The sequence below is a fragment of the Callospermophilus lateralis genome, chromosome 14 (genome assembly GCF_048772815.1).
Source record: "Callospermophilus lateralis isolate mCalLat2 chromosome 14, mCalLat2.hap1, whole genome shotgun sequence".
Classification (NCBI taxonomy): domain Eukaryota; kingdom Metazoa; phylum Chordata; class Mammalia; order Rodentia; family Sciuridae; genus Callospermophilus; species Callospermophilus lateralis.
This window is the reverse complement of record NC_135318.1, coordinates 76,412,100-76,556,278: the sequence shown is the minus strand read 5'-3', so window position 1 is coordinate 76,556,278 and position 144,179 is coordinate 76,412,100. Positions and strand designations below refer to the sequence as shown.

The 144,179-nt window shown below is 40.8% G+C and overlaps 2 pseudogenes; one reads left to right on the top strand and one right to left on the bottom strand.

The window, feature by feature from the left end:
• The first annotated feature begins 6,004 nt into the window (after window positions 1–6,004).
• Window positions 6,005–7,005, top strand: LOC143380416 (3'(2'),5'-bisphosphate nucleotidase 1 pseudogene; annotated as a pseudogene).
• A 45,665-nt stretch (window positions 7,006–52,670) lies between these two features.
• Window positions 52,671–117,194, bottom strand: LOC143637860 (ankyrin repeat domain-containing protein 33B pseudogene; annotated as a pseudogene).
• Window positions 117,195–144,179: the final 26,985 nt, after the last annotated feature.

Genomic DNA, 144,179 nt, shown 5'->3' with positions numbered 1-144,179 from the left:
GAATCAACAATGCTATTTCCACTGTGTAACAAGGATTGATTTTTTTTCTTGATTGCCCAGTAACATGTTTTGTATTTCCATTGAGACCTCATTGCAATGTCTTTTACTGTCCATTCTTGTATTGATGTTCTATTCCTGATTATCTATGTGTTCCTTAAGAAGGTGGATGTTTTCTGACCTGTTTCCTCTTTTATTTCAGAGCTTTCATTCCAATCATCTTTCTCAGACTTTTATTGGAAACATTGGCATTTTTGGAACATATATGTAAAAATTTTGGAAGATGTCATTTTTTCCCCTCTCACAGGGGTACTAAGTTCATTATGAAATTAGAATTTTCATGATGCAGTGATTGCGGAAAGTCTCCCTCCCAAACCTTACCTCACTGGGGATTAAGATGTCAACATATACATTTGGTCAGAGAACACAGGGAGGAGTCCCACAATTCAATCCCCAGCATAAATGATAAAACTAATAAACCAAAATCTTCATCCTTCAAAAATAAATGTACAGGAAAAAGTTATATTTAATTATTTGCTTTTTCTTATTTTTAATTATAAAAATTAATTAAATGTTAGATAGCATAGAGTTTGAATCCAAATAGATTATTTTATATTAAGCATTTAAAAATTATAGCAGGTCTCTAAATAATACATTGGCATTTGCAGAAAAGTACCTCTGTCTAACTACTGCTTACTCCTTTTCAAATCCCTGACATTGACAGTCATTTGGACAGGGCACCATGTTTTCCATGTTTTAAAACCTGGAACATTCTCTGTAACAGTCACTCATTCCCCATGTTTACAAGAAGCAAGGCACCTCTGCAGGTGGTTGATGATGTAGGTGTCCTCCTTGGCCAAGCATTAATGCTCCTTGTGTTTACTATGAGCAGGTAATATGTGTGTGTGTGTGTGTGTGTGTGTGTGTGTGTGTGTGTGTGTGTGGCATACTCTTATTGAGTTTTTCTCTGTGGAGCTTCTGGTGACATCAAGAGAAAGAGGCTCACCTTTCTAGTAACACCCAAAGAGGCAACATTGTAACATATTTGTGCAATTGTAATGAGAAAATGTTGACTCATAATACTGATATTTTTAACTTGTGTTTATAATAAATTAAATATGAAAAAACAATAACATTTATAAAATAAATTATTATTTTAGTGACATTTTATCAATAGAGTATATGCTTTCTGGACTGTCTTGTTATTCTATTAAGATAGTAGTAAAACAGAAAATTGTACAGTTCTATATATCTTCAATATTTCAGAAATATTTAAATGTTTACATACTTTGTATTAGGTGTTTTTCTAGTCACCTGGGTTCAAATGGTAAGTTGATCAGTTTTGAGTGTAATATATTTACCAGGTAAGACACTGAAGAAAAGCCAGATAGGATGGCTGAAACTACTTCAGAACCCAGTGGAACCTTGGGGAACAGGGATGCTTCCTCTTACTGTGGAAAAACCTAACCTCCATATGGCTCTCCTAGAGAGATAGAAACCACTGTTCCTTCACACTCTCAGAAACACTTACAGATAAAGCATCCCTTCTTTTGGTGATTAATGAACAGAAAAGAAAAACACAACAAATAGAACCTCTCTAACACTCAAAGAAGAAAGAATAAAAAATATAATGAAAGTAAGTTGATACAAATAAAAATTGATGATAGTATAGTTTGGGTCTTAAATGTTCACCCAAGGTCATATGCTGAAGACTTGATTTGTAGCCTGTGGAAATCTTGGGAGATGGTAGAACATTGAGGAGTTGGGGCCTAATGTAATGAAGCTAGGTCATTCTACAGTAGAATGAATTAGACCTAACTTTCATATGACCAGAGTAACCCCACATCATGTTCAACCACAAGAATGTGATTCTAATTAAAATGAGTTATATTCAATGTATGTATAGTGTGTCAAAATATGCTGTACTGTCATGTATATCTAAAAAAAAAGAAATAAAAAAAGAAGCTAGGTCATTGGGCTCATGTCTTAAAGGAGATATTGAGACCCTAGCCCTAGTTTCCTATATATATATGAAATACAAGAATGGATATAAAGATATAAACAGAAGGAAGAAATAAGCAAGATTTCTTAACTCAAAGAGAAAAATTGGGATGAATGATTAAAATAAATATGAAGTTATTATATCACACATAAATCACTGATGAAAGAAATAAAACTAGGTATACAGGTCGTTATACTTTTTCAAAATAATTTGCAATAAGCTGATAAAATGTAAATATAACCAAGCAATATATTATAAAATATCTTACATCACCACTCAGGAAGCTTATTTATCCATAATTATTTGTATGGACTTAAAAAAAAAAACTATCCTTTTTAATCAGTGAAAAAATTTTTACAAAATTCTGTTTATATAAAAATAAAGCTCTTAATAAGCTAAAAAGCAATAGGAATAGGAACTTTCTCAATCTGATAAAGTGTGTCTGTGCAAGACCTACCCAACTAGCTTGAGTAATGGTGAGATTACAGGAACAATGCCAGTCAATTGAAATCAAAAGATATAAAGCATAATAACCTCCAGAGAGTTTGTAAAGGTTGTTGAATATGAGATACACACACTGAGATACACACACACACACACACACACACACACACACACACACACACCAGTTTTCTTTTGGGGGCACCAAGGATTGAACTCAGTGTCACTCAACCACTAAGCCACCTCCCCAGCCCTTTTTTTATTTTATTAGAGACAGTGTCTTACTGAATTTCTTAGTGCCTCCCTATTGCTGAGGCTGGCTTTGTACTCTCAATCTCCTGTCTCAACCTTCTGAGCCACTGGGATTTCATGCATGTGCCACCATGCCCAGCTTCTTCTCAGTTGGTGAGCACCTGGTATGATACCTTATCTCAGAAAATGTGAATACTGCAATTAACATGGCCATGGAAGTATCTCTTTGGTATGCTGATTTCATTTCCATTGTATATCTACCCATAGTTTGGATGGCTGGATTATATGCTAAATCTATTTTTAATTTTTTTGAGACACCTCTATGTTTTTCATATTGTCTGCATAAATTTACATTCCTGCCAACAATGTATAAGGACTGGGCACTATGGTATCCCTCTGTAATCCTAGCAGCTCTGGATGCTGAGGCAAGAGGATAGCAAGTTCAAAGTTAGCATCAGCAACTTAGCCAGGCTTAAGCAATTTAGCAAGATCCTGTCTCTAAATAAAAATTTTAAAAAGGGGAGGGGATATGTGTTGAGAACCAGTGGAGTCTGTATGGCCCCTGGCATTTTGCCAACAGTATTGATTGACAGGCGAGGCATTACTATCCACCTCTGCCGCTACTTTTGAGTTCTGGCACTACTTTCGAGCTCTCCTGGGGATTTCCAGGGATTCCCCGAGAGTTCCCATTGGTTGGGGAAGTGCAGGAGGAGGGTTTTCCGGAGGAGATATTTCTAGCTGTGGGGTTCCTGGAGGAGCTGCGTGGGATTCGGGAGATTTCCCCAAGAGCGTGTGTGAGGTTTTTTCTTGCAGTTCAAAAATAAAGTTTGTTCCTGCTTCAGGGGCTCGTGATTTGTGCCCAGCAAGACTGCGGCAGATATGGTTTAGTAGTCAACCACGGATGGGTTCTATTCTGCCATAAAATAAATAAATAAATAAAAATCATGACATTTTCAGGTAAATAAATGGAGTTGGGGAATATAATGTTAACTGAAATAAGCCAATCCCCAAAAAACAAAGGCCAAATATTTTCTTTGATATGAGGATACTGACTCATAATGGAGATGGGAGTGGGAGTGTGGGAGAAATGGAGGAACCTTAGATGGGGCAAAGGGAGGGAGGAAAAGGAAAAGGGGAAAGGGGTAGAAATTATGGTTGAATGAGTTAGACATCATTAACTAAGTACATGTATAAGACATGAATGGTGTGAAAATACGTTGTGAATAACCAGTGTCCTAAAAAATTATGCTCTATATGTGTAATATGAAATTAATTGCATTTTGCTATCATGTCTAACAAATTAGAATAAATAAGCAATTTAATTTTTTTAAAAAGAGAACATATAAGTTCCTATTTTTCTCATCTTCATCAGTGTCTGACATTTCATTTTTGATTGTTTTATAATAACTATTCTAACTTTGGTAATGTGATATCTCCTTCCAGTTTTTATTTGCAATTCCATGATGGCTGGTGATACTTAGCATTTTTTCATGTTTTGTTAGTCATTTGTATTTTTCTTTCGAAAAGCAAATATTCAGGTCATTTACCCATTTTGTTTAATTTTTTGTTGTTAAGATTTTTGCGTTCCTTATATAAAGATACTTTCCTTGTATTCTGAATATTAAACATGTCTCAGATGTATAATTGGCAAATATTTTTTTCCAAAACTGCAGGTTGTTTCTTCACTTATTTATCATTATTGCTTTGCTGTGCAAAAGCTTTTTAGTTTGATATAATTTATCATTTTCTACATTTTGATTCTTGTTCTTTTAGTGTCTCCACAGAAATGTCACCCCTTAAATTGGTGTCATGAAATGTTTCTCCTAGGTTTTCTTTTAATAGTTTCAGAAGTTTAAGTCTTGTATTTAGGTTCTTGGTCCATTTTCAGTTGATTATGTATGGGGTAAGAAAAAAGCTCAAATTAATTTTGTGCATGTAGATATTCACTGTTCCCAGCACCATTCATTTAAAAGGGTGTCCTTTTTTAAAGCATATTTGGTAACTTTGTTAGGAATTTTTTGGTTGTAAATGTGTGGATGTATATCTGAAATTTCTCTTCTGTTGCACTCATTTATATGTCTCTTTTTAAACCAATAACATACTGTTTTGCCTGTTTTGCTTATTATACCTCCATAGTATAATTTAAGTCCTGTTATGATATTTCCTGCTCAACTTTTCTTGCTAAGGATTGCTTTGTCTATTCTAGGCCTCTTAGTTTTCCAAATAACTTTCATGATTGATTTTTATATCTCTACGAGGAACATCAATGGGATTTTAATAAGAATTGCATTGAATTTGCATAGTGTTTTTGACAGTATGGCCCTTTTGGCAAAATTAATTTTGCCTATCCAAAAACATGGGAGATCTTTCCATCTAAAGTCTTCTTCAATTAATTTCTTTATTGTTATGTAGTTATAATTATAGAAGTATTTTACCTCTTTTGTTAGATTTGGTCTCAAGTATTTTTAGGCAATTTTGAATGGAATAGATTTCCTAATTTTTCTTTCAGATGATTCATCATTGATGTTTAGGAATACAATGGATATATGGTGTTAATCTTACATCGTGTTACATTGCTGAATTCATTTATGACTTTGAGAAGATTTCTGGTAGAGATTTTTGAGTCTTCTAAATATAGGATGATGTCATCAGGCAAATAATGATAATTAATCTCTTTAATATCCCTTTAATTTCTTTCTTTTGCCTGATTGCTCTGACCAGAGTTACAAGGACCATATTGAATAAAAGTGGTAAAAATGGACATGACTGTCACCACTAGAAGAAAATATAAGTACAATACTGCATAATGTTATCTAAGGAACTGTCTTCTTCAACAAGACTCCTAAAGCTCAAGAAGTAAAATCAAGAATCAGTAAACAGAAAAGTATCAAACCAAAAAGGAAATAATCAAGGGCATGAAGAGATACAGATGAGAAAACGTCTTTACCACCTGCACCTCAGATAGAGTATTAACCTCAAGATTATATAAAAAACTCAAAAAACTTCACACAAACACACATACACACACACACACACACACACACACACACATACACACACACAAATAATCCAAACAATACAATAAATGGGCAAAGGAACTGAACAGGTACTTCACAGAAAAACACATATAAATGTTCAACAAATATATGAAAAGTGTTCAAAATCTCTAGCAATTAGAAAAATGCAAATTAAAACTACACTGAAATTCTATCTTACTCCAGTCAGAATAGCAATTATCATGAATACAATTAATAATATATGTTGGTATTGGCTGCACAGAAACACACTACTGGACATACCGAGGGACCTGTGGTTTGGTAACCCAGTTGGGTTACCCCTAGAGCGTCTTTTGTCCGCTGTTCTTGCAAATTTGACAAAGGAGCATCATGGCTTCGAGTCACACTGTGTTGATGCGATTGGTAGCTTCAGCGTATTCTATTGCTCAGAAGGCAGGAACTATAGTTAAATGTGTTATTGCTGAAGGAGACCTGGGTATCCTGGAAAAGACCTCTGCAACAGACCTGCAGACCAAAGCTGACCGACTAGTACAGATGAGCATATGTTCTTCACTGGCACGGAAATTCCCCAAACTGACAATTATAGGGGAAGAGGATCTCCCTCCTGAAGAAGTGGATCAAGAGCTGATTGAAGATGGTCAGTGGGAGGAAATATTGAAGCAACCATGACCATCACAGTACAGTGCTATTAAAGAGGAAGACCTTGTGGTTTGGGTTGATCCTCTGGATGGTACCAAGGAATATACTGAAGGTCTTCTTGACAATGTAACGGTTCTTATTGGAATTGCCTATGAAGGAAAAGCCATAGCAGGCATTATTAACCAACCATATTACAATTACCAGGCAGGACCAGATGCTGTGTTGGGGAGGACAATCTGGGGAGTATTAGGTTTAGGTGCCTTTGGGTTTCAGCTGAAATAAGTCCCTGCCGGGAAACACATTATCACAACTACCCGATCCCATAGCAACAAGTTGGTTACAGACTGTGTTTCTGCTATGAACCCTGATGATGTGCTGTGAGTAGGAGGAGCAGGAAATAAGATCATTCAGCTGATTGAAGGCAAAGCTTCTGCTTATGTATTTGCAAGCCCTGGATGTAAGAAATGGGACACTTGTGCTCCTGAAGTTTTCTTACATGCTGTGGGAGGCAAGTTAACCGATATCCATGGAAATGCCCTTCAGTACAATAAGGAAGTGAAGCATATGAACTCCGAAGGGGTCCTGGCCACACTGAGGAATTATGTCTACTATGTGAGCCGAGTTCAAGAATCTGTTAAAAATGCACTTGTTCCTTAGAGAAAATTTTCATTTTTTTTAGTCCAAAGGACTTGTTTCTCAAAACAGTACATTTCAAAAACTGATTGAATGGAATTAGTATTCTACCTTTTTTCATCATTGATCAGTGATTTATAGTAGTTACTTAAAGATAGAGAATGGGGTTAAAAAATTTCGTTTTATTGGAGTCTAATACTACTTTGCCTTAGGCATGTAATAAATTTTGTGTGTCCTTTTGAAGCCAGATTTAAAGTTAGGTAGTCAGTGTAGTTAGATAAATTGGGTCTAATATCGAGTGAAATCTAAAATGGAGGCCATGCTCGGAATGACTCAGGGAAAACGCAGGACAACTCATGGAATGTTAATGAAGTCCTGAAAAGGCCCTAGGCCAAAGTCCACCTCAAAGAAATGTTAATGGAGCCCAGGAAACAGCCCCCAGCAAACTTGAAGGTGCTGACTCAGAAGTCCTTCCTGACCAGATTACTTCTTTGGCCCACCTGTGTCCCACCCCTCTTCCAACCTACATTCCATCACTGAAAGAACTATAAAAAGGGGAAAGAACAGCCCTTCCACGGATTCCCACCTTTTGGGTCCCCTTCTTCCTCCGGGAGAAGTCTTTTCTGCTGTCCTTTAATAAATTTCTAATTTCTACTCTGACCTTGCCTCGGCGTGTGCTTTCTGGTGTTATTCTTCAACATTGGGGAAGCAAGAACTCGTCACCGGTCAACAGCGGTTTCATATTGGAGGTCCCATACCGAGATTCTACACCGAGGTAAGTGCACGCACCCCATGTCTGTTTGAGGTGCATCTTTCTCTCTCTTTTTCTCTGGAGGGTAAGGTGGGCACCTGACAGCTACTTAAATGCAACTAGTGCAGCCGCCACTCTTCAAGACTCGGGTGAGAGGTTTCTCGGCCTAGGCAGCTCTTAATCACCTGTTCAATACAGAGCAGGCATGTTGGGTTCTGCCAAAGTCGCTTCCAACTTTTCTGTCTGGGCCCGGAGAGCAATTGGCGTGAGTACACGGTGTCCTGAATCCCGATCTGCCTCGGATGCATGGAGGTGGGGGGAAAAGTTTGGAACAACTGCGGAATTCTGGTCTGGGCTACTCTCAGACGATTCTTAAGGTTCCTTTCTCTTGAGCCTCCTCCCGACAGCCCCCAGGGGTATCTAGGGTGATCGGTAGATGAATGGCACTGAGGGAAAGCCCCAATCACATTTGCCTCCATATGGGTTACGCAACACTCCAAACCCCGCATCCAATCCCTCCTGGATGCGCCCCTTCCTTCACAGGTCAGAAATGTTAGCAATTCGGGTTGAGACTGAGAAAGGCATGAGATAATTAGTAAAATCTGACCAGGTTTCCTAAGGTGCATAGGTAACTTTCAATAGTCTGTTTTACCACCCAATGTTTAAAATGAGCTGTGCTCTCTTTAAGCTGCTAGAGAGGCATTTTTAGAATCAACTCCTCAGGTAATCTGCTAGTCTACAGAGCAAAGGCAACAAAAGAGAACATGTTTCTCTTTTACAATGGGTTTTTAGTGGCCAGGAGGATGCAGTAATGCCCTTAAGTCTGAATCCTCCCAGGGTCCCTGGCACAGGGCAAACTGAGACCCTAGCACTTTGCTAAAGGGGACCAGAAACCCCTTGGCAAAGCAAGGTGAGAGACGGGTTTTCTGGACCGTTTAGGAAGCTCAAACCTAGGGAGACGTCCCTAATGAGAACAGTTTTCTCTGGCGCAGCGTGGGCGCCTGAGTCCTGTTTTCTTCTCACTCAGATGGGAGCTTCTCTCTCTCCAATACGCCAGGTGCACCACTAGCCTGCATATTGAAAAATTGGGATAGTTTTGAACCTCAGACGCTCAAGACAAAGCGCCTCATTTTCTTGGCCTGGCCTCAATACAAACTCTGATGGAGAAACCTGGCCACCTGAGGGAAATATCAATTTTAATACAATTTTACAGTTTGATAAAATTTACAAAAAGGAAATGGTGTGAGGTGCTGTATGTTCAGATTTTCGTTGCTCTAAGAGAAAATCCTAAATTATGCCAACAGTGTAAAGTAGACTTAGCTATGATATCTGCTATGAAGAGAAAAAATCTTGGACTCACTGAGAAAAAAAATCAAGAGAAAAATTTGAGCTGATCAAAGTACATACCCTCTTCCCCCTTCAAGACCTAAGGCAGATAAAAACTGACCCTACTGGAAAAGTTAGGAGATATGCCAGATTGCCTGGGATTGGGTCTATCCAAAGGTGCTAATCCTGTAAGTAAAGGGGAGACTGAGAAACTCCCAGCAGCTGCCAGAGCCACCTTCGCTCTGGGGAATTTCCTCATTCTTTCCCTGCACTATAAGGATTACTCCACCTGAAGCAGAAAAGTCAGTCAAACTGAGGCCATTAATTTTATACCTATAGTTGCCCCTATGTGAAAACATCTGGTCCACTCATGGGGAAATCTATGGTGCCACTGATAGGAGTCATAATTAAATGGAAGTTCAAAACCTGGAGAGATATTTTCTTATCTAGTTGTCTGATTGTTTCTTGGGGATAATCTAGGCTAAATGTGTGTCTAAAAGATGATGTTTCATTGTAACATCTGGTATCTAAATGAGTTTGAAGCATTGCACAATCTTGCAGTTGAAAGTTAGGGTTAGGTAATTGTTTAGTTTGATTTCAGATAATTCATGCCAGAGAACTTAGATACTTAGGATAGAAAATTAAAAGAACTCTACTTCCAAGTTGGCAAGTAACTCCCAATCATTCAGTCTTATTTTTTCATCAATTTTTAACTGGGTAGCCTGAAAAGATTTCACTAGGTGTACCAGTGCATTAATTTGGGCAAGGATAGTAAATTATGATTTGGTATCTGTTCCCCTTAGTGTGTAAGATTCAGGAAAAGAAAATGTTGGATTGGGACGTTGGTCTGGCTTATTAAAATAACATTGAGTAGCAACAGTCTTGGAAATTTTTAAAGCTTAATTTTGGATATACATGGTAGTGTGTAGTTCTCTTTTAAAATTTTTTCAGGTGATTTAATGTAACTTAGTACTACTTTAGAGACTTCAGAACAAAGAAAGTGGCTTAATGATCCTGAAGGGATCTCTTCTGATGGTAGCTTTATATTATTAAGTAAGATCCTATTTTCAGTTTTGTGTGAGCAAGTTTTTCTAGTGTAGGAAAATGTAAAAGGAATGAAATTTTATGAATTGTATCTTAAACTTGTATCATAATTTTCAACATCCAAACCTGGAAATTATGACTTATGGCTAAAATGCCTTAGGCATGAGGTTTGTGCTCAGAATTCCAGTTTTCCCAGACCTCAGCCAGGACTTAAGCTGATATGCAAATAGAAGAAACCTGGAGCACTCAGTAGGACACAGATCTGAGGCCCCCCCAAAAAAGGGTAAAAGTGTCTTTTTTATGGGAACTCAAACTAGATTAAACCAAAGAGTAATTACAGGCCAGTCAATTTTTTCTAGGACTTTTGCTTTTTTCTTAGATTCTGTATTTTTTTGAGCTCATGATTTTGATCCTACAGACAAGTTAATGTTTTTCTGATAAGTTCTATTTTTGATCAACTATGGAGTTTTTAAACATTGCAATGAGATATCACCTGAGAAAGCAACAAGGCCTTTACTATTGTGTTGTGTTACACTCGTGTTACGTGTTGTATGTCAGTATGTCTGTGTGTATGTTCATATATCATGCAGTGATATAACAATTGACAGATGAGGAGCGCTCATGAAAAATTTTAAAAATGGATCCAAATATCTTTGACTCACGTGATTCAAATGGTTCAATTTAAATTAGGTAAACATATGAAAGTAAAGATGTCTTTAAAATTAAGCTTATAAGTTTTTCTAGGTGTTCAAAAATAAAACCTAAAAATGTTGATGTCGATAAAATAATCTGATTAAATTCAAAATTTACAAGTATTGTTTCAAAATGTGAACAGAAGGAGGTTAACAGATAAAAAAGAAACTAGAAGGTTCTAGGTATGGATTTAATAGAGGAAAAATGTGTTTCTGGATAAGAGTCTATATGATTAAGTAATTAAAAGAGTTTAAGTAAATGATATAAAGAAGGTCTGTGTAAGTTGCTTATAAGTGTAAGTTTTTGAGCAAGTAATCTTAAAGAAATTAAACAGCTGGTTAAACAAGTGTTATTGTTTTAGAGAATTGTGCTATGTTATCTCTTTAAAAGCTAAACTTGGTTAATATAAACATCAATGTAATTGGTGCTATTAATGTGTTCACATCTTCCAGGTATACAAGTCTGTTAGGTAGAAGCTTTAGAAAGAGCATTATATCAAGCTGGTGTTCTAAAGTTGTATGGTAATTTTAGGCTTAAAAGAAAGACATGTTGGAGATATAATTAAATCATTTGTGTTCTATAACTGGGCTTCTTATCAATAAGATATGTACAGTTCTATGTTACCTTTTTACACTGAGATACAACAAGTGTATTTTTAAGTTAATGAGGGCTTGATCTGTGTAAAGGTTTTATTGTAAAACACAAAAGTACTTTGCTACTTTTCTACAAAAGGTTAGAAGCTTTCAGCCTTTCTTTAATTCATGTTTTAGATGTGATATTATGTTGTGTTTGCTCAAGTTCACAACAATTTATGTAGGCTTTGTAAAATAATGTTTAAAAAACAAAGATCAGTTTCAGAACTATAGTATTTTAAGATCTATGAAGAGCCCCACCTTACTTGAGATAAGGCTCTATGTCTCATCTCACTGCATGTGAAAGTGAGTATGGAAGAAGTAGGCCAGATTTCAGTACATTTAAAGTTGTGCCCAAAAGTTGTTTTTTGTCAAGATTACTAGGATCTCAAACAGGGGATATAATGTATAACTCCACCAAAATTCAAGGTAGCTATTACATGAACTAAATATGTTTTTACTCTTGATAATTTTATCTTGTGGTTTTCAAAATGGCTTAAAGATTGCCTGTTAATGTTTTGCAGAGGTACTGATTTAAGAACTCACAACCTGGGTTAATGTAAGATAAGGAGTTATCACCTACAGGATAGAGAAATAGACATTAAAGCCCAGTACTTTTAATATAAGGCTGTTAAAACTTATTTGCTGGATGTTTAAGATTAAGTTTTAAAATTAAAAATTTGGCTCTTGCACTCTGAGTCAGTCTGAGTCAGGGGATAGGGGACTTTTCCAAAGAGCTTTGCAACTCTAGGCCACATAACCTCCCGATCAGGGAGATTAATGAGACCAGTGGAGGACAGAAAGCCAATCAGTGCATTTGCTGTGAAGAGGAGGGTCATCAGAAAAGGGAGACATGCCTGATGCTTCTGAGGGAAGCCACATGGTCAAGTAAGGCCTGGACCCATCCTAGCGCAAATGGCACTAGCAGATCTGAGAAGCTGCTGTAAAGTTCCCGAGGACTCCCAAGGAAACTCAGCTGACTGTTAACAATAGATAGAAACAAAAGTCAGTTTGACTTGCTTCATCTTAAACACTTAGCAAAGACAGTCAAAGCCAAAACACAGCTATTCCTGGGCATTTTAAATAAAATAATAGTTAAATGTAACTTCCATAAATAAGTAAACTGGAGGCTTCAAAAGAGATTCTCAGACAGGAATGCCTGATAACTATCAAAAGGAACTGCCAGAGTAGTTTTTAGTTTAAGGCTTTTATTTCTAACCTACCCAGGTAGGCATGGTGTTTGCTAGTATGGTTATCCAGCCCTAAGTAACAGAATTAAAGATTTCTCTATTAGACACAGAGGTCATACTAGTAAAAGGTTTTTGCAAGTCAGATGACATTAAGTTATTAAACTGTATCTTAAGGAAAAGGACATCTGTAACCCTAAAAGTTAAATGTTGTGTTTACATCCCTGACAATTCTGGCAATGTGACAAATATCCTTAGGATTTACATGCTCAGATAGAAGCCATGTCCTCAGCAACTTTGTCATGGAAACAATATCTTGGCCCCTGGTTCTTGGTACTTCCTGGTGGAAAACATTATTAGTCTTTGTCTTTGCCATCATACTCATTGGCATATTCCTGTGCTATGGGAATTCTTGTTTCTCTTATAGACCACCCATCACTCAAATGGCCCTCCAGTCTATTACTTCTCAATCAGACTTCTATCATCTATCACTTGATAGACCCGATTTTTAAAGGGGGACTCCAAACTGCTTGCCCCACACCGTCCCTTTTCAGCCTGAAGAAGCCAGAGAGATTTTCTTCGCCCCCCTTCCTTACAGCAGTAAGGAGTTCCCAAATTAGAGGGGGGAATGAAGCCAGATTTAAAGTTAGGTAGTCAGTGTAGTTAGATAAATTGGGTCTAATATCAAGTGAAATCTAAAATGGAGGCCATGCTCGGAATGACTCAGGGAAAACGCAGGACAACTCATGGAATGTTAATGAAGACCTGAAAAGGCCCTAGGCCAAAGTCCACCTCAAAGAAATCTTAATGGAGCTCAGGAAACAGTCCCCAGCAAACTTGAAGGTGCTGACTCAGAAGTCCTTCTGACCAGATTACTTCTTTGGCCCACCTGTGTCCCACCCCTCTTCCAACCTACATTCCATCACTGAAAGAACTATAAAAAGGGGAAAGAACAGCCCTTCCACGGATTCCCACCTTTTGGGTCCCCTTCTTCCTCCGGGAGAAGTCTTTTCTGCTGTCCTTTAATAAATTTCTAATTTCTACTCTGACCTTGCCTCGGCGTGTGCTTTCTGGTGTTATTCTTCAACATTGGGGAAGCAAGAACTCGTCACCGGTCAACAGCGGTTTCACTTTTTCCTGTTTAACAAAATCAGGGAGTCAGGCACAGTGATGCATAACCTGTAATCCCAACTACTTAGGGAATCTGAGGCCAGAGGATCAAATTGCATGAATGAAGGAATTTGAGGACAGCCTGGGCTACAAAGCATAATCCTGTCTCCAAAATATAAAAATGAAAAAGAAGAAAGGAATTTAGCTTGATTAGTCAACTGGACCAATTTTGACATCAGGAGAATGTATAAACTCCATATATTTCTTTTTATGTGGAGATATGAAAAAAAAAAAAAAGAAAAAAAAAAAAAGGTTTAGTCCTGACTGACTAAGCCATTTGTGTAATCAACATTCCTATCTTGTAAACCAGATTTCTTTAGGGCACAAAACCTTAATTGTTCAAAGATTTCTCTTATTTTTCATGGTAGTTTTGAAGGTGTTCCTACTTCAATTGTGAATACATATAATGTTATTATGCACATTGATGAAACATTTATGGGAAAAGTTTCTTAAAATAAATTATTTAATCCTAAAAAAATAATAATATATGTTGGTGAGGATTTAGGGGAAAAGGTATACTCATACATTGTTTGTGGGATTGCAAATTGGGGTAACCACTCTGGATATCACTATGGAGATTCCTCAAAAACTTGGAATGGAACCACCATTTCACCCAGTTAAGCCACTCCTCAATCTATACTCAAAGGACTTAAAATCAGCCACATCTATATTCATAGTGGCTCAATTCACTGTAGCTAAGCTATAGAATAACGTAGGTGCTCTTCAACAGATGAATGGATAAAGAAAATGTAGTTATATATACACAATGAAATATTACTCAGTCATAAATAAGAATAAAATTATGGTATTTGCCTATAAATGCATGAATCTGTAGGCTACTATACTACATAAAATAATCCAAACCCCCAAAAAACAAAGGTCAAATATTCTCTCTGATATGTGGATGCTAGTACATAACAAGGAGTGGGGTGAGAAAAAAAAGTTCATTGGATTAGACAAAGGGGAATAAAAGTAAAGGGAAAAGATAGGATTAAAAAAGACAGGAGAATGAATTCAACATAACTTTCCTATGTTCATATATGAATACAGCACAAATGAATCTTCATATCATGTACAACCACAAGAATAGTATCTTTTTTTTTTTAGAGAGAGAGAGAGAGAGAGAGAGAGAGAGAGAGAGAGAGAGAGAATTTTTTAATATTTATTTTTTGGTGGACACAACATTTTTTTTTTTTTATTTTATTGTGGTGCTGAGGATCAAACCCAGTGCCTTGCACATGCCAGGTGAGCACCCTACCACTTGAAACACATCCCCAGCAAGAATAGGCTCTTAATTAGAATAATTTATACTCCATGTATATATGACAGAATACACTCATGTTTAAAAAATAAATAAATAAAAAGAAAGAATATTCATATCTACACAACCACTTGCAAATCAACACTAAAGCAGACCTTATTCATTATCACCAAAGGAAATTGGAAATAAGATAGACAACTATTGGTAGATGGCTAAGCAAAGCATTAATACACTTATAGTGTATAATACTATTCAATAATATAAAAGAAGAGATTATTAAAATATTTGCTAATATGACAAATGACTCATGGTAGATTAAAGCAGTTAAATTAAAATCATTCCTGTTATATCAATCTATTAATATAACATTTGTAAAAGGCAAATTTATAAAAAATATCTGTGGCCCTTAGGGCCTCAATGTGGGGGAGGAGATTGACTCCAAAGGATCTTCAAGAAACTCCTTGGGGGTGATGCGCATGTTCTGTATCTTAATTATGGTTGAGGTTACATGACTGTGACTTAATTTCAGAAGGTATACACCTTGTGATGGTCAATTTTATGTGTCAACCCTATTGGCTAAGGGACACACAAACTGCAGGTAAAACATGAATTCTTATTTTGTCTATTAAAGACTTTCTGGAAGAGATTTCCATTTGAATTGATAGTTGGAACACAGAGGATGGCCCTCATATAAAGATGCCTTATTGTGGGCATCATATAATCTGTTGAGGGCCTCAAAAAAACCAAAAAGGAGGTTCTCAAGCCTTTGATTTTGAAATGGAACTGCACCACTGGCTTTCTTGAAGTCTCCAGCTTGCAGAAAGCAGATCATGAAACTTCTCAGTCTCCATACTAAGGTGAAGCAATCTCTCATACACACACACACACACACACACACACACACACACACACTCCATTATCTTTCTCTGGAAAACCCTAATATATTCATAAACAACAACAAAAGAATAACTTTACTGGATGTAATTTGTATCTCACTATACTTGATATTTTTAAAATGATGTGCAAGGGGTTTTTTTTTGGCAAGAATATCAAAACATCACCAATTATATAATATCTAAATAAATAGTTATTTATACCCCAAAAGCATATTTTTATACCATATGGCAACTTATGGTAACTAACAAAAGTCTAAAACAATTTCACATAAATCCAATTAATTTTTAGCGATTTAATAAATTAGTATGGGTTAAGTAAAGGTAATAAAAAGAAAACATAACCACATTCAAAGAACAAACTGGGGAGAGGACAGAGTGAAGACTATAACTAAATAAAATAATGTGTAGTTGATAATTGAATTACAGAATTATAACAGAAACTAAATGTCATAAACAGATTAATATACATATAAAAACCTGGAATGCAGGTGGCATTCAAAAAACTGAGTAAAAAGTAAAATTTGAAAAAAAAATTCTGAGATATGTGTTGTTTTTCCAAAATTAAAGTTAGATGCTTTGGGTACATTCTATCCAAAGCTTAATACCTAGTTTATATAAACTCATAGTATATTATATGTAAGCTATCAAAACTGTATAATAAGATATTTTCAGGAGATTTTGAAAATCAGGGTAGGATATTACCTCTTAAGAAATAAATAATCAGAAAAATCTGATCAATGTAAGAAGAATTAAAAATGATACAATTTAATTTTATCTCTCATTTGTTGAACCATATTTAATTTATGTGGTTCAACAAATGAGAGATGGAATTAAATTGTATTAATTAATTAATTAATTAATTAAAATTAATATTATTCAGCTATTTTGCAAATAAAGTTTGAATAGAAAAACCTTTATAAAAGATTAGGTCTTGTTTGGTTAAATATGTTTTTTCATATCATAAAAACAAATTGTAAATAATAATGAATATATGGAACAAATAGAATAAAATTTTTATTGAGTAGTGAATGAATTTTCTTGGGGCCAGGGATGCTAAAAGCATCTATTTGTACATATGAAATATATTCAGCAAATGACACAATTGAAAACGAACCTATCATAGTTTTGTAGAAAGCAAGAGTGACATGGGGAAATTTTTTTTTCATTACTTATTGTATTATATTAAATCTTCACCTTATTCAGTATTTTAGGTATTAATGGGAGATATTTTGCTTTGGAAAAATGTTCCATGTTGACATTTTAAATAAAGAAATAAACAAAATGTGTATAACCAAAATATATCAGATCCCCTGTTCCATTCATTGGAGAAGACATGAATTATGTCTTGTATTCTTATTCACCTTTTCTAGCATGGTATGGAAAAAATGTAATTTCCTCCTTAATGCCTTTCGTCTCACCTCATTGTTCAATTATTTGAAATACAACATCTTATATATATTGAAGAAAGGGTGGATTTTGCTTGTTACACCCTAACATGAAAATGGGTGTGCTCATTTGATGTAGTTTTCATCATCTCTGTGGAATTGATTTAATGATTTCTATAGTCTTATAATCCCCAAGGCAAAAGGTAAACATGTTTTATAAGAAATAGTTGAAATTTTTAACCTTTCATAATAGAAAACTATATAAGATTATCTGTTTAATATAAAATCATTACCAAATCAAATATCCTTTATTTTATTCTACTAATGTCATCTTTTCATCTGAGACTTGCCCTTTAGGAAGGTTGTGTCTATGATGTACAAAAATTGTAGTTAATATCTAATATAAACAAAAACTATTGACAGCCATAACAATGATAAACATAAGTGCTATAAAAGATTGTGTTTGGGAACAATAGAGACACGCATATGTCTTTGAAATCTTAAAGAATATACATATAAAATTGTAGATTTTTTTCAGCAGTACAGAAAATAGCTCAATATTTAGAGAAAACCCTTTTCCAGATTTGTCAAGACATCCAAAATTTCATATTTTTTAATAGCTCTTGGCACTTTTTTTTTTCTTTTTAGCAGTACTAGGTATTGAACCTATGTCTGGCATGGCCTAGGCTAGCAGTTTGATGCTGAGCTACACCCGCAGCCCTAGCTTACATTACTTAGCAGCCTATGTTAATAATTTTTTTAAAGAAGTAAAAGTCTGGAGTTGCTCAGTTGATAGTCACATTTACAGGCGGGATATAGCTATATATGTATGGGAGACTTCAGCTGTGAGGGAAAACTAGATTATTACAGTTTCTCCTTCAAATGCGATTACAGCTTTCACATTCCTTCATCTTTTTCTAGTGTTCTTAGAGTTTTGTATACTTAGGAAGTCTATATATTTGGAGTTTCTTTTGTCTTTCTGTCTTTCTTACATAATTTGAATATGTAAGTAGAAAGTAAATTTTGGATTAGATAGAGATGTAGGTGATAGATAAAATTGCCTGCATGATGATTAATTTTAGCTGACAACTTGACTACATTGAGATACCTGGGAAATTGTTAAAACACACTTCTGGATGTGTTTGTGATGGTGTTTCCAGAGATGATTGGCATGTGGTTCAGCAAACTGTGGGGCAGTAGACCTGCATTGAATGTGAACAGCGCAATTCAATAGATTGGGGATCCCGATGAAGCAAAAAGTGAAAAGAAAGTTTGCCTGTGCATGCAAGATTGATTTTTTAGTGGATATGGTTTTGGCTGCTGCCATCACCCACAGACATCAAACTCCAGTTTCTTCAGTCTTTGAATATAGAATCACACCAGTGACTCTAGAGGGAGGTTCCAGGCCTTCTGCCTTGGAGTGGGATGCTTCACTGCTCCATCTTATTCTGAGTCTTCCATCTTTTTGGACTAAGTCTTCCATATTTTTGGACTAAGTTGCTGCTGGTGAAGCCAGATTTAAAGTTAGGTAGTCAGTGTAGTTAGGTAAATCGGGTCTAATATCAGTGAAATCTTAAATAGAGGCCAAGCTGACAATGATTCAGGAAATGCAGGACAACTCATGGAATGTTAATGAAGTCCTGGAAAGGCCCTAGGCCAAAGTCCACTCCAAAGAAATGTTAATGGAACCCAGGAAACAGCCTGCAACAGATTTGGAGATAGCCCATCCCAAAGAAGTGATAATGAAGTCCTTCCTGCCCAGATTACTTGTTGGGCCACCTGTGTCCCACCTCTTCCCACCTGCATTCCATCACCAAATCTATAAAAAGGGGAGACAACCGCACTTCCATGGATTCCACCTCTTGGGTCCCCTTCTTTCTCTGGGAGAAGTCTTTTCTGCTGTCCTTTAATAAACTTGTAATTTCTACTCTGACTTTGCCTCGTGTGCTTCTTTGGTGTTATTCTTCAACATTGGGGAAGCTAGGACTCCTCACCGGTCAACAGCGATATCACTGGTTTCCTCAGTTCTCTAGTGGGCAGATGGCTATTGTGGGAAAATCCAGCCTCTGGTCAGGGAATATAATCTAATAAATCACCCCTTATAATTATGTATACATGCTTTTGGTTTTGTTCCTGTAGAAAACCCTGACTACTATAGATAATTTGAGATTATTTTACTCTCATTTACTTTAGTAAATTAGCCATATGAAAATAAAAGGTAGACTCATCAGATTATGAGAAATAAGAGCAATTCAAACTAAGATACTTATTTTCTCTAATGAAGAAGATGCCCCAAATGCATGTGCTCATTTGTGACTTTCGTGAATGGTCTTTTTCTTGGATATTTTTAATAAATGATTAAATTATCTTCTGTCAGTTCTATGGTAGACAAAGTTCTTGCCTCGATGAAAACTTGGGCCAAATATTCCCTAAATCCAACCCCTATAAAAAAGTTTAGGATTATAATTTGTACTCAAATTATAGTTCTTTCAAAATCTGTCAGCATTCCAAAGGCTCAGAGAGGCAGCTGGCAGGTGAAGGGATAAGGTATACATAGGGCAAATTTTATGCTAGGACAACAAAAAATAAGTCAACAAAACATTTCTTTTGTTTTAAATGTGAAATCAGTTAGTATCTCAGTTTCTGGAATGCAGAACAAGCTTGTGTATCTAGAGTCCTTTGTGATAGTTAAATATTAGGCACTCTAAAGTACCCTTCCTTTATAGCCTCCAGCTTTACTTACTTTTGGTAGGGCTGACAAAAGTGTACATCTTAAGTTATGTTAAACTAGAAACATGGTTTTTATCTTTTAAATGTCTATGTAGAACTATGTTCAGGCTAAAATCTCCTGCCAGGTGTTTTGACCAAGTTTTTCAAAACTGACCTTGTTACTAACTATTCTTAAGAGTCAGCTGATATTCCTCAGAGATCACACCCCCACACACAAACACACACAACTTTACCCTCTCACAGCATGGAAGAGCTTGGGGATGTCAGTGTCTACTTTTCCATGGAAATGGAAGGTAGAAATTGACCATTAGGAAATGCTACAGTGGTCCCTTCACCTTCAGGCTTATTTTTTTTAAATATTATTTTTCTTCTCCCCTCTCCCCCTCCCTAACAAGATTAGAGAGACAATGTTATCTTTTTTCCCCTAGTTAATTGCCCTTAAACACACCCACTACAGGAAGGAGATACCTACTAAGGATCTGGAAAGTGAATATCTTCTAAATTAACAAGTGAATCTTAACAGTCATCAGGGCATCCTGGGACCTCCTACCAGAGCACACCTGGAATGTCATCCTTAAAGAGTTTCTTTATACACACACCCCCACCCTTACCCACTAGTGATCTGAAGAGTCACAGCCTTTGGTACAGGAGTCCTCTACATTTCTCCTTTGCTAGCAAAGCAATAAAACTTTTTTTTCCTTTTTTCTAAAATATAAATGCCAAATCCTGTGGGCCAAAATTCTATGTGTAATCTATGCATCATGTGGTATTAAACAGAGAAATGATGTGATCTTAAACCAGAGATATAGACATAGATCCTACCCTTGGATCCTTCATTTCCTCTCCACCAATAATTCTATGAATTTAGACAAGTTTTTTTTTTTTTTTTTTTTAGTATTGGGAAGTATATTTTCACACACAGACACACGCACACACAAAAATAAACACACACACACCTACACAAAATATGTGTTTATATGTACATATAAATTCTAGGTTAACCTATGTAAATTCAAGATTTTATTGTTTGGAAAGTAGACAAGAAGACTTCAGATTGAGACAATAGGGATGAATCAACTATCCAGAATAAAAGGCTGGAGTGATAAAAGATTTTTAAAAGTAAGAAATTTGCATCCAGTTATTTAATAGATTCAGGGCCCACACCAGGAGAAAGTAACTTATAAGGAGCAGCATTTTAGCTCAGTTTGGATTCCTCATTGTACCTAGCTAGTATTATAATTGTTCTCAGAACGTGATGGTTGAACCCAATTGTCAGGTAAAGTCAAGGAAGATTAGTGAAGAATTCTCTTGTATGTTAACTACTGTTAACTGCTGTTGGCCAAGTAACAGCAGCACTTTAAATTTTATAGGTACATTTTGCTTTAATTAACTATATTTCAAAAAGTTCAATAACCTTCTCTCTAAAACCCAAGATTTGAACAGAGATTTTGGTGTAATCTTTGACTTGAGTGATCAATAACTACAAAGGAGAGTATGAAAATAGATGGATAACTTGCAAATAAACTTCAAATTAAATTATTTTTCACATGAGATATCACACATATTTGTTTAGAAACAGATATATGTTATAATAAGTACCAGTTATCAAATATCATGAGAGTTTGAAGGAAACAAGATTTGAGGATGCTATGATTAGAATATGGTTTATCTACCTAGACCAAATATAAGAGTTTAGTTCCCATGGTAAAATATTAATATTTATCTGAGCAATTTTTAAAAGTGAGGTCATTGAGAGATGTTTAGGGCTAGATAAACTTCTCAGAATAGAGCCACCATGATTGAATACCAGTGGCTTCATAGGAAGAGACCAGAATAGACACCACACATATGCACTCTACCACCTACCATTTGTTACCTGCACCTCCTCAGAACTCTGCCAACAAGAAATTCATCACAAAATGCAAGATGGGTAATATTTTCATTTTACAAATGAAGTAATTAGGCCTTAAGAAGGAAATCAGAAAGGCTATAAATGGTAAAGACTGATTCTAGAGGATGTATGTGTAATATCAGTTTCATGCTTATAATGATCTTATGATTAATAGGCTCAGATTATATTTAATAAAATCATTAAAAAATAACAAAATGTTAAAACTTCAAAGTATTGCATGAAGCAATAAGATAATCATATTTTAATCACTGAACATATGAATGATATCATAAAATGTTTGAGAAATAATACAAAATAATTTAACATAACATTTTTTTAAAGAGAGAGAGAGAGAGAGAGAGAGAGAGAGAGAGAGAGAGAGAGAATTTTTTAATATTTATTTTTCAGTTTTCAGTGGTCACAACATCTTTATTTATATTTATGTGGTGCTGAGGATTGAACCCAGCACCTCACTCATGTCAGGTGAGTGTGTTACCAGCTTGAGCCACATCCCCAGCCCAAAGATAACATTTATTTTACCTTACTGATAAAACTGATGATATCGGTATCATCAATGCTATTGATTTCTACTGTAGTTCATAGTCCTTTAAATAAAACCACTGTTAATACATTATTGAACTCTTATGATTGATTGTTCACAATTCCTTTATTAAAAAAAATAAAAGTGGACTCCAGCACATAAGATGACTATGCTGAGAGTTCTTAGGGCAACAATAAAGCTATATTTGTTGTCTTTCCAAGGACGGTTAATCAAATTAATCAGTGATACATTTCCTGATACGAAAAATTTTCCTACTGTTGTATAAAATTTTCAAACCTATGATACATTTGATAGAATAGTGTAATAACTCTCTCTTTTCTCAGTCTTTGTACACACATGGACACACAGAACACACACATATATAAGCATCATATGCATGGATGTACCTTTTTTTGATTCAATTTAATTAAGTCATAAAAACCATGGTATTCCATCTCTTGATGCCTCAACATATGTTTCCTAAGAACATGAAGATGACTCTAATTGGTAATAATACATAATATATATTTTACCTAATCAAATCATAAAGAAAATATTTAACATTAATATAGCTTTACCTAATAGGAAATGTATGTCAAAATTCTTTATTTCTTTACATCTTCTTTTTGCCTTTTTGTATCTAATTAGTATTGTTCATGACATTTGGTTTTCATGTTTCATTTTTAAATTTTGATTTATAGGGTTTCCACCAATATTTTTCATGACCTATGGTACAATAATGACATTGACATGTCTAAAGAATCTAGTACAGTTGCTTTTCACTGAGTTGATCAAGTTCTAATCTGATTCAGGTTAATTTATTATTATTATTATTATTTGTAAAAATGTCACATGGATGATATCTTATGATGTGTACTTCACATTACATTCTACCCAGAAATACTCAATGTCAGTTTAGGTAGCAGGCACCAAAATGTAAGACACATTTTTTTTGTTGTTGTTGTTTTATCACTAATGAGTAACCAATGAATTATATTTGACACTATATCAATGTAACTGTATTCAAAAGTACTTTATCTAATAATTTAAAAATCAATTGATTATTATTACCAATATACATTATTACATTGGTTCGATAGATTTTCTGTTGGTTACTTTTTTAATTAATTTGTTTCTTCTTTTCTATACTTTCATTGCTGGTATTCTTCTTACCTTGAGTAGTTCTATGGACTCATGAATTATTTCCTTGAGCTAAGAGTTAATTTTCATTACTTATTCCTTTTGAGGCTATCATTGTACAAATTTAGCAGGTCAAAGCCCTTTATGGTAGTTGCTTTGGACATGCGCATGCCAGGTTTTGAGCATGATCTTGGTTTTCCTCTCATGATATTGAGACATTCTTTCCCTGTCTCTGTTCTGGAATTAGCCGTGTCTCCAAGAATCCCTGGTTCTTTTCAGTGAAGGATTATGTTTAGAATGATATTTAGGAAGAAGACCAAGTCTGTTATGACTGTTACTATATTAAAGCATTTTTACTTTTAGAATTTGAGGTTTCTTCAGTAAAACAAGCTAAAGTATGTATTTTTCTCAAATTGATTATAAAATAAACAATAAAATTAATATATTTCTTATTGGTCATTCAGAACAACTTTTCTTATGTATCTGTTGAACACAGAATGAAATTGGTCTTTTTTGGCACTCTATGAATCTCTTTCATATGTGAGTAAACATTTAGATTAATAGAGAGGGCTGAATGTTTGCTGGAAAGTATATTATCTTATTTAATATTTACTCTTATTATTTTTCTGTGTGATTCACTTTTAAATTGTTTTGCAAGGGTTCCTAGTTGTTTTACTAGTTGTTAACCTTTATACTTATGCCTTAATAATGTACCCAGTTCCCCTTTTCCTTACTTTGCCTGCTAAAATTTGGCTGCCCATACTTAAATAACTTTTTTGGCTCCCATTTATTACTGAATTGCATTATTTTAATTTTTTAAGGATATACAGCACTTGTATATATTTTCCACCATGACCTCATTGTGTTAGACTTGTATCTCTAATTGAATATATTTAATTCTTAGTAGCAGTATTTTTCTTGAAGTTTCTCCTGGTATATCTTGGTTGTGTGAAATTTTTGGTCTTATAAAATAATCTTCAGGAATAGCTGAAGAGTACAGTATTCTCTGATTCCTTATATTAAATATAACTTACTTACTTTAATCTTGCATAGAGTCCCATCTTCACATAAATTAACACACTTTTTATTTTAGTCTCATGTAAAATAAATAATTTCTTTGAAGCTCAACTCATTTTGCACTAAGAATTTGGTTCCCAAATCCAGACCATGCACATATTTTTCTTTTCTCCCTGAGACTTTCCCCAATGCTTCAATCAACATTAAAATACAGATCAGAGGGCAGAAGAATAACACCTCCTCCAGGCAAAACTCAACCAAAAGGCAATGGGAGCAGTGGATAAATGTTTCAGCTCTCTCCCTGTAGGAAGATATTTCTGGGAGACATTCTTAACACCTCTCAGAGATGTGGTGAATTAGGACCCCATTGCTCCTGGCAGTACCTCTATAATACACTTTAGACTTCAACTTCAATTTTTTTTCCTTCTCTGTCCTTCCAATTTTCTGGAGTAACCCCCCAAATACTTTAAACTTTATATACAATTTTATCCAGTTTTCACTTTCAGAAAGAAATCACAATAAGTGAGGAGTATAAAGAGTTGTTTTAAAAAACAGATACCAGTGGAGTTATAGAAATGTATCACTCATGAGCTGGGGATGCATGGTACACAGCTACCACCTTGTGTATGGCAGTTTTAATTCTTAATTTATTATAAAGGGATCAATAATCTAAGTGTTATATGAATGTTAAAATTTCTATTGGTGTTGTTATTACTGTTGTCTTTTATTTGAAATGAAAGGATCTACCAGGTAACTGTATTCAGCAGGTGTTCTTGAAGTATTCTAGCTTTATAAAATCAACAAGAAATAAACTAAAGTGGCAGTATATTTGAGTTCTGTGGTGAGTGGCCCCTATTATCCAGGGCTGATAGAATAAAATGTAACCTTGGAACTGATCTCACTAGCTCAATGTGAGTTACAGAATTTTGTATTAGAAAAATGAAGGCACTTATATTATTCACATGTCAGAGATATAATTATATTGCAAGGGGCATATAATTACTATTGTAAAGTAGAGAGGTTGAAATGGTAAGTAGAATCTATTAATGAACATGATACAAAGTAGTAGGATAGCCAATAATGAATAGATAGATTTATAAAAACAGGAAAAAACAAGAACTAGTGAATGACAGTTTCATCTAGACTTCAAATCTGGGCCACTTCTGAGCAGTGGTTATAAACTGAAATGGAGATTGATTCTCTTAATAAGGCTCTCTGTAATACCACCACAAATAAATATTCTCGCAACCCATCTTCAAATGTACCCAACTGCATTTATTAAAATTACTATATACACTGGGGTAAAAGTACTCAGATCTTTTGAAGATGAAATTGACGTTACCCCAGATTAGAAAGGCAACCCATGAAGCACAGTTGATAAATGTTCTGTTGTCACATGGGAAGTCCCTTGAATCTGAAGCTCCAACCTGTGGTTGTGTACCTATATTTTGAATATATAATTGATATGAATCCACTTTGAAGTTAATAGAACTTTTATTTTGGTTCCTTGACTGGTAGAAAAAGAAGCATCAGGAAACTGCTCTTTCTTCACAGGTAATAGAAGTTATACCACAGATAGTGTGGCATTGCAATGATTACAGTCACATTTAAAACCTTGAATTTTAAATAGTCCTTCCCAGCATATTACTTTTGCCTTCATGATTTCTGCAAAAAAGATAGGATGATTATGATAGATTAAAATTAACTTGTATAATTTTAATTAAATGGTGGCTCCAATAGTAGATGTTATGCTAGTTGTGTTTCTTTACTGAAACAGATAACCACAACTTCTTGCTCTTTTTTTGTGACTATAATTGAAGAAATCCCCTCCACCCTCAATCCATGTGAATAAATAATCCATTCAGTAGCCATGGGAATATGAGGATTGGAATGCCATCTCTTATGATATTAGTGATGACAGAAAAGAAAGTATCTATATTTGACATATTTTGGCTAGACAAAGCCAACTTCATACATACAACAAAAATGAAAGAATAATGGAACACTAATGTACTTATGGAATCTAATTTACTTCTAAGATTTAAAAGAACAGTTTAATCTTAGGTGAGTAAATGAAAAAACTTTATAACACTTCAAAACACATTGAATTTATAAAAAGAAATGTAGCATCATAACTACTTAAATAGAAACAAAATTAATCAAATAATATCTTTGGGTAAAAATCAACCCACTTTTCAACAGCTACTATAATCTTATGCAAAATGAAAGCAACCAAAACACAAAGGAAGGCAAAACATACAGTGTAGATTAAGAAACTTGTAACCTGGCATGGTGACCCCTGACTGTAAATCTAGTGACTTGAGTCAGGAGAATCACAAGTTGAAAGCCAGCCCCAGCAATTCATAAAGGCCCTGAACCACATAGTGAGACCATGCCTTAAAACAACAACAAAAAAGAGACTAAGAATGTGGTTCAATGGTTAAGCTCCACTGAGTTCAAATCTCAGTACCCAAGGAAAAAAAAAAGGAAGAAAGAAAGAAAGCAGAAAGAAAGAAAGAAAGAAAGAAAGAAAGAAAGAAAGAAAGAAAGAAAGAAAGAAAAATTGTTTCTAGGTCAAATGTGGAAACTTCTGTTCAACAAACAGCTGTTATTCATTAAACAGTGACGAACATCATCCTGCATGGAGAAGGCAGGATTATTCATGAAGGATTCCCAAACCAGGTGAACTGTCATCTTACACATAACCTTGTAAGTAAAGAAGTTCATTTACATCATCTGCTTCTCTAAATTAGGCCAGACACTTGGAGGGTTAGTTTGGGATATATCCAGATTCATACAATAATCTTCTGAGCTCCCAACAAAAAATAAAAACTGTCTGCCAAAGTGTAAAATCTGGGGTGTCTCATAGCATAACCCCACGACAGTGAAAATGGGCACAACATCCAATTTTCATCTGTTACATGTGCTAATTCTACAAATACATGTGATCTCATTTCTTATTTCAAATAGAAGTACCAGAGCATCTGTTCAGGTAAATTCCACTTCTAGCAAAGTTAAATGTGCTCGTTGGAGCCAGATTTTACATTATTGAAAGAAATATGATTTCTGAATTTTCTTAAATCAACAGGATTTGAATATTTAGGCAAAAAAAAATTTCATAAGAATTTTACTGAAATAATTATTTAATACTGACAATGGAAGTCCTATTCAAAGTAATTAATTATCTATAAACAATTATACTTCTACATTATTGATAATATAATATTGTTTTCTATGTGAACAAAGACAATTTGGGTAAATTCAGCTCTCTCTTCTACATTTCCAAACTCCTTGTTCTTTAGCAGGCTTTATTTACTCTCATGTTTCTTTTTCAGTGTAACCCTATTTGAAATACTCTATTTTCCCTGAGCTTAATGACATATATTGAAAAATGGTTTATATTTGTGGTGTACAAATTTGATCATTTGGTATATGTATCCATTGTGAAATAATCACCACAATCAAGCTAATAAACATGTCCATCACTTTATATATTTGCCTCTTTCCTTCCTTCCTTCTTTTCTTATTTCATTCTTCTGAGGTAATAACATCTAGGATCTTCCATCTTGGCAAGCTGCAAGTGTATAATATAGTACTGTTAACTGTAGTCACTATGTTGTGTATTAGACTTTCAGAACTTATTCTTTCATAACTAAAATTTTACACTCTTAATTGGTATTTTCCAATTTCCACTTCCCTATTCTTGTATATAGCAACTGCTATATACTTTCACTTTTGTAAAGTTAACCATATTCAATTCCATATATAAATAAGATTGTACAATATTTGATTTTCTGTGTCTGGCTTGTTAAACTTAGCAAAATGTCCTCCAGGCAATGAATGGATTAAAATAAATGTGGCATATATGGACAATGGAATATTACTCAGCAATAAAAGAGAATAAAATCATGGCATTTTCTGGTAAATGAATGGAGTTAGAGAAGATAATACGAAGTGAAGTTAGCCAATACCACCCCCCCCAAAAAAAAAAAAAAACCAAAACTAATGCTGAATGTTTTCTTTGATATAAGGAGACTGATTTATAGTGGAATAGGGAGGGGAAGTATGGGAGGAATAAATGAACTCTAGATAGGGCAGAGGCATGGAAGGAACTATAACAGTTTCATGCTAGAGTTGAGAAATGCCTCTAATTTAATCCAAGAAGAAACTGTGATTAATACATATTTTAGACAGCTAAAGACCTCATAAGAAGACAGGCACAGTGGTGCACACCTGTAATCCAAGTGGATCCGGAGCCTGTGGCAGTATGATTGTGAGTTCAAAGCCAGCCTCTGCCACTTAGTGAGGCCCTAAACAACTTAGTAAGATTCTGTCTCAAAAGGAAAAGATTAAAAGGGCTGGAGATGTGGCTTTGTGGTTGAGCATTAGCACCCATGTTCATTCCCTTGTAACAAAACAAACAAACAAACCTACCTGCCAAGAGCAACATAGAAGAAGGAAAGTTTATGGGGCCCCCAGTTTCAGAGGTCTCAGCCCATAGATGGCCAACTCCATTGCTCTGTGCCAGAAATGATGCAGAATGTCAGAGTGGAGCAACTCAGAACATGGCCACCACGAAGTGGAGAGAACTCAACACACCAGACACAAAATTTAAACCATAAGTCATGCACCCCAGTGACTCACCTCCTCCAGTCACACCCTACTCACTTACAGTTACCACTCAGTTAATCCCTATCAGTGAATTAATGCACTGATTAGGTTAAGGCTCTCATAACCCAATCATTTCAGCTCTAAACTTTCTGTCACTATCTTACACCTGATTTTTTGGAGAACATTTCATATTTAGCATTAGTAGAGATTTTGATTATTGAACACAGTATGTTTTCTGATTTGAAATTTAAGTGCAACTTTTTTTAATTACTAAACAAGTGATGATTAAATCATGGATTTGGGGAAGGAAAAAAAACTTATTTATCCAAAATAAATTTAAAAGAAAAGGTATGTCCAAAATAAATTTACTTTCAGAATTTTTTCTATCAGTTTATTTTAAATACATCATTATAACTTCATTACTAATATAGAAGAGAAATTAAGCACTTTAAGTATTGGAAAGTAGAAAAAATAAATTACATCATATCACATGAATATAATACCAAGTTCATCATCTAGAGAATATTTGAAATTATTATTATTTCTTGATTTTTAAAAACACATTTTAATATAATACTATTATTTTAAACCAGTAAGTAGAAGGACAAACAATGGTAGAGATGGAGATGAAGCAGTTCTTTTTTTATTTCAGTATTCTTAATTGATACTCAAAATAATAAAAAACAATAAGTGGTAGTGCATTGTTAAACATGAATTCAACATGTTTGTATACTCGTGACTTGAAAGAAGGAGTAAGAAAAGTAAACTATAGGAAGATAATGCAGAAAATAAGAAGAGCTTGATGACAGCATCATACCATAGAAAATTATCTTTTATAAAATTTAGAATTAGCCATTTACCATGGAATATTTAATAAGAAAAACATCACTTTCTGTGGGAATAAATGTGCTCACTGAACATAAATAATTATCCAAATACCTTCACAGTGTCAAACAAATTGAAGATTTGATGAGAACTGATGAGGTGAGAACTGATGGTGACTAAAAATACAGACAAACTCTCTGGGACCCTTCACCTCTTAAAAATGAGAATAGGAGAGCAAAATTTAAAAAGTGATATGTTAGTTATAAACTTAATTAGCATGAAGTGAATTTAAATGATATGATGTGTTAATATTTTAATTGATGGAAAGTTATCATGTGTCAAGAATAAACACTGAAGATTTAAGTGAATTTTTAAGTACTCTAAAATGTCAGTAGTTTAATAGCCATAGTACTTATTGTCTGATAGTTAATTGAGCTGAAATGTGTATCTCCCTGTTGCAGTCACAGTGTCACATGGGTGGCCTTAGAAGTTATATTCACAGGACAGAAATCTATCAACATCAAAATTGAGATCAACATTTCTAGCTTGATACCAAAGAGCCAAATGCAGACATATAACTAAGCAACATAAATTTTAATGTAGAGAATGCTTTGGACTTATCCAATTTGTGGCATTTTACAGTCTCAGGAATATATGTTAATGTACATCATAAAACAAATGCCTCCAAAAGTGAGTCAAATAGAGGTAGGGGGCAGGCTGCTTTTGCTGAACAGTCTAGGAGAGAAAACTTAGAAGATAGAATTCTTACAATCTGTTCACTATTGCTTAGTATGGTTTATTACTTCTGATTTGGCTCTTTCATTACTTATTATGAAAAAGTGGAATAACATAATTATTTACAAGTACAGGTGATAGAACACTCTTTGTGTGCACATTCTATTTGTTAAAGAGACAACCTTCAGAGACATCTCTTTTAAGGATGGCAAAGTGAACAGAATCAAATTTTTAAACTTAATGACAATGTCAGTGTAGCTTATAAAACCATAACAATGTGAAAAGGGCCCTCTGGTGAGTGCAGCATGCATGTAATGTATCGTTAGCTTCAGTGATTCTTCCGAGTTCTCCTCATACTGTAATATGTGTGTGGCAGAGTGCCACTCAAACTAAGTAGAATCATTCAACTGCCTTGGATATAAAGTAAAGAATAGAGTGCTTGAATAGGAAGGCTAGTTGCACATGAATTTTGATGTGGATGCCCAGTAAAACCGTTTCTGATAATTTGCAGTAGAAAACTACCTAAAGAATCAATAAAGAAAGGTTCATTTCTATAGAATATACAACTGTGTTTATAGAGAAATAATTTCTAACACAAGCACAGTTTTTCATTACTTCCATCACTTCACTGGAGTTGATGGCTGCAAGAGACTTGTTAACCATCACAACCAAAATATGATGTGGAACACATATATATGATCATAAATATAAATTATGTCTAGGTATACATATACCTGTGTACATGCTTTGAAATAAAAACACCTTCTGAATATAATTTCTGAGAAGGAAATAGGAACATGCCAGGAGTTGAGTAAAATCCTATGGATTTTAAAATATTTTTTGATCATACAAATGGTTTTTGTTATCTTTTGTTTTTCTAATTAATGAGTGGAATAATGGGTGAGAATTTTTGAAACAATAGGGAATTTGAATCTTCTCTCTCGTCACCCTCCCTTGTCTGTATTCTTTCCAGAGCCAAGAAACTACTGAACCTTATCACTACTGATTGTTAGGAAAGCCTGTGGCACTGTGGGAATCCCAGTGGAAAAGCTGAGATAGCACTTTCTTCCTTCTTGTCCATCACATAATTTTCTAGAGTTTATTTTGTTAGTAATAAAATCTGATGTAAAGGTCAGAATTCTGGTGGCTTTAGAAGAATTTTGACCTCTGTAACCATCAAGTAAAGATGTAAAGTGAAGTTAAAGTAAAGTTGGCACTGTCCAATGTGAACCAGGTCTGGTCTCAGAAACTAGCAAGAATGAAAGCAAGACTCAGCTGGGAAACTCCTCCAAGACTGATGGGCAGTACAATTTTCTCCTGCTGCCTTCATGGAAGAATGACAGGCTGCTCATGGATGCCCTTCATCTGGAGTCATCAACCTGACTTGAATCCCAGTAAGACAACAGAGAAAAATAACAACAGAGTTTGAGAAGTCAAATCATCAAGAAGAGAGGAAAAAAAAAACTAATAAAGTAGAGAAGGCAGAGTAGCAAACATCATCTCTAATGAAAAAATAATGATTCATAAAAATACAAACAAATAACAAAATGCATAATACTTAAAAGGTAAATTGTTCCAATGAATTTATTGTCACTGTTGATATTTAAGACGAGGGAAATCATTTAAGATGACCTGGTGAACATGCTCTGATTGATTACTCCCATGTTTAGAGTTGCCAGATAAAATATTGGACATCTAATTATATATGACATGGAATACCCTTGTATTGAAAAGCTATTAATTGTTTGCATGAATTTCAAGTTTAATGTGATGATTGTATATTTATTTTCTTTTTCAGGTAATTATACATGAAGTAGAATTCTAATTTAGTATACCTTTCTAAATTCAATATACCTAGTAAAGGGCCAAGGGATTAGAAGTCAAAAAGCCCAATTTTGAATGTTGGCAGTGTTTACATTCATCTGTGTGTTCTTGGATATGTTGCTTAATTTCACTGAACTTCCCTTAACTCTTATAAAAATGGTGACAGTAATACTTGCCCTATATTTCTAGGCTGTTATGCTGATCAGTGAGATTAAATGCAAGAATACCCTAGAAAACAATTTCTTGCAAATGAGGTTATTAGTAAGAAGAATCATGCTCTTTGAGTGTTTGTAGTTTGGGGGTAAAAGCCAGTAACAATTCCACAAGGAATCTGGAAGAACCCAATAAAGGCAGAAATCAAGTGGTCCTCTAATTATGGTGATTCAGCTTACAATTTTTTGACTTTACCATTTTACAAAAAAATACACATTCAATAGAAACTGTACTTTAAATTTTCATTTTTAATTGATGTATTTTTGTACCTATTTTTGAGGTATGTATGTATACCTATTGATGTTTTTATTCATGTATACATTGGGTAGTGATCAATTTAGATAATTAGCATATCATATACCTAATTTTTTCATTATTTTTATTTATGGTGAGTATATTCAAAGTTCTGTCTTCTAACTGGTTTGAGATATATAATTCATCATTTTAGTTATATTAAATGTTCAATATCAGTAATCATCAGTAAAATGCAAATAAGTAAAGCAATGAGAAACTACATCACCCCTGTGAAAATGGTTATTTTAACAAACAAACAAACAAAACTAACAAATGCTAGCAAGGATGTGGTGAAAGGGAAACTCTGATATATTACTGATGGGAATGTAAACTGGTACAACCATAATGAAAAACAGGATGGAGTTTACTCAGAACACTAAAAATAGAACTGCTATACAATTCAGCAATCTCATACAGGGTATATAATCTAAGGAAGGAAAATCAGCCTGTCAAAGAAATAACTCTACTTTTGCATTTGTTGAAGTATTCTTCACAGTACCCAGAATTTGGAACTCACCTAAATGTCCATTAGCAGATGAAAAAAAAAAAGAAAAAGAAAATGTGGTGTATATACACAATGGGATGCTGTTCAGTCATAAGAAAACATGAATTTTAATCTTCTCCCAGGCTAGGGATAGGTTGTAAGATACTGTGCTATAAGGGTGGTTGGCATCAACTCCCTAGTCATCCAGGTGATCATGACAGTAAGTAACTGATACTATACAGTGTTCTGGGTTGTTTAGACACAGGTATTCAATACATTACATGAAGTATTCAACAGGTTTTTTTTTTTTTTTTTTATAAAAAGATGCTTCGTGTTAGATTATTTTGCCTGACTAGACTAATGTAAGTGTTGTGAGCACATTTAAGGTAGGGTGAGCTAAGCTGTGATGTTTGGTATGTTAAGTCTGTTAAAAGCATTTTTTACTAACGTGGTATTTTCAATTTGTGATGGCTTTCTAAGAAGTCCAGGAGCACTTGTACTATGAAAAATTGCTATACTGACCTAGAATGCAGAATTAGCATGAAAATAATGAAAGTAAATTGCTCTATGTTCTCTAGTAGCTCACTGCCTTGCCTCTATTTTTGCACCAGACTCTTGTGTTTTATTCCTTACACAGCAAGTGAACTATGCAACCCCTCACAACTGTTTTTGCTGAGGAGAGTAAAAACTGAGGTAGCTTCCCAAGAAGACAGAAATAGTGAAATACCACATCATGTCAGCATTGCAGAAAAAATACTACAAGGCTATTTTGATTAAAGACCTAAGTAATCAGAGGTCACTTGGTCCATTTAGAAGCTAAAACAATATATGACTTTTGTGAAGGGAAATATAATTACTCTCAATTTATATAGAAAGAATATGAGGGATGGGGTTGTGGCTCAGTGATAGCATGCTTACCTAGCATGTGAGATGCACTGGGTTTGATTCTCAGCACCACATACAAATAAATAAAATAAAGGTCTATCATCAACTAAAAAATATTCAAAGATAGAAACAAAAAGAGTATGAGGTAGAATTTTGTATTCTGAATGATACTCAGTTCAGTTGCATTGAGACAATGGAAATGTTAAGTATAGCTCCGACTTGGTTGTTCCATGATGAAATTTCCCTTTTTTTCTTGCCTAGTTTTTCTTTTTTTCTAATTAATTATTTTTATTTATATATGACATAAGAATGCATTGCAATTCTTATTATACATATAGAGCATGATTTTTCATATCTCTGGTTGTATACAAAGTATATTCACACCAATTCATGTCTTCATACATGTACTTTGGATTATAATGTCCATTACATTTCACCATAATTTCTATCCCCATGCCCCCTCTCTTTTCCTCCCACCCCTCTTCCCTATCTAGAGTTCATGTATTCCTCCCATGCTCCCCTTCCCTACCCCACTATGAATCAGTCTCCTTGTATCAGAAAAAAGATTTAGCATTTGGTTTGGGAGATTGACTAACTTCACTTAGCATTATATTCTCTAACTCCATCCATTTACCTGCAAATGCCATGATTTTTTTTGTTTGTTTTTTATTGCTGAGTAATATTCCATTGTGTATATATGGCACATTTTTTAATCCATTAATCTACTGAAGGGCATGTAGGTTGATTTCACAGTTAAGCTATTGAAAATTGTGCTGCTATAAACATTGATGTAGCTGTGTCCCTATCATGTGTTGTTCTTAAGTCCTTTGGGTATAGACCAAGGAGAGGGATAGCTGGGTCAATTGGTAGTTTCATTCCTAATTTTCCAAGGTATCTCCATACTGCTTTTCATATTGGCTGCACCAATTTGCAGTCCCACCAGCAGTGTATGAGTGTACCCTTTCCCTATATTCTCACCAACACTTATTGTTATTTGTCTTCACAAGAGCTGCCATTCTGACTGGCATGAGATAAAATCTTAGAGTGGTTTTGATTTTCATTTCTTTAATTGCTAGTGATAATGGGTATTTTTTCATATATTTGTTGATTGTGTATCATTTTATGAGAAGTGTCTATTGAGGTCCTTGGCCCATTTATTGATTAAATTATTATTATTTTGTTTTTTGTGCTTAGTTTTTTGAGTTCTTTATGTACCCTAGAGATTAGTGCTCTATCTAATATGTGAGGTGTAAAGATTTGCTTCCAAGATGTAGGCTCTTATTCACCTTCCATATTGCTTCTTTTGCTAAGAACAGACTTTTTATTTGGGTCCATCTCATTTATTGATTCTTGATTATAATTCTTGCACCAAAGAAGTCATATTAAGAAAGTTGGTGCCTAATTCCACATTATGGAGATTAGGGCCTACTTTTTCTTCTATTAGACCCAGGGTCACTGGTTTTAATCATTAATCCATTTAGAGTTGAGTTTTGTGTGTGGTGAGAGATAGAGGTTTAATTTTATTTTGTTGCATGTGAATTTCCAGTTTTCCCAGCACCATTTGTTGAAGAGGCTCTATGCTTCAATGCATGTTTCTGGCACATGTGTCTAATATGAAATAACTGTAGTCATGTTGGTTTGTATCTGTGTGCTCTATTCTGTACCATTGGTCTACCAGTCTGTTTTGGTGCCAATACCATGCTGTTTTTTTTACTATTGCTTTTTAGTATAGTTTATGGTATGGTATAGTGATGTCACCTACTTCACTCTTCCTACTAAGGATTGCTTTAGGTATTCTGGGTCTCTTATTTTTCCAGATGAATTTCATGACAGCTTATACTATTTCTATGAGGAATGCAATTGGTATGTTGATTGGAATTGCATTAAATCTCTATAGTGCTTTTGGTAGTAAGGTTATGTTGATAATATTAATTCTGCCTATCCAAGAGCAAGGTAGATCTTTACATCTTCTAAGTTCTTCTTTGACTTCTTTCTTTGGGGTTCTGTAATTTTAATTATACAGCTCTTTCACCTCTTTTGTTAAGTTCATTCATAAGTCTTTTTTGAGGCTATTGTAAATGGGATAGTTTTCCTCTTTTAATTTTCCGAGGATTTGTCACTGATATACAATCACAGATTCTTTATTGCATTTGCCATGTCTCTAATTTTCTACAATCTAGAAATATTTTAGCCTTTTTTAAGGGCAGGAAGCATTTGTGTCTTTTATGATATTGACAATTATGGAGAATAAAAGTGGTTGTTTTTACAGAATTTGTCACAAACTGGATTGATCTGACTCTTCATGATTAGATTTCCTTTTGTCTTGAACCCACTCAGCCACTATGTCAAGTTCACCAGTGATCTCTGTGTTCCCCAGTGATAGTCAATTCACTTTTCAGTTAACCTCTCAGAAACCCTAAACAGTAGATCACATCATACTTGAACTTCTCTTCACTCAGCTTCTGGGGTAGCAGTTTTTCCTGCTTTTCCTCCTTTCTGCATGTTCTTTCTCAGTGTCCTTTGCTGCTTCCCCCTCATCTCATTGACTTTGTATATAATCCTCTAAGCACTGCTTTCATTACCACCTAAAAATTTGATTTTAATGTTTTAATTTTCATTCAACTTGGTGTTTTTTTTAATACACTCTGATAGAAAATTTTGTAGTGATGGAGGCTCTAGTATACAAAGAATGTAAAAGGTTTGCTATACATGTTTTAAGGAGTATTTGCCAAGTAGCACTATGAACTTTTAAGTTTAATAGAATCTTAATCAGATCCACATTAGAACTTTTTGAGTTTTTTTTAGGAGAAGAGGCATTAGGATTGTGAATTTTGAAGGAAACCTTCCAAAATATTCTGACTGCTACCCTATACCTTGAGAATCTCTTTTATACACACCTAAGCCTACATCTTGTTTTCTTATCTAGAGTGAGAGTCTTAGGATTTGATTTTTGGATCTTCTTGACCTAGGAATCTCCCTTTGCCTCAGTTTCCTATAGAGTTGTTTTGTTTCTTAGGTAAATATGTATTAGGCTTCTGGGATGTGCCAAGTTCTGCAATGATGTAAAGCAACACTGAGATAGTAATGCAAGCAAATAAGTATAAAATGCCACAAATAGATGAGACTGAGGGAAATAATGCTTTAGAAAGATCTTGGGCTCTCTTTCCCTATTATTGCCTAGCTATTGGCTTTTCTATTCAAGAAGTTTGATTGTGTATCAAACTCAGGGCACATGATTAGGAATGGGTTCTTTCTTTGCCATATGTAGAGCCAAAGCCTTTTGTAGTTGGAGACCACATGATTGAGGCTAGTGGAATATTTCACCTGCTGGATAAGCTGCTGGCATTTCTGCATTCCAGGTAGGTAATTGATGCACATGTAGTGCTCTGAGCTAGTAACTGTTTAAAACCTGAATAATGAAGAACTCACTAATTTCTAGAGACTGATTGAAGTTTACCTTTTACAAGACATTAATTCAGAGTCTATTTTCTCTGCAACTCTATACTCCACCCCATTCCATCTCATCCCACCCCACTCCTCTACCATTATCCTTTATTTCCTTAATTCGTATAGCATTTAGGATCTTACTCCAGGAATTGGTAAGCCTCCCTTATTCTGGTTGATTAGTGTGCATTTACCTCAGCAGTCCAGCTATATTTTTTGGATCCACAGGATGAGTCAACATTGAGCATTTCTTTTATAAGTGTCTGCTGGTACCTTGTGTTGAATTGACACATAGTAAAGACTCAGCAAACATTGGTTCTTGTTAATGTGTTGGATTTGATTTAAACTCAAAGGAAACTTGCAATACTCTTTCAAAGAAATATGAGTTGGGTATCAGAAAACCAGGTTCAGTTAGTGTTCAGCAGCCTGGTATCCAACATGTACATGTTTATCAACACAGGAAAGAGGGGGTCTAGGAAAATACCATATTCTCAAGAATTTTAATATTTTCCCTTTAGGATGACCTAAAAGAGTGTGATGAAATAACCTAGTCTTATTATATTTATTGCCTTTTAGAGATGGAAAGAACTCTTAAATATCTTCCATAAAGGTTTTATGTCACAGACCCAGAAAGGTTTTGTTCAATGTCATATTAGATAGCAAATGGCAGAGATAAGAATTAGAGTACTCACCTTCACACTCAATGCTTTTTCCAACAATTTAGGGCTATAGTCTGGCTGGAGTTCTCCTTAACTCTTGATCTTATTTTTGGCAAGGTTAAATTAAGTTTGTTTTCTTACACAGAATATTGTTTTGTCAACACTGTACTTATTTGTTTAGGAAAATTTAAAACAATTATAACAAGGTCTCTCAGCTTGACTTTGCTCTTACTGCATTATTTTGAATTCTCTTTTCCTCTATTCACTGTCTATATGTAAGTTTCCTCATGTATCATAATGTATTGCTTCTCTAAATTGATGTCTCTTGGATGATAATGGCTTATACCACCAAGTAGAGCATAGCAGTATATAGCTGACCACCACTGTTAAAACACAGATCCTGGGACATCCAGTAAATGCCATCTATCATATGAACTAAGAAAGTTCCATTAAGATAAGCTTTAATCCTTCATTTGATGAAGCATCTGATTCAAACTAAGAGTGTAAATCCACTAAGGGCTTATGGATTTGCTGGCACCATTTCTGGGAGTATGGTATAATGTACTTGGTTTCCATTAAGTGTAGCCATAGTTGTATGTTCTAAACCAGCTTCCAGAACTTCAAACTGGTGTTTAGATTCCTTGATTAAGGCAGAGAGATTGCAGACCCAGCCAATGCAGTTCTATTCAGACTGCCTCGGTCATCTTTCAATAAGGCCTGTGCCATGACATGTGTCACCTGGACTCCCAGGAAATTCTTAGGCTTGCGATTCTTCTAACCAAGTGGGTCACAAGAGACACTCCCTTGGGAAGCCTTTGTGCTTTGCAGTCTTATGGAAAGCTGTGTCACAGTGAGGGAATTGAGTGTGCGGCACAGGCATTCAATGTCCCTTGAAAATCAAGTCAAATCAGAGCAGGTAGTGGTTTTGGTCTTTTTTCCTTTTCCTATTTCTTTAAATTAAAAGAAAATGCAGAGGCTTTTTTAAGCCATTTATTTAAAATCTTAATGAATACAAGTGAACTCAAGGGCACAAAAATAACTAGCTGACTCAAAAGTTATTATACAGATGCATAAAACAAGTTCTAAATGCATGCAAAACTGTCAACTTGGGCAATTCTCATTGTAGAAATAACTGCATTTTTGTAAGTTCTTTGTGGCTAATGACATCCCACTGCAAAGGGTGCTGGTGTCTCAATGACCATGACTTAGTTGTATTATAAGGATTTATCATGATTGGTGCTTTTTGTTTTATAAGAATATTGCATGACCAATGTTTCACCCTTTCCTTAGAAAACTGAGACCCTCCATGGCATTACCTGGCTCAAAGCAGGGCTCATGTGTACGTAGTGGGCGGGAAACCAGGAAATGGGCATCAGGGTTCAGAATCCAAACAACTACCCTCTATGGAGGACTAGGATCCTAAGCAAACCAGTGCCGGATATGTAAGACTGTCTTCAATAAGGTAAAGAAATAGCACTTCATCACATAATGACTAACTGGACTGGGATTTTTCAGCAGTGCCCAATCACTCTGAACAACGTGGGAAATAATTGTAGTGTTAACAGAGGACCCAGTATGACCCTGCGTGTGCACTTGGGGAAAGGGCCCAGGAGACTTGCATCAGAGACTTGCATCAAGCAAACTTAGATTAAGGCAAATTATACAAAAAGGGTCATTCACCTATAAGGGGGAGCATGCAGGGGCCACTTTCTCCTTGCTTTGGACTCATTACCCAGCCTCTATGAGACATATCTTTATGGAACTGGGAAGTCCTGATACTTCCCAACTGTCTGAAACAGCAGGTTTTGCATCATTTCAGGCCTGAGTTCTGGCCCACTCCTGGGCCTCTGTCTCACCCACAGCAGCCTCTACTCCAGAGACCTGGTTTCTGCTGACTGGGAAGAATTTGGCAGAGCCACACATATCTTATTTTGTCACAAACTATCCTAAGTTATGAAATGAGCCTGTTGTCTCAGGAGTTCCCAAATTGGAGGTGGTAATGGCATTGCAATTCTTCACATTTTGAGTTCTCTATGCTGCCAGGAGTATGCTTAAGTATCCTGAGGAACTATACCATGTTGTCCATGATGTCAGTGATATTTCATGTGCATTTCACTATAGGAAGAAGAGGCAGGAGCAGCTCCCATGCTCTCGCTCCTCCTTCTTGTTTGTTGGTGCTGGGCTGACTGTGGGACACTTTAAGCACATCCATGTAGAAAAACTACATCAGTGTCACTGTGTATCTTCCAGTACTAGACCCGGAGTAACCATCTATAGAGGTAAAAATGAAGAAGGATGCATCTGTGTTGTCAAATGGCCACCTCTGCTCACACAGAAACAACTTCACATCCACCCCACAGCCATTTCCACTGCTGGAGTCTCTCCAAATTCCAATAACCAAGGAAATCTCTGCTGAAGGGTGAGATTTGGGAATCTTGCTTTTAAATCAGCAGCATTAACCCTGTATTAGAATTATATATTCTGTCCAGTTTGCTCATAATTTACTCATGCTCTAAAAAATATTAAACCATACTTCAACTTTTCTCTAATTATGTTTATATATAAATGCCTGAGAAGATACCTGTCAACTTGAAATTTGCTTTTATAGTTAGTAAACATCCTGCATGCAAGCAGAGACCCTAAGCCTGCGCCCTCTGTGCTGTCACATGTTAGGAGAGTAGTAGACCAGGCCACCTTTTCTAAAAGCAGGGTAGGGTGGGGTGCTGAGATGCAGAACCCTAGCACAGGAGCAGGTGGTGCCTGATGTTCACTCATACTTGGGGACTCTGAGATCCTCACCTATACTGTATCAGGGCCATGGTAATGCTTCTTAGGAACCCCATTTTTCCTTCTTTTTTTAGACTTCAGGAGGGCTGGAGCCAAAGATGAGCAAGGAGTTTAACCAAATTGGGAGAAGAAAACAGTCCAAGAAAGAAAAAGAACAGAGGAAGAAAAGAGAAAGTGAAGAGGATTTCAGGGAAGGAATGTAGAAGCTGGAGGAAACACTGTGGTAGGTCACCACTCATCAGCACATGTCCTCTGGAATGATAATAAATGGAGGAAAGACCATCTGGAACTAGATGCAGATGTTCAAAGCAATAAAAACACATGCAAATGATGTCAGCTATACTGTCAGGGAGATAAGGGGCTATTTTTTTCTATCTCAGGAACCAGACCATCACATCTCTGTGTATTCCATACCCAGAAAGAGATCAACCTAACAATGTTGCCTAAGAACTTACTGGAACACCTGAGCCCCCCCCCCAACCTCCTCAGGGTGAATTATGGGCTGATCCCAAGTCCAGATGACCTCCCACTTGCCTCCCTCACATTGCTCATAGGAACACTACCAATCTGAGGAGCATGGGCAGTAGGATTAGACTTGAGGATATCTGTTCTTGTGCTCCCACAGATTCCTAACTTGAGAGAGAAATGAGTCCAAAGACCAATTGCTGAAAAACAAACAGGCTTTGTTTCCTGACCTCTTGCACTGCCTCCCGAAGCCTGGGCAGAGTGTTCACCTGCTGTCCTGCAGTCCACTCCAAAGAGACTAAAAACAAGGGGAATTACCTCCTCCTTAGTGAGAGGGAGAGGGAAGAGACATTTTCCTTGAAGTATAACAACTTTGCTACCAAATATGCTTCCATACAGCCAGATTGAGAAGTGCTGGGCACCTGGTACAGAAGCCACTTGGACCCCATCTGAAGACATCAAAGAGAAGGACTTCCCAGGCAGCCTGGAAGTGATTTGATTCTGGAGAGAGGGACTGATTGCACCAGGCTCTTCAACATCTCATTCTGCACTTGGCTCCTTTGGGTTTCACAGTCATGTTCTTCTGTTCCTAACCTATACCACAGCTAAGAACTGTCAGAGCTCTCATGAGTATGTATCATTCTCCTCACTTCACAATGCCCACCAGATAATTACTACTTCCATTTAACAGGGAAAGTGGTAGGCTCAATTTCAAATCTGCCAAAGAAACTGTTGGGCTGGGGTTTGCTGGCTTAGTGGATTTTCTAAATGCATCTATCTTAAGAGCTATTCTCTGGACACCAGCAGTATTGTTGGCCATGCCCCATGCTGGTCAGGCATATCTTGTGCATCTGGATAAGGCTAGAATAAACAGATGAAGAAGCCTCAGGTCACACACCTCACAATAACCCAGGAAATAAACCGGTCACACCATTGATAGTCCTTCCATCACTGGAGACTCTGACAATAGGTTGTGGTGAGGTAGAGGGCTGGGCAGGACCAGGAATGTGCATTTCTGGTCAGGTAGCAGAACAGAGCCACAGCTTATCAGAGTGGGTCTCCATTCCATTCCCAGTGCCCATGTCCCATGTTGCTTGAAAGGCAGGATTATTGGACAATCTGCTGGCAACTGGATGCCAAATCAGCCTGAGAAGAAGCTGCCTAACATTGGCTGTTCCAAAGACAATTAGACATTCTTAAAAAGTTGGAGCCTTTTTTGGGGAACTCAGGATGGGTGTTCAGGAAGAGCAACCTCTAAGTCAGTGAGAGGAGAAGCTGCAGTTCTCAACAAAGGCTGAACTGTAATCTCCTGGGAATTCAAACACTAATGTTCAGCTCCCCCAGACCAACACAGCAACAGTCTCTGCATTAGGGGTAAGGGTGAGAAATGTTGACAAGCTGCCAGGTGGTCCTCAGGACATCCAGTATTGAGAACTATAAATTAGAGGCCATTTGGCACTGCCTGGCTGGGCCCTCAGCTAATGAGGAAGGGGCTTGTGGGAAGATAGGTGAAGCTATGGATTCCATAGACATGGTATAAATTTGCCACAATGCCAGGGACACTGTACATCTCCAAAGATAAAAAAGGTCATTTGCAGTCCTGTTCTCTAAGGAGATGTGTCCTACCTCAACTTCTAAGCCATAGGGGTGTTCCACAACCAACAAACATCAGTAGTTCTAAAAGCTGTTCCAGGATTCTGTAGCATTCATCCTGGTGCCTTTCTAGGATTTAGGAGAAATGTGCTAAAATCTGACTTTTGCAACATGGTATTTTTATCTCACCAGTTTCTCCATCAGCCTGGGTACAGCCTTATGATCTGTTAAATAGCAAAGGGATAGTGTGAAATCTTTGATAAGTTCGACATCCAGAAGTGCCAATAGGAAGCAGGAAGGAGAACCAAATGCCAGCCCCTGCCTGCATCATGAGACAGACAGGTACATGTCAGCATGAATCCAGAGTTATTGTAAAGAGCTTCCAAACAGTGTACACTAGTTTAAGTCCATGGTCAGCAGTATTTAAATTAACATTTACATAAAATGCATATATGACAGATATCTTAAAATGCACTAAGAATTCTCAGTGCTTTGGAGATAAACACATTAACAGAAAACTCCACTGAGAGCTCAGGGCCCAGGCAAATCACATCTGTGTCCTACCAAAGACCTCACACCCTGGAAATTTTATAAAGCTGGCAGGAGGATGAACTGAACATCAGAGACAATCATCAAAGGAAAAATAAAAGTAAACTCCACTTAAGCCTGGAAGAGAGGGCTGACCTGAAAGTGCTGAATACTCCTAGAAATTTGCCTTAAACAGCTTACTTATTACTCAACACTAATAACCTGTTTCTAAAAATCACCATCCTGCCCATTACAGCAACTTCATCACTCTGGTTTTCTCATCCTTTTTGCATCATTTTTACATTTTTTATATACAGATTTGACTTTTCTAAGGGCATATGACTTAATTTTGTATTTCTACTAATCACTTTTTAAACTTACCCCTCTTAGTAAAACACAATTTATTTCTTATAACTAGTTAAGATTTCATAAGTGGTGTATCCAAACTCTCTGTTCAAAATGAATATAGCAAGAGTGCTTGTTTATTTATGCATTATTTCTTAATAATTTGACAATGATTTTTTTTATTACTGTATGGCCAAGAGAGATTTAAAATAAGATACACCGAAATCTGAACTGTTTCACTTGATCATTTTGTTGTAAAAGTCAAAGCTTCCATCAAATAAAAACAAATATGCCACATCAATTAATCAAATTAATAGGTCTCCCCTTCTTTTTAATTAAACAACAAGCAATGTGGCTTAGGGACCATGCCTGTTAGGCTGTACAATACTACATATGATCCTTACTTGTCTTCAGATGAGCTGACCTCAAGGTGTCAGCCTCCTGTCTTAGGTTGGTACCACTACAATTGGATCTTACCCATCACTGACTACCAGTCCAGCATACAGCCATACTTGTGAATAGGCCTTTGCACCAGTGTGTGTGGGGGGGTGAGGTTCTTTGCCTCACCTCTCTTAGCCCCCAAATTTGGCCTTGGTGCCAGTGGGGGGGTGAGGTTCTTTAACTCACCTCTGTTGGCCCCAAAATTTTAGACCATCACTAGCAGAAGGGAGGAGGATACAAAATGCCATGACACCAAGTCAAATGAAGGCTCTTTTTGGAAAAATTGTACCACCCATGACACCATCTGCAAAGATATGCCAGCACTACCACAATTCGCTGCACCAACAGATAGTTCACAATTCATACAAGTGATACATAGTTCAGGCAAGTTATGCAAGAATTTCAAAGCAGAGGAATCCATCAATATGTCCATTTCCTCCCAAAGTAAATTGACTCCTTGATTGAGCATTACTTGTTGAGTTATTATTCATTGATGCATCAGTTTATACAGTTTGTTGTAATAGGTATAGTAGAAGCTGTCATTTGGTTTTATCTTTGTCTTCACCAGCACTGGGATGAAGATAGGAATTCTGGCAATGATGTCTAAAAAAAATTATGTAACATTCCAGCAGGCACTAAAAGAAAGCAATTTTTAAACAATTTAGTATCCTGAATAGAATTAGATATAATGAAAGGGAAAGGTGAAAGTAAACAAACAAATCTGTTAACCTCCTATTTGTTCACATATTAAAACAATCCTCAACAGCTGTTTACCCAATTTAAAAAAAAAAACATTTAAATCAAGTGAGCAAAAAAATATTTGGATCCATTTTTTCATTTGCGCTCCTCATATATGATATATAGACATACATACAGACATACAACACAAAACACAAGTGTGAACACATAACATACAACACATAAGACAACACAAAACACAAGTGTGCACACATAACATACAACACATAAAACAATAGTAAAGGCCTTGTAGCTTTACACAGGTGAAATCTCCATTGCAATGTTTAAAAACTCCATAGTCAAAAAATAAAACTGATCAGAAAAACATTAGCCTAGGTCTGTATGAACTCAAAAAATTAAATAGAACTTTATGATGTGGGAAAAGGCAATAATAAAATAGATATTGAAAAAAGCATCCTGGTTACCACCTGGGTTTGACTCTTATTTGGATATTCTATCCTTTTTTCTGTAACTTGCATATGGATCTGAAGGAATTCCCACAAGCAAGCCTCAAGGTTTTTTACATTTGAAATAGGCCTTAATGGTGTTCATTATTCACTAGCCTCCAGGTGTGGGACAACCACTGTTGCAGATGTAAGAATAGCCAAGCTGGAGCTCTGGATATCAGCTATTATGGATTTGAGTCAAATTATCTTCTTTTTGGTCTGTAGAAATCGATTTGGTTATTCTCTCTGGAATCCAAATCAGCTGCTGTTCTCCCTGTGGAAACACAAAAACAGAACCCCCGACTCCAGACAATCACTGGGTCAGGACCTTTCCATTGTCTTGTTAGAATATCCTTCCAAAGTACCTTATGCTTATGTACATTTTTTGGACACATATGCCTTTCTGCAGCACTAAGCCCTGATGAATCCAAATTTAAAAAGTTTAGAGTAAAAAGGGTTATTTTAAGTTTATCTTTGGGGGATATATATACCCCTTTCCAATTCCCTCTTTTTGCTTTAATAAGTACATTTTAATAGTTTGATGAGCTCTTTCAACTATGCCTTGTCCCTGTGAATTGTATGGGATTCCTGTTATATGAGTAATGCCAAATGATTAGCAAAATTATTTAAAAGAGGTAGAAGTATAACCAGGGCCATTATCTGTTTTTAACTGTTTTTGAATGCCCACAGTGGCAAAATTTTGTAAGCAATGACTATAATATCTTTAGATTTTCTCTGGCATGAGGGAGCCCATCAAAAATCCAGAAGAACTATCAACTGTAACATGCAAATATTTTAATTTTCCAAATTCTTGCAAGTATGTGACCTCCATCTGCCAAATATGGTTAGGTATCAGTCTTCTAGGATTGACTCCAAGATTAACTTGTGGTAAAAAGGTCACACAATTTTGACATTGTTTTATTATTTGTCTAGCTTGTTCCTTAGTTATTTCAAAACACTTTTGTAAAGTATTATCATTGACATGGAACCTTTGATGAAAATTTATAGCTTCTTTTATTGTAGAGAAAATATGTATGTCATGTGTAGTTTTATCTGCTAAATCATTGCCCAAGGGCTCCAGGCAATCCTGATGTGTTCTGATATGTCCTATAAAGAATGGATTTTTCTGTCCCAGATTAGACTTTGTATAGTGGAAAACAAAGAGAAAACAGTAGAGGAAGGGGAAATCCTACCAGCATCTTCAAGGGATACTATAGCATTAACTATAGACTGACTATCAGAAAATAAATTAAATACAGAATCTTTAAACATCACAAAAGCTTGTAATTCTGCATTAAGCTCTAATTTTTGAGCTGATTGTTTGGGTACTAAAAATGAAAAATTTTTATAACGTGTAACTACTGCTGATGTACCATTATTTGACCCATAAGTGAATATATTTGGAGCATTCATGATAGGTGTTTTTCTTGTCATTTTGGGAAAAACTACAGGATGCGAACACCAAAGAGACAACAAAGGATTAGATGGTAAGTGATTATCAAATGAAATATTAGATTTACTCATGATTATTGCTCAAGTATTTAACTCATTTGCTAAGTCATCAATTTGATCCATAGTATGTGGAGTAATAATTTTATTGGGAGAAATTCCAAACACTCCCTTTGCTGCTTTTATTCCTTTGAGTATTAATTGTCCTACAGCCTCAGGATACCTAATAAGAATAATGTTAGGAGAATAAGATAAATGTATCCACAATAATGGAGCTTCTTGACAAAATACTCCTGTAGAAATAGTTTTTTTCTTGGTAGTACAATAAATAATAAAGGCAAACTTATATCAATTCTATCCAAATGCATATTTGCCATATATGTTTCAATAATTTTTAATGCCTTTCTTGCTTCAGGGATTAACATTCAGGGTGAATTTGGATCTCATGGACCTTTTAGAATATCAAATAAAGGTCCCAACTCTCCTGTTGGTATGCCTAGATAAGGCCTTATCCAATTTATGTCTCCTAAAAATTTTTGAAAGTCTTTAAGTGATTTGAGTTGATTTACTCATATTTGAATTTTTGTTGGACGGACCATGGTTGAGGATAATACAACTCCTAAATAATTAATTGGAAAATTTAATTGTACTTTATCTATTGCTATCTCTAGATAATTTTTTAGTAAATTTGTAAGTGTGGCATAACATTCAAGCAATGTGTTTTTAACTTTTTGTGCTAATAATACATCATCTATATAGTGAAATATTTGTAGATCAGGATTTTGATTTCTAAGTGGCTGGATTGCTTTGTTAACATAAATTTGACACATAGTTTGGCTGTTAGCCATCCCATGAGTGAGTACTTTCAATTCATATCTCTCATCAGGACCTTCATGATTTAGTGCAGGCATAGTAAATGCAAAATGTGGACTATCCTCAGGATGAATTGGAATTTAAAAAAATCTTTAATATCTATAGCTAAAACATACCAGGTTTTTCTAATCATACAATTGAGTAATCCCTGATTGAGCAGGTCCCATAATAACCATCTCATTATTAATGGCTCTTAAATCTTGCAATAATCTCCATTTAGCAGATTTCTTTTTAATGACAAAAATGGCAATATTATGGGAAGATATAAAAGGTTGTATATGTCCCTCCGCTAATTTTTGTTTGATCAGGTCATGGGCTTCTTGTATCTTTTCTTTAGTCAGGGGCCACTGAAGAACCCATATTGGTCTTTCTGATTTCCAAGTAATTTTTATTGTCTCAGTGACCCCTTCTGAAAACCCAATCCATGTCTATCTATTCCTTGATCTATTTGAATTCATGCTGCTATACCTTGTTCTTGTTCTCTTAATCTTTTTTCTTTCCTAAAACCTTGTTGAGCCCTAATAGTGGGCGCATTAGGATTGATGTTATTTGTTAATGTCAAACCTAAATGATCTAAGACATCTCGTCCCCATAAATTGATAGGAAGAAGATCCAATACATATGGCTGTATAGTTTCTTCACATCCTTCAGGATCCTCCCAATCTAATACCATTGCACTTCTATGGGGATTAGTCGCCACTCCTAGGCCTCGAAGTATTTGAGTGGCTTGTTGTAATGGTTAATGTTACAGCCATTCCTGATGAGATATGATGCTAAGGTCTGCACCTGTATTCAGTAGCCCATTAAATTTATATCCTTGAATATTTAGTTTTAGCATTGGGTGAGAATATAAATTTAAAGACAGCATAGCCCAATCTACACCTGTGGAGCCTAATCCCCTTAAACCTCTTTCTATAGTATGGCTGGAAATTTTATCATCCAGGCTGGTTATTAGTAATAACTGTGCTATTTTATCTCCTGGAGAAATTACTGATATACCTCTCGGAGAACTAGCTATAATTTTTATTTCACCTTCATAATCAGGATCAATTACCCCAGGACTTATCATAAGTCCTTTTAGAGTAGAAGAACTGCATCCTAACAATAAGCCTACTCTTCCTTGGGGAAGAGGTCCTTTTACTCCTTTGGGAATTATTTGAACTCCCATATCTGGAGTTAGTACTGCTCTGGTGGAGGCGCAGATGTCCAATCCTGCACTTCCTCTGGTTTGTCTGATGAGAGATCTAATGGACAATGTATCCTGGGCACTAACCTGATGGTGTTGCTGTGTTCCTCCAGTGCCCCGTATATTTGTGGTCATTGGCCCTGGAACATTGGGCCCCCCTGTCCGTTTTTTGGCAATGGAGCCCGATGCCTTTCTCCACGATATCATGGGTAAACACCTGGACCTTCTCTATTTTTTGATAACAGAGTACCTCTATGGTGGTTTGAGAATGGCATTCATTAGCCCAATGTCTTGCTCAATGGCATCATGGGTAAATACCCAGTATTCTACTTCTTTAATACCTAGCTTTATTAAACCCTTATCCTGTGGGGCAACTCCTTTTAAAATGTCCTGTTTGTTCACAATTGTAGCATGTTTTCAGCCTGGCATCTAAAGCCTGTTGTACTGCAGCTGCCAAGACTTGCCCTTGTTCATTAATGTCTCTACATAATTTAATATATGTGTTTAAATCTTCGTGTTTCCATGGTCTAATGACCTCCATGCATCCTTTGTTTGCTTGGTCATAGGTTAGCTGTTTAATTAATGGTATTGCTTGCTCTGTATCCCCCAAAACTCTGGTAGCTTTTTGAATAAGCCTATCAACAAATTCAGCATAAATTTCATTAGCTCCTTGTATTACCTTAGATAATTGACCTTGTAAATCTCCATGTTCTTGTAAAGTCTTCTGTGCCCTAACTGCATCTGCAGCAATTTGTGAATATATGGCTGGATCATATGTAATTTGTTGCAGCTGACCTCATAAGGTTCTTTTCCTAACAACATATCTAGATTTCTCTGAGGATAACCAGCTGATGCATTTCTCCTAGCCATATCTGGGCAAAATTCCTCATTGGCAACCTTCCATAACAAATATTGCCCTCCATTTAGCGCAGCTTTGCACATACTAGCCCAGTCTGCTAGCGTCATGTCCAAGTTGGTAATGGATTCGACCATGCTTACAGTGAAGGGTGCTTGGGGACCATAGGTTGTTACAGCCTCCTTTAACTGCTTCACTGTTTTGAAATATAAAGCATGGTAAATTTGCTGCCCTCCTGCCTGCCCAAGTACAGGGCATGCTAATCTTTGAGGTCCTGTCTCAGGATCCCATCTATCAACTGGGGGTTGGGGGCCCCATAGGATATATTGTCTCTCTAGATGGAGCTGTTGGTTGGACACTTACACCCTCTGGTGATAGAAAGGTGTTAGTAGCAGCCTCCTGTTGTAACTGTTTACCTGATAGTTCTTCCTCCTTTAAATTTTCTTTCTCTGTCTGACTAGCTCTTTTACTTGATCTAAAATGTCTTTCTCCATGGTCTGAAACTCTAGCAATTTTGTTAACATTCCTTTGGTTTGTTTTTTACTAATTTCTAATCTACTATAAAGATAATACAACCCAACAAGATAACACTAACAAAACCAAGACAAAATGAAACAAAAACAGAACAAAAAATCATTGCATCAAATTTTCTATTTTCTTTTTTTTTCCTTTTTTAAAATTTTTAAAATTAATTTGTATTGTTGGTTGTTCAAAACATTACATAGTTTTTGATATATCATATTTCACACTTTGATTCAAGTGGGATATGAACTCCCATTTTTACCCCGTATACAGATTGCATATCTCTTCCTCAGGGGTGAACAACTTCAAACTTTTAGCCAACCATTTTTTCTAGTTTGTCTGAGAAAGTTCTAGGGATAGGCAGCTTGAAACAAAAACAAAAAAATCAAAACAAGAAGACATTGTTTGTTGAAATGGTCACCCATTTTCTTGCCTTGCTCAGGGGTGAGCAATTTCACTTACCCCCGAGTTTCAGGCATTCCCCGTACAGGCCACCAATTGCCACAGTCTGGCTGGGCACAAAATAACCGAACTGCCACCCACCCTTGTAGGTTCAAAACAGGAACTCCTTTATTTTCTGCACTCCAGCGAACGCCATGCATTCAGCCTTCTCCCGAGACACACCACACACCAACCGGAACTCCCACCCCCAGACCTTTTCCAACCAATGCGAACTCTTCAGGAATCCCCATGAGAGCTCAACCAGAACTCAAAGGGAACTCCGTGAGAACTCAAAAGTCATCATCTTAATGGCTCGCTGGTGTCACCTCTCAACCACTACTTCTGGCAAAAATGCCATGCATCATCCGAACTTGGATGTGGCCCTCAACAAATAGGAAAATATAGTACAAATGTGCACCAACAATTAGGTGGAAAAGGTAAAAGCCAAAACCAATGGCAAAGAGACAGAGAATTCAATGAGTTTTGTGTGTATTCATACAACCACTACATATAGTTTTATCCAAGGGTCTTGGAGCATATGTGTTTAAATTTCTTTAAATACAAAGAGCCACATCACCTGTAAAATGCTGCAGATTGGTGAATAATGATTAAAAATACAAAATAATGCAAAAAACTGTCCTTTGACATATATTTTTTAATTTCTTAATTTAGTTCTCTAAAGTGACATTTAGGTAAATTGTTCTCTTGGTGTATTGATTACTAGGAGAATGGGTGTTAGACAAATCAATTTGTGTCATTCCCAGTTAGGAACAGCTTTATCACCTCCTAGGTTCTGGGAGGAAGTCTTAGGAGAGGCTGTGCAGCACTGGCTGAGCGCACTGGAGGAGCCCTGTGCTTCCTTCTGTGCAGCCATCCTGAGGCCCCCTTCCTCGTGTATCTCCCCTCCCCTACATATCTCAACTTCTCGCTTGACCCCACCCACCTCCTAGCTAGAGCTCTGCACCAAGTCCACAGCTGCTAGCCTGACACAGGCCCTCTGTTCAAAAGACCCCCCTCATGTTCTTTTCCTCCAGCGTGGTCCCCACCTTTCCTTCGGTGCTTCCTCTCTGCCTCTTCTGCCTTCTTCTTTTCTTCCTTGGCCTATTTCTACTGCCACTTGGGGATCTGCAGGTGGATGCCACCTTGGTTCTGCCCTTGAGGGATATCCAGTCCCCCTGAAGGTGGGTGCCTGCACCTTGATGATGTGGATACTGAGGACTACCAAACTTGGCTACTCACTTCTCTGAAGCAAGAGCTTCAGGGGCAGGAGGCTGGCATTCTACTGGGCAGAGGCTGTCCCTTGGGCCCCTGGCAGTTAGGGAGTAAGGGTGCTGACTTTTGGAACCTCTTCTATGGGGGCCCTTAGGGTCTCAGAAGTCTACTATTGTTGTTCAGTGCCTTCCTCCTTATCCCTCTCTTGGGCAAGGGTGTCCTGGTTCCCCCCTAGCTGCTAGGATTTCCTTACTGCCTGCTGCCTTTTTCCCAACAGGAAAGGTCCTTGGGGCACACAGTTTGGAAGGTGGTGGCCACAATTGGACTGTAAAAGCTTATGGTAATCCTGACCATATGGTAAATGATGCTCCCATCTTCCAGGCTCCAGCTCGAGTGAAAGGTGAGCATGCACCACACAAACTCAGTGAGCCTCTGCAAGCATTTTTGGAGGTTGCAGGCTTCAGAAGTGCCTCAGAGGCCAGCAGCAGCTCTAGTCTGTACTTTTCCACAAACTGTTCAGGGGATGGTTGTGCGCAGCCTCCACTCAGCCTATGTAAGTTGCACACTTCTGGGGGGACATCCCATGACAGGTGTCCCTTCTATATACATCTGCCCCTGCATTAGGACTCGGGCACACTCTGTTTAGTCCTGCATATTGACTTTCATCATGGCAGTGAAGCAGAACACATTCGTTCTTTCAAGATCAAAACCAGAGAAATAGTTCAACAGTTGGTTGGTGATGGTGGGTGTCTTGCAGGCACAGCTGTGATTAGATCCATGTTCTCCTTGTTGTCTTGCCAGTTGAGGTCATATGGGGGAACTCTGCTAAGACCACCACAGTATCCACAAAGCAGGCAACAAAAAGGCCCATCAAAAACTGCAGTTTGTTTCCTGCACTTCCTCATCCTGTGGACCCCACTGCACCAGCGCCTGCATGACCCCGACATTCTTGGCACAGCCAGTGCACAGGAAGGTGGCCTCTTCCAGGGTGCTGTCCATGCTCACCATACTGCATTTCTCCTTGCCTACAAGAAGACAGAAGGAATCATCAGAAGTGATTCTGCAGGTGTCTGCCACAGTATTCATTTCTTCACAATTTAGCTTGTCTGAAATTGGGATGTATCTCATTTCTACCAACCAGTTGATAGTCACAGAATTATTCCAGCTTGTGCGCATGTGAATTATAACTTATAGTGGTATCCTCTTAACTGACCTGCATATTATTAATATAAAAAATGCCAGGTTTGATTGGCATTGTAAAAATGGCTTCAAAAATATTTCTCTATGTCTTGAGTTTATCATATATGCAAAAGGCATGGAAACAGAGCCTCAGGGTAGAAATTTGATATTAGTGAAACACATACTCATTGTTAGGAGAACTGATCACCATTTTATATTTTCTTGAGTAGCACTCACAAAATATTTTAAGACCTAACATAGGAAGATATGCACAAATAGAGGAAGTTGAACTACATTTTGTCAGTGAGGCATTCCAAAAGATTGCCTATCACATGCCAACCAATGAAGTTGAATGCAAAGAAAATTACTCTCTCATGTATGAGACAGTGCAAGAAGGTTCAGAGGAGAAATGACAGAATGATTGTCTTGATCTAATCAGTGAATTACTTGAGTGGTAACTAGAGGCAGGTGGGGTAGGGCTGGAGGGAGTTGTTCATTGGAGGCATGGCTATTGGGTATATATTTTGTATCTGGTGAACAGAGTTTCTCTTTTTCTCTGTTTTCTGATCATCATGTAAGCTACGTCCCTATGCCACATTCTTTATCCTTTGATAATTAAATTGATGTCTAATTACACATGAATATTTATATTATTACATATGCTTTATATTAATGTAACTTTATGTATAGAACTAAATTTAGAAATAGTTTAGGGTTAGACATAGGGTTAGGGAATAAATATATATTAAAAACATGAATATTCAAAAAATGTACATGTGAAAATGTATATGAAAATATATATGTTTTAAAATAGGCAAGGGTTTAATTTGAATCATAAATAAACATTTTTTTAATTTTATTTTTTAGGGTTTTTTTTCAAGATGGACACATTATCTTTATTTTATATTTATGTGGTGCTGAGGATCAAACACAGTACTTAGTGCATGCCAGGTGAGCACTCTACCACAGAGCCACAACCCCAGCTCTAAATACACATTTTTAGTTTGCAAAGGCAGATATAAACTACATATAAACATATTGATATGTATGCAAATATGCCATTGAAAATTGAATATATAAGTCAAAATACACATAAACATATTACTATATACTCATTTATGTAAAATTAACTGTAGAGATATTTTGAGAGTTAGTATTAAATTATGGCTTGGGTTAGAGAATGAATATGTAAATCAAAAACAAAAATATAATTTTACATGAAAATATATGTAAGTGTATATTTTTGAAATGGGGAAGGGTTTAATGGAAGACATAAATACACATTTTTTTAAATTGTAAGCACAGATAAATATATATTAATATGTAATAATACTTATGAAATGAACAGGGAAAATTAAAATGAATATTCATATTATCATACATGATGTTATATTAATATGTTTAGGTATATTGATAAATTTAGGGTTACTATTGTTTTTAGGGTTAGGGTTAGGAATTAATATGCATATTGAAAAACATGAGTTTTCATAAGAATGTACATGAGTATATATGTATGGCAATATATATCAGTATATATGGGTTTGGTTTTTTTAGGAGGAGTTTCCAGGGATTGAACTCAGGGGCACCCCTGACCACCAAGCCACTTCCCTTGGCCTGTCATATTTTATTTAGAGAGTCTTGATGAGTTGCTTATTGTCTTGCTTTGCTGAGGCTTTTTTTGAATTCCAGATCATCCTGAGACTCCAGAGCGACTGGGATTACAGGTGTGTGCCACTATGCCCCTGGTATATGTTTAGAAATAGGAAAGTGAGCCTTGTAAATACACATTTCAAAATTGCAATTTTTACAGATAAATTTCATGTATGCATATACAATAATATATATGTAAATATACCATTGATAATCGAATATCTAAGTTGAAATACACATACACATTAATATTACTGCACATATATTTATGTAAAATTAGGTTTAGGTACAAGGGTGTTGTGAGAGTTATATTAAATTATGGCTTGGGTTAGTGTTAATACTTTGGAATGAAAAAGTTTATCAGAAAACATGAATATTCATGAGCATATACTTGTGAAAATATCTATGAAAATACATATAAACACATGCTTTGAAATAGTGAAGGTTTAAAGTGATTAGTATGAATACTTATTTTATTTTGCAAATGCAGAGAGAAAATATACATTAATACATATATATGCAAATATGCCATTGATAATTGAATATGTATGTCAAAATGCACACAAACATTCATGTAAATACATAAGCTTTTATGTAAAATTAGGTTTACTTATAAGAGATATGCATAGGATTAGTATTAAATTATGGCAAGGGATAGCATTATGGCTAGGGAATGAATATGTATATCAAAAACCATTAATATTTCTAGGAATTTACATGTGAAAATATATATGAAAATATAATTTTCAAATAGAAAAAAATTTTAATGTGAGACATATACATACATACTTTTAAATTTGTGAATGAACAAATCAATATGCATATATAATATATATGCAAATATATTTTTGATAATTAAATACATATGTCTCATTACACATGTATATTCATAATTTTGGTATGTTCTATATTAATGTAAATTCAGGTAAAAGGTTATATTTAGGCTTAGTGTTAAATTCTGTGTAGGGTTAGAAATAAATATGTTTTGAAATAGGGTTAGTGAAAGAAAATGCATATGGAAAACCAAGAATACTCATTAGAATAACTCATCAATACATGTATGAAAATATAAATAAATACATATGTTTTGAACTAGGGAAGGTTTTATTTTTTGTTTATGATTTAAAGAATTTTTTTTAGTTGTTGATAGACTTTTATTTTATTTATTTATATGCAGTGCTGAGAATTGAACCCAGTGCCTGACACGTACCAGTAAAGTGCACTACCACTGAGCCAAAGCCCCATCCTAAGATTTTAATATGACACATATGAATACAGATTTTCAAAAATAGAACTGCACAGATTAATTATATATATGAATATATACTTATACATATTTAAATATACCATTGATAATTGTATACATAACTTTATAAAAATGAATATTAAATTTATATATATATATATATATATATATATATATATGTATTTATTTTAAGGTAGATTTAGATATACAAGTAAATATAGGGTTATTATCAATTTCAAATTTTTGTGAACATTTAGGTTTATCTTTAGGGAATAAATATATTTGTTGAAAACAAAAAAACCTAAGAATGTACATGGAATCATTTGCATAAAAATTAAGATAATTTTTTTTTAAATAGGGAAGGGTTAATACAGAAATAAATACAAATTTTTAATATGCGAAGGCAAAGATAAATTTTATATATAAATATGTAATAACACTTCTGCAAATATAACATTGATAAATATATATGTAAGTATAAATACATATGAGTATTCATATAAGTATATATGCTTTTATCTGAATGTAGGGTAGTTATAGGGGTAAAACTATGATTAAAAATATAAATTTTGTATATAATTAGGGTTAGACAATGAATATGTATATTGAAAAATATGAATAATTTAAGAATGTACATGTGAAATTTTGACATTTTGAAATTGGGAAGAGATTAATGTGAGATGTAGGAAGACACATTTTTAATTTGTGAAAGCAGATATGTGTGTGTGTTTGTGTCTGTGTGTGTGTGTGTGTGTGTGTGTGTGTGTGTGTGTGTATATATATATATATATATATATATATATATGCAAATATATCATTGATAATTGAGTGCAAGTAAAAATACACATAAACATTAGGAAATGAATAGGTACATTGAAAAACATGAATAAACATAAGAATATACATATAAAAATGTGCATTAAAATACACAGAAATATATGTGTTTTGAAATAGTAAAAGGTGTGAGATATATAAATACACATTTATTAATTTCCAAACGCACAGATAAATTACATGTGAACATATATAAATACTTAAGAATACAATTATCAATTGGATATTTGAATATAAGTATGCAAGAATATTCATATTACTATATATTCTTTAGTATTAATATAGGTTTAGAAACGGGTAAATTTAGGGTTGATATTAAATATTTTGTAGGGTAAAGCTTAGAATTAGGGTATGAATATATATATCAAAACATGAATATTCAAAGAAAATGCATGCAAAAATATGTATAAAACATATAAAAAATGAACAGGGACCTAGTAAAAAACATTATATGGAGAAAAGTTGACAATAACTAAAGGAAATCAATTGCCATATATACAGTTGGAAACACTGTCTATACTTAATAGAAAAAGTAGAGGAAAAAAAGTTTATCTCAGATATTTTGGAACAGTAAAGGCAAGATAACAAACGCAATCATAAAGCAAGACTCAAAATTTTCTCAAGGATGGGGCTGGGGATGTGGCTCAAGCGGTAGCGCGCTCGCCTGGCATGTGTGTGGCCCTGGTTTGATCATCAGCACCACATAAAAACAAAGATGTTGTGTCCACCGAAAACTAAAAAATAAATATTAAAAAATTCTCTCTCTCTCTCTCTCTCTCTCTCTCTTAAAAAAAAAGTTTTTCTCAAGCATTTATTGAGAATAGATGATTTGAACATAGAGTTAAATTGTGAGTCAACAATAAAAAAGTCAAAGATCATCAGAAGTTTCAAATAAAGCAAAGACATTTATAAAAAATATATATGGGGTAGAAGAAAACATTACAAGGAAAATTGGAAATACTTTTTAGATGACAGATAATAAAGATTCAACAAATCAAAAGCAATAGGAGGCTGATGAAGCAGTTCATAAAGAAGTGCTTCTAATTTGACCTACTTACATTAGAAAAAGACACAGGGATAAAATCAGTGTTGACGTTGACTCTCATCATGCAACTTGAGAAGCACTAATAATAATTTATTTCTAATAATAATTAAGAATTTGGTTAGAGTAGATATATACATGGAGTCCAGGGCCAGTGGATGTAGCATATACCAACGTGGGAATCATAAAGAGTACAGCACCGTAGCAGGCAAATGTGCAAGTGGCCAGAAGATGAATGGTGTCTTGAAGATGTGCACAGGTCAGCTGAAGATCTTGATTATGTTGTCACTGAGAGGCAGAATGGGGTGGGAAGAGAAAGGACTATTTCTTAGTTATTCATGCTGCTGGATCCTGGGCATATTTACCACAACCATAGAACTTCTTTTCCTCTCTGATGTGTGGTTTGGTCTTTGGAGAATTTTTCTTGTAGGCCTACTATCTGTGACACAGGCCACATTACATAAGGTGCTCCTGGAATCTCTGGTACAATGCAGATTTTTCTTCAGTGAATTATCAGGCAAGATCATGGAGGAAAGCAATTACTTAGGCATAGACCTTAAATGAATCCTTTGTACTTGGAAGCACCATCTTCTCTCTTTTGCATATATAGTAGTTTTTAATTTTAGGCAGATTACTAGAAGTATATTAATATAGTCTTGTGTAATTAAACTCCTGTTAGGAGACTCTTTTCAAAGGCCCTCTTTTGATTTAAATGGGGACTCCACAGTTCAGTTCTCCTTGAATTCTAGAAGTGTAGGAGAGGTGGAGGTGGGACAGAGTCCTTGCCTGGTGCCAGCTCCTGTTAAGAGCATCTGGGGAGCCACGTTGGAGCCTGACATGAACTAAAGCCATTTTAAGGAGCCATTCCAGATGGAGCAATGGCTTTGGAGGGAGAAGGATATACTTCTTTGGGAAGGACTGGAGGAGCAGGGAAGGAAAATGTTACTCCATTTTCAATGTTGTAGAACAGAGTTGTCATTGAGTGCCAGATTAGAGGTCCTTGCAAACTGTCTAGAAAGGAGGGCATTTTTAAAGCCCTTGGAGAGTCTATGTGGAAACAAACATCTTTGTTCACACATGAATGACTTCAAGCCTCAATGTCACCATCAGGTCAGAATGCTCTTTCTCACCCAGCATAACAGACAGGCCCAGGTTCACTACATATTCTCCCATGAATGGTCAACCTGTGTTGGCATGATTCATCCTGTCTGCCTGTCTCAAATCTGCACATTTGGGTGAGGCTTACTGTTTTCAGAAAAGCCAGAGGTACCCTTGCATGGGTGCACTGCTTTTCTGGGAGCTGCATGGCTGAACAGTGGGTTCAAAGAAAAGCATAAAGGGGCTGGGGTTTCTGGGCAGTGGACCCATGTACAGACAGCACTCTTGGACATTCCCAATTTTTAATCTTAAATGAATCTTTCCTTCTTTTCAATTGTTTATCTCAGGCATTTTGTCACTGTGTTGGCAAGTGATCTAATATAAGAAAAAGGGAGTCTCAAAATTTTCTTAAGAATGTTGTTCAGAGTAGATGATTTGACAATAGAACTAAATGATTAGTCAACAAAATGAACCATGTGAAAAATCACCAAAATTTTTGAAACAAAGCAAAACATTTTAGTAAAGTATACATATGAGGTAAAGATAAAAATTACAATTGTTATCATTGGAAATAATTTTGAGCAGACAGATAACTGACAGTTAATCAATCAACAGCAACAGGATGCATCTTATGAAGTTCTTAAAGCTCCACTTTGCTTACATTAGCAAAAGACAAATGGATGAATAAAATCAATGTTGGTTCTGACCACCTTGAGTAACTGCAAAAACAAAACAAACAAAGAAACAAGAAAAAAAAAATAGAAGGAAGGAATTAAGACAAGGTGGATGGAAAGAGATAATAAATTAGGAGGTAAAATAAAGACAGAAGAAAATGATGACACCATAAAGAAAAAAACAATGAATACAGAAAAGGATTTTTCAAGAAGTTTGCTAAACTTTATGTGGACAAGTCCAAGTGAGAGAGAAAAGCACAATGAGCAATACCAAATATAAAAGTTATGTGAATCGATCCTACGATGTTACAGTAACTTAGCACTGGGTATTACTCTTGTAATGCTGTATCATATTAAAACCAATTATCTCAGTGACTACATAGATGACAAGCATCTTGCAAATCCAATTATCAAACTTCTTTCAAGAAAAAGTGGACGAAGTGCTGCGCGGAGCTCTGGCAGTGCTGGGGACAGAGCAGCAATGATCAGGCTGTAGCCCAAGGTGCAAGAGCAGCAAAACACGTATGAGGCAACAACAGAGGGGAACCAGTGCTACTCTGCCTTAAACACACACACTTCTTCTGCCACTCTTTTGTCAGTGCAGGCGCACAAGGCACCTGAGGCTGCTAGGGCTGCTATGTAACCTGAACGCTGCAGGAGGAAGGGGACCCAATAGGGGTCTGGCCGTCCAAGCCTCTGGGGAGCAAGTTGGTAGTCACTACTGAAGGCTCCCATTCTTAGCACTTGTTTGCCCATTCCTGTTGCCTGGCTGGCCTGAGTGACTATCTATTGCCCCAGTTCCTACACTCCATGGTGACGATTGATTAACTGGGAGAGATGGACTTCAGTGTGCTCAAAAGGCTGATGAAGCTGAGCGAGAACCACCAAGGCAGAGGCTGTAGCTTCAGCGGCAACCATGAGGAGGTTGGGAGGTGATGGTTGCCCTGGGTTGTGGGGCGGGGTGGAGGGTGAAGTGCGTGGCAGCAGCAGGGCTGACAGCAGCTGCAGTCTCTGAACCCTGGGGCTAGGGAGCGTTATCAAGCTCTTGCTTTTCAACTTTTTGCACATTTTTCCTATCGGAGGTTCGGTCCACCTTCTTTGATACAACCCACAGGACAATAGGCGGGCCAAGGGCTCCATGAGCCTGGAGTCCATCCTGCATACCCAGTAGGAAGTGCGCTCTCTTGTGCTCTAGCCTCTACTTGGCTATCATCCTATATTTTGAGTGGAGCCCACTCCAAGGGCTCAGGGAGGACCACACCTTGACCCTAGTAGTGCAGCGACTCCACCCTAAGCCCCAGTGAATAAACATCTGCTTGCTCAAATCTGGCTGTGAGACGTTTTCCTCTGCTTACCCAGAATTCTCTTCTAATTCTGCCCTGGCAAACATTCCCCCCCCCCCAGTGCCACAGAGTCCCTTCACCTGGGGTGCAGCTCCAGTGGAACCGCTCTGTGTATCAAGGTGGCAGGGTCCCTTGGAGATTCTTGGTTTCTCCACTTCCACGATGCCTACCATGCTATCTGGAGAGACATGCTGCACGCCCTAGGAATCACAGCCATGTTGAATGTCTTCTTCCAATGCCCAAACCACATGAAAGGACGCTACCAGTACAAACACATCTGCTGGAAGAAAACAACAAGTCAGTCATGGATTCCTGGTTCATGGAAGCCATGGTTGTAGGACTGTGCAGTGAAGGACTGCTGCAGGCCAGGATTGGTGCACTGCTAGGAGGGCATCCTGTTCTCTGCTACCATCTTCTTGGCTTAGCAGATGATGAAGGAACAGCTGAGGCTTGAGAAGGCCTTGAGCTGCATGGAGCAGCTGTCCAAGGTGCTGGCCACATCCTACCTCTCCAGGCCTGCCGACCCTTCAGGCCCCTTAAGGGAGCTGCAAACCCTTTTCTACCCTTACCTCACAGTTTTTCTTCAGCTTCCCTATCTCTTTGGGTGTGTACTTGGCCTCCAGCAGATTGCAGGACCTGCACAACCCGAGCAATATCTCCCCCAGAACTCAGAGCCACTCACCTAACTCCTGAAACCAAGGTTGCCTGCCAGCAATGGATGCAAGATCCTCATGTGGGATCTAACAATATATAAATTTGTATCAAGAGTATATAATGACTCTAATATCTACTATGGCAGATGTCTTTTTCTCAATTCATCATGCCTTCTACTACTGCATATACTGAAAATATATAAGTGCAGTTTCCCAGTCTCATCTGGATTAAGGGTTCCAATTCTTCAATGAGATGAATTAATGTAAGGCAAACCTACATGTGCATAAGGACAATTTGGGGCAGGAGTGTAATGTAGGGAATTTGTCTTCTTGTGAAGAAAGTGAGTGTCCTGATCAAGCTCTGGAGTTGGGTTCCTGACAACAAGATGTTAAGTGGCAAAAGTTGGGGGGGGGGAGCAGTGTCCTCTTGAATACTTTTGTGCTGTGTTTGGACTTTTCTCCTGGCTCCATTATTTTTATATTTGTGAAGCATACAAACAGAGTCTCTGTCCTTCCTGGAAATTTTATAGATATCTTGAATATATTAAATATCTTGAATATATTCATTAAAGTAATATAATTACATTATATTATATAATTAATTACATATAATTATTTGTAATTATATATAATTATATAATTATTAGAGTGAATTCTACTCTCTGAATATAAGACCTGACTGATGTCTTATTTGTGAAGATTAAGTTGATTGACCTAAAACATAACATTGCTATGTTAATGAGCTTTGATGAAAAATAACCGACAAGAACAACTTTTAGAGGAGAGATTTATTTTGGGTCACAATTTCAGAGTGTTCAGACCATCATTGTCTGGCTCCAAGGCAGAAATATTATAGTGGAAGGATGTGATGGAGGAAATCTGCTCAGCACATGGGAGCTGGGAAGCAGAGAGAGAGGAAGAGACCAGGACATATATAGTCTAAGGTCATGCTCCCATTGACTTTCTTTTTCCCATCATGACTCACCTACTTACAGTTACCAACCAGTAGTTCATTAAAATTTTTAATTCATCAAGTGGATCAATTAGCTCTCTTAATCCAACTGTTTCTCCTATGAACATGGTTGTCTTATCTAACACTTGAGTTCTTTAGAGGATATTTCTAGATTTATACCATAATAATTGCCTTGCACACAGTCAATACTCAGTACCTATTTTCTATTATTATCACTACTGCTACACATACAAGAACTACCACAAGATGTGTAGGAAGAAAAAACTCATTATAAATAATAACAACAACAAACTAAATATTTATGGGAAAAAATATAAGAAAGCTGTGCAAGCTCTATTGGAAGGATAATTTAAAATGCTAATTTATGTACAAAAAGAGACATGAATATATTTTTCTTCGAAAGACTTAATATCATTAAATTTTTGCTTCTGCCTAAAAGATTCAAAAAAGACTATAATTTCAAAAGAAATATCAACATGATTTCTTCAGTTTTAGAACAAGGCAAGCTGATTTTTAAAATTTCTTTTTAGAATGTATTTTTTAGTTATAGTTGGACACAATACCTTTATATTTATTTATTTATTTATGTATATGTGGTGCTGAGGATCAAACCCAGATGCTAGGCAAGTCTCTGCTGCTGAACCACAACCCCAGCTTCAAGAAGTGCTGATTTAAAAAAATCAGATTGGCAAACATTCTAAGGAAATGCATATTAACTTACAAATAAAAATGTAAGAGATAATTATATTTTAAAAAATTGATACAAAAAAGTGATACACACAATCAAAACCTTTGGTGGACTACCAATTTGTAGGAGTACTCCTAAAATAAGGTTTTTTGAAGGACTATTGTATTTCTTCTCATTTTTAACAGATTTTTAGTTGTAGATGGACACAACAGATTTATTTTATTTATCTCTTTTTATGTGGTTGTGAGGATCAAACCAGGACCTCACACATGTCAGGCAAGCTCTCCACCACAGAGTTACAACCCCAGCCCCAAAGGACAATTGCTTTTAGTAGAGTCAGTATAGAGAGTATAGAGTGATACTCTTGATACTGACTTTCACAATTGGTTTATTTAGAATATTATTTCATATTTTTTATATTTATATATAATTATATGGAATTATATATAAATATATTATATAATATAATTAATAGAGTGAATTCTACTCTCTGCATATAAAACCTGACTGATGCCTTATTTGTGAATATTGAGTTGATTAACCTAAAACATAACATTGCTATGTTAATGAGCTTTGATGGAAAATACCTGACAAGAACAACTTTTAGAGAAAATTTAGAGTATATATATATATTTTCTAAGTAAATTACACTATTTCTTGCCTAAATAAGTAGGAATCACTGATGTTTTCAAGAGATTGAGAAGAGCAAAGGGAATTATCCTAAAGACACACTGTTTAGAAAAGAACCTGTTGTTAGAGAAAACATAGGTGTAGTTTTTAATTTTTACATCTCTGTGATTTGGTTTTAATTTCACCTTGGATGTCTCTTACTTTCAGCATGCTTTTTTTGTTGTTGTTGTTGTTTTCTTATCTTTACATATTGAAGATATTTTCCTATCCTTATCCTGAAAAACACAAGGATTGCAGACAACAGCAATAGAAAGAAACCAATAAAAGAGTGAAGGGCACATGCTCTTTCTTGGACAGATCCTGTCATATCTCCTGCAGACCCACTGTGGATATTTCCTAAAAATGCCTGCTCCCCACAAAAAGGAGGACCCAGTCAATAGAACAGTGGCAGTTTTTTTCTTATTGCAAATGCCTTGGCAGTTTCCCTTCTCTGCTCACTGTTAATTTTGAGCTCTGACTTCAACTCATACAAAACATATGAAATCTACTACAAGAAGCATCACTCCCCACATGCCCAAATCTGGAAATCCATCGGCTGTCAAAGACCCATGATACTCAGCCCCAGCACAGAACAGTTTTCTTCTTTCCAGTAATATGACAAGGCATGTCAGAATTGACCTAGACATTGACACACTACATACTCCCATCTAAAGTATTTTCAGTTTTACTCATAGGAATGCAATTGGCATGATTTGAATTAACTTTCTGGTAGCAGAACATGGGGAGGTTCCTGGAGAGTGGCATTCCTGGAGATTGGCATTCCTGGAGAGGTCACGGAAGCTCTGCACCTCTTCTCCCTTACCTGTACTCTCTTTTATCTGGCTTCGTGTCAATCTACTCTGTAATATCTTTTGTTGATAGACCAATACATTTGCAAACACAATTGTTTCTCTGAGTCCTGTGAGCTCCTCTAGCAAATTAACCAAATGTAAGGAGGGGATTACGAAACCCAATTTATAGCCTATTTTCAATTTAAATAACATATTTATTGTCATTGTGGTAAATTTTTAAATTTTACCATGAAATTGATCATTGTAGTCAAGGTCCCCACCAGCTGGGAATAGGACCCCAGTTTCCTGGGGAAAGTCACTGGGCACCATTTCTCTACTCACACACATGCCTTTCCTGGGGGGCTGCTTAGGCTTAAAAAAAGACAGGTCTCCTTGCATAAATGTCTCTTCCAGTCCTTAGCCCATGGTTTCATTTGATTATTAACTTTTTTTTTGCTATTAAACTCTAGGACATCCTTATATATATATTATAAATTAACAGTTTGCAAGTATTTCCTCCCATCTGCAAGTTGTTTTCCACCATGACTTTGTTCGACCACTTCTGCAGTATTGGATAATCATGTACACTATCTATTTTTGCTTTTGTTGTCTGTGCTATTGATGTTATGTCAAAAAAAGAAAGAAAGAAAGAAAGAAAGAAAGAAAGAGAGAGAAACAAAGAAAGAAAGAAAGAAAAACAGAGAGGTAGAAAGAAAGAGAGAAAGAAAGAAAGAAAAAAGGAAGGATACAAAAGAAATAATTGCCAAGACTAATATGAATGAGTGGACAATGAAGGTTTTTTCCTCCTGTTTTTTTTTTCTAGGAAGTTTATAGCCATAGGTATCACAGTTAAGTCTTCCACCCACTTTGAAGTGATTTGCATGTGGCATAAGATAAGCATCTTGTTTTATTCTTTGGCATTTGGGTGTCCAGTTTCTTAGTACCTTGTGTATTTTTAGCCCCATTTTTGAACATCAGCTGACCATAGATGCATGGATTTACTCCTGGGCTCTCTGTGCTCTTCCATGTATCTCTAGGTCTGTTTTATACCAGTACTATGGCATTTCATTTACCATAGCTTTGTGATCAGAAAACGTGATCCCTCTACTTCTGTCACTTTCAAAAGGTTTTTGTTTGTTTGTTTTAGCTGTTTGAATTTTTTTAGGTTTTTTATGAATTTTAGAAACATTCATTTCTCTTTCTGTAAAATATAGTGCCATTGGGACTTTGATAAGAATTGCATCAAATCCATAGATGGCTATGTTAGTGGTAGTATTTCAACAGCATTAAATCTCCTAATATATGAACATGAAGTGCTTTTGCATGTGTTTCTTTTTAAAATCATCTACTCAATATTATGTAGTTTTCAATGTGCAGAACTTTTATTTGCTTAGTTAAGTTTATGCCTGATTATTTTGTTATTTCTGATGCTATTGACAATAGATGTTTTTCTAATTTCCTTTTCAGACAGTTCATTATTAATGTATAGAAATGCAAGTAAGTTTTTTAAATTGGTTTATGAATTCTGCAACTTTACTGAGTTCAGTTATTATTTCTTGCTGATTTTTTATAGAGTTGTTATGGTTTTGTGTCTATAAGATAGTTATATGCAAATGGAGACATTTTTTACAGCTTCTTTTCTGATTGGGGTGTATTTTCTTTTCTTTTTTCTTTTTTTTTCTTTCCTAGCTGCTCTAGCTTGGGCCTCTTTCTCTTATTCCTGATCATACAAGAACAGCTCCCCCCATCACTGCTGAGTATGATGTTAGCTATGAGGTTTTCATATATAGCTTTTATGGTGCTGAGTTAATTTGGTGTGTGACAGATGACTGTTATAAGGTGCTCAGGGAAATGAAAATCAGAACCTCAATGAGAAATCACAGCATATGCTATAGTTCCATGTGTTCTTATCAAAAACCATCAAAAGACATCAAGTGCTAGTGGGGACTAGGGGGACCAGAACCCCTCTGTTGGTGGGAATGCAAAATGGTGTGGCTGCTATGGAAACTGTTTGGAAGTTCCTCAGAAAAATTAAAACTAAAGCTCTCAGTAACTGGCCACAACACTTCTGTGTATTTGCTCAATTGAACTGAAATTAAGATTTGAAAAATGTATCAGCACTCCCATTTTTATTGTAGTGTTAGCCACAGGAGTTGGGACGTGGAAACAATCTCAATGTCCATCAAAAGATGAATAGGTTTACAGATTTTGGTTGATCACCCAATGGAGCCTTAAAGAAAGAAAGAAGGCCTGCAGTCCACAACAACACAAGGGAGTCCCAGATGGCCAAGAGAAGTGGGCCAGTTTCACAACCAACACTGCGGGACTCCATACACAGGAGGTCCCTAAGATGGTCCAACTCATAGACACAGAGAGTAAAAGGGGGATTGCCAGGGGTGGGGGATGGGGACCTGACAATCACCATGTCTAAAATTTCAGGGATGCAGATGAAGCAGTTCTAGAGGGCTATGCAGGTATCCAGGCTGCACTGCATGGACCTGGAACTCAGAGAAGGGGGCCGCTCCCCTCTTCAATATGTTTTTACAAACTCTAAGAAGAAATAATATATTGAAATGTAATAAATTCCACAGAGGCCTTGGAACATTTTATAAAAAAAAAACCTACTGTCTACATCAGAAATTAAGTTCCTACATATATCCATAGTTGTTACATATTTTACCCAAATTAACAATGATGTTTGGTTATAAAACATTGTTTTTACAAAAGTCATACTGTGCATGATTTTAGCTGGGACTTGCATAAGGCTGGCAAAGCTTTCAACAAGGAGAGGACATCCATGCCTGAGCATTCCAAGTGTAGGAGCTTCAGGGAGGGCAACAATTTGCTTTGACCTTCTGGTCAGACACAATCAAGGCCATTAGATTCCAAGCCAGGGGAGCCTAGGCGTGGGAACATGGGAATCTGATTTGGCCTGATTGGCTCAAGTGTCCATAAGCAGAGGTTTCTAGAATTTTCTGAATTTTCAGTGTACACTCACATAAACCTTTGATTGGTTATGCACAGATCCACCCCATTCAGCAGCATAAGATGTGCCATCATTTTTGGTCACCCAGAATCCACCAGATCCTCAAGTGTGAAGTCTCCCATGTGGATCCACCACGAACAACAGCAGATGTTGTGCACAGCCTCACCATTTTGCATGTTTTTTTTTTCTCTATGTTTGCAGTTTTTGTAAAATCACGAATTTAGTTCAATTCACCTCAAAATCTAAGAGCCTTGAAAATGACCAGCCTGTAAGTGTGGCTCAATAGCATTTTTGTTGATTTCTTCCCGAGCAAAACTCCATCAGAGCTCATTTTGGGCAGAAGATACTGTAATATTAGGATGTGCTTAGCCCCAGTTATAGAACATCCATCAAATGTTTTTAAGATTTATAAGATATCTTCTTGTCCCATTTGAACAAGACTCCTGGAGATCTGAGGTCCTAGGACTGGGGTAGCATCAGTGTGAAATCACTGTGGATGCAGGGTCTTCTAGCATTCTGCACTTTCTCAGCACATCAGGACTTCATCTCTTGCCTGCATCCTCACAGTCACAACATGAATGCCAAGCTCCTAATTTTCAGTTCCTAGAAGGGAGAGTGAGCGTTTCTGAACTCAGCTCAACATGCAGGCTTGTCTCAATGACTTCACCAATGGAGACCAATCACCTTCCCAATCTGAAACACCCCTCAGTCACTTGCCACCATGTTACCATCTACCACAACTCCTGATTATATCTTTCACCACATAAATGTATCACAATGTGAAGTTACTCTTTTCCAAGTGAAAGAGGTTACTAACCAAAAGGGATGCTCTGGGAAGGTGAGTCTTCAGCCTATGATCTTTTCATGGAGAGATGGAGGATCAGAGAGGCCCTTGTGCTGCACCCTCACAGGCAGAAAAGGAAGGCTGGTGGAAACCAGGCCAAATTCTGTCCACAAAGTGAAACTGTCCACATGAACAAATTTAAATACATATCTATGTTCTAGTTTTAGAAAGTCTGGAGTTTGACCATGTTCAATCTATGTACCTGTGCATAGTGGTAATTAACTAGAGCAGAGTGGCAGGGGCAGGTCCATGCCACCTGGGCTCTTCAGTTTGCCACAGTCCCCACCCTGCATGCTGCCTTTGTTTGCCAGCTCATTTCTCTGTTCTTCATGTTACTGGCCTGGACCTGGAGGTGGCTGGGATTATGTTCCTGCTTTGATGTATGAAGAATGTTTTTACAATTAATTTCCCTTCACTCTTGTGGTCTGGGAATAGTGAGTTATTATGGTTTTCTGATGGGAGCCATGAGGTTAGAGAAGTAGATCCATGTCCAAGGTCAAGCAGATCACTCCCCATCTGCAGGGCTCCTAAGCATGTACTTAAGTTTCCTGCAATTGCAGGCTCCTCCCACCATGTGCAGAGAGACAGGAGTCAGAGCCCATGTGGGAGACAATCTGGCTGTGCAAAAGGGGTCCAGTGAAAAGGAGCAAGGGGCTCACAGTGTAAGGACCGGGTCAAAGCCAGCCATGAGCAACCAAGGTCAAAGCCAACTTTGTACAACTTCAATAGTTCCCAGCATCTTCTGCTCTAGCTCCCAGTTTCTGGTGTTATGTGGGGCCCAGAAAGGGACAGAAACAAGATACATAAAAAGAGAGAGACAGAGACAGAGAGCAGTGCACAAAAGAATACTGACTGAAAGGGACAGAAAAAGAGCCTGAGGGTGGGAGGAAAGAGAACTTCAGAGAGCAGGGGGAAGAGACGGAGAGGCTGGGGGGAGGGCAGAGTCCAAGAGCTTCAGAGAGTTGGGTGGCATTAGGCTCCAGAGACCAGGACTCCAAGACAAGAAGCTGCTTCCATCTCCCAGGAATTGATGCACCTAATTCCTGGGTTCCCGACCCCTGATTCATAGGACTTTGAGTTCTGTGCACATTGGACACCACATGCCTATGTCTTCCTAGGGTCCTTTCTGCCCAGCCCATCTTTGGCCTGATCGCCCAGGCTGTCAGAGGTCCCCCTCCTAGAGAGAACAGATTTCCCTTCCTTACCTCTCTCCCATGGGTACAGGGAATCCCCTGGAGTTGTGGTGGGAGGTGGTCCCCCTGACCCTTGCACAGTCTCTGGGTCCTGCATTGTGAATTCAGAGCAGATGCCCTGCCCAGGAAGTGCAAGGGAACATATATGCATCTGTGGTCTCCATGGAGACCTGCGAGCAGGTTAACCTCCCTGAGCAGCTGGGTGGTAAAGCTTTTTTTTTTTTGATAGTGAGGATTGAACTCAGGGCCCCTCAACCACTGAACCACATCCCAAGCCTTATTTTGTATTCTATTTAGAGACAGGGTCTCACTGAGTTGCTCATCTCCTTGCCTTTGCTGAGGTTGGCTTTGCACTTGCAACCCTCCTGCCTCAGCCTCCTGAGCCACAGTAATTACAGGTGTGTGCATTGACAACTAGCTAAGATTTTGTCTTTGCTGAGTCACTTGTTAAATGAAAATTCTATAAGTAAATCTGCAAGTGTCCTGAGGGACAGAAACTGCCCTCCTAGCCCCATGTAGCCTGGTGGACCAAAACACCCATTTGGGGCCCCTGATGAACTCTTTGGGGACTTACGTACAGGATCTGCTCAATGAGGCTCAGCTCCACCTGCTGTTTATAAAATAGCTGATGCCAGCTAAGGTTCTAATATGGAAAACCCCATATGTGCCCTGAAGAAAGGAAACTACCCTGGGTGGCTTGGACAAGAAACATAGAAACATGTTTCTGTTCCTTTCTGGGCCCACATACCACCACAAACTGGGAGCTACAGAAGAAGATGCTTGGAACTCTTGAAGTTGTGCAAGGTTGGCTTTGACCTTGGTTGCTCCTGGCTGGCTTTGACCTGGGTCTTGCCCTGTGAGTCCCTTGCTCCTTTCCACTGGACCCCTTTTGCACAGCCATATTGTCTCCCACCTAGTCTCTGACTCCTGTCTTTCTGCACATGGGGGGAGGAGTTTGCGATTGCAGGAACCTCAGTCTCATGTTTGGGAGGAAGAGGCAGGAAACTAGGCTGTGGGGGGCTGTTGATTTATTCAGAAAAACCCAGAACTTTGCTATGAATCAGCAGTGAACTTCCCACAATGCCTCTCCTCTCACAGCATTCACTGGGCCCTCAGCATTTTGCCAAGTAAACAGGATGCTTCCAGCCAGGGAGACAAGCCTGTACCATGATTTCAAGATTGGTAAGGGCATGTGCCAAGTGGGGCAGGCAGAGAGAATTGACACATGCGTAGGGAGACGAAGACAAGAGTGACCAAATTAGAGCACAGGGAAGCGTGGATCAGGAGGGAACAGTCATGGCAAAAGCTCGAAGTCCACCTTATGCAGAGTCTAAGGCCTTCAGGATAGTTACCAACCTCTCAGGATGCTTCTTGGCTTCCAGAGGGTGGAGGACAGCATGAGGTGAACATATAAGATCCGCTTCCTCTTCCAAAAGAAGTGTGGGTGAGAGGTGCAGAGATCTCCACAAGGCCCCTCTCGAGATAACTTGTGCACAGCCTCATGACCAGAAATTTTGTGCCTTAAAGCCACAGAGCAGAAGGCTCCATCAAGGTCACCTAGGCCAGTATTTCCCACATATGGCACCCACCTCTCTCCACAGCTTGTGGTTCTGCTTCCCCCCAGGGCACATCACCTACATTCTCAGTCTTAGGCCTCCTCTCTAGTTAACCTGATCATGACCTTATTACTAACTCTTTTTGTTCTGATAGTTAATAAAATAAATGCTGTTGGGCCAACCCCTAAACATGCCTGTTTTAGTCAGTTCTTCATTGCTCTGACCAAAAGATAGAGCAAGAACAACTTAAAGGAGGAAACGTTTATTTTGTCTCATGGTTTCAGAGGTCTAGCCCATGGTTGGCCAAATCCATTGCTCTGGGTCTGAGGAGAGGCAGGATATCATGGTGGAAAGATGTGGTGGAGGAAAACAGCTCTGGACATGGCAACAAGGAAGCAGGGAGAGAGCTACATGCACCAGGGACAAAATATGGATGTCAAAGGCACACTCCCGTGACCTACTTCCTCCACTCACACCCTAGCTGTGCAGAGATAAGGCCCAGTTAATCCATATCAGAGGATTAATCCACTGGTTAATAGACAACTCATAATCTAGTCATTTTACTTCTGATAATTCTTGAATTGCTTCACACATGACCATAACACTGTCCAGGAAGGACCCTTTGGGAAACACTTCCCTGGTCCAGTCTCTGAGTTTGTGCACAACTGAGGCCCAGAGACAGGAAAGGATTTACACCCAACCACATGATTAGTGAGCCTCACACTGCCCCAACTTCTCTCTGTCCTTTGGGCTGCATCATTCCTAGGTGGCACTTTTGCTCAGTGTTCATATGTACTTGAACCTGAGGGTGTCCAATCTCTGTTCTTCAATTCCTCTCTATTCCATCCCCTTCATCTCCCCCCTCTGTCAATCTCTGCCTCTCCTCCTCTTCTTCACCCCCCCCTCTGTCTTGTTCACAGCTTTGTAGTCACCAACAGGTTTTTGAAGCTTGGTTCTGTCTAACTCTTTTTCTAAACCACTTCCCATTTGAAAGAACAGTAATCTCACTTTCTTCCTATGAAGGGGCAGAAGACCCTAACTGCTCATGAATGGTTTGAAGCAGTTCATCATGTCAGATGCCACGCATGTTGCATTCCCTGAGAGACTGGGACAGGATGCATAGGCACTTAAGGAATCTGTAATTACTCACTAAGGGAGCAGGTATATGTCAAACCATATTCAAGTTGCTGGAGAAGAAGCTCTTAAGATAACAAACTTCTGCATTGAGTGAGCTGGCATTCTTCTGGAGCAAAAGGATAATTCACAAACAAGCAAATGAAGGCATCACTTACAGCAAAATGAATGAAAAAATAGTCTTCACAGCTGTTTTTAAATGGATTTCTTGTCATCCTTCAGGTCTGTTTTCCCTCTGTTTTCTCCCCACAGCCCTTCCCAGCTCCTGAACGTGTGGTGCTGAATCCTCTGTCATTCAGTGAATCTGACAGCTACCCTGCATCAAGTCACCAGCAGCTCAGATTCTCCATACATGAAAACAGATGAGTTGAGCATGTGTTTATGTTCAGAAAGGAACACAGGGTGTGTGTGTGTTTCCTGTGTTGCTGAAAAGCGGATGTGTCCTGTGTGTGTTCCTGATGGGCTATGTGTGTAGCCTGTGTGTGTGTGCAGGGCATTCATTTGGGGGTTGGAATGATGCTGTCTTCTGTCAGGGGAAGATAGTGGCACCTGTGTGTGCCTATGCTTCTCATGAATGTTAGGCATGCATGCAGATGAATATATGTATGTGTGGAAAGGTGTTTGTGTGTGTGTGTGTGTGTGTGTGTGTGTGTGTGTGTGTGTATGTGTGTGTGTGTGTGTGTGTGTATTTGAGAATTTCTTTTTTGGGGGGATGCATGGGCATAAGTTTGTGTGTATAAGAGAGAGTGGTTTTGTTGATGTGTTGGCAGGTACAGAAGCTACTGGGCGGAGTTAGTGAGGGATGGAGCCTGACTTCTGGAGGGCATCTGACAGTGGGTGGAGTCATTCCTGGGCTGAGTCTGAGCTCCATCAGGGGTCAGCCCTAGACAGGATGGTCTTGTGATAACCCTCTGCCAGAGCTGCCTCCACATGTTGTTGTGGGAGATCTGGGACAATCCTGAGCTTGCAAGGATATTTGCTCTTGAGTGGAGGCAGTCATTGGCCAAGCCTAAGGATCTGTGGGGCATCAGTCAGTTGTCGGGAGAACATGGGACTTATCTAGGGCCCACTCCTAGGCAGAGCTTAAGCTTCTCTGGAGGTCTGCAAGTAGCAGGATGGCCCTGGGCCTATCCTAGGCTTTGGCTCTCGCATAGGCCATTGAGGCGGACAAGAGCTGTGTATGAGCTCTGGATGGTGTCTACCTGTGTGCAGAGATGATCATGGGCAGATGGTGGTGGGATGAACTCGGGCGTAACCTGTTCCATGAATTACCTGCAAATCTACATGGTGGATCTGGGTGGAACCTGAGTTCCTGCTGGGGGTCTGTGGGTTGCGGGAAAGATCAGGGCTTACCCTGTGCTCCCGCTACTGCTCAGATCATTGAAGCTGATCTGAGCTAGTAGGGAGCCCTGGTAAGTGTCTGTCTATGGCCAGAGGAGATCATGGACCATGCCTGAGTTCTTGCAAGAGTTCCAGTGGGCAGAAGCAGTCCTGCGCTCTAGTCGGGTTGGCGAGTGTGCACAGGTTTTCCATGCTGAAACTGAGCTCTGGTGGGGGTCTCACAGAGTCTTTATGGACCCTGGGATACCCTGTCTCCTGTCTCCTTTGCATGTTGACAATGTAGATCTAGGAGGAACCTGAGATCTGGCTGGGGTCAGCTGGTAGACAGATGGACCCTGTGTCACCCTGGGCACCATCTCCTGTGCAGGTCAGTAAGGCGGACCTACATGAGACCTATCACCTACAAACTTCCTAAAAAAAAAGGAGGGAAAAAACCTTCATTGTCTAGTCATTATCATTAGTCTTGGCAACGATTTCTTTCTTCCTTCCTTCCTTTCTTTCTATCTTTCTTTCTTTCTTTCTTTCTTTCTTTCTTTCTTTCTTTCTTCCTTCCTTGATGCAACATCAATAGCTCAGACAACAAAAGCAAGAATAGATAATGGATAATATCTGCCCATACTGCAGAAGGGGACAAATGTCAGGCAGTTGAAACTGTTAATAGTTGCAACTGTTAAACAGTTGAAACTATGGACTAAGAGCTGGGAGAGAAATCTCTGGTAGGAAGCCTATCTTTGTATGAGTGGAATCAACCCCCAGGAAAGGCATGGGTGTGAGCAGAGAAATGGTGCCCAGTGACTTTCCCCAGGGACCTGGGGTCTGATCACCAGCCAGCGGAACCTTGATTACAATGATCGATTTCATGGTAAAATTTAAAAATTTGCCACAAAAACTATACATAAGTTATTGGAGTTAGAATTCTTGGGTTAAAAGAAAGTGTGCACTTCAAATTTTGTTGTATATTCTAAAAATTCTCTGCCGCAGTGTTATGACAATTTTTCATTGCAATTATCAGATCATGACAATTCCATTTTCCAACACTGACAACATTAGGTTTTCTCATTCTCTTTATTCTTTTTATGTGATATGCACACACACAAATGTACTTTATGTATTCTTTGGATTACTATATTGACATAAAATGCCATCTCAAGTGTATGGTGTGTCATATTTTATAAACAGCCTACATTTGTCTTTTCCCATTTTTATTAGGCTGTTTGTTTCTTTTTCTTGAATTTTCGGAGCTCCTATATGATTAACTTCTGGTGAGCTCTTCACAAACCCAAAGGAACATCACCAAAATACAGTTTTTTACAAACTGGCAACAGTTTTGCCTCATTTAGAGAGCCCTTTGCCAGTTTGGGAATTTTGGTTCTATTTCCAAATTTCAGATGTGAAATCACATTTTTCAGATATGCTATTCTGGTGAATATGATTGATATTGGTGAAAGTCTGGGAAAAGAATTTCAATATTTTACAATCATGTTTTGTTTTTACATGGATAACATTTGGGCCACCCAAATCAGGCTTAAGTAATATAAGTAAGTTCCTTGCATTGAAGAATAGAGTCAATCCATGAAGTCCTACTGAAAGTAAATGCGAATAAAATCAAGAATATGAATAAATTATTTGTTTTTCTTTCTTCCTTCCTTCCTACTTCACTTCCTTCCTTCCTTTTTCCTTTCCTTCCTTTCTTCCTTCCTCCCTTCCTTCCTTTATTGTTTTTGCTGTTTATTTATTCATAAACTTCTGGGGGGTTGCCCCTGGTGGGATGGACCCATACCTAATTAGGGTCCCAGCAGCCATGTAGCAGATCCATGAGGAGGATCTGGTCAGACCTGAGCTCGATTGAGAGTCTGCTGATGGTTGCATACAGTCCTGGGCCCTGCCTGAACTCCAAAAGTGTCTGCCAGTGGACTGAGGCAGTCCTGGGTTGAGCATAAAATATGGTGAAGGTCTGCTGGTTGCTTGATGGACTGAGGCCTACCTTAGGTAAGGACTCCCATGCAGTTGGAATAGGTTGATTTGGGGAGAGCCAGAGCTCCAGAAGAGGTCATCCAGTGGTGGGATGGTCCTGGGCTTAGCCTGAGCATTGGCTCAGGAGAGTTTGGCCAGAGGATAGGATCTGGGCATAATTTCCCACAGTAGTTGGCTGTTGGCAGAATGGACCTATGGCTATCCTGTGCCCAGGGTTCCACTGCAAGTTTCCCTGGCAGATCTGGGGAGATCCTGAGCTCTCAATGATGTCTGTCGATGAGCAGAAGCAGTCCTAGGCTGTGCCTAAGAACCAGAGACATCAGGTGGTGGCAGGTAGAGCCAGAACTTTCCCTGGGGCCTGGCTCCTGGGCAGAGCTTGAGCTCCAGTGAAGGTGTGCAGGTGGTGTAATGGAACCAGTCCTACCTTTTCCAGGGTTCCCGTCTAGGTCGGCGAGGCAATCCTGAGCCAATCCTAAGCTCCACCTGCAACCTAGCAGTGGCAGGATGAACTCAGGCCTACTACCCTGGAACTGGACTTCCAAAGTTGTACTAGGATAATCTGCTCCAGCAGGTGTCAGTAAAGGAGCAGAGACAGTCCTGGCCTGGGCCTGAGCTCTGGTAGGAATCTGACCATAGAGAGAGGTGGTATTGGGCCAAGTCTAAGCTCCAGTGGGGGTAGGACACTGGTGGGATGGAACTGTGCCTGCATATGCCAGGGCTCCCACCCAGATGAACTACACTGAACTGAGAAGAGCCTGAGCTCTAGAAGGTGGGCTGGGGCTGAACTTCAGTGACTGTCAGTCATCGGCGGAGCCTAAGTCCTGGTGCCAGTCTCATGGTGACTGGATGCACTTGGGCTACCCTGGGCTCGGGCTTCATATTCTGTCAGGTCATGGAGATGGATCTGGGCAGAGCTGGAGCTCTGGTGGGGTTTTGTAGGTGGGATGAAACAGGGTTACCACGCAGGTCAGGGAGGCCAATCTTGGCCATGTTTGAGCTCTGCCTGTGGGAGAGGAGGTCCTTTGGCCTGAGCGCTGCTTGGGGCCTGCTTATGGCAGTTGGTCACAGGCCTACCTTGGGCTTGGCTCCCAAATCTCTCAGCAAGACTAATCCGGACTGGGGCGGAACTTTGGTGGCTGTCTGAGAGGGTAGAGTCATTCCTGGAGGAACCTGAGCTCAGGTGCCAGTCTAAAGTTGACTGGATGGATATGGGCTACCCTGGGCTCAGGTTTCTTCCTTCCAGGTGGTTGAGTTGGATCTGGACAGAGCTGGAGCTCTGGTGGGGTTCTGCAGGTGGCGGGAGGAAACCGGGTTGGGCCTCCCCTTGCCCAGGCTCCCATGCAGGTCAGCAAACCAATCTTGGACATATTTGAGCTCCGCCTGTGGGCAGAGGCGGTCCTGTGTCTAGCCTGAGCTCTGCTTGGGCTTGCTTGTGGCAGTTGGCCCCAGGCCTACCTTGGGCTAGGCTCCGGCAACTCTCATGGAGGCTAATCTGCACTGGGGCTGAACCTTGGTGGCTGTCTGACGGTGGGCAGAGTCATTTCTTGGCAGAACCTGAGCTCAGGTGCCAGTCTGAAGATGACTGGATGGACTTGGGCTACCCTGGTCTTGGGGTCCATTTCCCGCCAGGTCATTGAGTTGGATCTGGGCAGAGCCTTAGCTCTGGTGGGGTTCTGCCAGTGGGGGATGGAACAGGGCCTCCCATTGCCTGGGCTCCTGCAGAGGTCAGTGAGGCAGATCTTGGCCATGGATGAGCTCCAGCAGTGGTCTTCTTGTGGGTAGAGGTGGTCCTGTGTCTGGCCTGAATTCTGCTCGGGGCCTTCTTGTTGCAGGTGGTCCCAGGCCTACCTTGGACCAGGCTCCCGTGCCTGTCAGCTAGGTTGATCTGCACTAAGGCTGAATTTAGGTGACTGTCTGACAGTGGACAGAGTCATTCGTGGGAGAAACCTGAGCTCGGGTGCCAGTCAGAAGGTGACTGCATGGACTTGGGGTACCCTGGGCTTGGGGTCCTTCTCCTGCCAAGTAGTCAAGTTGGATCTGGGCAGAGCTGGAGCTCTGGTGGGGTTCTGCATGTGGCGGGATGGACCCGTGCTTCCCCTTGCCTGGGCTCCTGCACAGGGTAGTGAGGCCGATCTGGGCCTTGTATGAGCTTTGGCAGGGTTTTGCCTGTGGGCAGAGTTGGTCCTGGGCTCATCCTGAGCCCAGGTGGTGGTCTGGTGTTGGCCATATGTTCCCAGGGCTACCCTCTTCCTGGGCTCCTGCGTACATCTGCAAGGTTTACCTGATTGGATCCTGAGATCCAGAGGGAGGTTAGCTGTTGGCAGGAGGGAACAGGATCTACCCCTGTCAGGACTCCTGAGCGGATCGGAGAGGAGGATCGGGCCACAGATGAGCTCAGGCAGGAGTCAACCTTTGGGCGGAAACTGTCCTGTATCTGGCCTGAGCCTGTCCTGTATTTGGCCTGAGCTCTGCTCAGGGCCTGCTTGTGGCAGTTGGTCCCAGGCCTACATTGGGCCAGGCTCCTGCAGCTGTCAGCAGTGCTGATCTGGCCTGGGGCTGAACTTCAGTGACTGTCTGTCAGTGAGCAGAGTCAGTCATGGGCGGAGCCTGAGCTCCGGTGCCAGTCTCACAGTGACTGATGCACTTGGTGACTGATGCACTTCGTCTCTTGCCAGGTCATGGAGTTGGATCTGGGCAGAGCCAGAACTCTAGTGGGATTCTGCATGTGGCAGGATGACATCAAGCCTCCCAGTGTCTGGGCTCCCAAGCAGGTCAGCGAGGACAATCTTGGCTGAGTTTGAGTTCAACCTATTGATCAGAGGCAGTCCTGTGTCTGGTCCTGAGCTATGCTTGGGGTCTGCTTGTGGCAGTTGGTATTGGGCCTGCTTATGGAAATTGTTATCAGGCCTACTTGGGCCAGGCTCCATGCCTGTCAATGAGGTTGATCTGGGTTGGGGCTGAATTTCTGCAACTGTCTGTCAGTGGGCAGAGTCAGATCACTGAGGCTGAAATGGGCCGGGATTGGCCACCAGCGAGTGTCTGTTGGTGGGCAGTCTGCCCTGGTCCAAACCAGAGCTCTGGAGGGAGCTGCTGGAAGGTGGAGGCAGTCCTGGGAAGAGCCTGAATTCGGATGCCAGTCTCTTGATGACTGAAAGGACATGCCTACCCTGGACTCGGGTTTCATCCTGCCAGGTTGTCGAGTTGGATCAGTCCTAGGCTGAGCCTGATTTCAGGTGGTGGTCTAGTGGTGGCCATCTGTTCCCAGGGCTACCCTCTTCCCAGGCTCCTGTGCACATCTGCAAGGCTTATCTTGTGGGCGCCTGAGATACAGGGGAGGGTCTGCTGTTGGTGGAAATGACCTGGGGCCTACTCTGGGTTTCAGCTACCACTCAGGTCATTGAGGCTGAAATGGACTGGGATTGGCCACCAGCGAATGTCTGTTGGTGGGCAGTCAGTCCTGGTCCAAACCTGAGCTCTGCATGGAGCTGCTGGAGGTTGGAGGCAGTCCTGGGCAGAACCTGAGCTCTGGTACCAGTCTCTCGAGGAGTGGATGGACTCAGGCTACCCTGGGCCCCTTATCCTGCACAGGACCTCATAGTAGATCTGGACTGGATCTCAGCTTCTGCAGTGGTCTGCCGGTGGACACAGGAAGTCTTGGCCTGAGTCTCAGCTCCTGGGAGGTTAAGCCAGTGTTGGGATAGACCCTGACCTATCCTTTCCCGGGCTCCTTGCAGGTTGGTGTGGCTGATCTGTGCAGAGCCTGAGCTCCAGTTGTGGTCCTGGGCCAGACCTGAGCTTAGGGCAGGTCTCCTGGTGGAAAAATGGATGCCAGCCTACCCTGTGTCTGACCTCCTGCTCAGGTCGTTGGGGGCAGATCCGGACTGTAGATGAGCTCTTCTTGGTGTCCGCAGGTAAGAGGAAACGGTCCTAGGCTGAGTCTGAGCATCCCACTGGTGGCGGGATGAAACCAGGCTACTCTGGGCCCCAGCTCCAGTGCATCTTGGAAGGGCCTGAGCTCTGGCTGGTGTCTCTAGACCATTATTTTATTTATTTGTTAGTAGGTGGTACTGAGAATCAAAGCCATTGCCTCACACATTCGAGATAAGAGCTCTATCATTGAGTCACAACCCCATCCCTATTTGCTTCTTCTTGACCTTTAATCATACTATCTTTTGGTTCTATATTATTTGTTCATGCATGCATTTGAATTTTAACAAGTAGCTATTATGTGATATCACGAGCAATGCTTCCCAAGCTGGCCCCATATCAGACCTTGGTCCTCAGCTAGATTACATCCCACACATCCACATCATCACCTATGGCATTGGTGCAGAAGAGAGATGACTAAGACATGGTTCATCACTCTCAACTTTTGGGAAAAAATTGTTTTGAAGAGGTAAATGTTAATGGGTCACTTGACAGAGATCCTGCAGAATGCAGAGCAGGCATGTTATTGAATGAGGATTTATGTATTGATAAAGTTTGTTTATTTTCTTTTTACTGGTGTTCATTTAGCTGAAATTTGTTTTTCCTTTTTCTTTTTGGAACAGGGATTGAACTCATGGCTTTGAGAATGTGAGGCGAGCACTTTTGCAGCTTTGGTCTTTGCCATTGAGCTCCTTCACAACCCATTCATTCATTGTCAATGTGGGAATTTGGGGCTGCATTTATGAATGAATCTACTATGAATATTAGAAAGAGACTGACCAATGGCGTTTGTATGTGTCTAACCCAATTAGAATAACTTTGAGCCAATAGCATTGGTACGTCTTTCAAGTGTTAATTAGCATAAATTTGGACCAATAGCATTGGACCAAGTGCTATGTAAACCCTTTGGAGGCTATTCTGAGGAAGAGAAGCAGCCTACATCATGGGGATTGCTGAGCTAGAGTTCTTCTAGAATTCTGAAGGAGTTCCCCCTGAGTTCCACGGAAGTTCCAGCCTGCTTTGGTTCCGGGAGATGATTCTTTGACTTTGAACAGACTGCTGAAAGAAGAAGAAATGGTTGAGGATCTGCTGGGGTGTGCTGCAATGCTGTATGTAATGGCCCACCATGAAGAGCTAGGACTCCTATCTGCTTACAGAGTCCTCCCCTCCCTGCATGTGCAGACCCCTACCTGTCAGCAGAAGCCATGGAGTTTCATCTTCAAACTCCTGTTTCAAAGGTATTGTTATATGGGTATTGTTATATGCTAGATAATTAGAGCCTAAATATTGAGATTTGATAATTTTAATTTCTAGTAGTGAAAATTATGAGATTCATAAATAAAAGAAAATTATTTCCCACAGTTTTGGAGGTCATAAGCCGGAAAAAGTCTGTCCCAATAGTTGTGTCATCATTTGGTAGAAAAGTGGGAGAGACTAAACCCACTCAAAAGCCCTTTTATTTTCCATTCATTTGAAGTTGATTTCAGTGCTATAAAATGTTTAAAGGAATCTAGGAAATGTTTCATTTTATTAATTTTCATGTATTGGTTATTTTTAGTTATAAAATCCGTTTTTTAAAAAATTTTTATGTTGTTAATGGACTGTTTATTTTATTTTATTTATATGCGGTACTGAGAACTAAACCCAGTGCCTCACACATGCTAAGAAAGTGCTCTACCACAACCCTGGCCCATAAAATTCTTTTTTATATAGTCAATATTTGTATAATTATACATTAACTATTTAGAGTTGCATTCTTAGGATGTACATGGTGGTGGAATTCACTGTGTTGTTTCCATGTGTATACATGGGAAAGCTGTGTCAGAGTCTTTCCATACTCTTTCCTTTGCTTATGCCCCCTCCTTTCCCTCCATTCACCATTGTCTATTCTACTGCACTTGTTCCCATCACTTGTCCTGTTGTGAGTTAGCTTCCACATATCAGATAAAATATTTGTTCTTTTTTTTTTTTTTTTTTTTTTTAAACTGGCTTAGCTTCATTTAGCATGATTTTCTCCAGGTGGATCTACTTTTGGGCAGATATTGTAGTCATGCTTTTTTTTCTGAAAATTGTTGTGTTTTCTTTAATATACTTTTGAAACAATTTGTTATAATTCTACAGGACAATAGGATGTACTTTGACATATCATACATAAATGTAGTATGATTTCTCATGCTTCTGGTTGTGCAGGATGTAGCATAACACCAGTCATGTATTTGTATATGTACTTTGGGTGATAATGTCTGATTCATTCTACTATCCATTCTATCCACTATACCCCTTCCCCTCTCTTCACTGCTCCATGCAATCTAAAGCAACTCTATTCTTCCCTACCCCGCCCCCCTTTCTGTGATTAGCAGAAGTGTATCAGGGAAAAATTTCAACCTTAGTTTTTTTGGAATGCCTTATCATTTAGCATGATAAGATCCATCCATTTACCAGCAAATGTCATAATTTCATTCTTCTTTAAGGCAGAGTTATATTCCATCATATATATGTGTGTAAAATTGTTCTTTTGTGTGTGTGTGTATGTGTATGTATGTGTATGTATATATATATACTCATACATACTACTACATTTTCTTTATTCATTTATCTGTTGAAAGGCACCTAGGTTAGTTCCATAGTTTAGCTGTTAGGAGTTGAGCTGCTGTAAACATAATATGGCTGTGTCATTGTAATATCCTGATTTTAAGTTATTTGGGCTTTAAATGAGAAAAGGGATAGCCATTTCAGATGTTGGTTCCATTCCATGTTTTTTGAGGAATCTCCATACTGCTTTCCATATTGGTTGCACCAGTTTGCAGTCCCACAAGCAATGTGTGCATTCACCCTTTTCCCCACATCATCACCAACATTTATTGTTACTTGATCATTGTATTCTTGATAATCATGTTTGTGACTGGGGTGAGATGAAATATTGGAGTAGTTTTTATTTACTTTCTGCTAATGGCTAAATGTTGAGCCTTTTTTTCATGTATTTGTTGCTTCTTCTGTGAAATGTCTGTTCAGTTCCTTAGCCCATTTATTGATTTGGTTATTTGTTTGTTTGTTTTTTGTTTGTTTGTTTTTGATGTTGTTATTTGAGTTCTGCATATATCCTGGAGATTAATGCTCTGAGGTGCATGTGGTGAAAATTTTCTCCCATTCTGTAGGCTCTATTTTCACACTATTGATTGCTTTCTTTGCTGAGACTATGCTTTTTAGTTTTAATCTGTCCTGTTTATTGATTCTTGAACTTACTTCTTGGAATGTAGAAGTCTCTTTAAGGAAGTCAGATCTTAGGCTACTTTTGGGCCTACTTTTTTCTTCTAGTAGGAGCAGGGTCTTTGCTCTAGTTTGTATGTTTTGACCCATTTTAAATTGAATTTTGTGTACAGTGAGAGAGGACTTTACTTTCTTTCTGCTTTATGTGGCTTTACAATTTCCCCTGAACCATTTGTTGAATAGGCTTTTTTTTCTTTAATGTATGTTTCTGGCGCCTTTGTCTAGTATGAAATAACTGTGTTTTTGTGAGTTTGTCTCTGTCTTCTATTCTGTATCATTCATTGGTGTCATTTTGGTGCTGATATGATACAATGCTGTTTTTGTTACCATGACTCTGTAGTACAGTTTAAGCTCTACTACTATGATATGTCTTACTTCACTCTTCTTGCTAAGTACTGCTTTGGCTATTCTGCATCTCTTATTTTTCCACATGAATTTCATGGTTGCTTTTTCTAGTTCTGTGAAGAATTGTCTTTGGGGATTTTTATATGAATTGCATTAAAAATTTATGACCAAGCACAAATTAGTTAAAACTATGAAATATAATCCCAGCTCACCATGGACCTGATAGCTATCTGGTCACTGGTATCTGTTGACCCAGCCACTATCTCCTGCACACTGGTGGTGGATAAGCTGAGGTTACTCGTTGCATTTTGGTGTTGAGGGTGTCTTAGAGTTGAGTCTACTCTGCATGTTGGTGCTGAGGTCTGGGTTTTTTAAACTTTTAATTGTGTCTGAAAATTTCTTTGGGTCCTGTAATCACTTTGCTTGATCAACTTATGTGTGCTAGTCACTATACTAGGTGTGGAGTACAGAGTGAATAGGCCAAGGCCATGCTTCCATGGAACTTAATGAAGTTATTAGGATAATTATAGCATCTACCTCAATGTTACTGTGAAAATTAGGAGACAGTATGTCTGTTAATAACTGCAGTGTTGAGGACTGCAATATTGTTGAGGAAATTCACAGATGATGTCATCAGGCATCACCTTGCTTTTGTCTGGAAAGTCTGAGTAATGTAAAGTTGTTACTTTTTCTATAATAAAAAGAGACATTTAACACAGTTGATATCTGAAGCCTGTGAACTTCAGGGATGCCTGTGGGTTGCCTGTCTCCAGGTCAGACTTACAGTCCTGTGCTTACTCAATATAGGTTTGGAGACTCTTGAAGCCTTTTCTGTAACCATTAGAGCCAGTGCTTCATAGTCATCAGGCCAATTCCGAGTCTCTAGGTTACATAGATGACACATACCTATGGTGCTGACTTATCCCCAATCAGTTCATCTCATGTCTTCTCACACTCACTGGTCACCATTTAGCTGGATGGCTCCTGTTTCATAATGGGAATTTTATAACCTTTGCCTTAATTGTCCAGAGCTTTTGGAGAGGGACCTGGTCTTTCCTAATCCCCAGAACTATCTCTATGTCTTCTTCACATGGTCCTGTTATTACTGGCTGTGAGTGTGCTTTGTGCAGATGGTGGGGTGTTGTACTACATTCATTTTGTGTCCTCTTCTCTATAGCATTTAACAAGGTGCTGAGAATTTGTCTGAAAAAACGACCTTAAACTTCATGACAATATAAATAGTTAGGAAAACCTAGGGATTGGAGGTGATAATAGTATGAAGAGAAACCAATTCCTCCTAGGGAAACACATGCACAATCAAACTTCATTGTAGTGAAATGACATCCTGCACACCAAAATCAAGCAAATCTGGATGGATTTCAGAAAGTTAAAAAAATCATGGGAAAACAGAACTAAAAGATACAATTGAATAGTTTTTCAATTTCTGCTTGGGAGACGGTTCTCACTTTCAGATCACACTGCTCTTGCTGGGGATCATGATTATCACATGAAGTGAGAGATATACAATCACATCTCCAGTTACTTGTCTTGTTATGAGACAGCACATTTCCTTAGTCTTTTATGAGGGAAAAATTACACATTTCATTTAAATATTGCTCCTAATGAATGCTGTGTTAGGGCTGTTCTGCCTCAGCCATTAAAGACCTCCTGGGCTTTGTTCAGAGGGATCCAATTTTTTAGAAAAAGGCTAAGCAGCAGAGAGACACACATATCAAATCAGTTTCCAGAACAGGACTCCACCGTGACTATAAATGTTGAGCAATCACTTGTGGTTCTGTGTTTTTATTATCTCTGCTGCCTGTCCACATGGTGGTCTTTAACTGATAGCTGCCTTTTGACATTGGCCTGCATAAGGACACCACAGGAGAGGTCTTGGGGATGGTGGAGAGTCTGGCTGGGGTTGGGTTGGACATTTGGGTGAGATGCCATGGAAGATGCATTAGACCAATGTCCACGTGGGTAGAGTCAGGAAAAAGTGCTTTCTTCTTGACATTTTGATAGAGGGAGGAAGTGTGAATTTTTCCTAATGAAAATCCCCATGTAATTAGTTGAATATTCAAGGTAGGTTTCAAACTCTATTATTTCATGAGTTTGGAGGAGAAAACTAGTACTTACTATTCAGCTTACTGGGTGTTAACCATTGTACTGTGCACTGGTTAGTTTATAAAATATCACCACATATCTCTCATTTTCATCAGATTTTAAGTATACCCATGTGAGGTACTCAATGTCAACATTCAAACAAAAAGTAGAGAAGGAAAACCTCTTTCATTTCTCTGCCCATTAGGCATTGTGCTGAATTGAATATCTGTTAAAGAGATATGCATTTCTATGTTTTTGAAACAAAAATGTTATATATTAATGCACTTATACTTTTGGAAAGTCAAAATAAGAGAACTCTTTTCAGTTCTCTGAGGACTTTTGACTTATTTGATAAACCTCTGTACAATAAGGCTCATTTTTTTTTACAAAGAGTATTCATGGCTTTTGTAATTGCAAAGTCATGAGACCAAGTAGAGAAAGAATGGAAGTAGTCCAAATTTGTTCCTTTCAGGGGAGGATTCAGCCCATCTTCTCACTCCTTCCAGAAATGCTTTCTGCTGGGTTGTGTGTGTAGCTCTATGGTAGAGCCCTTTCCCGGTGTGAAAGGCCCTGGGGTGGAGTCCCTGGTTCTGCAGAAATGAGCAAAGCAGCACAACAGCAAACAGGGCTGGAGTTACAGCTCAGTGGTAGAACACTTGCCTAGCTTGTGTGAGGTACTGGGTTTAAATCTCAGAACCACATTTTAATAAATAAATAAAATGAAGGCTAATTGACAAACAAATAAATAAATAAAAACCAACAGCAAATATTTTCTGGATTGCTGTTGCACAGTAGGTTGTTGAATATTAATAACAGATATAGTATATTTCATCAAGCTGGAAGAAAAGAGCCCACACATTTTCACCATGTACAAAGGGAAAATGTTTAAGGAGGCAGGTGTCTTAACCTGATTTAAACATTGTACCTTATTTAGTGTCTCAAAACATCACATGGTACTCTATAAATACATACAATTTTTACATTTTATATATCAGTTAGCTACCAATTTAAAATATTTTGCATATTCTCTGAAGTTTTACAAACAAAAAATGGATAAAAAGTTAGCTATGAATCTAATCAATAACTTCTGAGAATTCTAGGCATTCTCATTTTTATTACATATTCTATAGGCTCAGTAATATTTCTGCATTTTTCTAGGGTTTTGGTATTCTTTTTAATTAATCTGGCACACTATGAAATGATAATCAAATTCAAGGTTGCTCTTCAGCAGACATACAAGACAGGTTTTGGAACCTGTGTTCCTATGATAAGATGTTAGAATGACAGTTAGTCCCTGTCCCTGCATCAGATCCCTTGTGATACACTGCCCAACCCCCATATATCTACTTTTTCTGAATTAATGGATTTTTTATTGTCTTATTATTTGTTGTCTGCTTCTCTTCATCAGAATGACACCCACAAGGCAGGTGATTATGTTTCGTGTTTATTGATGTATCGTAAGCTACTGAGAAGCAGTGGTTGGCAAATAGTGGGTACAGAATAAATGCATATGTGAGTGAATGCAAAACTACCTACAACTCTAAAATGTGGATCTAGTGAATAAAGATAAGGAATTCTACCAGGTGACCTGCAAGTAAGAGAGATTGTGTAAGAAAAGCATCATGAGGCACAGGCCACATATTGACTCTGAGGATGCTTCAGAAATATTATTGGATTACTCCTTCATTCAGTCATGAAAAATTAATTTTTATTGAGTGTATAGAGTATGTTACTTGGAGCTGGGAAAACCAGGACAGCTTCCCCTGAAGGATAGGAGATTTTCTACCTCAGGGCTAAGTGTTCTGGGATAAAGGCCAAGGGAAGGTGTGGATTCCCATCTATGCTACTCATTTTCTTCGCTCTGAATGTAGATTTAAATGAGGAAATACATGGAAATGAAATCCCTTTTTCTTAAAAATTCAGTGGTTACCAAAGCAGCAGATTTCTGGGGTCACCAATCAACAAACAATGTGAGTTCAGGGACGAAGCAGCCACATTTGTCACCGGAATCAGTTCCCTCACTCCCAGGGCAGGTGGCTGCAGACACCCCAGGCCCCACCCTGTGGCAACTAAAGCTGCAGGAAGCCTTCCTGCCAAAGGCACCTTCCCATTGGATGATATGTTGACAAAGGGTACACCAAGACTCTCCTGGGATCTAGCCGGACAACACCCCTGGACCAGGTAATTGCTGGATGTGTCTGCATTACCTGCTGGGCCCTGGCCAGGCACCCACAGCTAGTGGGAGATCAGAAACAAAGTTACAGGTACCTGCCAGGGATAAGAATGCAAGCCAGGGGAACTGGGACTCTAATTGCTGCAAAGCAGATTTCCCTGACATCTACCTGCATATTGCTGTTTCACCCCAGCGGTGACCAATATTGACCTAAGGTGAAAGAGTTTGTTATTGTCTGGTTGTGCAACAAAGGAAGGAGAAACAGAGGCCTGACATTGTGTCTCCTATTATTTTTTCTTTTTAAAAAATTCTCTTGTGCTGCTGGGGATGGAATACAGAGGCCTCACACATGCCAGGCAAGTGCTATGCCCCTGAGCTCCACCCTGGTGCCATCTTCTCTTTCTTGAGTTGTCAGCAGCTGTGCTGGTTCTTTTCCATTGCATCCAGAAACAGGCCTCCCCTCCATGCCTCCATTGGTCTGGCCTCCATGGTCAAGCTGTGGTCTCTCCTGGCTGCTGAAATAACCCCAGGTGGGCTCCTGGCTTCTCCCACCTGTAGACTCCTGAATGTAGGAAAAGCCCAGTAGAGGGTATACTTCCAATCCTTTCCTTTTTAAATTAAGCACTGCCTCTACTAAATTTTGAATCTGAAATGTCCCCTACAGATCCAAGTGGGAAAGCTTTGGCCTCAGCCACAGGTACTATTGGAAAGAGGTGGGACCTTTATGAGGGGTGGCCTAGTGGGGGTTTCCTGTTAGGGGCCTGCTTTCAGGGGGCTGAGAAACCCTGGCCTATTAATTTACCACTCTCTGCTTCCCAGCCACCATGAAGTGAGTCACTTGCCACCATGCACTCCCAGGGTGATATGTGGTTTCACCCCAGGCCCAAGAGGAACAGGGCGACCAACCATGGGCTGAAGCCTTCAAACAGGAAGCCAGAATATACCTTTGTCTTTCTAACCTGATTACCCCAGATATTTGTCACAGTAATGAAAAGCAACACAAGTACAAAGCAGAGGAGGGGACCACAGTGAAAAAGGTGTAAATTAGTGAAAAATTGGAAGAAATACCCTAGAACCAAGTCAGGAATAGCACCTTGCCAGCATCTCACATGGCTTCATCCAAGCCCTAGTCTCTCCTCCCTCCAGAAGTACCAGCCCTATGGCCGACATGCTCAAAGGCTAAGACACCCCATGCACTACTTGGTATGTCTTGGTGCAGGCTTGGTTTGCAGGTTCCCCACCATGTGTGTCTTTTCCTTAGACTCTCTTTGTTACAGTGGCAGGCCCTGTGACCCATGGAGGTTCTCACATCTGGATTCTGCTTATTCATATTTAGTACATAGTCCACACCTTCCTTTCTCTTTCCTCCATATCTCTTGCAAAATGGTAGCAGGATATAGAGACACATTCAGAGTGACCTGTGATGCTTAAAAAAGTTCTGAATATTAAAGTAGATATTGGGAACTGAGGGAAAGAACATTAGAAACAAGATCACAATGCTGATGTCCACCAGTTGAAGATCACCAGGCTGTCACCTGTGGTCAGAGTCAGTTTACTTAGATTTCTGGTGGCTCCACAGCCACACAGAAGCATCTCAGAAAGAAGCATGAAACAGTGTACCTTAGAGGATTATGGCTTCTATTCAAGGACTCCAAGATGTGAGTCAGGACAGGGTCAAGAAATGATGTAGCTTGGGGATTGGACATCTTAATTATTGTTGTCTCAGGGGTGGGAAGATTACTGCAGAGTCACAGTCTATGTTGGTAAAGAGGCAGATGTCACTCATATTAGGAAAAGGATGGACTCAGTGATTTTTGTGACCTCAGAGTCAGTCTCCAACTAGTTTTCTATATGACCACCATGTGGTACTGCCTGAGGTTTTCATTCTATAAGTAGTGTGTGTTTTGACTTAGGGAGAACATGGATGAGCCACCTATTGTCAGGAAGGTCATTTCCCTTTCTCAGTTCCTCTCATGGTCTAGATGAAAACAGCACTGATTTTATTTTATCATTGGCCATATTGCTGAAGGCCTTGAGTTTCAGTGAGAGGAGTTTATACCTAGTAAGGTATGTGCTATTTAGATAGGAGGTGTCTCCCGAAAGCTCATAGGAATTGTTCAGAGGTGAAATGATTATATCATGAAAGATGAAACCTAAGAAGTGGATTAATTAATTTGGTGGGTTAATAATTTGAAGGGGTTTATAGGTGACAATTATAGGTGAATAGGATGTAAGCAGGTCATTGGGGGGTGGGTTTCTTTTGTTGTTGTTTATATTTTGTTCCTGGCCACTGAATTCTCTCCTGATGGCCATAAGCTAGAAGCATTCCTCCATCTTCCACCACAATGTTCTGCCTCACCTGAGGTCCAGAGTGATGGAGTTCACCAGGCAAGCTTTTCCTCCTCTAGGGAGTTTCTTGGGTATTTTTGTAACAGTGATGGAAAGCCAACTCAAAGAGTGGGTAAGAGAGCCAAAATGGGTGCTGAAGTGCTCAGCTGAGCATCATGCTTGAGGGATCAGCATCCATCAGTTTTTGGGGAGACAGATGATCTGAGGCAGGTCTAGGAAGAGGAACTTTCAGAGATGCACCTGAGGGGAGGAAATGACAAGGCTGCAGCCCAAGCAGGACACTGTCAAAGAAGGGAGCAAATGGGGAACCTGAAGTCTGCCTCTGGACCATGCCTGCTCGTCTGCCTGCTGCATAATTTTTTTGTAGGCAAAATGGAAAGGAATGGTGAGCTGTCAAAACCAGTCCTGGCTCTTCCAGTCACTTGGTCAGACACCTCTGGGATCCCTTTTGTGAGGGTTGCCCATGACTTTACTCTGGCTAATGGGGTCCTGGGAAAGGTTCTTATATCTTGTCAATGTACGGATTTAAAGAGGCTACTCTCTAAATGGCCATTTTCCCTTTGTTCTGGGGTAGGTAATGCCTGGTGTCATCCTTCCAGGTTTTGTTCTAAATTTCTTGCCATTTTCAGAACTTACTTAGTTGGGAATGTGGTTTCTTGTAGCCCAAAGCATCCCCATCACTGTGCCAGAGACAACTGGACTATCTGAGGTCGCAACATACCTGGTCATGGAGCCTTAAGAGGTATGGAAAGTTGGGGGAGGAGCTGTACTGGGGATGGGTAAAGAAAAAGAAAACTTTGTTAGAATCTTCCAAGGGGTATGTTGACAGTGAATGTCAAGATCTTGTTCTTGGAACAGAGGCTACAGCCTGTGAGGAAGCAGGCAGAACCTTGGCCCCAGGGTGTGGATTATATCACAGGAGAGGAATCCAGGACGTGATCAGGGATCCTTGGTAAACAGAGACATTTTTTTTCTCCATGTTTTCAGATATTGCTGTTAGGAATTGGTGAGTTCAGGGCCTGGCTGTGTTTCTGCACTTCCAAGCCCTGCCAGGAAAATAAACCACATAGCTTGTAACTATACAGCCACCACCCACTCCTCACAGGAGATTTTCTTTCTCCTCTTCTGTGCCTTTGTTTTCTTTTTTTCTTTGCATTTTTTCAATGTTCCACACACAGCTGTCACCACACTCTCTAAGAACCTGTGCATCAGCAGAATGGCCTGCAGGAGGGATAGAGCCTATGCAAGCAGGAGGAGGAGGGCATGGAGGTGTGGGGTGCAGGGCTAATACTGTAGGTCAGGAAGCACAGACCTCATGGTGAATCAGAGTTTGAGGGTGGGGAGGAGGCTTGGGAGGACCCCTGGTCTGCTAACCCCTCTCTCTCTCTTAAAATATTCACATCTAGTAACTTTAAAGCACGAACATATGCAGGGAAAGTGAGTCACAGAGTTGCCCATTTTTCTAAAACCAGGGATTAATTTGGCATTGGATCCAGATCTACTTATTGATCTTGCTGCTTTCCCTTCTTGTCACTGAGAATAAGATGAATAATCAACAGAGGGCTTGGAGCAGAGGACTCATAGGGCCTACTCTATGCTAAAGGACATCATTCAGTGTGCTCTCTTGAGCAGAAGAGGCTGGGAGTTCTTAGAGGCCTGAAGGGGAAGAGGTAAGAGGCTGGGAGAGATGGAGCTGAGATCCAGTGGGGACAGTGGAGGAAAGCTTGGGGTGGGCTTCTTATGTTCCAGAGATGGGGTTGATTTTTCAGATGGACTGCTTAAAGTGAGGTGACAAATGTGACTCCCAGGATAGGTCCTGAGAACTGGAACCATGATCTTGCCATTGGCTGTGATGTTCCAGGAGCAGCAGGTTTAGAGGGAAGTTGTCTCCATCATTGCTAGAACCAAATGCCATAGACCAAGTAGCTTATGCATGACAGAAAGTCATTCCTCAGCATCCTGGAGGCTGGAAAGTCAGAGATAAAGATGCCAGCAGATTTCATGTCTTGTGCTTTCTGGCTCATAGCGAGGCCTTCTGCTTACATCCTTACAGGTGTATGAGCTCCTGGGCCTCTTTGATGAGGATGCTAATTTCACTCATAAAGACATATCCACATGACCTAATCCCCTTCCAGAGGCCCCTCCTGATACTTTTGGGGTCAGGATTCAGCCTTTGGTGTGGGGGCAAGCAGCATTAAGGCTACAGTGAAGGCATGAAGATTTTCACTTGGACAGGTTGCATTTTGATTTATCTGGGCAGTTGAGGGATGAGTCAGATTTCAAGAGAGTTTCATGCCAGAGATAACAATGTGGGTGCACCTTGGAGGTGTTGAAAATCTCTAGCTTCAGAGGATCTCCCAAGAGAGAACACAAATCTTCTCAAATATGGGGGCCCCTGTACCATCCCGGGTAACCCATGCCACCGGTTGAGCCTTTTTCTTGACTGTAAAGATGTGAATTAAAGCAGTTTTTCTCCAACTTCCTGTCCTGCTCTGAGTTTCTGCAGTAGAATGTCTTCAAAACAAAAAAGATTGATCCAGACTGACCAAATGGGTGCTGTCCACACTTCAGTGCTGATCTCCTCTAGGTGACGATCTGGGTTACTTGGGTTATCATGGGACTGACACTGCGGGTGCTCCTGGAGTTAGATCTGGGATGGCTCCCAGTTCTTCATCCTGCTCAGCAGGAGCAGTTATCTCTAGGAAGTCAGAACTACTCAAAAAACCAGTCCACTGGGACCAGTAACCTCTGAAGTCATATCCCCAAAACCTGTTTGCAATCTGTTTCCCTGCCAGCTGTTAAGCCGAGGACTACAGAAATAACCAGAGTCTTCCTGTCCAATATCCTCTCCTGCTGCAGGACATTGACATTCCTATTGCAATCATTGAAGGAGACAGACATTACAAGATGACCTTACTCTGTTTTATCACAGGTTGATGCATTAGAAGTAGGGCCCTGGAAAATGAGGAGGTCGGTCTTTGCAGGTCAGGTGGGCTATTCCAAGGAACAGAGAATAACATGGCCACTAGAACAGAGTAAAGAGGTTTATGGGATGGACTGGAAACTCCCAGCAGCTGCATGGTTAAGGTCAGGAGGGTGCCAAGCAGGCTGTGCTGAGACCCACAGGAGAACTTGAACACACAGCCCTCCATGCAAAAGTAGATGGGGTGGCCTGGAGCCTGAACACTGGGAATGTCGCTGCAATTTGAGGCCAGAGATCTGACCCTGGGCACCCAGCAAATCAGGTCCAGGAACTCATTCCAAAACCAAACTGGAAGTAATGGAGAAAACAAGGAAGGAGCTTTCCTCACCATGGCCATGTCAGGAAAGACAAGTGAGCTACAGAGTCTTGGTCCTGTCCATGGGCTGCTCTCATGAGCTTTCAGGTTAAATATAGGAGGGATTGAGACAGAGCAAGAGGGCTGAACAAGGATGCAGCCCCGGGCAAACTTATCTGGTCATCATCATCTCCCTGATGCTCCTAGGAGGGGCTTCTTGTCTATTGGTCTGTAGGTCCAGAAGGGGGAAATTTGGTTCCAACTGGACATGTGCACCTGCTTGATGGGGCCAGCCTTGTCACCAGGTGATCTCTGCTGCAAGGTTATGCTGTTCCTCAGAGGTGTATGGCAATGACTGGATACTTCTAGGCCACTCCAGGGCTGTGGAACAGGACGATGTAAAAGATGACACTGAATGTCCCTGAAAACCTTGAAAATCCCTTAGTTCTCATCTCATCATTGTGTCTCTGTTGAAGACTAGGTAAATCAGGGCTAATAAACCTTGTGTTACCAGGTTTTAGAAGAACACTCCTTAAAGGAGAACACACCTTTATGCAGAGCTGAGCAGGAGTCTGAAGACAAATAAAAAAGGAAGGCAGAGATGCCAGGCTTCCTCCTGTTTGGTGCCAACATAATTAGCAGCTTGTAATTCTTTGATGGGGACCTGCACACTCCCTCAGCTAGAATCCTGCTTCTTTCATTTTCTATCATCTTGGTTGAGTGAGTTCTCCATGTTTAGAAGTTTGATATAAAAAAACGGATGCAAAACTGTGCCATTTCATTAGATCACGCTGAGGACCCAAGGAACGTTGTGCCTCAGAGCAACACTTGGAGCAGGGTGAGTGTACTTGTTCTTCCCGAGGACCGAATGATTCTGTAGCCAAATCCCATATTCTCCATACTCTGAAAGATTGCCAGGAGCACATCTGGGTTCAGAAGTGTCTCAGTACCTCAGAGGAAGACCTCAGTTGATGGTTCTTCCCACTCCATGAGCTCTCTCATCAGATGACAACAGTGATTGACTGTGGTCTGGGCAACTCAGAACATTTAGATGGAGATGTGAAGCCAAGACACAAGCATGTCACTGATACACAGAAAGAGGCACCAAGAGACATTCAGGCTCATGATGAGGATGTGTCAAAGGGCAGTACACGACAAATTGTTGGATGCTTGATGAGACAGAAATGATAGGGATGTGAACATAGAATCAGCAGATCATTAGTGTACTCAGAAGGCCCCAGAGAATCAGTTACAAGTGTCAGATCTTATAATTGTGTGCAGAAGCCCACAAGTATGCTGGGGCTCAGTCTGTCAGTAAAACAGCCACATGAACAAGAGCACAGTAAAGAAACCCTAGGAGTTTAAGGCAGGACTTTTAGGAAGAGCTCACTCCATTAGACTTTCTGTTGATTCTAGAATGAATACAAAGATGACAGGAGTCTTGTGTGTTAAGCATAGTGTGCTTGAGCCTGGTATCCTGTCACATGGAGGCTGAGGCAGTAGTTCAAAGCCAGCTTCACACATGCAGATTTTGAAGATAAAGCTGGCGTCAAGTGGAGTTCTGCTATCTGATGGAGTAGCAGATCTAAAGAGGCAAACTTGTAGTTGTGGACAAACTGGCCCTGAGTCATTTAGGCATTGAGGGGGTCTTATGGATAGTTGGAGGAAATTTAGGGATCTCACAAAGTGGGCTAGGCACTGCTACTTATGTTGGTGGAACCCTTACTTTTCTGTATTTTATTAAAATTGTGCAGTAGGACACACATCCAGAAAGAGTACATGCCTTTATGATCATTAACAGGCAGTTGAAATGAACAATCAGGTGCCATATTAAGTTGCAGGCATTTCTGGAAGGCTTCTGTCCACTTGCCCAACCACAGCCTCTGAAGTCATCACTTGATGACACAGGCACTGGCTTCCTGTGTTCCTCTGTTTCCACACTGCCCGATGCTGCTGAATAATGTCACATCTGAGTTTTACTTGATTCAGACATCATGTACATTCTTCTGATTCTTCTGATTCATGTTTGATTTTGCAGGATGTCGCTTCATCCTGTCAGTCATGGTGGATAATGTGCCTTGAGATGGGCATGCCCAGGTGCTTACCTGTCTGCTGCAAAGAGGCTGCTTGGGTCATCTCCAGACCCAGGGACTATTCCCTATGCCACAGTACTGTAGTGGAGACTGTGAACATGTGTCCCATGGCATTTCTGCTGAGGACACATCAAAAGTGTTGAGACCCGGAATCTCCATAACTTCAATTCTATTAGACAAACTGCTTTTCACAGGGCAGGAAGCACCCACATGCTCCATGGACATGGTGGGTTCCCGTCACTTCGTGTCCTCACCAATGCTTGTCAGGAGCTTCTGTGCTCACTCAGATCCCTGCCCTTGGCCACAGGCTTCCCTATATCCATGGAGGCCAGGACTCAGGATGAGCCTCTTCAGGCAGCAGTGGGGACAGTGTGTCCTGTCTACTCAGAAGGCCAGTCCTCAGAATGGCTTAGAAACCAATCCCTGGAACTCCCATCTTAGCTACTCCTCTTGCTAACTGTGTAATCATGGGTGATTTAATTAACCTCCCTGTGCCTCTATGTCCTGGGGTGTGGAGCATGGGTGAGAACATATGCCTCCCTGGGCCATCTTGACAATTAACAAGTGAAGGCTACTGAACATTTGGAAGGAGGCAAGTACGCTCTAGGGGATCCATATCTGTGAGCCAGAACTGGAGCCTTCCTAGGACACAGTGATCACTATGTTCTACAGATGGCTTAGAAGACAGACATGAGGTTTATTCCACAACACTGGTAGAGCTCTGTGTGTCTAGGTGTGTCACCTCTCAGGGAGGGATAGACATCAGCCTTTCCAAGTTGAGTCCATATGAGGGTGTTAGCTGTTTCCAAGGACCAGTGTTCATGTGTTGTTCATCACAGTGACCAAAATGCCCCACAATAACAATTTACATGAGGAAAACTTTATTTGGGCTCATGGGTTCACAGGTCTCAGTCCATGGTTGGCCCAACTCTATTGCTCTGGGCCTAAGAGGGAGGCAGAATATCATGCAGCAGAATTTAGCACAGGAAAGTTGTTCAGCTCATGGCTGAGGGAGGAACTTGGGGGACAAAATATAATCCCCAAGGGCATGCCCACAGTGACCTATTTCCTCAAGCCATGCCCCATCTGGGTATGGTTACCACCTAGTACAGTAGTCTTCAAATCCATCAAGTAAATTAATCCACTGATTAGGGTCATGGTTCTTGTATTGTAATCATTTCAGCTCTAAACACTGCTACCTTGTGTATCATAAGCTTTTAGGAGGACACCTTACATCCGAACCATAACAGGGCTGGTCATGTTGTAGGAAAATATTTTCTCTTTCAAGATCAGGAGTGCTTCTGCTCCATGAAATGTTCAGAGGGCAGCAGCACAGTGGATAGCAACAGGCTCAGAAAAGAGCACATGGGCTTCTGCTCCATGCTTACCTTGCCTTCTGACTAGAAGATGGCCATGGTGGCTAGTGCTGGTCCTTCCCTTTGGCAGAATGCACAGATGAAATAGTTTCAGAGTTTCATGCAGCTGAGGATGTGATGGTACTCAAGACGAGTGGAGGGTTCCAGGACCCAGCAATGGGCAAGGCCGCATCTCATCCATCACTGGTTCCGATAAAATTCATTTTAAATCTTCTGATCACATTAGGAGGAACTTTCAGGGTAGTCCTGGGAGTCCTGAGCCACTAACATGTATGTATCTTTCTTTGGGAAAAAGGAGAAAACTGACCTGCCCAGAGCCACCAGAGCCCATGTCTGCACAGAATGTACCATCAGTGTTTGTCTTCATTGGCTAGGATTCTCTTCTTCCTGGCCAGCATCTGAGAGCTCTAGCTGGGTGTTATCCATGAGGCATTAGTCTGTGCAGCTACTCTAAGGTAAAATCCAATGGAGTCACATCAGCCCTTGAAAACCCATAAGGAGCTTGGCGAACAAGAGTCTGCATACCTAACCCTGGGCAACTGACCCAGTGATGCTCAGCATATGACAAAGTACATGTGTGCAAACTCAGATGATGGTACATTTTTAGATACTTGGTTTCTTTCAAGTTAGCCCACACATCATTAAATCCACCCTTGTAAATCAATCCTCTCTCCCACCTCAGGGTATGCATCCTGTGCACAGCCCCAGAGGTATTAGCCATTACCACTGTCTAGTTTGACTACAAAGTCACTGATTTTCAAACATTGTGCTGTGATCTCTGGTCAGGAGAGGTACTTCCTAGTTTGAGAAGGAGGAGGCTGTGAGATTTATCCCACTACCTGCTCTTACTCTTCTCTGCCTTCACAGTTCCTTTTGATTTGCTTTCATGCATTGGGGTTCTTTGCAAATTTTAGGTTTGAAAATCCATGGTTTGAAATTTTTAGGAAAAAGCTTAAAAAGTTCTGGCTCAGGCAGTTCAATTGTTATGAGGTTACCTGCATGATAATATACATCCTGCCTGATAAGCCCTCATAACATCTCTGAGATCTCTTGTAATCCCAAAATTCCAGGCCCAGGACTGGGCAAATCAGAGGGTTTCATGAATGTCTACCAGATCAGTGAGTGAGATTTCAGTTAACTGCTGCCAGTGTGCAAGATAGGCGGGGGACAGAGAAAGACTTTCAGTATGTTGTAATAGGTCATCAATGACATTTCACTGAACATGTTGTATCCTACACTGAGTCTTGCATCTTAGCAAACTTTTTTTTTCTTTAAAACAATAAGCAAACAAATAACCAAGGGTGCCCTCAGTGCTGGTAGTCATGACAACAAGAGACAAAAATGCCCTTTATGCCTTAGGGTTGTGAGCCAGGCCAGCTGGTTCCATTAGCTCCTCCTCTGTTTTCCCAAGTGCTATCCTTTTTATGTCTCTTCAGGCTTTTGCCACCTGGTCTGGACCCCTTCCATCACTGGACCCTGCTCTTGCAATCTCAGTTCCTCAGGCCTATGCCTCAGCAACGTGCCCTCCACTATTTGCACTCCATGAGATACTGGGCCAAAAGGTTCTTGTTCTCTGCTGTGATTCAGTTCTGGTCACTTGTTGAAGTTAAAATGGTATATCACCATTGCTCTGAAAAGAGGACCATTGTCTGAGGTCTGAGGAGTCTTTTACCTAGACAGACATTTCAACAATGTAGTACACCCTGCAAATGCTGTCATGGAGAGTGGGCTGTTGATGTAAAGCTACTAGCAGGTAGTGGAGAACAGTTGGTGAGAAGCAGAAAGTGCCAGAGTGATTCAGTCTCTTGTTTCCTACTGGTATGTTTCCTCTTCACTAGAGAGATGCGCACAGAGGCATGGTTGATTGTTCTCATCAACTGAGTGGAGCACGTCCCCATGACTGCATTTAATGGCTCTGAACAGGCTTGCCTCTTCTCCACAGTGTTGAAATCATGGCAGAGGCACCACACTGGGGGCCAAAAGACTGGGGTGGAATTCATGTGGTATCTGGTATTTGTCATCTTTTGTAGAACTTATGTTCTTCCTGTAGAGATGCCAATAGCCAGCATTTGCATCTCATTTAATCTATCTTGCATCTCTATATTGTGTATTTCTGTCTGGATTGAAATAGAGACCCTTACTGAGGCCCTACCTGTGTTTCACAGATCAGGGCATGTATAATCTGCTAATTTTTCTAAGCAAATTATACAACCAGCCTGGCTCTCAGCAAGCCACTTCTGTATCCCACACAATAAATCAGTTGTGTTGCAACAAAGAAATGCATGCATTAATGTTGCTTTGATTCCTTAAAAAAATTATATATATATATATATATATATATATTAAAAAATTGCCAGAAACTATATACCCTATTATTAAATTAGTATATATATTTTTTGGATTTAAATTGATGAAACATAACAGATCCAAATACCTCCTACTAATTGTAACTGTTGATTTTAAGATACATCCAAAAATATGTATTTTAAGATACATATTTAGAAATTTAAATGTGAAAAACTTTGTCTTGCAAGGATGGACATATATCTTTTGAGTACCTTGCCTTTTTTCATATAACTCTCTTAGGAGGTAAAAAAGCATTGCTCTAAAACACACCTAGTTGAGCTATGTAATATGAGATTAGAAGAAACTAAATTTACATTGGTAATATGAGAACTCCTGGGGCAATTTTGTTGTTTCATTAGCTAAATAATAGCACATTGCATTTGATAACTTAATTTTTTTTTTACTTTTCATTATGCTGACCCCTTTGTCATCATGCATTTGAGGAAACACAATACAAACAAAACTGGAATCCATTTATATTAAAATAAAACGACTATGAAAGAATTCAAGATATACACTCCAAAGTCAAAATACCTTATTAATTTCTCACTTTAGTTTATCTATTTAACAGTTAGTTGAAAAGTACAATATAGGAGCCAGGAAGGTGGCCCATACCAGTAATCCCAGCAGCTAGGGAGGCTGAGACAAGAGGATCCTGAGTTCAAAGCCAGCCTCAGCAATGGTGGGGCACTAAGCTACTCAGTGAGACCTTGTCTTTGAGTCAAACACAAAATAGGGCTGGGATGTGGCTCAGCAGTTGAGTACCCCTGAGTTCAATCCCCAGTCTAAAATATAAATCATTTTTTGCTAACTTGTATTTTTAAACATTAAGACTTCAGTTTAAGTAAAGGAGCTTTGATTTGTTTTTAGGAAGTTTCTGAATGTAGCATGGGTGTGTGCATGTGAAGTAGTGAAAACTCTTCCTTGAATTTCTTTTTTCCAGATTAAAACTAACTTCAGCAAAAGTGCAGTGAAAATCATATCTAAAGTGTGTGAATTATAGAATTCTATTTATAACCTTTTTTAAGAGGAAAATATTTAAATATTTGACTAAAATCACACTTAGCATACATCTTTTTTGATTTGCAATCCTGTGATTTTCTGGAATATCTGAACAATCTTCCAAATGGGATATCCCATTATACAAATATTACTTAAGTATTTAAGCATGTATTAATGAGACAGGGCACCTACAGTCTTTATATATTGGCTGTAAGTTTCTCAGGGTCCAGGAGCAATCCAACCCTTTGTAGCCAACTCTTGATAAGCTGTGTGGTTGAGTGTAATGGTAGTGCACAGTTGTTATGAAATCATACTGTGGGCCACCCACCCAGCCTGTGTGGAATTCAGGTGGAGATGAAATTAGATGCAGATGTGGCAAAGCTTTCCTAGAGAGATATTGCTTCAGTTCAGCACTACTGTTTCAGAATCTTCAACTGGGTGAAGAGGGTCTTTATGGAGCATATGAAATGGTAAAAGAATTATAATTTTTGTGATCATGGATTTGAGATGGGTCATTGGGGGAAGGGAAGGCAAGTAGCAATTTTGGTGGCAAGAAGGTCATATAGGTTATATATATATATATATATATATATATATATATATATATATATATATATATATATAGTTGTTGGTTTGTTTTATTTTATTTGTAGTTGGACACACTACCTTTATTTAATTTTTATGTGGTACTGAGGATTCAACCCAGCACCATGCATGTGTTAGGTGAGTGCTCTATCACTGAGGCACAACCCCAACCCCTTACTTATATAATATTAATGGAATAATCCAGGTGAGTAATGACACTTCGCAGATCAAGAGAAAAAGAGGAAACTGTGTTTGCACACTTAGTGTTGCACACATAAAGATGGATGATCATGATTTTTCTCATTAGCAATTCCAGTCTCAGAAAGTTGGAATTATCATCTCATTGTATAACCATTCCATTACCAAGCATTCTTAATTTTTTCTCCTGAAATCTAATTTTACTCCTTCTTTCCAATCCAGCCTGAACCCTCATTATTTAGTATCTGATGTCATTCTTAAGATTTCCTGACTGGTCCCCCTGTCTCTGAATTTGCTGTGTAACTGCACACTCATTCCATCATCCCTCCAGCAGGGGTGCTCCTTCTTTTTTTAATATTTATTTTTTAGTTGTAGTTGGACAAAATACCTTTATTTATTTATATGTGTTGCTGAGAATCGAACCCAGGGCCTCATATGTGCTAGGTGAGCATTCTACCACTGAGCCACAACCCCAGCCCTAGGGGTGCTTCTTCTTGCTTACACCATACACTCTCCATGAGTATATCTTCTCACAGCCCCATGTTTATGGCCTCAGCACTTCTATGCATTTTACAACTTTTTAAAAAATTATTTTTAACATCTTTATTTCATTTATTTATTTATTTATTTTGTGGTGCTGACATGCTAGGCAAGCGCCCTACTGCTGAGCCACAACCCAAGCCCTGCATTTTACACTTTTTACATCATAAATCGAGTGATGGGTACTACCATTTTGGTTATTATGAACATTTCATTTGGTCTTAACTGTTTAAAGGAAAGCCTTCAATGTCATTATACATTATCCCACTGGGCAGAAAACATCCATGGTGTACCATAATTTAAATGTCAAAATCATTTGGGAACCAAAAGCAAATATGCAAGTGTTCATAAAACTGAGCATGTGGCCTCCTTCTTCCTGTCCTGCAGTATTGTATTGGAAGAGGTGAATAATGGAGGTGACATACTACCGTTACCTTTGGGAATTTTTACCCAATTCATATGAGAGCCTGGATTAGAGAGAAGTTTCAAATGCACAGTGAAAGTGAACCATGGAAGAATAATCTTAGTCTTTTGTCTTTCTACCCATATGTACTGAGAGATGATTTTAAAATTAAATAAATCTGTTTTAGAGTAGTGTGTCTTAGGGGTCATGAATTTGAACTTTTCTCCTATTTTGAAACCCCTTCTGTAGTACCCTACTAAATATCAACTGACTTTTCCTTTTCCATTTCCATTCATGGTCATACACTTGGTTCTTCATCATATTAATTATTATTCCCATCCTATGATATTAGTAAAAAATGGTTCTCAAGTTGTTATGTTTTATGTTGTGCTTCTTGTCTTCATCATCATCATCATCATCTTATTATTATTATGTTTGTTGTTCAGGATAAACCTGTTTCTCTTGCCAAGATTTCAACATTCTGTGTTAAAAGTCAGAGGCCAGAACAGCAGATTCTGTTATTTGACAACATCTGTATCACTGGCTGTTCATTTCCTACCTCTTTTTTCCTTTCCCAAATCAAAATTATCAACTAAAATAAGGAATAAAAACCAATATTTACGTACCCAACATGCTCAGTCCCTATGTAGAACTTTGCAGTACCTGGGAGGCCACTCTCATCAATTTTTATTACATTGTTATTTACCTATTGGTGGTCAGGATATTTGTTGAGTTTAGTAAAATCTTTCAGTATTAATGTCTTATTTACTTAAGCCACTTTAAGTTTCATTTTAAAATGGCACCTTGTGAGCACTGAGTCATCCTGTGTAGAGTTTTCACATTTGGTTTTTGCTTTTCCAATGCTTTTCCAAATGTTTCTACCATTATGGTTTTAATATTTGTAGGGTAATTCTCTATAAATAGAGAACAAAAATTTTGTGCCCTCTGAGGACCAGCACAAGCCCCATTCAGGAGAGGAGAGAAGCTCTAATTACAGACCCTAAATAAACAAAAAAGCCAACAACAACAAAAGCCTGGAGTATGGCTCAGTCGAGTGTATCACCCCAAACATCAAGTTTTTAGTAACAAAAACAAAACAAAACAAAAAACAAACAAACAAAAAAAAAACCTCACAAGATGTGAAGAAGCATGTCTTAGCTCAGCCTGCTATAAGAAATTATGACAGACAGGGTAATTTCAGACACATTTTTTTCTAATAGTTCGGGAGGGTAATAAGCTGGATGCCATAGTGCTGACAGATTTGGGGACTGTAGAGCTAAAAAGAGCCTTCCTTGCCTGCACAGCCCTGCCTTCCCACTGTGCACACACCGTCTTTGCAGGGTTGGGCCTCAGTGCATGCGAAGGGAGGAGAGAATCTGTCATCTTCCTTTGATAGAGGAAATGAGCCCCATCATAAGGGTCCTGTCTTTATGACCTCATCTACACCTAATTATACCTCAGAGGCCCACCTTCAAATATCATCACATTGGAGGTTAGGGCTTCAACACATGGATTTGATGGAAGGACACAACAGAGTCCACAGTAAACAGAAAAGTGTTACCCATCCACAGGGGGTGAAATGCAGGATCCAGAAACTTCCTATGAGAACTCAGATGTTAATCTTAGGAAAGATTTGAAAATATGTAAAATATATTATATAATATGTAAACATATCATATATATTACATGTTATAATAATACATATAAAACTATAATTTTTTAAATAATAAAAGTATAGTAACTTGATGATGTCTTAATAGTTAAATGGACATAAAATAACTAATGAACATTTTCTGAAAACATTAGAAAGCAAAATTATTTTTTAGAAAAAAAATCCTGAGATTAAAAAAAGGACAAAATTTGAAATAAAAAAAATAGAGAAGATCAAAAGTATAGATGAGGTGGACAGAAAGAAGAAGCCAAGCTGAGAGATTGATAGAGATTATACAACCCAAAGAACAAAGGAAAAGACAATGATAAAAGTGAACAGAGCATTAGAGAAATGTGGGCCACCTAGCTCACCAATAGACATGTACCAGGAATTCTAGAAGGAGGGAAAGAAGAAGGAGCAGAAAAGTGTTTAAGATATAATGACTAAAACCATTCCAGACTTGATGAAACCATTACAGGTCCAAGAAGTCCATGACAAGTAGGATAAACACTGAGACTCTCACATTTGTACACATCACAGTAAGAATTTTTAAAGACAAAGAGAATATAATACAAACATCAAAAGAAAAGTTATTCATCACATTCAAGAGAAACTCAAATTAACACCTGACTTATCAGACATAATGGAACCAGAAGGTTAGAGAATACCATCCAAAAGGTTCAAAAGGGAGTGTCAATCAAGAGTCATATAGGCAGCAAAATTATATTTCAAAAATGAAGGCAAAATAAATGTATTTCTGAAAGTTCTTCAAGCTTAGAGAAAGTTATGTATACAATGCTTTTAACCCACATTAAAAATCCTATTAAAAGTAATTGCCTAGATATAAAAGTATAAATGCATACTTGTTTTTCTTTCTTAAACTGATATTAAAAGCAATTATCTTTAGCAGTATGTATGTAATTGTACTGAAGAAACTCAATACATTGAACAATACCAGGAAAAAGAAGGTAGATAGGAGCAAAGCTGCATGGAGTGGGAGTTTGACACCAAAGACTGGAGCCACAGAAACAAACCAAATGAGCAAGCCAGGATGGTAAGTAAGGAAGTTAACTTAAAAATTATGTAATTGTGGACCTAATCTCCTGCTATAAGCTTCATAAAATTACATGGTTATAACAATGAATTGTTATACTGTGACATATTTAATATGCACAATAATAATATCACAAAGATGGATACGAGTTATATGGAAGTAATCCTTCTGTATCTCTTGAACAGCTAGATTATAGGAGTGAGCCACAGTGTCAGGCCTCCTTCTGTATTTCACAGGAATCATTTCTTACAAAAACCTAAGTTGATATGGTAAGATGTGTATAAAAACCCTGTAGCAACTACTAAAATATTTACCACAAAATAGTAAAAAATCATTAAAAGAATTAAAATACTACACTAGAAAATAATCATCTAGTGCAAAAGAAATTGATAAAAGTGAAAGAAAACCAAAACAACAGGAAAATAGGATATGAAATGTGTATGGAAGATGTAATCAATATATCAATAGAACATTTCTGTGAGTTGGCTTGACAGTCCAACAGAGAGAGAGATCATCAGACATGACAAAAACAGGTCCCATGATGCCTGCAGGAGAGGCACTTTATGTTCAGAGATACACTAGGTTGGGAGGAAAAGAAAGAAGCTCTGTCCACACCACTCTATAAAAACTACACAGCTATCAACAGGATCGAAGTTTGATTCTGATAAGAATGGACATTTTGAGCCTGGGGATGTGGCTCAAGTGGTAGCATGCTCTCCTGGCATGCGTGTGGCCCGGGTTCGATTCTCAGCACCACATACAAACAAAGATGTTGTGTCTGCCAAAAACTGAAAAATAAATATTGAAATTCTCTCTCTCTCTCTCTCTCTCTCTCTCTCTCTCTCTCTCTCTTTAAAAAAAAGAATGGACATTTTTATTAGTAATATTGTCAAGGTATTAGGAAGAAATAGCAATTATAAACATTAGATCAGAATTAATAAAATTGATCATAAAAATATAGAGAAAATATACACAGAAAAGAATTGATACATTAAAAATAACAAAACAGACAAGTAGGTGGGCTTGGCTTATGGCTCAGTGATATACAGTGCATGGCTAGCATGTGTGAGGCCCTGGATTCACTTCTCAGCATCACATATAAATAAATAAAAATAAAAGTCCATTGACAACTAAAAAATAGAAAGAAAGAAAGATGAAAGAAAGAAAGAAAGAAAGAAAGAAAGAAAGAAAGAAAGAAAGAAAGAAAGAAAGTAAGAAGCTATTTTGTTAGACTGACAAAGGAAAAACGAAAGACCACCCAAATAACTAAAACCAAGAATAAAAGAGGGGACATAATTACTAAATTTAAAGAAAGAAAAATGGCTACAAATGAGCACTATGAATGGTTGTGTGCTAACAAATCAGAAAACCTAGAGAAAATAGATAAGTTTTTGAAAAGACAAAAAGTGACCCCAGTTGGCTCAGGGAGGAAACTAAAACCTGAACAGACCTGTAACAAGCTCAGGTGACATTGGTAATCACACGAAGAAAAGCCCACACCCAGGTGGCATCACAGCTAACCCACCAAATATTTAAAGAACTGACAGCAAACTTTGACACACCCTTTCAAATAATACAAGAGGATAAAATTCTTTCTGATTAACCTCTTTTAGGAAGGAACCTAGTGACAAAATCAGAGGCAAACACCTCATTAGCCAGAAACCAAGTTCAGGTAGGAGTGTCCTCAGAACAAGGCATTCATTTTGCTATGGATTCCTAATTATGGAACAGCCAAACCTTTACAGAAAACCTTTGTATAAAAGGAGAGGGAAAGAGCCTGCCATTGAATACCAGACACTGAAGGGTCTTTGATCATTAAAGTTGGAGCTAGGCTGTGCCCTGCTTTGGGCCTTCTGTGACTTACCTTCACAAGTAAATACATAAAAGGCTGGGGTTTGCTTTAGGGGTTCTAAACCCCAAATTTGGATCCATCTTACAATCAGTAGCCTAGTTTTTGAACAATTAGATCCCAGTGGCCCAGGGGTGGCTGGCTTGTTTAAGATCAGGGCTACAACTGCTTTGCTCTTAATGATGCCCCCAAATTAACCTTGGGACAACAGAGGCTCAGATACCCAAAAGTCTAGACAGCCTTAGGAGTCAAGGTCACAACCCCAGATCACATGGAAGATGGACAGATCTATCAGGCCTTCTTATGGCTGCTCCTGTCACATGCTGCAGGTTTGTCAGACTTTAAATATGGTTACTCTTCTCTCAACCACAGCCTCTGTGAAACATCAATGTCAAGAGACTGCTGAGCAAACTCACATCAGTGAGGCAGGCCTAAGAGCTGTGCCTCCTGACAGATCAAAGCACATCTCTACAGAACATCAAAGTGACCTTCCAGTCCCTGACACCTGCCCACAACCCTGCAAGCATCAGGCTCTGCACTGAGAACTCCCTGCACTGCCTGAACCACAGTGCTGGCCCTTCCCATATCCAGCACCAGCCTACACCTCCAGTGGCAGAGGCAGGTGGTGTTCTCAGTTCAAGCTTCTCTCATCTCACATCACGGTGGTGTGATCTCCTTCTCCAGGATCCCATTCCCAGCAGCAGATTCTCCCAGGGAAAAATGAGGGTGAACAATAAAACACACACAAAAAGAAACTGAGTCCCTGGAGTCTCTCTGCCTCCTTCATAGCCAGGTTTCCAAGTAACACTGTCAGCATCTCCATGCTCACTTGTCTTTACTCAGCCAGACACTCATTAATCACACCTTCACCAGCCACATCCCTCCCTATCATGATCATGGCAAAGTTCTCGCAAACCTTCTCACTGAAAACCCAGGAGGGGGCTTTGGTCCACAGTTTATTCAGGAAGTTGGATGCTTTCAACCATCACCTTCTTGCCTTGGATTTCCATTATTTCTGTGACGTTGCTCTCTGCTCCCTTTGTTTGAACTTCCTAAAGAAGGTGATATAGTGCTAGGAGCCTGGGGAAAAGATGCTGTAGTCGTGGCCCTTAAGGACCAAGTCTGGGGCAAATTTCTGGAGATTTTCTGACTTCTTCAAGTTGCTTTGTTGCCTCTTAAAGACAATGAACTCAGAAATGATGAGGCTCCATAGACCTGGCCTTGAGGACAACCTGGAAAACAAAGGAAGATGAAGGTCTCCTACCCCATCCTGGAGCTCCTGGGGAAAAAGAGCCAGGGTGTAGAGTGGGCAGCTCTAGATGGAGCAGTCAGGAAAGGAAGGCTCATGGGAATCAAGAGCAGCTTTGGAGCAGAGCTCACAGAACACTCCTCAAGCTCTTTGACCTCAAAACCAAAGTCTCCACCTTGAGCCAAGCCCCAGCCTGCCACCACCCTGTTGTAAACCCTCAACAGTTATTGCTTTCAAGGTCTCTGTAAGACTCCTCCCATAAGACACCTCTTGGAAGAAAGCGCCTGCCATGTTTATGTGTGGGCTTCACCTGTGACTGTGGGACAGGGATGCTCCTTAAAGGGTCAAGCCACATTCCAGTAAGTTAAGATAGCTGGATGGCATTAGCCTAGATTTTATGTTCACAAAGAACCTGGTGTGTTCATGGTTAAAGATGTCTGGTCAGTAGGCAGAACAGGATGGACCCTGCAGTGACCTCTTTCCCTGGGACTTCATTTGGAATGAGGCAGTGTTTACTGTTTCAGGGAGCCAGAACTACCCTGGAACTAGGTAGCTGACTGCTGGCTTCCCTGGGGTTGTCCCTTTGTACTCAGTAAGCATTTCTTAAATTGATGTTCATTTGACCCATGCTAAGGGGCAGCAAATGGAGGAGTTTTGTCTATACTTGGGACAAAGGTTGAAAAGAGAGGAATTCTAACCTCTGAGGCAAGGGCAGTGCAGGCAGTGGAAGAGGCCTCAGAAGAGAGCTGATGTGAAATCCTTGGATCCTGCTCCTGGAGGACGCTCTCTTTACAGTAACCCTGAGACACTGGGTTCCTCTGATTGCAGAGTGGCCCAGCCTTGCACTCCCTCACCTGGTCTCTCCTCCATCCTGATTGATGACAGTCTCTGCTACCCCTCACTCTTGCAGTGGTTGCTTGTGCTCGAGTTCACCTGCTCTTCCAGATTCACAATCACACACCTGTATACTGTGGAGGCCTCCAGCCCTGTCCAAGGAGGTTAATCCACAGGCAGGACAAGCAACCTGGTGACATAACTCAGGGGCCCTTTCTGGTCATTCTAGGGCACAAGCCCTTCCCAGGCAGACATTTGCATTGCTATCTTCATCCCCTTTGGATCAGGTGATGAGATGTTTTTGTGACAATATCCCCATGTCAGCAGGAAGGTGTAGAACATGAGACCTCCACTTTTTCTCTGCAAGAATGTAGAGAAAAAACTGTCCACATCAGGGACAGAGGGAAAATGTACTCCTGGGCCTGGGCTCAAGGTCTTATGGCAACCCATGGAGGCCTGGTTCCAGCTACCCAACCAACATCAGCCCTCCATGGCTGAGCCAGGTGCCGCATGGTGTTCTCTCCAGCAGTGGCTGGAACTGACCTTGGTACAAGGAAAAGTGGTGGGGTGAAGTACCACTGAGCTCATAGACACCCACCCCTCAAGAGACCAGGAAAACCAGCTCCTTTCTTTGGATGATAAGATCACCAAGGGGGTGTGTGTCTCTGATTTCTACTGTTCCTTTGGATTTCTCTAAAGGTACTTGCCATGCCAGTTCTTGGAGGGCAACCATGGAATGATGAGAAGGCAAGGTGGACTCATGCCATATGAAAAAGGTACATGCAACAGATCTACTTATGCAAAAAACTGGTGGTTTTTCTTTTCAATAGAATTCTCTAAAGGGAGGAGTAATAGTGAGATGACTGCCCCCACAGTGTCTGAAAAATCCATGGAGGGCCATTTCAGGACCCCAGAAAACAGCCCACATTAACATCTGCATTATGAGCTTCTACCAGCATTAAACACAGAGCAGCCACCAGTTCAGGGGGAAAAAAATTCCTCTATACCCCCTCCCCACTGCACCCTCCCTTCCTTGAGGCTCCCCACTACACTCTCCTTTGCTCCCTTCCTCCCCAGACAAATGCTGGGTCACAGGGGAAGCCACCATCATGTGTGGCAGATGTTGATAGCTGTTCATCTGACAGCCAGTCTCCATTTATGTCCTTGCAGGAAAACCCTGATGTGGTGGGAGGTGCATGCCCAGCCACTCATAGGCAGCCCTTTGTAGCCAAGGTTTCCATGCCAGAGATTCAACCCTCTGAGGATCAAAACTACAGGATATAGCTGCACCTGTCCTGCACCTGCAGTTGTCCTCCTCATTATGCCTGAATGATACAGTGTGGCAACTCTGCCCAGAGTCTGTGGGCTTTACCAGATATTATGAGTGACCAGAGAGGACTGAAGTCCACAGGAGATGGTATATGGGCCCCATGCAAACCCTGACATCCTACAGAAGGGTCTTGAGCATTGTGCGATTTTGGTATCCTAGGAACATCTTTGGACCCAGCTCCCCACAGACACCTACTGATGGCTGATACCACACTCTCCACTTCCCCAGGGGCAGGCCTGGGAACAAGAGCAGCGATGTCATTGGGCAACAGTCATAGATGTTGGTTGACATTTCTGGAAGTGTGTCTTAAGGGAAGCAGACTCCAATGCACAAGGGTGTTTGCCCCGTCTCTCCATTCTTCCTTATGAGTGAAGTATAAATCTGTTCCCATGACTGTAGCAGCCAGAATTTGTAAAATTCTAGATGCTCAGACATACTGAATCCACCAGACTAACACCTACTTGTGGAGATTCTGGCTTTAAATATACCCCTGTCTTGGTATTGTCAGTGTTTTCTGGGGTTCCTACTACATGCATCTGACCTTGATCCCTACAAAAATTTACCCTCAGATCACTTATGCTCAAGTCCCTCCAATCCAGCTTTTTCTCCAGAGTCCATCAAAACACCTTATCCAAGTCACTAATGGTGTCCCTGGGCAACAGACCCGGGACAGCTTATGCCTTTGCCTGCTCTCTTTGCAGCATTCAGCCTGCTACCTCCTAGCCTAGGTCTCCTTCTCCTGGCTGTGTGGGATCATGCTCTCCTGGTTCTCCTGCTACAGCTCTGCCATGGTTTTCAGGACTGATCATTCATCAACCTGTTCAATGCAGGAGTCCTTCAGGCCTGGTTTATAAGACATCTTTTCTTCTCATAATTTTTACTGAGAAAATATCATTTTATACATGGCTTCAGTTATTATTATCAAACCTCCAGTGGCACCCAGAAGTCTATATCTCTAGGCAAGAAATGAAATAGTGTGCAGAAAAGTGTATGAAGTACTGAATACATGGCATAATTTAAGGGCATCTGAGAGGCAGGCCACTTACCCGGTAGACACAGCCCTGGGTATGAGGCCATGTGTTGCAGTCCCTGAGCTTGCTCTATGTCCCACTCCTTGATTGGTCACTGCAAGAGCAGTTAGCAGAAATTGCATTGGTGGCTGACTGTATTCTGTTTAGCTATTGCCTCAGTATATATACATGGTAACTGCAAAGTAAAATCAGACCTGTTTCCTGCTTGGTCTCCAGAGGTCTTGAATAGGGACTCCATAGACACACTCTACTCTTTTTTGTGGACCTCCTCACTGAATGAGAGTGACTATATGCAGGAGGTGAAGATTCTAACAGTCAGCCCTCAAGATTCGTGTCAGGGGCACAGCAATAAAAAACCAGCAAGAAGCAGTCACCATGGCTATCACAAGTGAGCACTGATCCAGGGGAGACCCCTCCCCATGCCTTCATATGTTCAGTCCTTATGGCACAACCTGACAGAAGGAAACCATCAGCTCACCTTATACAGAGGAACCTAAGGCATGAAGAGCTGAATGACCTCACCTGAGCTATGGCAGAGCCATGGGAGCCAGGCTCAGGCCCTGGGAACTGGCCTCTCACCCACAGAGATGCTAACATATGTCCAAGTCAAGGACATGGCCTGCAATGTCATTCAAAGGGCCAGTGGAAAATGGGAGGAAACCTCATTTCCACCAGCCAAGGACAAGGAGACAGCTTGCTCCATAGGGTGGCAGCAGCTGAGGGTGGGAACAATCTTCAGGGAGGTGCCCAAGGCTCATACAGAGGCAGGATGATGAATCTACACATGGCAGCACCAAGCATGAGGTGAACACCAGCCGCCAGTGGGTTGTCTGTAGGAGGGTGCTGGCAGGAGCGCACACTCTGTCTGTGCTGCACTCTAGTTTTTCTTTTATGAAGATAACATTCACTGTATCACTTTTATATAATGTTAACTTTAAAAGTCATTGGCAAATAAGCTGATGACAAACAGAGGATTCATGTGATGTGATCCCCAACATGCATTACCAGAGACAGTGTGAACCACAGAGTGGGAGAGTCACAGGTGGTGGCTGGGGGGAAAGAGGAGGTGGCAAGTTTCCCACCGGGGCAGGTATGTTTTCTATACATGAGAAGGATGGCCCCTGGAGGCCACTGGACTGTGTAGAGAAGGACATATCCTGGAGGCCTCTGGAAAGCATAGGGAAGCATGACCCCTGGAGGCCACTGGACAGAGTTTGGAAGGATGGCCCCTGGAGGCCACTAGACAGAGTGGGGAAGGGTGGCCCCTGGAGGCCTCTGGATAGTTTGGGGAAGGTTGGCCCCTGGAAGCCACTGCACAGCATGGGGAAGGATTGCCATTGGAGGCCACTGGACAGTGTGGCACATCATAAACACTGCCCTTCTCTGCCCTGCACATGTGTTGGGAAGCAGCTGGCTCAGTGTGATGTTGCCACAGTGAGGAGAATCATCTGGGACATAAGTGACTCTTCTCAGAGCTTCTTTTTTTCAGATCAGCACTCCAAATATGTAAAATGAAATCACTGGATTAGACTCCAGGGAGCACAGAGTGGGCACTGTGGGGAAAGGTGGAGGGCAGTGAAGCGGGAGGCAGCAGGGGCCTGAGCCCCTTCTAGCCCAGCTGCATTGGCCTGAGCAAGGCACAAGGTGGTCCTGCAACTGCTGCCAGGCCCATGGCAGTGCAGAAGACAAGAGTCAGGCATCCACATGTGGCACCTCCACCCTCCACTCTGCCAAGGGCATGGAACTACTGGGAGCAGAGAGCAATGGGGGGGTTTCTACATCTGCAGAATAGATGTGGACACAATGACCCTAGCCTCCTCCAGGGGGAGCGAAGGTTAAAGTGATAACAAACCAAGTATGGGACTTGACACAGCCTGGGTGTCCCCAAGTTATCAACCACCGCCATGATCTAGGTATACTCAAAGCCATCATCTCAGAGAGCACCATTAGTATAGATGGAAGTCCCCCTTCACACATAGCGCCCTCAAACTTCCAAAGCCAGCCTGCCCCTCACAACCTCCAGGCAGCACACAGACCCAACACATCTGGCAGGGCAAACAAGGTGGGCGTCGTGAGCACTGCTCAGAAACACTGGGTCATATGCAGTGGGTGTGCTGCACAGTTCCATCTGTCTGGGGAACAGTCACCTGTCTTCCTCTCTATACTCTCTTGAAACCCAAGCTCTGAGCTCTAGGCTTGATCTAGGTTTTAACAGTGCAGGTCCCAAAGCATCTGTAACTAGACACAGTTTTCTTAAGGAAAACCTGTGTTTTATCTGGGAAAAAGATGAATAAAGCCTGGAATTCTGGTGCCACTTGAGGAACAATCATCAAACAGGTGGCTATTTTTATTTTAATTTTTCACAATAGCCAAGATATGGAATGTGCATAGGTGGAAAAAGAAAATGTGGTGGCTATACATGATGGAATATTATTCAGCCATAAAATACAACAAAAATCTATCATTTGTAGCAACATAGATGACCTCAAGGACCTTAGTTTAAATGTCATGAGCCAGGCAAGTAAGACAAATATAGCATATTCTCATCTACACATGGCACCTAAACAGTAGATTTTCATAGAAGCAGAGCTGGGAGGGAAGAGGATGTTGATGGGTGTCAGGTGCCATTGGAAAGTATGAGGAACTTTTAATGTTCTACAGAGTGCAATGGGTGATTGACAACTGTATATTTCAAAAGAGCTGATAGGAAGGATTTTGAATGTTCTCTATACAAAGAATAAATATTTGAGGTGGTGGATTGACCAGTTGCCATCTCTTGATTGCATACAACATGAATGTATTGAAATAAATTGTCCTCATTTACATGTGGGGAAACCATGCTACAGAGAAAAAGTAGCTTTTGTGAGTTACACAACCTATTTGTGGCAGCACCAGGATTTAACCCTGTGCTTCAGAGTCCATGTCTTAACCACTGGGATCCACTACCTATAGCTTGAAAGATCAGTCCAGCAATTTCTCTGTATGAATCCAGGAAATGGTGTTTCACAAACCAGGATAAAGTTCCCCAGGTTCTCTCTTGGTCCAGGAGATAATGCATTTGGGGAGAGAAGATCACAACATTTCAAACTCTCTTGGTGTTTCACAAAGACAGACCCTGTCTCCAGCCTCATGTGGCCCCCAGCCCTATCTGCTTCCACATTGTGCCCACAGGACACTGCTGACAGGCTGTTGGCTTTTCAAGGCCTGGTGAGACCTATATACCCCTGTTTCCAAACACTACCTCAGGGCTGGAGAAGAACCAAGGTCATTTCTATTCACCCTGGCCCTGTGTAGCAATCAGTCAGAAATGCAACAGGAGGCATGAGCACACCCACTGCGGTCCCCTGCCTGATATCCACAGCATTGAGAGGAGATCTCAGAAAATCCCGTTCACAGCCAGTCTTGTATCTGGGCCTTGCTGGAGCCCAATGCAGTGTGTCACATCTCATTACAAAAGACATGGTTCAGATAGACAATCACCTAGATTGGAAGATCAAGGCTTTCCTGGGCCTGGAAATACTGAGAGAGGAGGCATACAACAGGGACAACAGCCATGCACCACATGCCAATGGAATAACCAATCACCATGCAGAGCTCTGTCCAGGACTGAACCTTGGCACCTCTGGCAATCAGCCAAGTGGCCAGAATATGGGCAGAGCTCCAAGCCCCCTCCCCTGCTTTGTACTTCTGCTCCCACTGCCCCAGACAGGGGAAGCCATAGGTGCTCCCCAAGCCCATCATGAAAGCTGCCACTTCCCCTGACCTGCCTCCACCTCCCAGCCCTAAGTCTTCATCTGGGCACAAGGGCCTGCCTTCCTCTTCTGTCCCATATGAGCTCCCCACTCTTCTGCCTGCTTGGAGTCTCTGCCAAGAACAGAGATGGTGGCAACTTCCCACCATGGCCAGCTCTGAAGAGAGCCTTGCTTGATTCATTTATTTCCAGCAGCTCAATGAGGTTTTTTTCTGGCTGTTATATAAAACAAAATAAACCATTGAGGTGCTTTCATGGTGCAGCACAGACCCTTCCAGAGGAGCCCACCAAGAGTGTAAAACAAGGCCTCTCAACTGGCACACATAGGCACAGACCCCAGCCTCGCCCCCCTCCTGGGGTGTGAACTTGGTCAGGAAATCAATCTTCCAGCCTCGGTTTCCACACCCATAGATTGAACAGGAGTGACACCTTGCTGGTGGCTGTGATCTCACAGAGAGATTCAGGTGAAGGCCCAACCCAGGACTGGGCACAGGACACACAGCAGCTTAAAGAACACAGAGCACTAAGGCCTGGCCACCCGAGAACATGCACTGAACACAGTGAGAGCCAGGCTTGTTGGGGGACTTTGTGTGAATCAGCCAACCCAGGCCTGAGCCCACTCCTTCACTGCTCCCAGTCACAACTCCCCTCCTCACACACATTGATTGGAGGTGCTGTCCTTGTGGGCCAGCACCTAGACCTCCTTCCAGTGCTCCACCCCTTTATTCCAACCTGTGTCAGGGCTTCCAGATCCAATGACCCACAGAAGCCAGGCTGGTAGTATGGGACATGAGGGAGGGACAAGAACTGTGTTCAATCAGAGCCAAAGATGCCCAGCTGCCAGGTCTTCATACCTGCAAAGTAAAGAGCATGTGCCCCCTTCTTGCTGGTGGAGGTGGCAACTCACTCACAGCTCTCCAGAGACACTATGGGGGCTGAAGAGAGCTAATCCAGGTTTAGCCCTCCACAGGCATTTGTAAATGAAGGTTTATTGAGGCCAGTGGCATTCACTCACTGTGGCTTCTTTCACACTGTACCAACAGACCCAAGAGGCGCCCAGGTTTGGTGTGGCCCACAGTGCCACCTCCCAGCCAACCCATTCCAGAAGCTCGCTGCCTGGTCTGTCTCCTGGATCTCTCCTCTTCCTGAGGGTATCACTACATGCCCATGGAGAACTGCAGAGTTCTTACCCCAGGACAGTTAAGCACACACACAGCAGTAGCAGACCCCATGGGTTTCTGAATGGCTGCAAGAAGGCCTGGTCTGGCCAGGAGGTCTGCTGGCTTGTTTAGTCAAGCACATGTGGTGACTGGACCATGAATACTACTTCTTGGAGCATTTTCTAACGAGGGCCTGCAACAGTATGCCACTGACAACGCAGATCAAGGCATAAGAATCCCTTAAAAACAGAACCATCAGAAAGGACAAGCTGTCTTCTAAACTCCAAGGGAGGACAGACCACTAACTTAGGTCACAGCTTGTGAAGGCAGACAGAGGTGGCACTGGGTCCATGACACCAACCCTTCGTGCTGGGTCACCTCTCTGTCTCCCAACTCCCACACTACCCCCCCTCATGCTCCCTTACCAATGCCCAGCCCACCTCTGCACACATGTGAGGGCATCAGCTCCCTCCCTCTGGATAAAAGCTGTCTTGGCCACTTTAATGCCTGGCCATGTTTATCTTTGACAACCCCCAGACAATGACCAACACCATCTCTCAGCCCATAAATCTGGGTTTCTAAGAACTGACTGCCACTCCACCAGACCAGGCAAAGTCTCTTTCCAGAGAGTGAACTGGTCTGTCCTTTTGCTGCTGGTCACGGAGACCTGAAAGGTGGTTGTATCCCTTTCACGTCTGAGGTTCAGCAGGATAGGGAGGATGATGTTCTTGTCCAGGCTCAACAGAAACCACAGCAGGTTGTCATAGGTTGGGTAGACCTCCACACTGTGAATGCTCTCCTGGGCAGAGGGTGCCTGCGTGAGACTGTCCTGGCCCAAGTGAATCTTGTCCTCCCGCTTGTCCTCCTCCTCCAAGAGATGCTGGCCCACCTCATCAGCCAGATTGAAGCTGAAGAAGAGCTCCATGGCCATGCCCCCCAACCAGCAGGGCCAGGATTTCCTTGGGCTCTAGGTCCAGGTTGGAGCTGAACCACTCATGAAGCAGCTCCAGCTTGGCCATGCACAGCTGGGGGACCACCTGCAGCTGGCAGGTGGTCACCACCTCCTTGGCCTCAGGAAAGGCAAACAACTTGATGCAGAGTAGATCCTTGACAGAGTCACTGTCATCCCAGACATTCGTGTGACATAAAACTACACTTTGGATCTGTTGGAGTAGATGGAGCTGTGGAGGATGTGGGACTTTAGCTTCCAGTTGAAGGGAAACTTCTCTAAGTTACCAAAGAGCAGGAGCATCAGCAGGCGCTCTATGGAGAATGGGCCATAGCTGGTGCTGACTGAAGACAGGCTGCAGGTTCTGTGGATAAAGAACTCCACACAGGTCTCCAGGCTGATGTTGCATGTGAAGTCCTGCTTGGCTTCCTCAAGGAAGGAGGACACCTCAGCATTGGCAATGTGAAAGCTAGAGAGGAAAAAGCCAGGCAGCAAGGAGAACCTCAGCAGGCCATTCATGGTGACTTGACCCTCAACCACTATGAGGAGGACAGTAAACTAAGAGTGAGACTCTGTTCTGTTCTGTGAGGAGATGACCCAATCGAGTCCCTGCCCACCACTAGTGCCAGCCACAGGGAAAGTCCTATAATTCCACAAAATGTGTTTGCCAGGACTGTCCCCAAAACTGTGTGGAGTGGGAAGGAGCCCAGATGGCCCCTGATCCCATGGCCCTTAGGCACACAACTGCCTCCCCAAAGGGCAAACATTACTCCTCCAGATCTCGATCTCACAGACAGAGCCCCATACCCAAGCATGGGGTCATCTTCATGGCGCATTACCCTACAGAGCACTGACAGCACCCACCAAGCCCACCAACCACATGAGGCCCACCCAGTTTTATGATGTGGCAGCTCATGCTTCTCTCCCTTCTGTGGGTGACACAACTCAGATACTGAAATACATGCAGAATCATTGCAAGGAGGGCAAATCTTTGGCTTGACACTTCCACTATTAGAAATCTCTCCTTTTGAATATCAGGTTGGGATGGGGTGTGTAGAGATCCCTCTACAAGGCCATTTGCTGCCTTGGCTAGAACTGAGCAAACTACAGTGTTTGCTGGAGCCCATGCTGGGACTTGAACCCCAAGCTCAGCCATATCCTGACTGAGAAACCTGCCAAAGGAACTGAAACTCTGTGCCTCAGATGTCCTGACATAAAGTAGAATATAAATGCAGTTCTTACCTCCCTGGCTGCAGTAAGGATCTATGAGTTAATAAATATGAAGCAATGAGAAGAGTACTGACCTACATAAATGATCCATCAATATGTACCCGCTATTATCACCATACATCACTGTACCCAGACAAAAGCGCAATCAATAGGAGGCCTGATATTGTTACAGGGGCATAGAGAGATCCATGGGTGCGGGAAGTAGTTATGTGAATATACTTAAATATAAAAACACTAATACTCATGAGGTATGTCCACAATGTGTCATGAAATATAAAAAACAAGTTATAACTGGTCATCATGATAGCTCGAGTGTGTCCCTCAGAAGTACATATGAGGAACCTTACCTCCCCCACAAGGGAGCGTTTGGCAGTGGAGCATTGTGGGATTTACTTAGGTTGTGGGGGAGCCTCATAAATAATCCCTGCCTTTCCTAAGGGAAGGGGGAGCTGAGTGTCATTTTCTCCTCTGGGTGAACCTGCTTGCCCTTCCGTGGTCTGCAATGAATTACAGCTGCAGGAGCCCTGCACCAGAAGATAAGCAGGTGTCAGCATCATGCTATGCTCTCAGAACTGTGGGCCAAAATAATGTCCATTCTTTATAAATCACCCAGTCTCAGGTACTCCACTATAGTAACAGAAAAAAGACTAAGACAATCACATATAATCTTACTTGGGGAAAGTTTTAATTAATGTGTATGTGTATGTATTTAAATGCATATGTACTTACATTAGGGTATCTATGAAACCAAAAAGGGAAAGATTTTTTCTATTGATAATACATGTTTCTCCTTTCAATGTGTAACAACGTCATCTTCAGCCCACCAGTGCTGGATGTGAGGTTCCCATTTTACCTTCTCAAAAACTTAAGTGGGGGGCCTGGGGTTGTGGCTCAGTGGTAGAGCACTTGTTTCACATGTGTGAGGCACTGGGTTCAATCCTCAGCACCACATAAAAATAAACAAAGATATTGTGTCCATCTACAACAATAAAACATTAAAAAAAACTTAATAAAAGCCCAAAGTCAGACTTAAACTCTGAATTACTTACAGATTTGGGAAAGAAATAAAAATAACTGCGAACCTCACCATGCTCTGTTTTCCTCAGGGACTGGCTTCTTTCTTTATATTCTACGTAGGAGTTTGACACCTCTTGAAAATTGATTTACAAGAAGTTTAATACTGCATTTTCTCTCTTTACTGTTACCCAAACCTACATTTCATCTGCAATAACAGGCTGGGTTTACGTTGCTGTTCCCCTATATCTCAAGCTAAAGGCAACAAAAATTGCATCTGAAAACATCTATGGAAAGCCATAAATGATGGCTGTAGGGGCTTTGTTTTGTCCTCAAGCTAAGATGTAGTAGAACATGATACCTTAATTCAGGACCTTTGATAATTTCCTGAGCCTGTCCTGAGACAGGCTCAACCCTCAGCCTGAGATGCTAATGCCCCCACTAATCCCCAAGTGTAATCTAGAAGCACATCCTCCTTCCTGTTGGAGGCACACCCCATGGCCTATTCGCAGAGTGAAGTGAAGCATCAGCTGACCCCTAGGATCTGTCCACACTGATGGAGGGTTGGGGGCCAGGATCCTGGAGGAAGGAAGGAAATGAAGCCCTACCAGAAATGACTATCAATGCTGCCCTCAGGTCGCTGGAGGCAGAGTGGGAATCAGGTCCAGAGATCCTGTGAAAGCCCAGGCAGAGACTCTGCAGGTCGACACAGCTGACTAAGAACAGCAGTGAGAGATTGCAACAGGGAGCTCCAGAGAGCACACAGGGTGGGAAGGGACCTGGTGAACCCCAGTGAGTGGACTGTTGTCACTGGGCAAACAGAACACTCCCCTGGGTCAGGAATGGGGGAAGAGAAGGCCTCAACCCAAGATAGCACACATTGGACCTGCTACAGCCCTTGGACTTGGAGCTCAGTCCCTTAAACTGGTATCACCAATCCCAACTGGAAATGAATTCACCAGTCCTGAGGCCATGGTAGCCACCCAAGGGAAGGGCACCTGCAGCTAAGATTCTTTCTCCAATTCACAAAACTTGGACCCAGAGAACCAGGCAAAGAGGCACCCTCCATAAGGTCAGAAGGCAGATCTTTGAAGACTGTTGATATGTCCAAAGGTGGCCCTGACTAGTTGCTATCAATGCATTGCCACTTATGGAACCCAGGTACACCTGCAACCCTCAGTGGCTCAGGGTCAGGGGGCTCAGGTCTGGAAGAAAATATTAGCAGGTGATACAGAAAATGCTGGGGTGAAGGCCTGCACTAGAACATCCCCGCACTCATCAACCCTGGGTCCCCCCTTCTCCACATCCCACAAAGCACTGTCATCTCACCCTCCTCCCATCCTCTGCCCTTGCTGCGAAGCTCATCCCCACACAGAGCAGAGCAGACTTCTTCCTCAGCCAGGAGGCATGGACTGTAGTCCTCCTCTGAGCTTCTCTACTCTGCAGGGAACTGACAACCCAATTTCCCACTCTGTAGTATACATCTAGCCAAAGGGAGAAACATAAGCTGGACAGAGAGAAGGCTGGACCACATCACAGACCATCATGGGGCACCAGTGCCTGCAGCTGAAAGGAAGGGTGATGCCTGCCTTTATCCCAAGACCAACCTTCTTGGCTCTCAGGCTTGGCAGCTTGTGAAACCAGCTGGGGCTTAATAGAAACAAGAAGAGGAGGAGAGAGGAGTAGCTAGGATGGAAGCAAACAGGACTAGACAGGAAGTAATCAGGAAGAAAAAGGGAGGAACACATCCCTGCTCCCAGCTCACAGTATCCTATGTCCTCTGGCAGGGCTTACATGGGAACAGCTGGTCACAGCAAAGGTGGCTCAGAGTCCTGGCCCCAGCATCACACATCAGAGATAAGAGGGCATGTTTATGGCTAAGAGCCAAAACTTAATAACACACACATGGTAGCCAACAGAAGAGAAAACTGGGCCCATTTTCCTCTTCTGTTGGCTACCATATGTGTGTTATTAAGTCCAGGTCTTCACCCCAGCATTTCCTGTACCACCTGTTGATACTTCCTTCCAGACCTGAGGAAGGCTTAAGTCACATGACTAATGAATCATGGTTTCAGGGCAGGGATCCTGCAGACTCTAGAAGAGACAGGAGGGTGCTAAGGGGCGTTTGAGGCACACCCTGCAGAGCCAGACTTCTGAGATCAGAAGCAGGAACTCAGAATGCCAGGGCCCATCAGAGGCTGCACATGACATCTGGCATCCTGGAAGACCCTTGGGTGTGCATCGATGGAGCTGCAGACATAGCAGAGGAGACCAGAGGTTGCAGAAGCTCTGGGGGGGGGGGGGGCGGGCAGTGTGAGGGAGAGGAGGGGCTTTGTTTGCTCCTAGTCAAGTTCAGCAGACACAGATGGGAGGACAACTAGAATCAGTGACTATGCAATAGAATGGACTCCCACAAGTTCTTCCACGGAGGAAAGCCCCAGAGGACACTTCACAGCTGCCTCCACCCCTCACTACAGGATGAGTTATGCATTAGACTCAGAGTCAGAGTCTACTCATGTGGTCTGGGTGGGTCCAGAGTGTCCCTATGGGCCTCAGATGGTGTGAATGAACAAGAGCAGGAAGACCACCTAGGAACCTACTGGGCACATAGTAAGCACTTTGTATATGCTCATAGAAGTGAATATCATGGCAAGGGAAGTCTATCCTGGCCACAGGTCTTGGACTGTGCAGCAGCAGGTCCACTGAGGGCTAAAGATGACTGTGTGCCACAGCAACAAAAACTAAGCAGCAAATAGAAATGTTAGGGTGAAGAGCAAACAAGAATAGAACCTTCATCATCATTGACTCAGTATTGGTCTGAGCATTTTATAGGCACTGAAATCAGGATCATGATTATACTCATTATTTGCATAATCCTTATTACATACCAAACAGTATTATGAGCACTTTTTAGGCATTCATGCTTTCAATATCAACAGTCTTTCAGTTGTGAGGATTTGATTAGCTTTCCTATTGATAAATTAAGAGACAGAGGCACAGAGATGTTAAGTGACTAGCCTGATGACACCTCCATCTTGAACTTCCAGCCTCCAAACTCTGAGGAACAAATTTCTGTAGTAGAAGTCCCCAGCCTGTGGCCTTGGGGACAGCAGCCCTAGCAGGCTAACAGAGGAACTGCTCTTCTTTACCACAGTCTGGGCTAGCCTGTTTTCTGTCTTCCAAGTTAGTTTTAGAATCACATATCCAGTTGCCCAAGCCAAAACCCAAATGCACACTCCTGAAGGTGAGGCCTACACACTGGGTTGGTGGTGCCCCTAAACCCCCTGCCACAGGCTCCCCCATCAAGTATCTTTGAGTTTCCTGGAAGGAGTAGGTATTGCTGGTTCCATCCAGAGACATAATGACACTTCTCCTCTGTAAAGAAAGACCTGGAGCTCAATATAAACTGCAGGCTGACCACAGGGGTTCCCCTGAAAGCACAGAGACACAGCAAAGGAGAGACCCTGGAGCAAAAGTTTGGAGGAAGGGCTTTGCCCCTTCAGTATTTCAACAAACATATGCAAGAGAGGAAGCAAGTGGGTGCATGTTGGGGGAAGGAAGCAGAGGCCACCTCAAGCTGAAACATGGAATGTGCTGCAGAGTCTAGAGGCTGCTCTGCCACTGGCCTCCAGAGGGGCTCCTAACTCACTATGGCAAAATACCATTACAGGAGGAGTGGGACTTGGTGCTGACAGCAATGGCACTAGGTGCACCCTGTAGATGAGAACCCCCTCTCCAGGCAGACTCCCTCCCAATGCCCACATGGTAAGTAAAAGGCAAGATAGTTGATATTTACCCCCAGTAGCCTTTCCAAAAAAAGTAATAATAAACTATTCCCTAAGGACACTTGAAATAACCCACTAAAAATATGAGGTGTTCAAGTGTGCATGTTTGTGCTCCATCCTGAGAGAGATGAAATAAAGCAGCCATAGTGTGACCATAAGTACCAGAATTACATGCTAAGAACACAATGCAGGAAGTCAGAGGAGCTAGCGACAGCATAAGACAAAAAATTTTTTTTTAAAAAAAATCCTGCTTGGCTGAGCTAATGTGGCCAAAGTTTCTGTTACTTATAGATAAATACTACCTAAAAAAATAAAAAAAGGCAGGTAAATCAGCTAATCCTCATCTTCATTTTTAACTTATAGCTACATTTTTAACTCAAATGCTTGATGTAGGGGTGTAGCACATATTGCTCTAGAAGTAATCGCAGAAAACTGAAGGCTTTGGGCAGGGAGGACTAGGCCATGGTGCAATGGAAAGCTCTCATCTGTCTTTGAACATGTTCCTGCACCACAATATCCAGGTTGGGCTGAAGGTGAGTAGTAGGTGGTGTCTGCATGAACCCCAAGGCTCAAACAGTCTTGTACAGAATACTGGACACTGAGTGTAGAACAAGGAGAGTGAGGTATCACATTGGTGGGGGAGATGGCCACGTGTCAGGATTTAAAAACACACAACCCCCACCCTGCAGAGCACTACCCACAGCTCCTCAGGCAGGGACCTTTCCAGCCTCTCCTGTTCCAAAGTGTGTCCATGGGATTACTTCTGGCCAATGGACTATGAGTCCAATTGTCACACATCACCTGAAATCCAGAATCAATAGCTGCCACCTGCCACTGGGGACAAACAGCAGATATGGAGGCCCTAGAGTATGGCAGAGCCACCAGTGGCAGCCTGGGTCCCTGATCCCCACGTGGAGGACCCTTGCCTGCGAGACATGCACACCCACCCCTCTTAGGTGGTGCTGAGCCACAGGTGGTACAGTCACAGCCACCAGTGTGAACCCACCGCATGCCATCACAGGGTCTGGTCACATGTTGACACTCATCATAAGGCCCCTACTAAAAAGACTAAAGCCCCCGCACACTTCCTTCTCAACATAAACTGCTTTGTTAGCAAGGAGGAAATAAAGACAGAAAAACAACAGTGAAGAACTGCTGAGCCTACGTGAAGGATTTCCGGGGCACCCCACATGTAGAATGTGCACTATTAAATGGATCATATGGACCTCTTAGTGACAGTAATTATGAGCTCCTATAGGCACTGTCAAGCTGTTAAACAGCAGGAAATTTTGATTACCTTGTACTAATTTCCATTTATATTTATTCTAAATTGGACACCTTGGAGATTGTTTAAATAAGAGGGGGAAATTCACTAAGTAATCCTAACAGCTCTACTGCGATCTGATGGGGAGACAGCTGAGCTCAGGAGAGGCAGAGAGACAACCGGGCTGCAGCCAGGCTACCACTTTACGCCTCAAGATGACTCACTTCATCTATCTGAGAATCAGTTTTCCTGTGTGTCAAGTGGGTTTTCACTTCTTACTACCTGCCAAGGCCACTCCACAAGGCAACCCAGCCTTTGGCTCATTGCTGTACAACTTCATGTACAGGAATGTCATTCAGGCAGCCCCTTGGCATTGGACCTCTCACTAATTTAGACAAGACTTCCTTCATAAGTTCATCACTGAAATAAATAAAAAAAAATTCCTTCAATGCGCAGACACTCAACCATGTAAGTTTACACAAAGTTGGAATTGAAGGGCAGTAATATTGTTAGTGAGTTTAGAAGTTGGTTAAGCTTCCAGTCTGGCTGGGTTCAGCATTTAAACAAGATTCATGTTCACAAATGTCCTTCAGTGGATATATGCAAAAGCAACTGTGTACATCCAAGGAGTGGGTTATCTGGTAATAAAGTGGAGCAAATGATGGCAACTATGATGATAAAGATAAATCTTAAATACATTGTGCTGAGTAGAAGAGAGCAACCTCAAAAAGCTGCCTAATTTATATTCCCCTTATGAATTGCTCTTGAAAAATTAGAACTGCTTGGATGGAGAATGTTGTGGCTGTTGCAGGAGAGCAGGGCTGGGGAGGCTCTGGCTACAAAAAGTTAGAGCACAAAACAGGGGTGTGGTAATGAAGCTTCTCTATGTCCTGATAGAACTATACACCAGAAAGTGGATTTTATTGAAGAATAAAGTGATTTTTAAGATGCATTGTCATCTATCACACTTCACTATCATCCATGAAGCTGACTTTATTCTCAACTTCCACAACAGGGTGGAATCAGCAACTCTAGGCCTCACATTGTGCTTCCTTGAAATCTAACTGGAAGTCAAGGGAAAACTTTCTGTTCCCAAAAATCTCAGGGGAAACAACTATCAGGACTTCTCATGGGCTCTCAGGACCATGGGCCCAATCCCTGGTCCAATCCCTATGATCAGGAAATGACTTCTTCTGATTGGCTCAATCTAGATCATCTGCCCATCTTTGAACCCATCACTATGGCCAATGAATGGCCTCTTCTGATTGGTTCAGTCTTAGTCATGTGCCCATCCCTCAGTCAATCACTTTGCTCAAATTATTGTCTATTCAGTTTGGCTCAAACAGTTTGCAGTCATGGTTCATTCCCATTAGCCTGGAGGTGGAGTCACCCTTAGCTGATACATAGGGATGGGCTCCCAAAGCATCACCAAGGTACTATTTTGACAAAAAGAACAAGGAGGTTTAAGGTACAGAACAACACAAAGTCCACCATCTTCAGCAGCTCTATTCATACTAAGTCCAGGCCTGTTTTTCCAGCCAGTGCTGCTCTCAACACCACTGGGGCTGCGAAGAGAAATGAGAAGAGTTTCTGGGGCCACAAATCATTTTATCAGCTACCTTGTGGGAAAGTGGTGCCTTTGCATTTTGACATGTCATATTTGAAAGGCAAGTTGGAAATTTGGAACACAGGATTCAAAGCAAGCCAACCCCCACTAAAGGACTCCTGTGATGCTTCAAGAGCCATCTCAGGGGCAGTAACAACAGCAGCTCTGTGCCTGTGACCTGAGCATTCCCACAAGGCTTCCTGCCCAGAAGGGACAGTACTGGGCCTAAAATTTGCTCCTAGGCTTACCACCTCTGAATTCTGAGGACTTTGACCTTTGAAAATTCTCCTTTGGAGTGACATCTGGTAGGACAATAGTGCATGCCCACTAGCAGAAGAGCAGTGGCCACAATCATGCTGGCTGGTCTCAAAGTGAGTACAAGGAAATGTGCTGCAACTACAGTGAGCAAGTGGGGAACCCACTGCTCTGAGAAGCCCTGCTATCCATTCAAACCAGAGCTTGCTCCTCAGGCAGAGGAAAGGCAAAGATGTTCCAGAAAATTGCAAAAACCAAGGAACTCATTTCATCTTTTACCACCCGTGTTTCTTCCTGCATCAGCCAACCACTTTTGATGAACATGGTCACATTCAAGGAGAACAGAAGCAGGGAAATCCAGAGCCCTTGGCTCCCCCTCCATCCCAACTCATTGGCCAGCTTTGGAGAAGAGGCTGGTAGGATGTGAAACTTTCAAGGAGTCAAATAAAATTGCTGAATCAGTTCAGGGCAGCACTTCTGTTGCTCCAATGGGAACAAAATACCTGCACAGGTTTGAGCTTCACAGCAGGAGCAGTGTAAATCTGAGGCATCTGCAAGACAGTTAATGGCTCTGACATTTGGATTGAAAGCTGATATTTCACACTTAAAATGAATGGTAAAATTTATGCTATGATTTCAAGTTTTAATTTTTTTTCAGAATATCATTAAAGAGCAAATAGAAATTCTATGACAGTTAAGAGAGACCCAAAAGGAAGGGAAAGGATTTATATTCACTCCTTTTAAAGACACTTTTTTGTCATTGTTATACAGAAGACTGCATTTTCCTTGGGCTCTGAGTGCATGGGAGTGACGCCAGGAATACAGGCAGGCCACCATCCCCACTTTTCTCTGGACACATTTTCCAGAAGTTTAAAAGAGCAGTCTCTGGGGACTCCATTTGAGTCACATAGTTTTAACTACACAGTGGTTTTCTAAAAATGATATTGGTCACACCATATTTATATTTCTGACTTTTCTGTAAAAAAAAAATAGCTTTGAGCAAGCTAGATTAGTGCCCTGACCAGCAGCCACAGCTCAACAGCTGTGGTCAGTGCCCTTTAGCTAGCACCTGCACCATGAAGCTTGCCACAGGCCCCATCACTCCCTGCCATTCACCCAAGCTCTCTCACTCACATGTGTCCCATGTCTTTCCCTCCTGCCCAGTGCCTAAGGATGAGAACAGCAGACTGAAACATGGAGGCAGAGGCCCAGGACCTGCATGAATTGTGGCCTGGACTCAGACATCTGTGGTTCACAAGGGGCATTAACTTGATTTTCCTCATGCAGTGGGGGGACATATCCCTGTCTCATCTGGTGTGTGCTGCTTTAGCAAAATACCTGAGGGTGGGTGACTTATAAAGAAGAGAGATTTATTACCTATGGTTCTGGAGGCTGGAAATCCACAGTGAATATGCTGGTAAATGGCAAGGACCTACTTGCTCTATCCCTCATGGGGAAGGTGGAAGGGCAAGAGTGTATTGCCATGCATGGGGGCATGGGGATCAGGCCAAACTCTTCCTTTCATCAAGAGCCCACCCCAGTGAGACCACATGAATCCATTCCTCAGGGAATAGCCCCCATGACCACCCAACCCCAAAGATTGCTTCCCTCAACAGAGTCACACTAGGGATCAAGTTTCCAATACATAAATTCTGGGAATACATTCAAGCCCCAGCAGTCCCTAGAAAAGTTGTTTCCAAGTCCCAACCTCAGTTCCTACAAATGCAACCTGATTTGGAAATAGGGTTTTGCAAATGTGATGATGTTAAGGATCTTGAGAGGAGTCATCCTAATGCTGATGACAGTGTGCTCATGAGAGAAGAGACAGAATGTCTGAGACATACAGAGAAAGAAAGAGCCCCAAGTAAAGATGGAGAGACCCAGAGGTACAACAAGGGCTGCTGGTGGCACCAGAGCCTGTCTCAGGCCTCTCCCTGGGCCTTGAAGGGAGCCTATCCACCAACACCATGATTCCAGACTTAAGTCCTCCAGAATATGTGAAAACCAGTTTTTGTTGTCTAAAGACACCAGCTTTTTGAGGATTTGTCACAAGAGCCAGCCAACAGGAGACTAAGACACACTCTTCAGCTGGAAGAGCAGCCCTGCCTCAGCTTACTGAGCGCCAAGGTCCCAGGTGTGGGCTTCTGGCTTCCTCAGACATCCTGCTAAGTCCACCCTGCCTGGTTCCAGCAGCCTGAGAAATTCTGGCCAGCAGGCTGCTTCCTGTGCCTTGCTCCATCAGTTCATGGGTGAGCCTGGTGCTACACTCTGCAAAGTGCACACTTGTGACTTGCAGGATTCACCCTGCACACAGAGCACAACAGGAGACAGACCCTGCTAGGTGACAAAAAGGAACATAAGTGGCCCCAAAACAGCTTCACTCCTGGGCCCTGACTGTACCAGCACAGCAAGGAAATCCTGGGCTGCTCGTGCCCCACCTTATGGGGTCCAGCCCTCTAGCAGCAAAGGGAAGGTGGGCAAGGTTCAAAGGGGTGAGGCTACACCATCACCCCATGTGAGTAAAGGGCCCCAAGCCATGCCATCTGGGCAGGGGAGGTCAGCTGGAGGTTGAAATAAACCCTAAGCTCCTAATAGGTCAGAGTGAGCCTGTGGCCAAGGAGGACAGCTGTGCACATGGCCAGGACAGGAGAAGGCTCTGCGCCTGTGTGCTTCAAGACCAGCTGGTCCTTGTGGTCTTGAACTTGAGATGGCGGACTCCTTGGTGTAGAGCCCTAGGAGTCACCAAAGCAGGGCCTCTCTTGAAGGACCATAACCTTGTTATCCCACCTCTTCCTGCACTCTACCCGAACACTCACTGTGCTGCTCTCAGCAGCCTTTGATGTATGGCACATACCCTGAATCAAAGCTGAACTCACTTCATGCACCATCGCCTCCAAGAACCCTCATGCCAGCCCTGGAGGATCAGTGACTAAATTCTCCCCATTTCACAGTGGAGGAAACTGACACTCAAGGGGACATGGCTCTTTGTCTGAAATCATGAGGACCCAAACAGGACTTGAGCCTCTTCTGACCAATTCCCTTACCACAGTACCACCTGGCCAACCTGAACCTAGGATCACCCTGATGGCCTCTGAGGACAACCAAGACGTCCTAGAGGTTCAGCTCCATCGAGCAAATTCTACAGCATCCAGCCCAGTGACTTACAGGCCTATTTTTTAGCTATGCAAATTTTCATTCAATCAAAACATTTAAAAATCTATTACACAATCCCGAAGATTTATAAGAGTTGGCAGGACACAATGGTGACAGAGGTTCCAAATACTGACCTGGGAAATCGTCCTCATAAATGTGGTCCCTGCTGACCCCAGAGGACTTCTACATTAATTTTTGTTGCATAGTAATGTCTCCTTATGTTTTCAAATGTTCATAATTTTTGTTACATAGTAATGACTCCTTATATTGCCAAATGTTCCTTTCTAGACTTTTGTGCTTCATATAAACAGCATTACCCTGTGGCTATCTGAGATGACACTTTGTGCTCAACATTGTGTCTGTCAAATCACATCTGTGGAGCCATTGCTGTACCTGCCCATTCCCTGCCTCACACTGCCCCACTGGTGGGAATGTGGGAGAGGGCTGTCCTCCTGCGTGGTACTCAAGTTGTTCCAAGTTTAAGTGACTGTCTGTGCCTCAGGAAGCAATCTTCTTAGACCCTAACCTTGCTCACATCTGTGTCCCCACTTTCCCTGGACACAGAGGGGTCCATTCCTGGAAGCCATACCTATCCCCCTCCTGGTGGCCACTGGGACCAGTGGTGGAAGAGCCCAGCAGGGAAACACTTGCCAAAGGCCACCAGCACAGAGATGGAATGACCAGACCCAAAGCCTCACTCCCAGGCCATGGAAAGGCATATGGACAAGGGGTGAGACAGAATGCATCCCCATTCCCAAGCATGCTTGTTGTTGCTGCCTGTCTGGCAAGTGCAGCGAATACAGGTGCCTTGTGTTACTTTTACATGCCCACGTCCAGCAGGGAGCTGCCTGCTCTGGATGCCCCAGTGGTGAAATGCTCCAGATTCCACCCCATTCACATGACACACTCTGCCACAGCCCTGTTTAGGTACCGGACCCAAGGAATCCTCCCAACAACCACAGGTACTATTACTCACTCCACTTGATGTAGAAACTGAGGCTCAGAGAGGGTAAGCAACCTGCAGAGTCACACAGCTGGGTGGAATGGGGCCTGGACTTGAGCCCAGGCAGTCTGGAAGAAGCCTGTTCCTTCCACTACAGTCCTCTGGACCCTGTGTTGTGGTTTCCAACCACCCTGGGGGGCTCACACTGGAAGTAGAAACTCAGAGTTGCTGGGCAGCAGGTATCAGAGACACAGCTGAGGGCATCAGGAGGCTGGATGCAGGGCTCAAGAGAGTCAGGCAGCCTTGGAGCTGTGCCTCTCTGTACAAGACACAACCACCTGCCTGGGCCAATGGGACTGGCTGACACTGCTCCATCCCTTCAATAGATTTTCAAAGTCATAAAACTAGCTTTTCATGTGAAATATTTTGCCATTAATTTGATTTTCTCAAATACTGTTCTGGGTGGGGATTCTGGCTCTGATCTCTGATGAGGAGCCTGCTCTGCTGCTCCTTCTGAACAGTTCCCATGTCACCAGCCCTCTTCCAGTCACACCAGGAATAAGGAGGAAGCCACAAGTCCTTTGCACTGCCTGCTCCCTCCTGGGTCTCTACATACAGTAGTTGGCTCCTTCTCATCACTGGACTCCCAGCTGAAGTGCCACCTCCTCTAGGTGACCTTGTTCACCTCCCTTTAGGAAGCAGCCTCATGGGAGCAAGGGAAGGTGTACTCTGTACTCTTTCTGTGATTTCTCTTCACATCATAAATGGGTTCAAAATAAGGGGGTTTTTAAGAGGAAGAGAGCCCTTATTCTGGTGCAGTGAGGAAAAGCAGGAAGGCTGGGGTGATCAGGCTGGAAAGAGAAGCTCAGAATCAGGCAGGAGGGAGCATACTGGGTCGGCCCAAAAAAGAAGTCTGAGGTTTGATTTCTTCTCAAGGGGTCTTGAGCAGGAGCTTCAAGGATCATGTGTGTTTATCTACAGGACTGTCACCAGGAGGAGAACCTAGGTGTCCTCAGAATAAAGGCAGTATTCAGGGAGGACCTGGAGAGGCAAGTTTCTCAAAGACAGAGCTGAGAAGTCCCCAGAGCCCAGCAGAGGGATGGTCAGGGGTCTTTCTGGAGATGGCAGTCTGGGGATTCTGGACCCAGAATAAACCAATGTTCCAAGACCATCTGTGCTCCCCAAGGGTTGCCCCACTCAGAACATTCTAGCTTGGTTAAAATCAGAGTATTTTACATTTTAAGAACCCAGACTCCTGGTTTCTCCTAAGACATTAGCTCTAGTGGCCAGAACTGCCCTTCATCCCAGTGTGTGCACAACTGCTGGAAGGAAGATTCCCATGTCACCCCATTCCCTATCACCCACAAAAAAAGAGGCATGTGACCCCAAATCAGTGCTCAAGTCCTACTTCTGTTGCTACCTGGCTGGTTGACCTCCATCTTCCTGCACCTATTTCCTATGTTCACTCGAGCCCCGTGAGGCTGCATGCATGAGTTCAGCACACACCAGTGCTCAAAGCATCAGCTGATGAATAGCAACTAGTGGCTTGTTCCTGAGCTCCCTTCCAGGTGAACAAATCAGCAGCTGGTTTTGTAGGATGGCCATTTTCCAGGCCCCCAAGCTTTGTCCTACCTGTCAGCTGCCAGGCAACTGTGAAGGGCAGAGCTTTCAGCCCAGGAGGACCCTCTTGAGCCCATGCCGGGGACAGAAGAGAGAAGAACCCAGAACAGAGCACCAAAGACATCCAGCCCACAAGGGCTGCCAGGCAGGTCCTTCCAATCCCCGCTCCATCCCACCATGTTGTCTCCCCTAAGGGGCCAATATCTAGAAGGCAGTCAAGCCACCAGAGCCACTGGAAGCAAATGTGACACTGCTCGGCTAATCTTTAGTCCAATCTCTGAAAGAATAGACCAGGCAACCCAGATAGTCATTATCACCAAAGAAAGAAAGCTCTCAGCCTCACCTTGTGATGGCAGCAGCCTCTGGCATCCTCACTAATTTGAGCTGGAAAAAAAGACCTTTGTGACTCCCTGGCTGGGTTCACCATCAGGAGCAGGATTCAGGCATCTCAGGGTGCTCTGTGCTAGTTCTGCTGGCTCGGCCTCCTGCAGGAAGGTGCCAAGAGCCCCTGTGGAGCCTGCACAGGGGTGCCTACTCCCTGCACAGCAAGGTGCTGTGGATCTGGGGATCCTGGTGTCACTTGTATGGGTCCCTCACCCTCAGGCAGATGGCAGCTCCAACTCTGGAACCTGATTTGTGAGCCAGGAGAACAGACAGACCGCTGTCACAGCTCCAGCAAGGAGCTCCAATTACTGCCACAGACATCGCTGCTGATTCCTGTCAAAATATACAGGTCCTGTGAAGCAAGACTGGGTTAATGTCTCCAGAGGGCCCAACGGGACATCAAAGCTCACTGTGTATGGGTGCACCTCGCCTCATCCTCTGCCCACAGCCATGCACACTGTATACCACCCAGCAGTGGCCGGATGAGAACAGATGCAGAAGGGGATGCCCTGGTTCCAGGGGATATTAATTCCATTCAACTGGTATTAACTGAAAGCCACCATATGCTTTGACACAGAGACATGAGGAGATGCTCAACAGAGAGGACCATTTTGGTGGCACAAGGACCTCCTGCAAAATGACAAAACCTTTGGTCAAAAATTGTTAAGAATTAATAAAATGAATAAAATGAAACATGTCCTAGTTTCCTTTACACATTTTGACTGCACTGAATTCAAATTAAAATGAATAAAAAAGAAAAAGGGCTTTTAAGAGTGAGTTTACTCTCTTCCAGTTTTTTGCCAAATGATGACACAATTATTGGGACAAACTTTTCCCGCTTCTGACCTACAGAACTATGGGAAGTAATTTTCTATTCTTTATGAATCACAGAATTTTCACCAATAGAAATTAAAATTAGCAAACTGAAATAGTTACACGCTAATTATCTAACATATAACAATACCTTTGAAACCAGAGTTTGAAGATGAAAATTCACAGGCTTCTGCTGGCAAGTAGTGGTCTGCACAGGACAGGGGGTGGGGGGAGGCCTCTGCAGCTAAGAAGAGGCTAGCTTCTAACAGGTGGCCATTCCATCCAGGATTGCAGCACACCCCAGGAAATCATCAATGTTTCTTCTTCTTTCTGCAGTCTCTCCTCTCTGAAGTGGAAGAATCATCTGTCCAGGATTCAGGAACTAATCCGATTGAACTCTGGCACAGCAATCCTGATGTCCATGGCAAGCTTCTTCCTCAGAACAGACTTCAAGGGATTTACATAGCACTTGGTCCACTGCTATTGGTCCAAAGTTATGGTAATTAGGATTTGAAAGAAGTACGAATGCTAATTGGGTTTGACACATACAAGTGCAATTTATCAGTCTTCTTTTTTTAATATGCATAGTAGATTCATTCACAACAGCAGCCCCTAATTCCCACACTGAGAATGAATGAATGGGCTGGGAAGCAGCTCAATGGTAAAGCAGCAAAGCGCTTGCTTCACATTCCTAAAGGTGTGGGTTCCACACCTGTTCTGAAAAGAAAAAAAAAAAAAAAAAAAAACACAGATAAATGAACGCCAGCAAAAATAAATTGAAAAAAAGGAAATAAACAAACTTTTCAATACGTAAATTCTTATTCAAATATATACCTGCTCTGCATTCTGCAGCATCTCTGTCAAGTGACCCCTTATCCTTTACTCTTTACCTCATCAAAACAACTTTTCCCTAAAGTTGAGAGTCAGGGAACATGCCTTAATCCTTAGTCATCTCTCTTCTGCAGTCATGCCAGAGGTGAGGTAAATGTGTGGGGTATAATCCAGATGAGAATCAAGTTCTAAATTGGGGCCAACTTGGGAAGCATTACAGGTAACATCACGTAATAATACTTGGTAAAATTCAAATGCATGCATGAAAAAATGATATAGAACAAAAATATGTTAAGATTAAAGTCAAGAGGAAGCAAAGGGCACTGGGATTGTGGCTCAGTGGTAGAGATTTTGCCTTGCATGTGTGAGGCACTAGCTTGGATTCACAGGACTGCATACAAATAAATAAATAAAATCAAGGTCCAGAGACAGCAGCCCCATCTCAGGACCATTTCAGATCCTCCCTACCGACATGCTCAGGAGCCAGGGCCCAGGTAGCCTGGTTTTATTCCTCCACCAGAGGGATGCTCAGGCCCTGCCCTGGACATTTCCACTCACTGTCAGACTCCCGCCTGAGCTCATGTGCAATCCAGATCCACCTGGCCAACTTGTGCAGGAGGAGCCCAGACACAAGGTAGGTCCGCGTGTATTGCTCAATCAGAAAACACCTGAGCTCAGGTCCCACTGAGGACCGCCTCTGCACAACAGCAGACACCGGCTGAACCTCAGGCTCTCCCAAGATCAGCTTCGCCAACCTGCAAAGAAAGGAAAGGCCTATCAGGAAAGGGTAGGCCCAGGTCCATCCCACCATCTGCTGACACTTGGCGGAGCTGAGACTCAGGCCAGGACTGCCTCTGCCCACCAGCAGACCACTCAGGAGTTCAGTTCCAGTCCAGATCCACCAAAAAGACATGCATGGGAGCCGAGTCCCAGGAGAGCCCGAGTCCATTCAGTCACCATGAGACTGGCACTGGAGCTCAGGATAGGCCAAAGACTGACTCTGCCCACCAGCAACTCCTGCCTGAGCTCAGGTTTGGCCCAGTACTCACTCTGCCAAACAACAGACACGCAGCGGTGTCCAGCCCTGTCCCAGATCAGCCTCAACAACCTGAGAGGGAGCCAGAGCCCAGGGTAGGTGAAGTTCCATTCTGACAAGAGCTGACTCCCTCCAGGGCTCAGGATTGCCCTGGACAACCTCCACCCAAAGGCAGGCACCCACTGGAACTCATACATGTCCCAGATTCACCTGCTTCTTCCTCCACCTGCAGACCCAGGCTGAGTTCAGGCACCACCTAGATCCACCTTGCAGACTTGAAGGAGGACCCCTGGCACAAGTTAGGCCTGATTCATCCAGACACCATGATACCCTGGCTGGAGCTTAGCAATGGCCCAGGATCCCCTCTGCTCTCAGTCAGACACTTTCCAGAGCTCAATTACAACCCATATCTGCCTTGCCACCTATGCAGGAGCCAGAGCCAAGGGTAGGCCCAGGGCCATCCTACCACCTGCAGACCTCCTTTGAAGCTATCGCTCCTCTGAGATTCACCTTGCTGACATGCATGGGAGCCTGTGTACAGGGTAGCCCTGGATCATCCTGCCACTGACAGACCCCCGTCTGAGCTCAAGCCTGGCCAAAATCTTCCTAGCTGACTTTCAAGGCTGCTGGGGCCCAGAATATTTAGGGATCCATCCCACCACTGGGAATCTCCCCAGGAGCTCAACAAGAAACAAATAGCCAAGAAAGAAAGAAAGAAAGAATGAAAGAAAGAAAGAAAGAAAGAAAGAAAGAAAGAAAGAAAGAAGTAAAACTATCTTATTCGTCTTCCTGATTTTATTTGCATTTTCTTTCAGTAGGGCTTCATGGATGGACTCTATTCATGAATTCAAGACACTTATATAGTACCTAAATCTGATTTGGGTCACCAAATGTTATCCATGTAAAAATAAAACATGATTGTAAAATATTGAAAATATCTTCTCTGATTTCTCACCAGTATCAACCATATTCACCAGAATATCATATCTGAAAAAATTGACTTCATGTTGGAAATTTAGAAGTAGAACCAGAATTCCAAAGCTGGCAAAGGGCTCTCTACATAAGGCAAAACTGTTGACAGTTGCTTGATGTTCCTGTGGGTGTCTGCACAGCTCAACAGAGGTTAATCATATACCTAGCTTTTACAATTTTTTTAAAAAAAGGAACAAACAGCCCAATAAAAATGGGAAATGCCGAATACAAGCCTTTTATAAAAGATGACATACCAAAGAGTTGAGATGACATTCCATGTCAGTATAGTAATCCAAAGAAAATATAAAGTATGTGTGTGTGCCTATCAAATACAAAGAATAAAGGAAATGAGAAAACCTAACATTGACAGTGTTGGAAATTAAAATTTTTATGCTCTGATAATTATAATGCAAAATTGTCAAATCCTCTACAGAGAAGTTTCAGAACATATACAAAATTTAAAGTACATGCTTACCTTAGCCCAAGAATTCCAATTTAAATGAGATGTTATTGTCACTGTGATAAATTTTTAAATTTTACCATGAAATGGATCATTGTAGTCAAGGTCCCCAGCAGCTGGGGATCAGACTCAGGTCCCTGGGGAAAGTCACTGGGCATCATTTCTCTGATAACAACCATGACTTTCCTGGGGGGCTTCTTAGGCTCAAAAAAACACAGGTTTCCTTGCTGAAATGGCTTTCCCAGTCCTTAGCCCTTGGTTTCATTGGATTATTAACTTGCTTTAAACTCTAAGACATTCTTAACTATATATTGGAAATTAACAGTTTGCAAGTATTTCCACCTATCTGAAGGTTATTTTCTGCCCTGATTTGTTTAACCCCTTCTGCAGTGTGGGTTGATGGTGTCCACTATCTATTCTGCTTTTGTTTTCCATGCTATTGATGTTGTGTCAAAAGAAAAAAGAAAGAAAGAAAGATAAAGGGAGAAAAAAGAAAGAATTGCCAACACTAATATGAATGAGTGGACAATGAAGGATTTTTTTCTCCTGTTTTTTTTCTTTTTCTAGGAAGTTTGTAACCATAGGTCTCACATCTAAGACTTCCACCCACTTTGAAGTGATTTGCATGTGGCATAAGATAAGCATCTTCTTTTATTTTTTGGCATTTGGGTGTCCAGTTTCTCAGCACCTTGTGTATTCTTAGCCCCATTGTTGAACATCAGCTGCCCATACATGCATGGATTCTCTGCTGGGCTCTCTAGGTCTGTTTTATGCCAATACCATGGCATTTTAATTACCGTAGATTTGTGATCAGAAAATGTGATTCCTCTATTTCTGTCCCTGTCCCCAAGGTTTTTTGTTTATTTTATTGTTTTAGCTGTTTGAGTTATTTTGAGGTTTTGTATAAATTTTAGAATAATTCATTTCTCTTTCTGTAAAAGATAGTGCCATTGGGACTTTGATAGGAATTTCATCAAATCTGTAGATGGCTGTGTTAGTGGGGGTATTTCAACATGAGATCTAATCTATGAACATGAGATGCTTTTGCATATGTAACTTTTAAAAATCACCCAATCGATATTTTGTAGTTTTCAATGTGCAGAACTTTCACTTACTTAGTTAAGTTTTTTCCTGATTATTTTGTTATATCTGATGCTATTGTCAATAGTTGATTTTTCAATTTTCTTTTCAGACAGTTTGTTAATAAATGTATAGAAATGTAAGAAAATTTTATAAGTTGATTATGTATTCTGCAACTGAGTTCAGTTACTATGTCGTGCTTATTTTTTTTTTTATGGAGTTGTTACAGTTTTTTTCTATAAGATCATCATCCCACATTTTTTACTGCTTCTTTTCTGATTGGGTGTATTTTCTTTCCCTTTTTCTTTCCTAGCTGCTCTGGTTAAGGCTTTTAGTACTCTGTTGAACAGAATTGTTGTGCTTGGGCCTCCTTCTCTTATTCCTGATAATACAAGAACAGGTCCCCCCTCACCACTGAGTATGATATTAGCTATAAGGTTTTCATATGTGACCTTTATGGTGCTGAGTTAATTTCTAGATATCTAGCTTATTGAATATTTTTGTTGTGAAGATTTTGAATTTGACAATCATGTGATCTTCATCCTTGATTCAGTTGATTTGATGCGTGAGAGATGACTGTTATAAGGTGCTCAGGGAAATGAAAATCAGAACCTCAATGAGACATCATGGCACATGCTACAGCTTCTTGTGTCCTTATCGAAAACCAACAAAAGACATTAAGTGCTAGTGGGGACTCAGAGGACTGGAAGCCCTCCATTGCTGAGAATGCAAAATGTGTGGCTTCTATGGAAACTGTATGGAAGTTCCTCAGAAAAATTAAAACTAGAACTCTCAGTAACTGGCCACACCACTTCTGTGTATTTACTCAAAAGAACTGAAATTGAGATTTGAAAAAGATATTAGCACTCCCACCTTCATTGTAGTGTTAGTCACAGGAGTTGGGATGTGAAAACAATCTAGATGTCCACCAAACTATGTATAGGTTTACAGATTGTGGCTGATCATGCAATGGAGCATTAAAGATAGAAAGAAGACTTGCAGTCCACAACAATGCAAGGGAGTCCCAGATGACCAAGAGAATTGGGCCAGTTCCACAACAAACACTGTGGGACTTCATTCACATGAGGTCCGTAAGATAGTCTAACTCATAGACACATAGATTAGAAGGTGGGTTTGCCAGGGATGGGGGATGGGGACCTGTCAATCACCATGTCTAAAATTTTAGGGATGCAGATGAAGCAGTTCTACAGAGCTACGCAGTGTGTATCCAGGCAGCACTGCTGTGACCTGGAACTTAGTGAAGGGGTCCACTCCCCTATTCAATATTCTTACCAAATTCTAACAAGAAATAAATAAATTGAAGTATAGTATATTCCACAAAGGCCTTGGAACATTTTCTAAAAAGAACCCACTATCTACTTCAGAAATTAAGTTCCTACCTATTTCCATAGTTGTTACTTATTTTACCCAAATTTAACAATGATGTTTGGTTATAAAAGATTGTTTTTACAAAAGTCATGCTGTGCATGATTTTAACTGGGACTTGCATCAGGCTGGGAAAGCTTTCAATAAAAGCTTCCCAAGCCTTAGCATTCCAAGTGCAGGGGTTTCAGGGAGTTCAACGATTTATCTGTGACCTTCCTGCCACACACACCATGGAGGCCATTAGATTCCCAGCCAGGGGAGCCAAAGCATGGGACACATGGAAATCCGATTTGGCCTGATTTGATCAAGTGTCCATAAGCAGGGGTTTCTAGAATTTTCTGAATTTTCAATGTACAGTCACATGAACCTGTGATTGGTAATGCACACATCCATCCCATTCAGGAAGCATATGATGTGCCATCATTGTTGATCACACAAGATCCACCAAGTCCTCAAGTGTGAAGTCTCCCATTTGGAGCCACCATGAGCAACAGCAGATGTTGTGCACGGCCTGACCATTTTGCATGTTTTTTTTCTCTGTTTGTAGTTTTTGTGAGAGCACAAATTTTGTTCAATTCACCCAAAATCTAAGAACCTAGAAAATGACCAGCCTGTAAGTGTGGCTCAATAGCATTTTTGTTGATTTCTTCCTGAGCAACACTCCATCAGAGCTCACTCTACAGAAGATACTGTAACATTGGGATGTGATAGGCCAAAGTTATAGAACATCCAACAAGGAGTGTTAGAATTTACAAGATATTTTCTTGTCCCATATGAACAAGACTCCTGGAGTCCTGAGGTCCTAGGGCTGGGGTGGCATCATTATGATATCACCATGGATGCAGGGTCTTTCTGCATTCTACTCTTTCTCAACACATAAGGTCTTCATCTCTTGCCTGCATCCTCACAATCACAACATGGATGCCAAGCTCCCACTCTTCAGTTCCTAGAAGGGAGAGTCAGGCTTCCAGAACTCTGTTCAACATGCAGGCTTGTCTCAGTAACTTCACCAATGGAGACCAATTACCTTCCCAATCTTGAAGCACCCCTCATTCACCTGCCACCGTGTTATGTGTTACCATCTAGCACAACTCCTAATTATGTCCTTCACCACATAAATTTATTACAATGTGAAGTTATTCTTTTCCAAGTGAAAGAGGTTACTAACCAAAAGGGATGCCCTGTGAAGGTGAGTCTTCAGCCTGTGACCTTTTCATGGAGAATTGGGGGATCAGAGAAGCCCTTGTGCCACACCCTCAAATGCAGAGAAGGAAGCCTGGTGGAAACCAGGCCAAACCCTGTCCACAAAGTGAAACTGCCCATATGAACAAATTTAAACACAGATCTGTGTTCAAGTTTTAGAAAGTCTGGAATTTTACCATGTTCAGTCCATATACCTGTGCATAGTGGTAATTAGCTGGAGCAGAGTGGCAGGTCCCTGCCACCTGGGTTCTCCAGTTTGCCACATTCTTTACCCCACCCTGCTGCCATGTGTGCCAGCTCATTCCTCTGCTCATCAAGTTCATGGCCTGGCTGTGGAGGGGGCTGGGCTTATGTTCTGCTTTGATGTACAAAGAATGTTCTTCCAATTAATTTCCCTTCACTCTTGTGATCTGGGAATAGTGAGTTGATATGATTTTCTGATGGGAGCCATGAGGTTAGAGAGGTAGAAACATGCCCAAGTTAAAGCAGGTCACCCTCATCTGCAGGGGTCTTAAGCATGCACTTGAGCTTCCTGCAATTGAAGGCTCCTCCCACCATGTGCAGAGAGACAGGAGTCAGAGCCCATGTAGGAGACAATCTGGCTGTGCAAAAGGGGCCCAGTGAAAAGGAGCAAGGGGCTCTTAGGGCAAGACTAGGGTCAAAGACAACCAGGAGCCACCAACTTGGCACAACTTTGACAGTTTCCAAAAACTTCTGCTCCAGCTCCCAACACACTGATTCTTGTTTGTCGTGGCATGTGAGGCCCAGAAAGGCACAGAAACAAGACACATGAAGAGAGAGAGAGAGAGAGAGAGAGAGAGAGAGAGAGAGAGAGAGAGAAGTGCACAGAGGAAGACTGACTGAAAGGGACAGAAAAAGAGGCTGAGGTTGGGAGAGAAGAAAACTCCAGAGAGCAATGGGGAGAGATGGGGAGGCTGGAGTGGGACAGAGTCCAAGAACTTCAGAGAGCTGGGTGGCATTGGGCTCCAGAGACCAGGACTCCAACACAAAAAAGTTGCTTCCAACTCCTAGGAATTCATGCACTTTTGTCCTGGGTTCCCAACCCCTGACTCACAGGACCTCGATTTCTATGCACATTGGACACCACAGTCCTATGCCTTCTGAGGGCCCCATCTGCCCAGCCCATTTTTGGCCTCATCTCCCAGACTCTCACGGGTCCCCCTCCTGGAGCGGACAGATAGCCCTTCCTTCCCTCTCTCTCATGAATAGAGGGAATACCTGGGGTTGTGGTGGAAGATGCTCCTGTAACACCAGCACAGGCTCTGGGTGCTACATTGTAGATTCAGAGCACCTGCTTTGTCCAGGAAGTGCAAGAGAGCATATGTTCATCTGTGGTCTCTAAGGAGACCTGCGAGCAGGGCAACCTCCATGGGCAGCTGAGTGGTAAAGCTTTTTTTTTTTTTTTAATACTGGGGACTGAACTCAGGGGCACACAACCACTGAACCACATCCCCAGCCCTACTTTGTATTTTATTTAAAGACAGGATCTCACTGAATTGCTCAGAACTTTACCTTTGCTGAGGTTGGCTTTGCACTTGCAACCCTTCTACCTCAGCCTCCTGAGCTGCAGAAATTACAGATGTGTGTAAGGACAACCAGCTAAGATTTTGTCTTTGCTGAGTCATTTGTTTAATGCAAATACTATAACTAAATCTGCAGGTGTCCTGAGGGACAGAAGCTGCCCTCCTGCCCCATGGAGCCTGGTAGGTCAGAACACTCATTTGGGGCCCTGATAAACTGTCTGAAGACTTAGACACAGGATCTGGATGACTGAGGCTCAGCTCCACTTGCTGTTTTTAAAATAGGCTGACATCAGCTAGGGTTCTAATATGAAGACCTCACATCTGCCCTGAAGAAAGTAAATAGGCCTGGGTGGCTTGGACAAGAAACGTTTGGGAGACAGAGGCAGGAGACTAGGCTTGGGGGGCTGTTGGTTTATTGAACAAAACCCAGAGCCTTGCTAGGAATTGGCAGTGAAATTCCCACACTCTCTCTCCTCTCACAGCATTCACTGAGCTCTCAGCATTTTGCCACACAAACAAGTTGATTCCAGCCTGGAAGACAAGCCTATACCATGAGTTCAGGATTGGTAAGGCATGTGCCAAGTAGGGGCATGCATAGAGCAGTGACACATTCATGGGGAGCTGAAGACAAAGGTGACCAAATTAGAGCATAGGAAAGAGTGTCCCAGGAGGTAACTGCCATGGTAAAAGCTCAGAGTCCACCTTATGCAGAATCTAAGGCCTTCAGGATGGTTCCCAACCTCTCAGGATGCTTCTTGGCTTCCAGAGGGTGGAGGACAGCATAAGTTGACCTCATAATGTCTGCTTCCTCTTCCAAGAGCAGGGTGGGTGAGGGGTGCAGAAAACTCCACAAGGCCCCTCTCAAGATAACTTTTTTACAACCTGATGACCAGGACCTTTGTTCCTTAAAGCCACAGAGCAGAAGGCTCTATCAAGGTCATCTAGGCCACCATTTTCCACACATGGGCACCCACCTCTGTCCACAGCTTATGGTGCTGCTTCGCCCCAGGGCACTTCACCTACATTCCCAGTCTTAGGCCTTCTCTCTAGTTAACCTGATCATGACCTTATTGCTAGTGTGTGTGTGTGTGTGTGTGTGTGTGTGTGTGTGTGTGTGCATGTGGATAGTTAAGAAAATAAATGCTGTTGGGCCACCTCCTGAAACATGCTTGTTTTAGTCAGTTCTTCATTGCTCTGACCAAAAGATAGGGCAAGAAGAACTTAGAAGTGAAAAAGTTTCTTTTGTCTCATGGTTTCAGAATTCTAGCCCATGGATGGCCAACTCCATTGCTCTGGCCTGAGGAGAGGCAGGATATTATGGTGGAAAAATGTGGTGGAGGAAAGCAGCTCTGGACATGGCAACAAGGAAGCAGGGAGAGAGCTCCATGTACCAGGGACAAAATGCGAATGCCAAAGGCACACTTCCAGGGACCCACTTCCTCCATCCACACCCTAGCTGACAGAATTAAGACTCATTAATCCATACCAGTGGATTAATCCACTGGTTAGTCCACAACTCATGATGTAATCATTTTACCTCTGATAAAATCTTGCATTGCTTCACACATGAACTTTGGGGAAACACCTCATACCTAAACAATAACAATCTCCTAGAAAGACTTTTCGACAAACTCTGCCCTGTTCCAGTCCCTGAGTTCATGCACAACTGAGGCCTGAAGACAGAAAATGATTTACATCCAACCACATAATTTGTGAGCCCCACACTGCCCCAACTTCCCTTTGTCTTCTGGGCTGCATCATTCGTAGGTGGCACTTAGGCTCAGTGTCCATAGGCACTTGACCCTGAGGGTGTCCAGTATCTGTTCTTCAATTCCCCTGTGAAGCTATCCCTTCTCCTTCATCTCTCTCCTCTGTCCCTCTCCCCCTCTTCTCCTCCTCTTCATCCCCCTCCCTCTGCCTTGTCCACAGCTTTGTAGTCACCAATAGGTTTTTGAAACTTGGTTCTGTCTAATTCTTATTCTAAACCACTTCCCAGGAATCTCAACTTCTGCTTATGAGGGGATTGCTAACTGCTAACTGCTCGTGAATGATTGAAGCAGTTCATCATGTCAGATGCCAGAGAGCCATGCCGCATCCCCTGAGAGCCAAGGCAGGCTGCATAGGCACTTAAGGAATCTGTAATTACTCACTAAGGGAACAGGTATACATCCGACCTTATGCAAGTTACTAGAGAAAATGCTTTGAAGATAACAAACTTGTACATTGTGGATTCTTCTAGAGCAAAAGGATAATTCACAAACAAGCAGATGAAGTCATCACTTACAGCAAAATGAATAAACATATACTCTTCACAGCTGTCCATGAATAGATTCCTTGTCATCTTTCAAGTCTGGTTTCTGTCTGTTCTCTCCTCACAGCCCTCCCCAG